The sequence below is a fragment of the Barbus barbus genome (assembly GCF_936440315.1).
Source record: "Barbus barbus genome assembly, chromosome: 25".
Classification (NCBI taxonomy): Eukaryota; Metazoa; Chordata; class Actinopteri; order Cypriniformes; family Cyprinidae; genus Barbus; species Barbus barbus.
The window spans coordinates 8540422-8684600 of NC_136753.1; the positions used below are offsets into that span (position 1 = coordinate 8540422).

General features: G+C 40.6%; 4 protein-coding genes across 16 annotated transcripts in view; 1 reads left to right on the forward strand and 3 right to left on the reverse strand.

Moving 5' to 3' along the window:
• Positions 1–17186: 17186 nt before the first annotated feature.
• Positions 17187–47845, forward strand: tmtops2a (teleost multiple tissue opsin 2a). The gene is made up of 4 exons (XM_079377428.1): positions 17187–18175; positions 34947–35272; positions 36500–36733; positions 45840–47845. The coding sequence occupies exons 1-4, from the start codon at positions 17806–17808 to the stop codon at positions 46023–46025; spliced, it is 1116 nt and encodes a 371-aa protein (XP_079233554.1). The 5' UTR covers positions 17187–17805; the 3' UTR covers positions 46026–47845.
• Positions 36534–68900, reverse strand: LOC306844961 (beta-galactoside alpha-2,6-sialyltransferase 2-like). Of its 3 annotated transcripts, none has more exons than XM_079377426.1 (6): positions 53250–53325; positions 51479–52231; positions 49222–49319; positions 49009–49110; positions 48685–48859; positions 36534–38169 (listed from the first exon to the last, which is right to left on the reverse strand). In XM_079377426.1, exons 2-6 carry the CDS (start codon positions 52206–52208, stop codon positions 37922–37924), a joined length of 1353 nt encoding a protein of 450 aa, XP_079233552.1. In that variant the 5' UTR covers positions 52209–52231; positions 53250–53325; the 3' UTR covers positions 36534–37921. The 3 variants fall into 3 exon arrangements, with proteins under 3 accessions (XP_079233552.1, XP_079233551.1, XP_079233553.1); XM_079377425.1 differs by lacking the exon at positions 53250–53325 and adding an exon at positions 68469–68900 and having other exon boundaries at positions 36738–38169; XM_079377427.1 differs by lacking the exon at positions 53250–53325 and adding an exon at positions 68482–68756 and having other exon boundaries at positions 36738–38169.
• An 11514-nt stretch (positions 68901–80414) lies between these two features.
• Positions 80415–131432, reverse strand: LOC306844819 (leucine-rich repeat flightless-interacting protein 2-like). Of its 7 annotated transcripts, XM_079377207.1 has the most exons (21): positions 130814–131422; positions 116208–116294; positions 110868–110885; positions 110535–110582; positions 110007–110051; positions 108695–108745; positions 107954–108019; positions 103898–103963; positions 102991–103068; positions 102627–102656; positions 102406–102531; positions 102149–102319; positions 94928–95020; positions 94684–94776; positions 94336–94428; positions 94051–94195; positions 90672–90721; positions 90413–90530; positions 90225–90304; positions 89907–90011; positions 80415–82225 (listed from the first exon to the last, which is right to left on the reverse strand). In XM_079377207.1, exons 1-21 carry the CDS (start codon positions 130901–130903, stop codon positions 82115–82117), a joined length of 1764 nt encoding a protein of 587 aa, XP_079233333.1. In that variant the 5' UTR covers positions 130904–131422; the 3' UTR covers positions 80415–82114. The 7 variants fall into 7 exon arrangements, with proteins under 7 accessions (XP_079233333.1, XP_079233334.1, XP_079233335.1 ...); XM_079377208.1 differs by lacking the exon at positions 103898–103963 and having other exon boundaries at positions 130814–131428; XM_079377209.1 differs by lacking the exons at positions 103898–103963; positions 110535–110582.
• Positions 131433–132520: 1088 nt separating this feature from the next.
• Positions 132521–144179, reverse strand: part of LOC306844631 (melanophilin-like) — a 24276-nt gene continuing 12617 nt past the window's right edge. For 2 of the 5 annotated variants that reach the window (XM_079376899.1, XM_079376900.1), the window contains 12 exons: positions 143936–144048; positions 138620–138661; positions 137811–137872; positions 136746–136835; positions 136550–136664; positions 135668–135864; positions 134738–134821; positions 134367–134585; positions 133742–133912; positions 133419–133583; positions 133189–133260; positions 132521–133084 (listed from right to left, as the gene is read on the reverse strand). In XM_079376899.1, coding sequence (XP_079233025.1) covers positions 133031–133084; positions 133189–133260; positions 133419–133583; positions 133742–133912; positions 134367–134585; positions 134738–134821; positions 135668–135864; positions 136550–136664; positions 136746–136835; positions 137811–137872; positions 138620–138661; positions 143936–144048 — 1384 coding nt within the window. In that variant the 3' untranslated portion in view covers positions 132521–133030. The remainder of the gene's footprint in view (positions 133085–133188; positions 133261–133418; positions 133584–133741; positions 133913–134366; positions 134586–134737; positions 134822–135667; positions 135865–136549; positions 136665–136745; positions 136836–137810; positions 137873–138619; positions 138662–143935; positions 144049–144179) is intronic. The other 3 variants (XM_079376901.1, XM_079376902.1, XM_079376903.1) reach the window with 3 other exon arrangements.

Below are 144179 nucleotides of genomic sequence, written 5' to 3' on the forward strand. Positions count from 1 at the left end.
GTTTGTGTAAGATTTCCCACACAATTTGCCAAAGAGTAAGTTAACCTGCCCTGTTGTATTGTATCTTTTATTTATCCTGGTCAGTCTCTGAGATTTCCTTTGAGTGAAAGGAAGTGGACTTACTGGGCACTTACTGACCTTTGGTGACCCAGGAAGAAGTCCTTGGGTAGTAATGGACACAATTGGACAACTCAATGCATCAAGGTTCCATGTGTGTACAGAAAATTATGACAGCCAGGCACATGTTTCAAATTTCGTGGCAGACCTGGCATCATCAATCAATGGATCTAATATTTAAATGTCCATTGTTCCACAACTTAAACTAGTAAACATGATGTGAATATACTGATTTGGTCTTGTTATGTTGTGCTATTGTCAGCAGAAAGAAATTCATAAGAAATTCAAAGAAATGACAGGCCAGAGACCTGCTATGCAGAGGGTCTGGAACTCAGTGGGGTTCTGGGGAGATGTCAGGATAGATCAGCCACTGAGTGCCAGCCAGACTCTAACTGCTCCGCTTACGGTCACATCTAGATGATGTGATGGACAGTCATGCCAGAAAACATCAGTCAAATGATCATACTGCACTAATGATAGTGGTGAATTGATGGGAAAGGTCCCCTGGCCACGAAATCTAAGAATGTGTGAATGACAAGTTTATGAGTAATAAAATGATCTTGTTTGTAATTAGAGACAGAAAGAGAGAGTTTGTGTTTCTGATTATCACACAGTGCTTTGTCTTGATGCAAGATTTGTTCTACCTATTAGAGCCTGACATGGAAAACCAGAACCAGGTCTACATAGAGACAGAAGATACAACTTTACACAACAGACTGGACAGAGCAACACACACCATGAGATGACTGACCATAAACATGGTCATCCAAGCATCATGCCACACAGGGTTTGGAAAAATCAGTTGATCCTGTCCTTTTGGACTGTTTTGCTCACACAAACTCGTCCACAAACAAACATATTTATGTAAGTATTCTCCAAATTCATGCAGAATAATCATAAACGTAAAGTAAAATTATATTTGTTTAATGGTGTATATCACAGTTAGTATTGTCAAATACTATCAAGTGTATACTCTTAAAAATAAAGGTGCTTCACGATGCCATAGAGGAACTTTTTTTTGTCCAAACGGTTCCATAAAGAACCTTTAACATCTGAAAAAACTTTGTTTCACAAAAGGTTCTTTGTGGCGAAAGAAGGTTCTTCAGATTATAGAAAGATAAGAAAGAGATGGGGTTTTTTTAGAACCTTTGACTGAATGGTTCTTTGTGGAACCAAAAATGGTTCTTCTATGACATCACTGTGGAGAACCTTTTAAGCAGCTTTATTTTTAAGAGTGTATTGGCAATTCAAATGCCTTTGTTAAAGGAATAGTTCATCATTTACTCACCTTCATGTCGTTCCAAAGTTTCTTTCTTGTGTTGAACACAAAAGAAGATATTTTGAAGAATTTGAAAGAACCAAACAGTTGTTGGTTCTCATTGACTTCAATCGTAGGGAAAGAAATACTATGGAAGTCAATGGGGCAACCAGCATTCTTCAAAATATCTTCTTTTACAGTATGTTCAACATTAGAAAGAAACTTGTACAGGTTTGGAACAACATGAGGGTGAGTAAATGATGATAACATTTTCATTTAAACTATCCCTTTCAATGGATTTTTGTTTTTCGAAATTGAAGATAAAACAACTAACTAGGCATTCAAAAATATATTTGAATCATTTTGAACTTTCAACAAGCAAACTCTAAATCATTAGTCTAGTGTTTTTGTTTAGCATTAATAATAATAATAATAACAGAACATGGTCGATCTTATAACAACTTTTGATTTAAATAAACTTACAACAATCATCCAATAAACTTTATAATAAATGTCTCATAGCTTTGCTTTTATTTATGAGTATTAACTCCAGATGTCTCTCTGTTTCCGTCATTATTCTCTCCGCTCTTCTGTTTGAATGAGAGATATTTATTTCACATTTAAGATTATTTTACACAATAATTCTCAAGCTAAATGACAACAATTAGGCTTACAGTAAGTGTACCACTTACAGTGCACCTGTGTTGATTAATCATTTATTAGATCTCAGCACACGAAAGTCCTACACAAGAGGACACAGCTACCGTGGCTGGTCATGACACGCACAGACCATCCTCATACCAAATAGCATGAACGCGATTGTCTCAAGAAAAAGAAAAGGGAAAAGAATGATCCTGCAAATTTATATTAATTACTTTTAACATAATCAATCACATAAATTACAACAGTGTATTTGTCATACAACAGAGCTAATGAACCCCCATCCCCCCACACACACAACAAAATCGGGGGGCCTATCACTTTAAAACATTATTTTATTGTGACAAGCTTTCCAGTCAAGCTGCAATTTTGTTAAATTTCTCAAAAAGTGTGAAAATACAATTTAATGGTGTGTATTTAGGATACACTACTGTAAGTGCAAGGTGTGAAGTTAGACATGGCAAGAAGTTGGTTATTGTATTCCATTGCATGTTTCAAAATGTTATTTACACCACTGTCATTAACATAACACAAGACAATTAAATATAATACATGGAATGGCACTGATGGGAATTTTCATTATTTTTGCAAAATAAAAGAAGGGAAAAAAGACAATTATCCTTAAGTATACACAGCATATTCACTGTTGAACCTTGTTAGTGAACAAATTCAATGAAATAATGAGAAAGTGTGTTCTGCAAAAGTTTATTTTCTAAAAGTCCACAGAACCAAAAGTGCCCACAAAAAGCAACACCCTTATATAATTAGAAAAGGCTTTTTGCACACCTCTGGCCTGCAGCACAAGGCGGAATCCTAACAAAGGATCTCAAAATGATGATTGTATGATCCTATCTCTACAGCATATTTTTGTTGTATATTAATTATTAGTAAAATAGTAAGGTAACGTAGTCTCTTGATTACTTTATGGCCAAAACCAATGAAATATTTATGCTGATTCACGCTTGACAATATTTTAATGAGGCTGATATAGTTGAAGGAATTTCATTAAACCCTCATCAGTATTACAACTACAAAATACACCAAACAGTCCTTAAACTGACAAACAACTTACAGTTTTTCTCAATTGCTTTGGCACATTTTTCGAAACAGTCTTAACATTCTCTAAACTGTGAGTGCAAATGTCACAACTGTTTGCAGGAACTTCAAAACTTTATAGCATGTCTGCAAAATGTAGTTACTCACCCAAAACATTTAATTCATGCTTCAAAACCTAGTTATTGTGTCAATAATTTGGCCAAGGCCACCAAAATCTAAAGTATTTTTGTCATTGTGTGAGCCACACTGGTCAAAATGTTTAGTTGTTTTTTCACCACAACAGTCAACCATGAAAATTAAGGGTTTAAACAAAAATCTCATATTTGTTGAGAAAAGTCAATAGTATGTAGAAAAAAAAAAAAAAAAGTCTATGAACATTTGTATTTGTACAGTGTTTATTTTTGTACTTCATGTGTATATACACAATACAAGTGTATTACTGTACATGTAAAGTAACTGACAAGAGTAACAAGATTTCACTTTACATTTCATATTTGTGTATTACCACAAATACACAAAAACAACAAATAACATTCATGGGAAAAAAAAACAAAACAAATTATTCTTGGTGGACATCTTGTCGCTCACGTTGGTCAGGCCAAAGATTTTCATCAACATCACATCTGATGTTTTCCATTGCCACACACCGTGGAAAAAATCTCCTTGAATGCCGCACCCATCCCCTGCAATGGTCAGCTGTGATGTCCTCACATGCAGCATTCATGGCATCCAACAAAGACATCTGATTTTGTGGTCTATGATCATACACTTTCCACCTCCATGCTGAAAAAAACTCTTCTATTGGATTTAGGAATGGAGAGTATGGTGGAAGGAATTCCACTGTTATCCTTTCATGTGCAGCAAACCAGTCCCTAACACTGTTGGTTCGGTGGAAGCTGACATTATCCCAGACAACAACATAATTAGGCAAATGTGGTCTAACTAAACCTTGTTCTGGAATCAGGTCTCTGTAGAGTGCATTTAGGAAGGCCAGGAGAAGTTGGGTATTATAGGGCCCAATGTGTGGGGAAAAGGAGCTATAGAAATAGTTCCCCCAGCTCAGAGCGAGTCAGGCTTCTACAGCCGTTACTTCCTCGTCCCCAAAAAGGATTTACCTTTACAATATTGTTGTTTATACTGTAAAAATACTTTACATACTGTAAAACAAAAAAATACATATTTACCTGTTTTCCCTACGAAAGGTTTGCACAATTGATGACACTGTGGACCTGTTTACATTAGGCTGTACTCTTCGACCAGCCTCTTCCATTGTAAAACCATGATTTATGACATGATCCACAAGTGTGGCTCTGATTTCATCAGAGACTCTGACTCTTCTATTTCCACCTCTTCCTCGATTATTTCTTCCTCTACCACCACCACGTATTCTTACACGCCTTCCAATTGCTCTTCCACGAGCATGATGCTGCAGTTCAGGGTTGTGAACGTCCTCCATTCTCAAAAAATTCTACAGCAGTGATTGTGCTGTGGGCAATCTACATATATATATATATACATATATATATATATATATATATATATATATATATATATACTCCCAAAGTTGATTGGTTAAATGGTTAAATGGTTGATTCATATTAGAGGTAATTTGCAATTAGATTGCGAATGCAATTAGAGGTCATGTGCCAATTTAGCAGACATTACAAACAATGTCAATGTCAGATATATTTTAGAATATACATTCATGTATACTAATTATGATAATTGAATAGATCGTTTTGAATGTGATGGCTTACACAATAAAAAATGTCTGAGAAGTTCTGAAGTGTTTGACAGTGTAAGTGAGAATCGAGTCATCAGTTTTGATCAACAAGCCATATGCAATTATTTGTTGTCCAAACTGCAGACAGTTGTATGTACTCTTTGCACACATGTGCCAAAGCATTTGCAATTTGCTCAAATCAATAAGAAATTCCAATCTGATGTGGAAAAGAAGCGAATTGTTCAGAGATCTGAACTTAATGTTTTGGGAAATAAAAAAATCATTTGAGAACTGAGCCAAAGCAATTGAGAAAAACTGTAATAGGAAACAGACAAATTCTTTTCAAAATCATTTATGCAAAAAAACTGCTTCATTATTTTGTAAGTGACTGGTACTGGTGTCCTCAGCTGTGTTGCCCTAAGGAATTGTGATGGCTAATTAAACACTAACATGATTGATGATTTGTTATCCTTGTCAGAATACTGACAAATGTCTCTAAATACCTCTAACCTGAAGCACACCAAGCGGCCTGTGTTCTCCAAAGTACAGCAAAGGCTTGTCTTGGGATCCTCATAAAGCATGTAAAGCATAACCAACCACATTGTCAGAGTATGATAGAAATGATTGACTTGATTTCCTTTTATAGTGTATCACAAGCAACTCAGAAAAGTATCTCTGAAATTTCAAAACATATGCAACATCAACAAATTAGGATAGCTGTGTGTTTGCTGTCCAGGTGGTTTTAGGTAAGACCACCAGGTGTGACCTAGTTATCCCTTTAGTTATTTTGATAGGACGAAGAACAAGGATCAAAGGAAAACAAATATTTCCTTAAATAACCTCTTGCTGTCACTGCTACATTTGCATCTTCTTTTCTGCCCACTGGCAACTCCCAACATCCTGCCAAGTCTACTCCCTCAGGTCTTTCAAATGTTTTATTTCATGTAGACTCAACCTATAGGTCTAAGCTCTGAGGTCCAATTTCATAGACAGGGTTTAGCCTAAACTAGGATTAGGCCATAGTTCAATTATGTAATTTAAGTCATTTTTATAAACATGCCTTAGAAAAAAGCATTATTGGTGTGCATCTTAAGACAAAACAAAGGCACTGACATGTTTTAAAATCAGTTAGTGCAAGTTTATTTCAGTTGAAACAGCTCAGATTTACATTTTAATCAAGGACTAGGCTTAAGCCTGGTCTGTGAAACCGGGGGTGAATGTATCAAGCATTAAGTTTTGTATTACTATAACTATTTGAGTTATTAAAATAAATCTCTCCAAGTGTCTCCACATCAGCTGAGCAAGCTATAAAAACTTCAGACATGTGATAAGAATTAGATAGGCCTACTATGAAACCGTAATATATATATATATATATATATATATATATATATATACAGTATCTGTCAGATATATGTATGCCTTCAGATCTTTGCACAGACTCTGACATCAGTTTTCAGATATAAATGCATGTGTGTGTGTGTGTGTGTGTGTGTGTGCGTGTGCGTGTGTACATGGTTTTCAATCAGGAGACTTAAACCTGAATACACACTAACTCCCATGGGGAAACAAGCTCATAAATCATACAGAAGGATTTTTGTTTTGTTTTGTTTTTGGAGAATTTAAAAAAAGCAGAAACATTTCTGTGAGGGTAGATTTAGGTGTAGGGTTGGTATGTGCATCAGAAAACAGCATAATGTGTTACAGAGAGGCACACAAATAAAAATCCCAACACACATTACCTGACTGACATATTTTCTTGCCAAATGCAATGTAACATTTAAAGAGACATCAAGTAATTACTCTGATCTTCTATAAAACTGGAAGTTATTTATTTGTTAAGGTTCCTTGACTACCTAAAGCAATAGGGGAAAGCAAAACACTATATTGCTTATATTTGTACAGTTGAAATAGGAGGAGATGATCAGCGGGAAAGGTTTTTTTTGTGTGACTCTGACGTTATGCTAGCTTCAAGGATATCTAAAAATAAACAGTCTGAAAGTATCCTGAGGGCAAATATCTCAGGTGTTTTATGAGGAAAGAAATACTTGGATTTCAGTCTTTGGAACCTTAATTATAAGGAAAAGCAATTCTCTGCTTTCAAGTGATTAAATATATGGGTCATCTGACCATGACATGTAGTTACATCTTATTATGAAATTCACTTAAAATGTAATGTAGTGGTGTCCAGACCTTCTGGTGGAACACTTCTTTACGAAAGCTTTTTCAATATAGTTGGGTCAGCTAGGGTTCATGGACATCTGTGGCTGCCTGTAGACATGATGACTCATTGTGTTTCCTAGTGGTGTGAATGTTTGTTTGTTTACAGGATCGTGTATCTCTCATGGTAAACGGATCCCTCAAAGAGCTTTCGAAATCTTTTGAATCTCCCAAAGAGATTCATTTTAATCAGCCTTGAGCACATGGGTCATAGAGTTTCTGAAGATTTGGATGTAAATCACAGGAACTGTTGTATTCCTCTGCACTTTTGGCAAGGCAGGAGACTTCAGGGATCAGAAGAAAGCCATGATTTAACAAGACGAGTTCAGCTGGCTAATCAAACAACTTTCAAATTACACATGAAATGTAATAACTGTGTACCAACATATTGCTGATCTGCTCAACAGGGATATTCTATGCAAACCAATGATAATTACTTATAATCATGATACAAATAGGTCTTCCATTCATTCAATATAAAAACATAGTCATCTAAAGTAGATGTGCTGAATGTCTGTAATGATGAATAATTTCAAGTCTAATTTTTGTGCAGCTTGATTGTAATACATGTTGCCCCCTTTCAGATAAATGTATTAGGTTACGTTTTAATCAAGGCCTATATCACTTTTAATTCACCAAGAATAAAGGACAATCATAATATTCATTAACAAAAACAACCACAGCAATTTTCTCTATTTTTTCATTTTGCTAAAAGGTTTGCCTTTGCATAAAAAAACAGATCTATTACTGTGCCATCTAATGTGTTGGTCACCCATTAGAAATTGACAATGGAATAATCTCTGTAAAGGAATACATTTGCTACCTCTTCATATTTCAGTTCTCATCGACTTCAACCTAATACTGCTTGAAATAAATGAATATGTCAATACCCGGTTCACTTAAAGAGTCGATACCCCAATATCCTCTCTCGTTTGAGTCATGACATTTTTTGCTACCGGTGTACCTTCAAGACAAACAATATATCTGCCAAGAGACACCCCCTCATACACTTTGGTTAAGCAACAATCTGAGGAAAACGATTTTTGTAAATGGATTCTGTTTCACAGCTTACTATGCTCACTGAGCATTAAAACCTCAACCTTCATTCCTGCTTATAACAACCCTGTTGAAAAAACAAGCATATGCTGGTTAGGAGTATTTTGAAGCATGGCAGCTGGTTTAAGCTGGCCCTTAGTTGGTCATGAGCTGGTTAAGCTGGTTATGAGCTGGTCCTGAGCAGGAGCTGGATGCTTAGGCCAGCACATGACCAGCGTAAACCAGCTCATGACCAGCTAAGGACCAACTAAGGGCCAGCTTAAACCAGCTCAAACCAGCTACCATGCTTGAAAACATACATATGCTGTTTTTTCAACAGGAATGGAATAACTGTACCTACAATTTGATTTAAGAATAAAAACAAAAAGCACATCTATAACACAGCTATTTTACATAATCATGCATGTTTCTTGTTTGGAAATATATTTTTTTATTGTTTTGATATTGTTTATCCCATGGATTAGCTCATAGTCTGCTCTGTGTTTGTGCTCTTTTTTTTCTTTTTCTTTTTAAATATCGTGTTTTAGTGAAGCTTAGGTATTTTGTAATAAGTCAGATAAGAGCCTTTTTGCATTGTAACTTTATATTCCAATTGCAATATTATTAATATTATTGCTGTAATATTATGTATATCATTCATTGTCTCTTATGACTGTGACTTTATTTCTCATAACTGTGACGATATTTCACACCTGTGACTGTGTCTGTCTAAATGTCACAATTGTGACTTTATATCTCACAACTGTTGCTTTATTTCTTACTTTAAAGTCAGAATTACCTTTTTTATTTGGAGGAAACTTTTTAATCCCTTTTATGTTTTATGAACTATTTACTGCAGCATACAAATGTTAACAAGACATAATAATAATTCATTACATTTATATAGCGCTTTTCTTGGTACTCAAAGCGCTTTACATAGTGAGGGGGATCTCCTCAAACACCACCAGATGCACTTATTATCATTATAGTCACAACCAGCTGGCAATAAAAATGTGCTAAAATGAGAGTGAGTTAATTCAGTCTTCAAATAATTAACATAAGGCTGAACTGCTTGAATTTGATGATGTGAGAAGAAATTAGAAGCTCATACATCAAGAAAATCCTCATTAATCTGTCAGTTGATTGACCTGGAGCATATGTATGAAAATTTGTTACCATTTTAAACTATTTTTCCAATTAAATTAAGAGCCCTGTGTCTTACTACAAGATCCTGTCATCAATTTCCCAGCATTTGCTATCAAATCTTGCTAGACTTTTAGATTTGTGACCTTTTGCTCTTTTTTGCATTTCTTTCATATATGTTATGTCACTCACTACGCACACTATGATCATAAGCACTACAGAGAGACTCATAAATGGACCTCTGGATCATCTCAAATGTCAGACTTCTTATAATATGAGATCATTGTCATATTGTTCCAATTTCAGATGCCTGTGAGTTATGTCCTTGAGGAATCTTAAGGGCTTGGTTTCACATGCAGAAACCCTGGTATTTAATGCACAGTATGCATCTGTGAATGTGAAAATTCAGAATCCTAATGTGATAGCTTTTTTATTGTGTTGCAACAATACAATATCTGCGGTTGAGTAAATAATTGAATTAACATCTCTGATACTGAGGGTCCTGTTTTGTATTGAGGCAACCTTGTTGTATTGACACCATGTCGCTCGGCCCTCAGTGTGCTCCGTGTAATACTGTTCTCTGTGGTGATGTAGTTACTGCATATGTATGGCTGATGTCTGGATGTCAGACAGTAGGAAGACACATAACAAGGATAATCAATGCATTATGAATTTATAGGCCTTCAGTAAAACAGTTAAACCTTATGTATGGAATAAATCGCCAGAGCATGACTAAACAGACAGGGTCATAGTGAGCATAAATCCATGTATTAAAGTATTTGGTACGTGGTAAAATGACAGGACAAGGTAACAAAACTTAAGTTGGAATCCATCTTTCCTTGTCTACAGAATATCAAGAGCCTCCAAAGTTGTACAGTTTAAGAAGGAACTTCAATATCTGATTACACAGCCTTTGTGTTTGTAATAACATATATGTAATAGCACATATTGTAATAACATATACGAAACCAGGAGAGAGTTGTGGGATACATTTGCGAACCATACCACCCCAAGTAAGTTCCCTTCCAGGAGCTCAAGCTGCGTCGAAAACGCTAGGGGAACACCACCAGCATGACCGCGCTCTGAATCACATGTGTAATCTGTCCAATGGCTGGGCGAGACGTCATAGGCGGGTGACGTCACCGACCGGGAAACTATAAAAGCATGTGCGGTGGAACCAGCATCAGCTTTTTGTCATTCAGCAACCGCCACTCTGTGTGTGTTTCTGTCATTTCATGTTGTGAGTCTTATTTAGTGTTGTCTCTACACAAAGCACATATAAGCTCCACAATGTCTAAGAGTGCAGATCACATTTCAGGCAGTGTGTTCCCCGTGCAAACGTTACATCATTGCAGGGGATACTCACAGCCTGTGTGTGGTTTGCTTCGGAGCGAGTCACGCAGAGTCGGCTCTCGTGGACGAAACCATTCTCGGCCCGCCTCTTCATCCCCACCTCTGATAACTATGGCAACGTAGCGGGGTTGAACAAGTGCGGTTACAGAGCGATGCCCCGGGTCGAACAGTCGCTCATGAGCTATCTGTCCCCCGGCACGGCGTTGTCTCTGAAGGCTCTGACCCTGCCCACCAAGCCGTTGCGCACAACATCAGCGCTGGTGGGCAAGGGGTATGTGGCTGCAGGTCAGGCTGGTGTGTGTCTGCACACCATTGGCGGTGTTACAGGCGTACTAAGCCGACCTGCTCAAAGAGCTGGATGAGGGAGAGGATCTCAAGCCTGACGATTTCACTGAGATCCACAGAACCACTGATTTATCTCTCCACTCCACCAAGGAGACCGCCCGTGCCATCGGCAGGTCTATGGCAGCACTGGTGGCTGTGGAGAGACATCTCTGGTTGACCCTATCTGATATGAAGGAGAAAGATAGGGTCTTCCTCATGGACGTCCTGCTTGTGCCTTCTGGCCTGTTCGGCAACGCCGTCAATTCCATCGTCGACAGGTACCAGGAGGCACGTAAACAAGCGGCCGCGTTCCAGCGGTTCCTCCCTCACTGACTTCTAGCTCTGGGGGCTGCTCGATGGGAGCAGCCCTCGCCGCATACCAGCTCCTCATATAGAGAGGCACAAAAGCAGAGCATTGCTACTCGCGGCGCCCTGCGGCGGGGCCGAGGTGGCAAACGCTCTGGGTCGAGGGCCTCTAAGACTAAGCTGGATCTACGGACCGTACTTCAGTCTAGGAGGTCCTCGGCCAAGAAGCCCTGACAGGCATGGCCCAGGGCTTACGAGGGCAGACCCCTCTGGGGACGAGAGGGTTACACCGCATTACACGGTGTCCGTCTCTCCTCAGTGCCCTCGGGAGATCAGTCTGCTAACCCTGCCAGAGTTCCAGGGCGCAGCGGTCTCCAGCGAGCGCTTCCCTCAGTTATTTCCGACCCGGAAACGTAGCGGAGCTGAGGAGTTCGCCACCCCTTCAGGGGCCTCTAGAGCAGCTAGTTCAGCCGTTTCCTGCCGGTCCTCTGCTTCAGGGAACCGAGCTAGCAGCTCTGAGTACACCAGAGGCCAGTCTCGAGAGATTTGTTCCCTTAGTAGACTATTGAGCAGCGTGGAAACTACTGCCGAGTGTGTCTCAATGGGTCCTGTGTACTGTAGAAAGAGGCTGCAGAGCCTACTCGGGGCACACCAGTGTAGGAATCACCCCGCCGTCGCCTTTCAACGGGGTGATTCCCACACCGGTGTGCCCCGAGCAGGCTCTGTTTATTGAACAAGAAGTAAACACTCTCTTGAGGAAGGAGGCCATCGAGGTGGTCCCTCCTCACAAAAGGGAGTCCGGGTTCTACAGCCCAGAATTTGTCTTATTTAATTTGTGGTTTTTCAAGATGGCGCCGTTGTGTTTGGCCAGCCGTCTCTCGCTCTCTCTATTTTGGATTTTGCTCAGTATTTTCTGCATTTCTGTGATCGAATCGTGGTCCACAACCTTCGTATACGATCGACAGATAATGCTTGATATTAAGACTTCAGTTACTAACCTCGGCACCGATATAACGAGTGGCTTCCATTCGCATTACTCGTCGTTCCCGATGAATATTCCGGAACACTTACGCCAGCTGCTTACTGCCACTCCTCGCAAGAAACGTCGCAGAAGACGTGGTAAACGTGGAGGCATTGCTGTTCGACTAAAAGCTGGAATGGTTATTTCTACCTGCTGCTCTACACGGATTGCGTGTGATGTACCTCTCCGCTGCCGTTGGATTCGGCCGATCATCCCCAGCTCCCTCGATTCGACTACGTTGTGTCTGCTTCCTCGGTTTCGCCAGGACGGAGTGCACCCTCAGTTTCTGCGTCCGCTTAACAGGGGATCTCAAAAAGAGAACGATCCACCGCCGCTCAGGATGGCATTGCTCAATGTGCGGTCTCTGGTAAATAAGACTTTTATTTTACATGACTTTTTTATTTCACGGAGTCTGGATTTTCTGTTTATGACCGAAACATGGACAAAAGAAGGGGACTTAAGTCCTTTCTCCGAACTTGTTCCTCAAAACTGTTCATTTTTTAACACTTCGCGATCTTCTGGTCGCGGGGGAGGTTTGGCTGTTGTTTTCAAAAAATCCTTCCACGGCCGCATTATTCCTTCTGATGTCTATAACAGTTTTGAGGCTCAATTGTCTCTAATGGACTTGGCAAATCCAGTTCTGTGTGTTGTTATTTACCGACCCCCTCAGTTTAATAATGCTTTTCTGAGTGAGTTTGCTGACTTTTTGGGAAATGTATTAACAATGTATGATAACATTTTACTGCTTGGCGATTTTAATATTCACATTTGCTGTCCCGGTAAACCACTATCTAAGGATTTCTGTAATCTTATGGATTCCTTTAGTTTTACCCAATGGGTGCAAAGTCCCACGCACATCAAAGGTCACATTTTGGACCTGGTATTCTCCCATGGTTTTTCCATTATGGATATGGAGATTGGAGACTCAGGCTTCTCTGATCACAAATCTCTGACTTTCACCACTGCCCTTCCTCGTGGATCTAGTACTTCATCTGCTCCTGCCCGCTGGGTTCGATATTTTTCCCCTACGGCTTCCGAGGATTTTGCTACTGCTTATAAGGCAGTTGAGGATTTGTCAGCCTCAAATTGGTCTGTAGACAATTTTGTCACTAATACTTATTTTAATCTTTTTAATAACACCTGCTTGAATATTGTTAACGATATTGCTCCTCTGAAGATTAAGCGCTCTATCAAAAAATCTGCTCCTTGGTTCAATGACTCTACTCGCTCACTTCGACGAAACTGTAGACGAGCTGAACGCAAATGGCGTAAGGATAGGCTGCAGGTGTCCTTTGACATTCTAAGGGAGTCCTTTTCTATTTTTCAGAAAGCTGTCAAGTCTGCAAAATTCAAATTTCTTTCTGGGATTATTTCTGAAAATCACCATAGACCAAGAGTTTTATTCTCAACTATTGCCGCTGTTTTAAATCCAACTGTTGATGCTTTCCCTGATTTGTCTGATTCCTTATGTGAAAACTTTGCGGCCTTTTTTGTCGAGAAGATAACAAGGTCAAGACCTCAATCTTCAGCGGCTCTTCATATTTCCCATGAAATAACCGGCCGCTCTTCTACTTGGAGCATGTTTAGTTCTATCTCCCTGCAAACCTGTAAAGACATTATAACTCATCTGAAACCTACGTATTGTCCGTATGACAGTATCCCATCTCACTTTTTTAAGCAAATTGTCGATACTATAGGGCCTGATCTCCTGTTTTTTATCAATATGTGTCTGAGCACTGGCACGGTCCCTGATTGCCTAAAACATGCTTCCGTAACTCCTCTTTTGAAGAAACCAAATCTTGATGTGTCTGACTTAGGCAATTTTAGACCAATCTCGAATCTCCCTTTTATCTCAAAAATCTTGGAAAAGGTTGTATTCACTCAACTACACTCTTTTCTGGATTCTAACTCATTATATGATAATTTTCAATCTGGATTTAGAAAACTACACAGTACTGAATCTGCTTTACTGAAAGTTACTAATGACATTATGTTGGCTACAGATAACGGGAGTGCTGTTGCTCTGGTCCTTTTAGATCTCAGCTCAGCATTTGACATGGTTGATCATTCTACTCTCATCTCCCGTCTGGAAAATCTTTTAGGCTTTCAGGGTACCGTTCTGAATTGGATCCGATCTTTTTTAACTAATAGGACGTTCTCTGTTTGTATGGGAAAATACACTTCCTCAATTGCTCATCTTTCTTGTGGTGTCCCGCAGGGATCTATTCTTGCACCAACTTTATTCTCTCTATACTTACTGCCATTGGGTTCCATCTTTTCCAAATATGGAGTTTCATTTCACCTATACGCTGATGATACCCAATTATACATCCCTTTTAAACATAATGATTCAAGGTCCATAGAGGTTTTGCTAGCCTGTTTTCATGAAGTGAGAACTTGGCTTTCACAAAATTTCTTAGACTTAAATGAGAATAAAACCGAGGTTATACTGTTTGGTCCAAGTGATTCCTATGACCTTGGTGATTTAGACCTTGGCTACTTAAACTCTTATGTTACTCCTTGTGCAAAACATCTAGGTGTCTTGTTAGATTCAGGTCTTAAGTTTGACAAACAAATTAATTCTGTGGTTAAATCCTGTTTTTATCATTTAAGACGTCTCGCAAAAGTCAAACCTGTTCTTTCTTTAAAGAACTTTGAAATAGTCATCCATGCTTTCGTCACCTCACGCCTCGATTACTGCAACTCGCTCTATTATGGAGTAAATCAATCATCTATCAGTCGTCTTCAAATGGTACAAAATGCTGCAGCTAGGTTGTTGACTGGCAGTAGAAAATTTGATCATATTTCACCCATTTTAACCTCTTTGCATTGGCTTCCAGTAAAACTGAGAATTGAATTTAAAATTCTTGTTTTTGTTTTTAAATCACTACATGGCTTAGCTCCAACGTATCTGTCTGACATTTTAAAGTATCACAATCCTTCTAGGTCACTCAGATCGGGCAGCCTTGGATTGCTCTCTGTTTGTAGATCTAGGTTGAAACATCGAGGAGATCGAGCATTTGCGACAGTAGGTCCTAAACTCTGGAATAGCCTACCGGCTTCAATCCGAATGGTGCCATCGCTTTCTTTATTTAAGTTAAAACTTAAGACTCATCTTTTTAGTGTGGGTTTTTAATTTATCTTAGTGTCTTTGTTTTGCTATTTGTGAGATTGTAAATTGTACCTTTATTGATGACTATGTTCTGTACAGCACTTTGGTCAACCCTGGGTTGTTTTTAAATGTGCTTTATAAATAAAAAATGAATGAATGAAAATGAATACTTCATAGTTCCAAAGAAGGATGGAGGGTTGCATCCCATTTTAGATCTGCATCAGTTGAACCGCTCAGTCATGCGACTGAAGTTCAAGATGCTTACCATCAAGCAAGTCATGTCTCAGATCAGGTCCGAGGACTGGTTTGTTCATGTGTCCCCACGTGGAACTTGGCTGTGGTGTTAGAAGCTCTCTGTAGGCCTCCATTAGAGCCTATTGAGGAGATCTCCGATCACCTGCTCTCTATTAACACTACCTTCCTTCTGGCGATATCTTCTCTCAAGAGAGTTGGGGATTTACAGGCCATTTCAGTGGCCCCTTCCTATCTCGACTTTGCGTCCGGTCTCGCCAAAGCGTTTCTCTACCCTTGATCGGGGTATGTCCCTAAAGTCCCCTCTTCTACACCACGGCCTGTCGTGCTGCAGGCCTTTAGTCCTCCTCCCTTCAGAGAACCCGACCAGCGGAAGCTTAATTGTATGTGTCCAGTGCGAGCACTGGACGCATACGTCCACAGAGCTGCCCTGTGGAGAAGGAAGGACTAACTGCTGGTGTGCTTCGGTCCTCCTAAGAGGGGTCTGCCTGCCTCCAAACAGACCCTTAGTCGGTGGATCGTGGATGCTATCACTCTCGCTTATGAGTCCTCTGGTCTCCCCTCACCTCTGGGGGTCAAGGCTCACTCCACCCGAAGTATGCCAGCCTCCAAGGCCTTTCTGGCAGGTGTTCCTATGCAGGACATCTGCAACGCTGCGGGATTGTCCACGCCCCTCACCTTCGTAAGATTTTATGGCCTAGACATGCAGGCACTCCAGGCTCTTCCGTTCTCACGCCCTCGTCATGCTCCTGAGGGATACACACAGGGCAGGGACTTGGAAGTCTGGCAGCATGGGCATCTCGTTCCCTTAGCGTTTTCGACGCAGCTCGAGTTCCTGGAGGGAACGTCTCAGGTTACACATGTAACCATGGTTCCCTGAAGGGTACGAGACGCTGCGTCTCGAAGGCAATACTTCCAGCACCCCTGCGGGCAGTTGCTTCATTCCTAGAAGCTGACGTCGGTTCCACCGCACGTGCTTTTATAGCTTCCCGGTCGATGATGATGCATAGATTTAAAAAATGTGCATTGGACACTTGGTGCATTGTACATTGGCCACATCATTTCTATCATATTTGCATTGAAGACTGGGCTATTTGCTTTATCTCAGTAACTGTAAAGTTTAATCAATTGTATGTTTACCTCAAACACCTAGGTCAAAATACTACTACTACTAATAATAATAATAATAATAATAAAAATAATAAATTATCACATGAATAAAATTGTGACAAAAATGATACTACATTTTTTTACGGTAAGTGGTTGCAAACTATTTATTTTAGCTACATTTAAATAAATAAATACAAAAATATATAGTCAACTGAATTTGTTTATTTAAATTTAGCTTGAGTGCAACCACTTATCTTAAAAAAAAAAATTGTACATTCAATGAGTAATTTTTTTTCAGTGTGGCCACCAAGCAAAGCGTTCAATATCATAGTAATATTTTTACCACTGGGTGAAACACGTGAACATAATAAAAACCATACCAACTAGTTGTTGTTATATGAATGCTTATGAGTAAATAGCCCCCATGAATAACATTGCAACGTAACATATTACGCATGATGATCATTTATGGAGTGTTTACGTCACTTAGTATAGTCCTCTCAATGCATGTTCCACACACACGCGCGCGCTCTTCCGCTCTCAAGCGCTTTGAAGAGGCAGCAAACTCGAGATGCGCGAGCCTCGCCGATGAACGCATCAGCAGTAGAAAAAGCTGAGTTTGTCTCAAATAGGATGCCTCTTGGTTACCTTTGCTTTTTATGTGCATATCTCTTATTTACTCAGCGTCATGTCACGATAAGATGAACTTCCTTTATTCGTCTTCTGTCGGTGAGATTTTGACTGTATATAGTATAGCTGCAATGTACAGTTTAACAGTCTGCAAAAGTGTTTCATTTCCATGTTGACTTGCTTTAAATTTAGCATTGACATTACGTTGCGACAGCGGCATCCTCAGAAATTACCAGCAAATGAAGCTTACCAACAGATTTGTTTGTGATGGACAGGGAGGCTTTTTATTTGGGCTGCTGAGCCCTGCAACTTTATTCTCGCGCTCTGAAGACACTTGTGAAGATTTGACCACAACATTAGAAGCATGAAGTGAAACTCCTAACGGAACTTCACGTGAATGGGTCCACGCTCAGGTGTGGGGAAGCTCCGAACGAAATTCGGAGTGTGCAGTAAAAGTAATATCCGTTGAACAGTGTTAAGCGAAGATGTTTTCTGAAGAAGCTAATTTCAGTTACACTTCAAACAGCACGGGTGAAGACTTGCTACCGGCGCTAGATAACAACTGGAGCGACACACCGGCTGAGAAACTGTCACGAACGGGCCATAATGTGGTCGCCGTTATTTTGGGATCTATTCTGGTATTCGGGATCCTGAACAATTTCGTTGTGCTCGTTCTGTTTTGTAAATTCAAGACCCTGCGGACTCCAGTGAACATGCTTCTGCTCAACATCAGTGTGAGTGACATGCTCGTCTGTCTGTTCGGAACCACGCTCAGCTTCGCGGCCAGTATCCGCGGCAGGTGGCTGGTGGGGAAACACGGGTGCATGTGGTACGGCTTCGTCAACTCATGCTTTGGTGAGTAAGAATGCAAGATGTGCGTAGGTATTGGGAATCTATCTGTTTAATGAGCTAAATGTTACAGACAGTAACCTACGCGATCCGCATGATTATGTTTAAATTAAGAATAACTTTTTATAATTAGCTAGCTATCATTATTTTGCTTAGCATTGTGATCACCATTCTCTCACGATTCTGAAAAAAGTTTGTCAGTCAGTGCTCTAGAAAAGCTGCACATAATAAAAATTGATTTGCCTCAGTCTATTTAACATGCAATAAACACAATGCTAAAAGTAAAATAAGTGGAAATGCCATAGGAAAAAATAGATTTAAACTTTCATGATGTGTCAAATTTGTAACACACACACACACACACACAACCAGTCAAAAGTTTTTTAAAGAAGTCTCTTCTGCTCACCAAACCTCAATCTCGATCCAAAGTAAAGCAAAAAATGTTGTTAATATTTGAAAAAAAAAATTACAATTTAAAATAACTTTTCTATTTGAATATATTTTAAAATAATTTATTCATTTGATTTTAAAGATTAATTTTTAGCAGCATTAATCCAGTCACATGACCCTTCAGAAATCATTCTAATATTCAGATTTGCTGCTCAAAAACTATTATTATTATGTTGAAAACAGCCGAGTATATTTTTTGTAGATTACTTTAATGGATAGAAAGTTCAGAAGAACAGCATTTCTGATAAAAAGAAAAGAAATCTTTAAAAAAAAACAATTTTTTAAATCATAAATGCCTCTATCATCATAAATTTTGATCAATTTAAAGCATCCTTGCTATATAAAATTATTGATTTCTCTACCCCCCCCCCCCCCCCCCCCAAAAAAATATGCTGACTCCAAGCTTTTGAATGATATTGTGTATAATGTTAAAAAAAAAGCTTTTTTATTTTAGATAAATGCTGATCGTTGGATCTTTCCATTTAAACAATCCTGAAAAAATGTACTCAACTGTTTTAAATATTGATAATGATAATAATAAAAAATGTTTCTTGAATAGCAATGATTTCAGAAGGATCATTTGACAATGAAAACTGAAGTAATGATGCTAAAAGATTTAGATTTAAACACAGAAATAAATTACCTTTATAATATATTCAAATAGAAATTAGTTATTTTAAATATAAAAAATAATTATATTTCGCAATATTATTGCTTTTGCTGTATTTTGGATCAAATAAATACAGGCTCGGTGAGCAGAAGAGAATTCTTTAAAAAAACATTAAAAATCTTACTGTTCAAAAACTTTTGACTGGTAGTATCACAATCCACTCAGGAGAAGGGAAACGAGGAGGCGAGGAACTTCTTCCAAACTTAAACTTTTATTAAACAAACTCAGGAATCGCTGGAGACATGGAAGAACATGGAATGACGATCAGACACAGAGGCAGGGAAACACAGGGCTAATAAAGGGGAGACTAAACTAGATAATTGACAACACAGGGTTGGGGACTAATAAACTAATGATGACAGGAACAGGAAGAAACTCCAAATATGGTCACGAGAGGAGGGGAAACAAGACACAGAACTGACATTACGCCCCCCTCCGGAAGGCGCGTCCTCGCGCCATACACCATCCAACGGGGAGAGGGGGTGGGTGCTCTGGAGGCCTCCAGGGAACAGGAGGCAGGACTACCGACCTCCAGGGCGGCATCCGTTCCGGAAGCCATTGGGCGTCAGGGGACTCAGGAGGCCATGGCGGATCCGGGAACTCAGGAGGCCATGGTGGAGCAGGGAGCTTGGGAGGCCATGGCGGATCAGGGAGTTTAGACGGCCATGGCGGAGCAGAGAGCTTGGGCAGCCTTGGCGGGTCCGCCTCCGAGACCGCGCCCTGCCTTGGTCTCTGCAGCAGGAGCCCTACTACCCCCCCAAAAAAAAATCCTTGGGGGAAGTAGGGGCTTGATCCGGCTGGCATTTAGGAGGAGACGGAACAATTGGGGGGCGCTCGGGCAGCGTGGACTCGGGCAGTAGACTTGCGTTGGCCGCTGACGGCTGACTTGCGTGGACCGTGAACGGCGGCGGAGTTGACTTCAATTTGGACAGTGGCTCAGGGCTGAAGAAGATGGAGCTGCTTCGGAGGCAGGGGGATTCTTGGGGTTGGGCAGGCGGTAAGAGCCGTTGGAGTGGTATGCGGAGGTTCTCGGCGTGGGATGAGCTGGGGAGATGCGGCTCGTTCCAGCTGGAGCGGGATGACGAGGCTGGGGAATTTCCTCGACTTCAAAGTCGTAACCGTTTAGAAAGAGAACAAGATTGATAAGCTCAATCAGGGGGAAATCACCGATGGGAAGATCGCAGCTTATCGTCTCGTCATCCAACCCCAGCAGGAAACACGCACCCAGAGCGGCGTCGTGCCAGCTCATCCGGTTGGCGATCTCGAGAAACTCCTCCACATATCTCTCCAACCTCAGTCCGCCCTGCCGCAATCCACACAGCACGTCTTCGTCCAGTCTTCTGTCACAATCCACTCAGGAGAAGGGAAACGAGGAGGCGAGGAACTTCTTCCAAACTTAAGCTATTATTAAACAAACTCAGGAGACATGGAAGAACATGGAATGACGATCAGACTGGACACAGAGGCAGGGAAACACAGGGCTTATAAAGGGGAGACTAAACTAGATAATTGACAACACAGGGCTGGGGACTAATAAACTAATGATGACAGGAACAGGAAGAACACCAAATATGGTCACGAGAGGAGGGGTAACAAGACACAGGACTGAGAGGTAGTGTATATATAATAGTTTGAGTGAACTGATTTTTTGTTTATGAACAAACTGGATGAATGACTGATTCAGTGACACATTCATGGTGACAGTCACTTGATGCTACTTTTTGAATCAAGATCACAAACGTATGATATTAGTTTGTTTATTTATTTATTTTTTGAGTGACACAAAATAGACTCAATAGACTCAAAATAGACTCAAATAGCTCAAATAGACTTATGGAATATTATTATTATAATTTTTGCATGAATATGTGCTAAGTACGTAGCCCTTTAAGGGACATTGTGGTGGGAAAAATTCGGAGTGAGTGAAAAAAATTTGGGGTGGGAGGAAAACTTTTGCGTTCCCTCGAGAAACTTTGCTTTCCCTCGCAAAACTTTTGCGTTGTCTCGCAAAGATATTTGCATTCTCTCGCAAAACCAGTTGAGTTCGCACTGTTTACTTTACAGCTTGCAGTGGTTCACAGCTCCGTATGTTCACAATGGAGAGGTTCATAGAGTTTTATTTTGAACTTGGACTCAAGTATAAAGAAATACAGTCGGTTCTTAGTTCAAGGCATGGTTTTGGGACATTCTAAAACGCTTAATGCTTTAAAACAGTGACATTGGAGGACCAAATTCGATAATAATAAAAGGTGATCAAATTATTAGGCTAATATTAATAACTTTATTAATAATATTACTAAGCAGAAGCCCAGAATATGAATGTAACCCCCTGCACGTAAGCTTTTTCTCCCCCAAAAAATGCTTAAGGTAGGCTAATGAATGAAAACAGTGATTTAAAAATACCAAATCCATTGCATTCATATTCTTGGCTATTCTGCTTTATTAATAGTAATATTATTAATAAGGTTATTAAACTTATTAGGATAATATTATTAGTATTTATTATTATCAAATTTGGTCCTCATGTTTTAATAAGCCACATTAAGCGTTTTAGAATGTCCCAGAACCGTGCCTTGGACTAACCTGTATTTCTTTATACTTGAGTACAAGTTCAAAATGAAAACTTTATGAACCGCTCTATTGTGAACATCGGAGTATGAACCTTTCATTAGCCTACCTTAAGCATTTTCTATGGGGAAGAAAAGGCTTAACGTGCAGGGAGTAGCTTTCAAATTCTGCTTTATTAGTAATGTTATTAATAAAGTTATTAATGTTAGCCTAATAATTTTTTATCAGGATTTATTATTATCGAATTTAATGTCTGTTTTGAAACATTAAGCCACATTAGGCGTTTTAGAATGTCCCAAAACCATGCCTTGAACAAAGCACTGACTGTATAACTATTACTTTATTGAGTCCAAGTTCAAAACAAAACTCTATGAACCGCTCCATTGTGAACATACAAGCTGTAACCTCTGCAAGCTTTAAAGTAAACAGGAAGAGTTTGTTCGAACTCAACTGGTTTTGCGAGAGAACGCAAATATCTTTGCGAGAGAATGCAAAAGTTTTGCGAGGGAACGCAAAACATTTGAAAAATATTTTTTCCTCCCACCCCAAATTTTTTCCACTCACCCCGAATTTTTCCCACCACAATGTCCCTTAAAGGGCTCCGTAGCTATGTGCTTTAGAAATGGTCATAAAATATGCATGCCTATAAGCAAGTGGCATGCATTTTATGGTAAAGTGTTACCATAAAATGATTTAACTGAACACATTTACAAATGAGGACATCGTCAAAATAAGGTTTTGTCAGATTTAGCTCACATCTGAGTACAAATTTGGAAAAAATATAGTTATGGTAACTATCTTTCTCCCACACACTTACTGCAGTTTTATATGTAACCACATTGGACTTTGAAAAATTATTTGACGAAATTCACTTTTGAACCACCCTCTCTAAATCATTCTATAATAGCTGAAATGTATTTTAAAGTTTCAGATGGATTAATTTAGCCATTTAAATCATGCTGTAACTAATACATGTTGAATTATCTTCAGGGAGATCATCCCTGGAGTGCAATAAATATTCTATAAAGCATTTACTTGTAAGGTGAAAAATGTCACCAGCACAGTCCCCTGTGAAACACAAGACTGCAGATGGAATTAAATGTGCAGGCAACTTTGTGACATGCGTGTGTGTGTGTGTGTGTGTTGTACCATAACCAGTTATACCACATACCAGTGTCCCCCTTTTTTCTTCCAAGTTGACCGCAAAAAGGTTTTTAAATGCCAAGATGCTGATGCTGTCCATGTCATGCTATTCAGAAGTGTACACAACTTGCATTATTATGCAGTTATCAGATAATAAATTTGCCCCATGTTGCATTTTTAAGGCCTATCCTATGTCATGAAGGTCATGAAAAACAGTATTAGGGATACATTTCTTTATAGAGCAGCAAGGATGACTGGGATATATAGTCAAACTGTGAAAAAAAAGCTTGACTGTTTAATTCTTGCATTGCATCCTCATTAAGAACATTAATTAGAAAATCCAGCAGTTGTCCTACGCTCTTATATTGTGAAAGCATGCTCATTTGTATATGTGTGAGACCAGGTTGGAGAGCTGCATACAGTGTATCCATGTTAATCCCAAATTGAGCTTGTTTCTTGTCTTCACTCAAGCATGTTGGGTCTAAATCCTTATGAGCAGAGTATCCTCTTAAGCGCAGATAAACATGATTAAACAGTTTTGAAGATAAGAACATGCTGTCCTGTTAGAAGAGAGGCCTGAGGAGTGATTTGGGAACATTAGGGAATTGATTGCATAACTCACCTCTTCCCACGTAAAGCCAGGGCTGGGGAACTTCAGATCTGAGGCCAAGAAGAAGCTCAGGATCGGCCCTCGTGACAAAATCACTTTCAGAGAATATGCGAATCCATCTTTTAATTAGAAATTATCAGTAGGATGATTGATGCTGAGAGAATATTTCCTCTTCAGAATTATAATAATGACAATTAAAGTCACTCCTCTTTAATAGATGATATTGCGTATTATCCTGACACCCACCTGGTTTCCATTTCTGATCAATCTCTCCAATTAGTAACTGTAATGTGGCAGAGTATCAATTATGATTTGCAAAACATAGTAATTACTTCATCCTTCTCTCATTAAGAATGAGAAATGTGTCAAACTCTGTCCAGACCACCTTATTTCTCAGCACAGAAGGAAGTTATTTTCTGTGATTCACTCTTTCTGATTCATTACTATTGGTGAATAGCAAAAATAAATGGTAAAACACTATGTTCTACAAACTGTTTATTTTTGATTGTGATAACAAACTAAAATAATATAACAAATATCAATTTGAAACATAACAGACTGTTTTGTACACTTAAAATAACTGGTAGAGTATACGAAATATATAAATCTGTATTTATATATCAAACATTTCTTTGGCAAGGTCCCTGCTGACAGACTAACTAGTGCTGTCAAATGATTAATCGCTATTAATCGCATCCTAAATAAAAGTTTTTGTTTACATAGCCTAATATATGTGTGTGTACTGTGCATGTTTATTACATATATATAAATAGACACAGATAGAAAAATATATGCTTATATATTAAATATATTTATATACAAATTAAATTATATAAATATAAATATATACATGTAAATATTTTCTAAATATATACTAAATGTGTGTGTGTTTATATATACATAATAAATATACACAGCACACACACATATATTATTTAAACAAAAATTCAAAATATATATATATTTTGGATGCGATTAATCGCGATTAATCGTTTGACAGCACTAATAATAACATAACTCAAGCTTTAGCTACTGTATTCTTTAGCTGAAAATGATCTTTAATTCATAAGATATAGTTATTACAGTTTTTTACAATTATGACTTTTTTTTTTAGTACTTCTAACAATTTTCCTAAACTCTTAACGCACCAACACACCTACAACACAAAATTGACAAAACAGTTAATTTCATGCTCAAAATCACACATTGCAAACTAAACTCCAACACTAATTTTCAAAATACAGTAATACACTAACACTAACACAATTGTATAGCCTACACAGACGGATGACGGAAAATTGTTAAAAGTATTGAAAAAATTGTCATAGCGATTGTAAAAAACTGTAAGATACGTAAGATATTAAGTTATGTAAGATATCGATTTAAACTGCAAATGCTTTGTTGCTTCAGTTTAATAAAGCTGATTTATGAAACAACAGGCCATGGAGAACAATACTAAGATACCCAAATATATTTTATTCCATAATTTCTAATGTTCCTCAAAAGACTAATAGCATGCTCACCCTGTAACACAGTTAACTAGTATTGAGTATTGGAGCCTGACAGATCAAATATAAATGCCACTCAATGTTGTGAGATTTATCAGAATGATTTTACATTAACGAATCATTAGAACATACATTTCATGTGCTGCTTTAGTCACATGGGTTGCATTCTGCTTAACAGGGTTCCTATTACTGCTCCCTACACACTTAGCACAGAGGATATATGCAAGAGTTATCTTCACTTGACAGAATTCAGAAACATAGCACAAGAACTCTTTTCAAACAAAACATTTCACATTGTATATACTGTATATATTTAAAGTACGTCTACTATGCACTAATAATTTGTCCATTTGTACACGGTTTGACTTAAGAGTCCACATACTTTTGGGGCCCACTGTAATTGTATATAAAACATCAAGTATATTTATAGAAAATACATACAGCGGTTGGAGAAAATAATATGAACATCCATTATGAGGGGATTTGTGTAGGCTACAGTGAAAAAATAAATAAATAGAAAAATAAATGTTGCGATTTTTAAAATCTTCTCGCTGTCTCTATTCTCTGCGTTAAATGTGTTTAGTACAAGCCATGAGTGAAATGGGTGACTTGTCAGACTTCCAAAAAGGGTAAATCATGCAGAGCCCATTTAGAAAATGGGTGAATGATAGGGACCCTCAAACTCTTAAAGTAGAAGGTCTGTGTTCAGACAACTCAGAACTACTGCTGCAAACTGACCTTGAAGACTACACAAAAACCAACCACAGATAACTTCACAAAGCCAACTTATATGAAACTGCAATTGTTAAAACTTTACTCATAGACAACTATGCTAAAAATGGGGTCATGATCATAAAACCTGGATGGATGGTGCACAAAAATGTACTTTAACCTGGCCAGCTCAATATCTGACTTCAATATTATCAAACCACTATTGTTCTGATGTTTATTCCACTGGAGAAATTCAAAAGTTGTGTGAATCTATTATAAGAAGTTTGAAAATGCTTGTATTAAAGCCAAATGGTGGTAAAACAACTTATGCCTAGGACGTCACCATTTGGATCATGGGTTGTTTCCCAAGTAACATAGTGTACACTGTTTTATGCATACATGCATACTATTTCCTCAATCAGATTATGTGTAAGTATAAACTCGTGAATTACATTTCCATTGGACAAGCCACCTTTGAGAGGTGTGACCTTAGCAGAAGTTACAGGAATAGTGATCCCTCACCCTCAGGCCACCCAAGATGTAGATGAGATTTTTTTTAATTTTTTTATTTTTTATTGGAACATTATTGTAGAAATTAGGCATAACATCACTTGCTCACCACCAATGGATCCATTGCAGTGAATGGGTGCCGTCAGGATGAGAGTTCAAAGAGCTGATAAAAACATCACAATAATCTACAAATAATTCACATGACTCAATCTATCAGTTAACATCTCGTGAAACAAAAAGCTGTATGTTTATATGAAACATATCCATCATTAAGACAGTTTAATTTTAAAACTTTATCTTGAGGCCATCATGCCCCTCAGAATGAACATATGAAAGTTCTTTTGAATTTGGCATATTTGGAATCTCACTTAAGATGTCCAAAAAATCCTTTGTAGACCACTTCTCAGAGCACTATAGAATGCACCCATGATGACCATAAGAGTATAGCTCAGCGAACAGGCAAGTGACCAGTTAATTATGTACACCTCTGAACCTGTGTGTTAATGCCAGTATCTAATCAGCTAACCATATAGCTTCAGCTTAAGGTATTAAAGCATTTTTTTTTTTTTTTGATGGTGAACTACATACTCTTGAGCACTCCTTTTTTAAACCGTCATTCATCCCTTCACAGTTATCATCATGACCTCCACATTCCCCATTCATTATTCCCCATTTCATTCATGCTACGCTACAATGCTTTGTGCCACGGTGAGGCACGAAGCAACATCAGCACGTCACTGAAAATCAAACAGTTGGGGAGCTTTCATGCGCAGAGCTCTGCTGGTGTTTTTGCGTATGAAATAATGTATACTTAATACACATCAAACCTGCAGTTTTCCTTTCTGGATTTTTATAATGTGTTAAATTCACAAAACATTGCAGATTAAATATAAAGGATAGCAGACAATTAAAAAAAAACCTATTTTAACTAATTCTAGTGATTCATATAACTTAAAAGTACAGATTTAGGGAATATATAGTAAATATAAAGGTAACTAAGATTGAGGAACTCAGATCAATACTCATTCTCAAGCTATTGAACAAAAGAATCTCATATTTCAGTAATATAATACTTTGTGAATTTGTTAATCCATGGTACTGACACTTTCCTTGTAGAGGCTGTTAAGGACACAGAAGAGCACCCAAGCAGAACACTATTCAGTGGAGTTGATGAATATAAAAGCATCCAGTTATGATGAAACTGTTTATTAATCACTTAGAGACTCATTCAAATAGCAGTATTTTTGTCCCCTGTGAAGGGAGCAGCCAGTTGTTTGCTACTTAATGAGCTCATCCGTGTCTTCATTATGTAACTTTACAATGGAAATAAAGTCCTCTGTAGTGCAAGCGGCTGAATAAAATTTTATGTTCAGGCACAATGTTATTTTAATTTTTTTTCCCTCTTTGGACTATGATTTGGGACACACTAATTCTAAATTAACATACTTGCATACAGCAGTAAGACATCTAATTGCTGTGAGTGTAAGAAGCATGGGTAATTGCTTACAATAAGTTGTATAAAAAGTTTTCTTTTCTTTTTTTTGGCAGCAACGTAAATCCATTACATTACACATTTTAGGTAATATAATCAGATTACTTTTAGATTACTTTTGACCTAACTCGTTTAGCACATTGATTTAAACAGGATAATCTTGTACCCCAATGATGTTAAAAAAAAAAAAAAAACGTAAAATTAAAATAAATAATTAAAAAATAACAATCAAAATAATTCACTTACTAAAAAAGAAGAAATATTTTATGTTTAGCCTGAATTGATTTTTGTAAATCCATTGGTCAAATGCTGTGTGGCACCTGACTAATGACTGATCTCTATGTGAATGTCCACAAAACTAGACTTTCTGAGTGTGTATAAGCAGTAGACTATTTTAGAAAGGAACATTTAAAAGATAAAAAAGAGGAATTAGTGTCACAACCCCTTGGACTCATGTTTTGTCGTCTGCCTGTGTTCCCTTCTTGTTTGCCCATATTTGGGGTGGGGGGTGGGGGGGTGTTATGAATGATCCTGCTGTCCTCGTCCTCCTGCTGGAGCAGGGAGACCGCTCTCTCGAGGACACTGAGGACTTCGTATTATGCACTACCCGGACAACTTCCTCTGCTTGTTTTATCAAGCTGGACTGAACACCTCCACACGAGCACAGTTGTCCGGGGACGGTCCTCGAGAGAGCCTCGGCGCATTCATCGAGTGGGTGCTGGTGTCCTGCAAATCGAAACTCACTGTGGACATCGCGGATGATGACACCAACCCCACTCTGGACCCAGAGCCCAGTCAACTTCCACCCCACGGCGCGGAGCTGCCAGAGCTCACCGCAGACGGAGAGCCAGAGCCTGCCACGGTCGTTGAGCCATCACCATCAGGAGCGACAAATGGATAAGAAGAACTTTAAGATAAGACGGAGCTTAGTTCTTGTTCCTTGTGAAGGAAATATTATTTACAATTTTATGAACAGGTAGACAGGATAAGCCTTTATTTACTATTAAGTACCTTTTTTAAGGGGACATATTGGTGGTCAGATGAGGTCCTCTGTACAATGTTATACAATCCCACTGATTTTGCAGTGCTTCAACAGCTTCTTAGTTTATAACCCCTACAACTGATATGCAAATGCTGAAGTAGTAGTAGTAGTAGCACAAGTCACAAGTACCAGCGAAATTAGCCATCAACCTGTCCATTTCAGGACAGGAAGACAGGGAATTGAGGAAGAAATACAGCATAACATGATGAAGTTGGGGAGAGAAAAAATAACCCCCAGACTATGCTCCTTTGGGAGTACAGTGTGAGAGCAGGAAAAACACCCCAGCAACAAAAGCACATAATCAATACAGCATAGACACACGACTTGCAACAGGGGAGGTAATCCAGCTCCGGCAAGCAGCCATCCGGTCCTGCAGCCATTCTTGGCGCTGGTCACAGACCCGCTTGTCAGACTGGCGGAACAAAGCAGCGAAGGCGAGGGATCGGGGGTGGGGAGGTGAATGCATATCTGTATATGTTCGTGTGTGTGTGTCTGTATGTAAGAGTTCATGTGGAAGGGGGGAGGAACGCGAGAGCGTCTCACTGCAGAGCTCTTCCCGGGGTTGTTTTTCCAACAGCGGCCTTAGCCGAGGCCAGTGCTGGTCGAGGGGAGCCGAAAGAAGATAAGATTGCGATTGTTTGGTCTTGGGGCGAGTAGCCGCATTCCAATTTCACGGCTACTCTCTTTGTCCATTCTGGTCTCCAAATCCATCAATTTTCCTTTTCAAAGCCGTGAGCTTCTCCGTGATGGTATCCATATTGCGGTTAATGGTCTCAGTCTCAATGCTGACCGCTCTGCCCACTGCTTCAATCATGACGGGCAGCCTTGTGAGGTTTTGGACAACTGTTCCCGTTTCCTGAATTCTTCGATAACCCAGGGCAAAGCCTAATCCAATCAGTAGAAGACCTGTTATCATGCTTCCGAATAGGTAGATATCTTCAATGTCCTCCACGGAAAGAGCCGCCAGACACACGACCCGCCACCTTTCCCATGCGTCCATCGTGTTGCCAGCTGCAAACGTTCCGGCAGGGCAATCAGGTTCCCCCGAACCCAAGCTTCTCATCGAGAAGATGGTGTCAATTGCGTTGAGAGACCAGTTGATCAAATCCATGATTTCCAGTTTGGAGAGCAGTGCAGAGAGAATCTCTCAATTATTAGACAATAGACAAGACGAGACAGCAAAGCAGGCAAGGTAAGGGGAGGAGAGGGAGAAAAAATGCGTCCGCATTCATTGAGAGCCAAAGAGAAGAGCAAGTAGCTGTTCCATGCACACATCAAAGTGCATCTGTTGAACCTGATGCTATTATCCCCTTGTAGTTGGCTTTTTGTATGCTGTATGTAAGTATGTTGAAAATCCCAAAGGGCTAAAGAAAGGCCAATAATGGTAGTGAGAATATAAACATTATCCTTGGTAAAACTGATCGTATTTGAGTAACAAAAAATAGGAAAAACAAACAAAAACAGTACAAACACTGAAGAGCAATGCACAATAGCTGCCATCTGCGGTGCCATCTTAGATCAGACTTGATCTAAGATGGTCAAAAGTGAAACTAAAAATCTAAACTAAAACTCAGTCAAAAGTGTTGATATTTAGTTCAGTAGGAGTAGGACTTTTCACTGTTTGTATCATTCTGCTTTTCAAGGTTTAGATGTTCCACATACAGTAAGTTGTCATTGAATCATTCACTAACCCCTCAAAAAACACTAATTCATTCATGAATTAAAAACAACTTGTGTTGTCTGGAGACACGCAATGGTTGATTCTGCTTTGACGTGGTTTGAAACTATTTATTGACAGAGTAAAAATAGATGCCTTGTTTACTGAACTGTAGTAAAAAGCAATAGTGCACAAAAAATACATAGAAATTCATTACCTGGAATAGTACTTCCCGACAATAAGTATCAAGAATACTGTATTTAAAAGGTACGTTGTAAGTAAATTAACAACGTGTATTACTTTTCCATGTTACCTGCACCAAAATATCCCTATTAATTTTTCAGCAAAATCACAAAATGTGTCATTTGGCAGTCTTTTGACAGATTTTTGGGCTTTTGTGAAAACTACATACCATACTTCTGTGTCTCTGTTCACCCATATTCTCATTGAGCCCAGTGCATTATGAGTGTTCAGGTTTTCTTACCTTTTTCGCCACAGCAAAACTTTTAAAAAATGTTTCTACTGCATAGACAGACAACTTTAAAAGTGTCCCATTGGTTTGCCATAAGTGCTACACCAGAGCCGAGCAGAAGCTGCAGTGTCTGACTCTACTAAACAACACACTCAAGACATGAAAATTACCCTGTAATCCCCTGCTGTGTGTTTCTGCAGTGCAAATATGTTCGGCTCTACGCTTGTGTGCTGTTTCTTGCATACACAGTGACAAATGTGACATCCTAAGATTCCGTCAAAAGACTCAAAGATTAGCAGATTTAGTAACACAGCCCTTCGCATACTTAAAGGATTGGTTCACCCAAAAATTCGGTCATAAATTACTCACCCTCATGTCGTTCCTCTGTTCACCTCTGTTCATCTTCGGAACTTCGGAGCTCTCTGACCCTCCCATAGACAGCGGGGATCCTTAAACGATCAAGGTCCAGAAAGGTAGCAAGGAGATGGTTAAAATAATCCTTGTGACATCAGGGGTTCAACTGTAATTTTACAAAGATACGAGAATATTCTTTGAGCACAAAAGAAAAAAAAAAGACTTTATTCAACAATTCATCTCCTCTGCATCACCCTGATGCCATTTTGGAGAGTCTCCACTGAACGTAAACAACGTGTGCTGTTCTGTGTCAGCTGTGCAACGCGAATACGTTTTCTACGTTGTTTACTTTTTTGCGCAAAAAGTATTCTTGTAGCTTTGGAGAATTATGATTGAACCCCTGATGTCACATGGATTAGTTTACCAATCTCTTTGCTATGTTTCTGGACTTTGATCGTGTAAGGATCCTTTGATCGTGTAAGGTCAGAGAGCTCTCAGATTCCATCAAAAATATCTTAATTTAATTTGTGTTCTGTCGAATGTTCAGCAAGTCATCCCTGGTAAAACTGATCGTATTTGAGTAACAAAAAAATAGGAAAAACAAACAAAAACAGTACAAACACTGAAGAGCAATGCACAATAGCTGCCATCTGCGGTGCCATCTTAGATCAGACTTGATCTAAGATGGTCAAAAGTGAAACTCTCAGATTCCATCAAAAATATCTTAATTTGTGTTCCTAAGATGAATGAAGGTCTTATGGGTTTGGAACGACATGAGGGTGAGTAATTAATGACGGAATTTTCATTAAAAAAAAAAACCCAAAGGAACAGTATGTGCCTTTCATATTTTGGTGAATATCTGTTGAATTAATGTCCATAATGAAATTTCATATCTAAATTTTGGAGACAAATCTGTGATATGAATGAACTTATTTGCATACAGATGTTTGAAATGGATGTTTCATCAGCCAGTCTTAAAATTTCCACATTTGCCCTTTGAACAACATCAGAGAATAAGTCTTGCTTAAAGGCATTTTCATTAATATGTTAAAAAAAAAAAATAAAAAAAAATAAGAGGTTGTGGTAGGTCTCCCACTTCATGCTGTGTTTCTTGAAATAGCTATGTACCTGGGTGTCATTTATCATTTTTGTTTTGAAAATCATAACATTGCTTTGACATTAAGTGCTTCCCTTGGGAACCAATGTGAATAATAAAGCCCATTTTTATTCCCTGTAATTATTCCCTCAAATTGACAATTTATGTTTTTGGCAGGCAATGAATGAATGGAAATAAATTTAGACAGACATTTAAACTAAATCACTTGTATTGCCAGATTGGTGCTGGTTTACTGACATTTATTATCCTTTCAAAGGTCAAGAGTTAATTGATGTGGATTGAGTTTTCACTTTAGGGTCCAGGAATGAATGAACAAACAAACAAACAAATTTCTTGTTCTGTAAAACTTTTAAATCTAGTCTTTTGTTGTATCTTTTTAGGAAGTTTCTCCTCATCACTGTAATTTGCAGGGGATTATTATTATTATTATTTAAATGTTGAATATTTTCTCTAAAACTTAAAAAATTATTTTGGAACAACATTTATTGGGAACACTGAATTAAAATTAATAGCTGACTTTATTTTTTTATAACACAATGAAAAATAAGTGCTAAATAATAATTCCTTTGGTTGAATAACCTCCCATTTAGTGTAGCTGGCATTGTGTATGCAAAATCTGTTGACATCATGTTAAAAATACCAAAGAGCTAAATTACAGTTTTTTTCAATTGCTAACATCCCTTTGTCCAAACTGTAGTCACATTTTCAAAACTCTAAGCACAATTAACACAACATCCGTCTGTTGTGGCCATTCCATTTACACAATTCATGTTGTTTTCACACAATATTCAGTCAATTAACACTTTTTTTCATACAAGCCTACCCCATACCAAAAATCATGGATCTTTCTTATCTTTTTTTTACAAATGCTTAAACACAGCATGACAGAAACGAAGACCTAATGTTCCAAACTTAAATATAGTGTAAAGCCTCTACTTTAAAACAGCTTAAAAGATCTGCTAAGAATTATTTTGATTACTAATAATTGAGAAATAGCTGATTCCAATCTTAATGTATAATTCCAAGTTTTTCCATACATGGCCATGCACAATAAAAAGGCACTCTCTGGATTGCTTTTGTTCAAAACAATACAGAACAACACAGAGAATTATAAAAAGAAAGAAAATGTTTGGAGGAGGGAGAGGAATAGCTGGGACGAGGAAAAGGACTGGTTGGACCAGGGAGAGGAGTAGTTGGGCCAGGACTGTCTGGTTTGGTTCAGCTACCAAATCAAGAGACTACAGCAGACAGTCAGGACTGCTGAGAGGAATGTTTGTGCCCCCCTGCCCAACCTCCAAAATCTTTACATCTCCAGAGTGAGGAAAAGGGCTAAGAAAATCACTTTGGACCCCACACACCCTGCCCACTCTCTCTTTGAACTGTTGTCTTCTGGTCAGCGATACCAACCACCAGAACAGCCAGGCACAAGAACAGTTTCTTAACGCAGGATATATTCAGCCTGAACAATTGTAAAACATTCATAACAATACATTGCCCATCATAAATGACACATTTTTACAGAGAAAACTGAACATTTTCATTTGTGAACTGCACATTTGTAAATAACATATCTGTACATTCATTTAAAGGTGTTTTTTTTTTTATCACTGACAGCAATTTCATTTTTCCAGTAAAGCCTTTACTGCTGCAATTCTGTCACTTTTCTTTTACATTCCATAAAGTACTGATGATCCTTCACTATGCTGTGCACATAGACTTACTATATAAAATGAATCCACTCACACACACAAAAATGAAATTGCTGGCTGAATTATTATTATTATTGTTGTTGTCATTGTTATATTCTTTAATGGATCTCATATTGTATGTTCTATACAGGCCGAACTGAGACATGATAAGTAATGCAGTTTTTGTAATGCCATTAATTGTTAGCATTTTGACAGTCTATGTACTATAATTGACCACATGTTCCTGTTGGATAGAAAACCAGTGCTAATGTTTTGACCGAATGACTCGATTTTGAATTGGGCTTGCTGTGTTTTGATAGAGTTAGTGTATGAAGGAAAAGGTATTCAGCATTTTGAAATGTAGAGTTTGTATTTATTTAACAAAATGTGGCCAGGAAATTAACTATTCGGCTAACTGTGTGATGTAGGTGTGTTGCTGTGTTAAGAGCTTAGAAAAAGTACTTTAAGTATTGGTAAAAGCTTGTTAGCGATTGAAAAAAAACTGCAAGACCAATAGTAACAGTACAAAAGCAAACATTAAAAAAATCAAACATGGTATTATAAATTTTCTCCTGTATTTCTCTGGGCAGTTTTACCCTGGAGTTTATAAACATTGAAGTTACTCATGGAGCTTCAGGAAATCTCCCTGGTTCATTTGCATTTTTTTCTGTTCATTTACATAACACTTGTGACATAATGTTGTTGATTATAAAAGTGACTCTGTAGTTTAACAGCAAGCATAAACATACACTAATTTTTCTTTTCATTTATTTTTTTTTAAACAGGGATTGTATCATTGATCTCTCTGGCAATCCTTTCATATGATCGTTACAGCACTTTAACCGTTTACAACAAGAGGGCCCCAGACTACAGCAAACCCTTGTTGGCTGTCGGGGGCTCCTGGCTCTACTCACTGTTCTGGACAGTTCCCCCCTTGCTGGGCTGGAGTAGCTATGGACTGGAAGGGGCAGGAACCAGCTGTTCGGTTACATGGTCGGCTAACACCCCACAGTCACATTCCTATATCATCTGTCTGTTCATTTTCTGTTTGGGAATCCCCGTGCTGGTCATGGTGTACTGTTACAGCCGGCTCCTCTGTGCTGTCAAACAGGTATATTCAGTCACAACATCTTAATTCACAGTAAATGCTACACTTTAATTATGAGTGTACAATTTCAACACAACAGGGAAAGGAGTTTAGTAAGATTTCACAACTCAAAACCACTGCCTGCATTGCAGTTTCCAATCCTTTCTGGAACTAAACAATGACTCTCTGACTCAAGCTCAAACTAGGTCAATATCTCAGACTCCAGATAAAGTTTAAACCGCCTCAAATGATGTTTAAGCCAGTGATAACTGGAATCTACACTCTCTACTATGCGGAAAAATTAGATAAGTCAGCGCTATTATGCACTTGTTCGAAATAGGTCACAAAAAAGGATGATGTAACCTCATGAAAAATAGCTGAAAATGTACATTGCCCTCCAGAAGTTTGGAAACACCCCTGGCAAAGTGTGGTTTTGGACAATATCAGCATAAATCCTTATCAGTTTTTGGTGCAAATACATTAAAGTAACTTGACATTATCATTGATGACCACCAATAAAACATAATAATGGCAATATATACATGTCAAAGTCAAAGCTGCCCCTTTGCCAGCTGTGATGCCTGGTTACTGGTTTAAACTTGGCCCAGGTTTTTAAAAGATTTTTGGGTCAGCACACCTTAATAGCTTCAACAATTGATTGCCAATTCAAAGTCAATGTTTGAATAAACTGACAGCTGGGATGCTCAGATTATGCAGAGCTGTAATAGCTGCTAATGGTGGATATTTTGATTAATCGAAAATTTTAGTTTTTTTCTATGTATAAACTGTTTATGTAATAAAATATGTTTTCGTAGTTTGTGTTGTCCCTTATCAGTGCAAAATATCACAAACTAAAAAGGATTCATGCCAATATTGTCCAAAACCCCACTTTTCTAGGGCGTTTCCAAACTTTTGGAGGGCAGTGTATATATTCAAATTCTGTTTTTAGATTCTACTACATACATAATACATAATAAAGAAGACACTATATGAAATGTATTAAAAGCTGTGCATTATATTTGGAATGCAGTGTATCTGCTTCACATTCACACATATGCAAATATTTATAAATATCAATAAATTATATTCCTGAACCTGATGAGTCAGTGGTTCCTATAAACCAGATGGTAGCTTCTTTCTATAGTGAATCAGAAATCCTTTCATGAGGGATTTGTGTATAATGAAGACCAGTTCTGAATCATCTGCTGGTGCAAACAAAAAATACAAATTATTGTACGTGTTTTTCCTCAGGTAGGGCGTATCAGGAAGACAGCAGCACGGCGGAGAGAGTACCACATTTTATTTATGGTCATCACTACAGTGGTGTGCTACCTTTTGTGCTGGATGCCTTATGGGGTTGTTGCAATGATGGCCACGTTTGGACGTCCCGGGATCATCACCCCCATAGCGAGCGTGGTGCCGTCCCTCCTTGCCAAAAGCAGCACAGTCATCAACCCTGTGATTTACATCCTTATGAACAAACAGGTTAGACTTTTCAAACTTTTTAATGAGCACTAAATCATGGGATTTGATTTATTATCATATACAGTACACTGAGAAACCATGGGTGCATAAAAGTAAACATTTCTCCCACAAATACATTTGATTTCATTGCCGTGACCCAACACCCAACATGAAACAAATGACCAGCCTATAGAAGGTAGAATGTCAAGTACAAAACAGATTATAAGAAAAGATAAATCATACTAAACATTTAAAATATAAGTTCTTTAAATAATAACAGCAGTTAAGTATTGGTACAGCTTGAGACACCATTTTGTGTCAAAATACAATACAAGTTTCTGAAATACATTTTCTAAATGTTTAGTAAAGCACAAAAAAATATAAAAAGGTTAATAGAAATAAGCCCAAAGGTCAGTGTTAAACTTTTCTAAGTTAGATACTGTCTTCTCTCAGAGGTTTTAAAGGAAATAAATCATTGATAAAACACCTTTAAAAAATTACACTGATCATTTCTCTACAGTTAAAATCTAATGATCTTGGCTCTATGGTATATTAACAGCTTTAAATTGTCAATGAAAACGGCAAAAGATTAATTCAAAATTACCACAACGGCACAGATAGACAGAAAAGAGAAATCTGTAGCTGTACTGTAGCTTATCACATTTAAACATTCTTTTAAGGTAATTATCCTTTTTACATACAAAATGTGAGTAGCTTTAAACGACAGTGATTACAATTTTGGAAATGTAAAACTTGCTATTCAATCCTCTCTTCCAACCTTTTTTTCTGTGTTATACTTAGAACACAAACTAGAATTTGATTCCTCTCAGGAAATAGTGTATCTTTATCCGATGTTTGTTCATTTCAGTAGCTCTTCCAAGTATATCAAGAGTTTACTTTGAAACTCTCCTTTTGTCCAGCATCACATATATTTTGTATGTACAACATATGTAATATCTGAATTTAGGTCATTTTTAAGGTCATTAGGAGATTTCTGACTCTGTTGCAAGTGTTAGCTGTAATGTCTTTCAGCATAAGGACCATCTTAAGATGATCAGACTTTTGAAATGTGGTTAATTACCCTCCTCCTTGTAATGTCTTGTCTCAGTTTGTTACAAGAGCTATGGATAAAACCCCTATTAGATGATAAGAGTCTGTGAAGGGTTCATACAGTCTTGCTGTATGCTACTGTACGTTTGAGTCTGTAAATCACAGCGGGCAGTTGATCTTACTGAATCCTGGCAATGTGACCTTTCCCTTTTTCTTGAGGTCCTCCTCAGAAGCTGTGCTTATTCGCTTGATGAGCAGTTTCTCGTAAAGCAGAGGGTGGTATGCCCCAAATGTGCAGGCCGCGTCGTAATACTTCTCATAGTAATGGCACAGACTACTTTGCCTCATAGAAGGAATGTACTCGTACACGTGGACGTCCTCACAAAGGTTCATCATCATGGCTATACCTGTCAAATACACACACAGATATAGTTGATATATTCATTAATAATGATTGTACTGAGCAGCCCACATGAGACCAGCCTGCATTACAAGTGTTCTGAAGCCAATCGGTGGTCTTGTGTGAGGAACCGATCAAAATCATTATTGAAATATGTATAAAAAAATGTTGTGTCTGCCATAGATTTTATAAGAGGTTATGAAAGAAGTAGCCCAATTTGTAAATTAATAATTCTTTAGAGTTGGTTCTTTTCAGTGAATCCAGTCTGAATGATTGATTCATGAATTCATCAAATGAGAAAACACTTGATTAAAAAAACTTCATTGCCCACAAGAAGCTGCTACCGTCTCTTCAGAAGATTATCAGCGAATAACAACTTACAATTCAGTTTGTTCCTCACATTCCTCACACATTTATTAGACCAGTCAAAAGTTTGGAATAATTATGATATTGGTTTTGAAACAAAAAAGACTTACCAAGCTGTATTTATTTGATCAAAAATGCATTTATAATGTTACAAAATATTTATATTTCAAATAAATGCTGTTCTTTTGAACTTTTCTATTTATCAAAGAAAATGTATCACATTTATTAATATTAAGCAGCAAAAACTATTTTCAAAATTGATAATGAAAAGAACGTCTCGGTTACGTACGTAACCCTCGTTCCCTGATGGAGGGAACGGAGATGTTATGTCGTGACGACATTAGGGGATTTACTTGAGAGCCCCGACTGCCTCTGATAAGAGAAAACGCCAATGAAATTTGGCTAGTGGATTTTGCATACCTGAGCCACTCCCCGTGCATACGGGTATAAAAGGGCGACAGGTGCATCCACTCATCAGGTTTTCCGCTGAGGAGCCGAGAACGTGTCCCTGGCAACCAGCGATGGTTCAAGATTGTGGCATGGGGACATAACGTCTCCGTTCCCTCCATCAGGGAACGAGGGTTACGTACGTAACCGAGACGTTCCCTATCTGTCGGTCACTACGAGTTATGTCGTGACGACATTAGGGGTCTATGGAAAGCGCCACAACCTGAACCCCGTCACGACCTTGTGGCATGCAGATGTTGACAAGCTAGCGCGTGACAGACAAATGCGATGCGAAGGTCGCAACCTTCCCGTCGCCCCAGCGCAAATTCGCTAACCTTGGTGCCCGCAGGGACCACTGAGTACATTGCTGCTGGAGATAGCCAAGCCGCTGTTCCTTTCCCCAGAAATCGGAAGGGATTTCGACCTTCTATGAAAGACTGCTTCAAGTCTTTCCTGTTTGTTGTTACAGCCCGGCAGTAACGACGGGGAAGCGAGCCTTCCGGAGAAGGGCGCTACGGAGGCCACACCCTGCCCGAAGGGAGGTAACGTGTGGAGACACTGGTATGGACTGGCCCAAGCCTGGGGCAGTGCTACATACGCCTGGACCCTGGGGCAGATCCTACCTAGGAGAAGGGAGGAAGGCTGCCAGCAGGGTCTGACAGAGCTCCGTCAAAGGGAAGACACGGGTTTACCGTGAGGGAAACCGTACCGTGGATGAATACACATGTGGGATCACCCGAAGGGAATCAGGCCACACGGGCACCTAGCTGAGTACAGGGGCTGACCGGAGACCCGGGCAAGCTAACACCGGTACTGGGCCTGGCGTCAGACTGCTCCGCCCAGCCTGACTGCCGGGGGTGCTGGAGGAACTCCGCCAGGGTTCGCCGTCCGGGGAACTAACTGGAGGAGAGAATAGGCGCTCGTATCCCCGGGTAAGGGGGAATGGCGCAGCAAGCGTGACACCGGCCAACTCTTCCCGCCACTTACCTGTTACCCAACACACGGGAAGAGACTGGCTCAACGCGGAGACTGTAAAATCTCGCGAAGGTGTTCGGTGTCGCCCAGCCCGCAGCTCTACAGATGTCTGCCAAAGAGGCGCCGTGCGCCAGCGCATAGGAGGAGGCAACACTCCGTGTGGAGTGAGCCCTCACCCCGAGGGGGCACGGCTCGCCTTGGGATTGGTACGTCAAGGCGATGGCATCCACTATCCAGTGGGCCAACCTCTGCTTGGAGACAGCCTTCCCTTTCTGCTGACCTCCGTGGCAGACAAAGAGCTGCTCAGAGCTTCTGAAGCTCCGGGTGCGGTCCACGTATATGCGCAGCGCTCTTACGGGACACAGCAACGCCAAAGCTGGGTCTGCCTCCTCCGAGGGCAGTGCTTGCAGGTTCACCACCTGATCGCGGAAAGGCGTGGTGGGAACCTTAGGCACGTATCCAGGCCGGGGTCTCAGGACAACGTGAGAGTAGGCCGGCCCAAACACAAGGCACTCTTCGCTTACCGAAAATGCTTGAAGGTCCCCGACCCTCTTGATGGAAGTGAGCGCGGTCAGGAGCGCTGTCTTGGCCGACAGGAATTTCAGCTCGACTGAGTCCAGCGGCTCAAAGGGACCCCTCTGAAGTCCAGCCAGGACAATAGAGAGATCCCAGGAGGGCATCAGGGGTGGCCTAGGAGGATTTAACCTTCTGGCACCCCTCAGGAACCTCACGATGAGATCGTGCTTCCCCAGGGACCGGCCGTCTGCATCGTGATGGGCCGCAATAGCAGCCACGTACACTTTCAAGGTGGAGGGCGACAGCCCGCGCTCCAACCTCTCTTGCAGGAAAGAAAGCACCACTCCAATCGTGCATCTTCGGGGGTCCTCCCGCCGAGAAGAACACCAGTCCGCGAACAGACTCCACTTCAGCCTGTGGCAGGCCACTCAAGTCTGTCGCGTCCCATCCAGGAGCCGCACATGGCGGTTCCACAGACCCGGACGCGGGTGCCGTATGGTGCCGAGCCCCTGAGAAAGAAGGTCCTTCCTCAGAGGGATGCGCCAGGGAGGGGCTGTCGCGAGGAGGGTGAGTTCCGGAAATCAGGTCCGGGTGGGCCAATATGGCGCAACCAACAAGACCTGCTCCTCGTCCTCCCTGACCTTGCACAGTGTCTGTGCGATCAGGCTCACTGGGGGAAACGCATACTTGCGCAGAGCCCGAGGCCAGCTGTGTGCCAGTGCGTCCGTGCCGGGGGGGGCCTCGGCCAGGGAGAAATACAGCTGGCAGTGGGAGGACTTGCGGGAAGCAAACAGGTCTACCTGAGCTTCCCCGAATCGACTCCAAATCAGCCGGATCGTCTCGGGATGGAGTCGCCATTCTCCGGGGAAGTGAGCTGTCGTGAGAGCGCGTCGGCTGCACGATTGAACTCCCCCGGAATGTGGACGGCGCGCAGCGATTTGAGCTGTGACTGACTCCAGAGGAGGAGATGGCGGGCGAGCTGTGACATGCGGCGTGATCGTAGACCTCCCTGCCGGTTGATGTACGAAACAGCCGCAGTGTTGTCCGTGCGGACCAACACGTGCTGGCCTAGGAGCAGTGGCCGGAACTGCTTTAAGGCCAGATGCACTGCCAACAGCTCTAGGCAGTTGATGTGCCAAAGCAGTCGAGGCCCCATCCAGAGCCCCGAGGCTGCCTGCCCGTTGCATGTAGCGCCCCAGCCCATGCTGGAGTGACAACAACATGCCGGGACACTTGTCCTAAGGGCACCCCGGCCCGTAGGAAGGCAAGGTCCGACCAGGGGCTGAAAGAGCGGCGACACGATAGCGTGATGGTGACACGACGTGTCCCGCGGCGCCATGCCCATCTCGGGACCCGTGAGTGTAACCAGTGCTGAAGTGGTCTCATATGAAGCAACCCGAGCGGCGTGACTGCGGCTACGGATGCCATATGCCCCAGGAGCTGCTGTTTCAGCGGAACCACTGTCCTGCCTCTGAAGGAACTCAGGCAGTTCAGCACTGATTGGGCATGCTCGTCCGAGAGACGTGCCGTCATACTCACAGAGTCTAACTCCACACCGAGAAAAGAGATTCTCTGCACAGGGGAGAGCTTGCTCTTTTCCCAGTTGACCCGAAGCCCCAACTGGCTGAGGTGCCGGAGCACCAGGTCCCTATGACCACCCAACTGTTCTCGCGATCGGGCCAGGATGAGCCAATCGTCGAGATAGTTGAGGATCCTGACGCCCACTTCCCGTAACGGGGCAAGGGCGCCCTCCGCCACCTTCGTGAAGGCACGGGGAGACAGGGAGAGCCCGAAGGGGAGGACCCTGTACTGCCATGCCCGCCCCTCGAACGCAAACCGTAGGAACGGCCTGTGTCGAGGGCGAATCGAGACATGAAAGTAAGCGTCCTTCAGGTCGATCGCTGCAAACCAATCCACGGAGTGAACTCATCTGCGTCAACGTCTTGAACGGGAGCTTGTGTAGGGCCCGATTCAAGACTCGCAGGTCCAGGATTGGCCGGAGGCCACCGCCTTTCTTGGGCACGATGAAGTAGGGGCTGTAAAACCCCTGCCTCATCTCGGCTGGAGGGACCGGCTCGATTGCACCCTTTGCCAGAAGGACAGCAATCTCCTCGCGCAGGACAGGTGCATCTCGGACTGCCACCGAAGTCTCGAGGATGCCGCTGAACCTGGGCGGCCGCCTGGCGAACTGAATCGCATAGCCGAGTCGAACTGTGTGAATGAGCCAGCGAGACGGGCTGGGTAGCGCAAGCCACGCCCCCAGATACCGTGCAAGCGGCACCAAAGGCCCAATCGACGTGCCCGCAGTGGTGCAGCGAGGGGGAGTAAGGTTGGATGGAACAGAAGGCAGTGCGTTCTGACTCATCCCCACAAAACTCCCTAAGTCCCCGGGGGGACTGGCTAGAGGTGCGCGGGGAGGCATCGCGTCCCCAGACCGCACTCTCTTGGCCACTGGCAATATGGGTCTCGGGTGAGAGTGAGGAGGCATTGCATCGCACACTGTCAGCCCGCAGACCTGGGAACCCGGAGGAAAGGGAAATTGCTCTTTCTTTGACAATGTGGGTACCACTGGCCCTTGAGCCAGTGGCGGAACAGAAAGAAAAGAAAACACAGGATTCTCCACCCGGCCCTCCTCCGGGGGAAGGAGCGACGCTAGCCTCGTCGTCTCCTGGGAAAGAGCAAATTCCTCCATCTCCGGGTTGTGCGCGTCAGGGCCGCTTTGTCGTCTTCCTGGAGGACTTGGCGGCCGGCTGAGGCGCAGGGGGCGCCGCACTCCTGCGAGAGGCTCGACGCACCGGCCTAGGTGACGACTCAGCACGGGGCGGAGCAGCTCTGGAGGATGCAGGAGGGCGCCCACGGCGACCAGCAGACTGGGGCCTGGCCCTTGGGCCAGCGGTGGCAGCTGGAGCATCCCGCCGTTTAGGGAGGATGTGCTGAATTGCCTCCGTCTGCTTTTGTACTGCCGAGAATTGCTGGGCAAAACCCTCGACAGTGTCGCCAAATAGCCCCGTCTGGGAGATGGAGGCGTCGAGAAAGCGTACTTTGTCGACGTCCTTCATCTCGGCCAGATTGAGCCAGAGATGGCGCTCTTGGACCACTAACGTGGACATCGCCTTCCCGAGGGACCGCGCCGTGACTTTCGTCGCCCGGAGAGCGAAGTCAGTCGCCGTGCGCAGCTCCTGCATCAACCCCGGGTCGGGACTACCCTCGTGCATTTGTTTTAGTGCCTTGGCCTGGTGAACTTGCAGGATGGCCATGGCATGCAGGGCAGAGGCGGCCTGGCCCGCAGCGCTGTAGGCCTTGGCGGCGAGTGTGGCCGTCAGCTTACAGGCTTTGGACGGGAGACGCGGACGATTCCTCCAGGTGGCGGCGTTTTGCGGGCACAGGTGCACCGCAACCGCTCTCTCCACCTGGGGAATATCCACGTACCCCCTGGCCGCCCCGCCATCGAGGGTAGTGAGGACGGAGGAGGGAGACGAGCGGCTTCTGGCCGAGAAAGGGGCCGTCCACGACTTCGTCAGCTCCTCATGCACCTCCGGGAAGAAAGGCACCGGGGCAAAGTGCGGCCGCTGGTCGCGTTTTGCGCCGATGAACCAATCATCCAGCCGCGAGGGCTCGGGACTGGGCGGTCTGTTGACCTCCAGCCCGATACTCACGGCTGCCCGGGCAAGCATGGCCGTCAGCTCTGGGTCCGGATCGGCAGTGGCGACAACACCCGAGGGGGGCAGCCCCGCCGATCGTTCATCCTCAGAGGACGAAAGCCCATCCCCCGATGCCGCGATCGACATCTGATCCTCGGGCGGCGCACCGAATGAAATGCTGGCGGCCCCGTGAGGCGAACCAGCGAAATCACTCGGGAACCGGACGGAACAAGCGCTGCGGGAGGAGTAAGAGGTCCGTGGGGTCGTGCCCGGCGGAGAAGCTCTTACTGTCACCCTCAGATCTCCCAGAGCGCCAGCCGGCGGTCCTCTGCTCGAGCCAGAGAGACCGGGACGGGTGGCGGCAGAGGGTGCCAATCCTTTCAGAAAGGAAAGGCGAGAACGCAGCGTTGCCATGTTCATACGCCCACAACAGGCGCATGACTCATCCACAAACGCATCTTCAGCGTGCTGGATGCCCAGACACTGAAGACAACGCTCGTGACCGTCATCCGAGGACAGGAAGCGACCGCAACCAAGAGAACACGGACGGAACGGCATCTTTAAAAAGACGCGAACCGCCCAGTGTTTTAGAAATTTGCTCTTTCAGGTGAAGTGCCCAGGGGAATCGCTGCTGCAGGGACACCGCTGTCTGCACCGTAACGCCACCCAGGAACAAACTTCGAGGCAGACGGCTTTGTGGAGATCTGATCTGTTTTGAAGATTTCTCATCCACTCGGCTCCGAAGCAAAAATCTGATGAGTGGATGCACCTGTCGCCCTTTTATACCCGTATGCACGGGGAGTGGCTCAGGTATGCAAAATCCACTAGCCAAATTTCATTGGCGTTTTCTCTTATCAGAGGCAGTCGGGGCTCTCAAGTAAATCCCCTAATGTCGTCACGACATAACTCGTAGTGACCGACAGATAGGGAACCACTGTTAAAACTAGGGCAACAATGACAACTAATAATAACTGAGCACCAAATCTGTAAATTAGACCAGGGGTTTTCAAACTGTGGGTCGCAGGGTTCCGGCGATCCGGCGTCGAAACAATGGTGGACTGATGACAGCTCACTCAGGGCAGAGCTGTAATAAAACCAAAGACTGACGCCACTGTCAATCAACAATCATGGGAAGGGCCTGTGCAGAACTACGTCATTTTGCCAAGAATCTGAGATCGGCTTGATATGAGAAAGGAGTTTGAATTTATCGAGATTTTTTTTAAAAAGCACTGGGTGGATTTTTATCATTATAGGGTGGTTGTGTACACACACTGCCAAGACACATTTCAGTTCAAACAACTTGTAAAAGTGAATTTTGCAGCCGAAGACCCCTTTAAAAGCCTTTTTGAAAATAAAGATGTGTACGCTTATATTTATTGTGTGTAAAGTGTATAGAAATTGTACTTTTTACTTGATGGTTACACCACAAAATAAAAGTTTTATTATGAATATATTAAACTAGAATGAATATAAAAAGTATATTGGTAAAACATGGTGCATGTGTTTTAAACCAGATTTTTACTATAAAAGTTTCTTACATGTCATTGAGATACTCCGACTTTAATTGGCCATAAAAAAAAAATAATAACTCCAAAAGAATACAAAATACACTGAGGTGCTGCAATTCAAAACAAACTAGGCAATCTTTCACACAAATGTATGAAAATTGAAATAACTCTGCATCTTTTGTGTCTCAGAAAGTATGAGTGCTAATTTATAGTGTTTTGTGCAGTTTTACAGGTGTTTCCTCATCCTGTTTCATTGCAAACACAGCTCTCTAGAGAATGGACAGTCCTCTATGCCTTCAAGAACTACTGTCATCCAGCTCAACCGAAGGGCTTATAGCAACACAGTGGCTGGCAATGCACCTCCATCCATTGGTCTTCAAAACGAGAGCAGCACCCCTGTCTCGAGCTGAACCAGTCCACACAAAATCACACCTTGATAATCCAGCCCCATTCTAAACCTACATACTGTCCCAAATGATCCCAAGACAGAAATCATCTGTGTAGTGTTGTTGAGTGCCTACAAATCAAAAGCTGAAAATCAGAACTGTAGCAAAGTGATCTCTATAGTCGTCTTTGTGATGACAAACTGTTGTCTGACCTAACACATGCCATTTTCAGTAAGTATTTGTATGTGACTTGTCAATATAAATGTTACAAAGAGCAAGAAAATTGCAAACAGCCACTGGTGACTTGTTCAAATGGATGTTTAGATCATGTGCTGGTGAATTACTTCTGAATGTGCTTACCCCCATGTTGTCTGTATGTTCCCAACCCGTTTAAGGTCAGGTCTGAATAAGAGGTTTAATAAATCTATGAATTTAAAAGGAAGCTGGAAAACTAAAATCCCCAACACATGACTGCTTTGAATTCTTTGTCTACCCTGCTCCTAATCTCAGCATTATATGGAGATCAAGCATGGTGACATTTGGATCATTAGTCACATCATTGCTTCAAATGAGTCCAGTGATCTAAGACAGTATTTCCAAACTTGGTCACTAACAATAAAGGAAAAGTTTACCCAAAAATGAAAATTCTGTCAATTTGACCCTCATGTCATTCCAAACTCTTAATAATTTAACTAATTTAAGTGTCCTATTCGGTTTGGGTGAATTCAGTACAATGGCATTATAAGCCAAAAAAAGTGCATGTGGTAAGCAAAAAAACAAAACACTGATCATTTCCAAGTTTTGGTGAAAAACACTTGAGCAACTGTACAGTAAAATCGTGGCAGACATTAATTTCCTGAGCACCATCCAGAATGTCACACTCCCGTCCAGTAGGTGGCGATGTGCTGTCACTGTATTGAATTCACCCAAACAAATATCCATCCAAAAATGGAAATAGCATTTTTATGTTGTGACCTTGGGGCGAAAACTTTAATGAGATTTACTGAACGTGTCATTCTAGCATTTAATGCTGAGGAGAAGTCTCGCATAGAAGTCTTTAGATGGACTGAACTAGGACGATGCATCAATAATACCCCCTTGTGATCTTTCTAAAGCTTTCACTTCACTTTCACTTTTGGAAAAGGAGGTTGCTATGAAGTGACTAAATGGGCCTATAGAGGTTGTCAGAGACATTAAACCTCATCATGCCAAAGACTTAAACTCATCTACTTAAACTCATCTAGCCTGCTTTAACAGCCTCATCATGTTTATAATCACACTCTTGCAAACATCATTTTTTACTACATGAAGACTGAAGGGGTTGTTGGTGGTGATGTTGAAATCAGTCATCCGTGATGTAGCTTGTTTATAGCGCTTGTTGAGCTTATGTTCTGCAATAATCTAAAAGCAAATGGACAGATCCTACTGGGCTTTTGTTGAAGCAACCAAAAAAGAAAATAATGATAAATTAATAAATGTTGTTCCACAAAAATACGTCATCACTGCAGCAGTCTATTGTGACGCACCCCATCTCATTTTGTTATCCAAAGAAGAAAGTAAGTCATGGTTTTGGAACAACATGAGGGTGGAATAAACTATGACAATGTGGTTGAACAATTCCTTTACGTCAAAGCCAGAATGGTGTGTTAAAGGTACACTCCACAATCACTCACTCAAAACAATGAATGACAAAAAAGCTTAACATTTCTACATTGGAGTTTGTTGTAGTAGCAGATATATGTATTGGATATTGGTTTGAGAATCATCAACTTGTATTAACAACTCTGATTCACGCAGAATTTGGGATTATATGTCGTACAAGAAAATAAAAGTCCTCAACCTTTGGTCATTGTCTCTTTTAGATCTTGATTTTTAAGCCAACCCTTCATTCAGTCATTAAAATTCAGCAAGAAACTCACAAGACAAGGGAGACAACGTGAAAGAGTGTGTATGTTTGTGTTTGTATGCAAATGCATTGGCTCTATGCTGCCAAAGGCAGCAAGGTAAATATCCTCTATAAATATTATGAGTTTGCTTTTTCCACATGAAGTGCCTCCCTGATTGACTGATTGAAATAATGCTTTCACGCCCCCCAAAAAAATAAAATTGGTATTACCTAGTAACACATTTCAGCATTTGCACGCACACACACCCCACACATGTTGAGTGTCCATGTTATATGGTGACATTCCATAGGCATAATGGTTTTTATACTGTACAAACTGTATATTCTATTAGGTAAACCTAAACACAAAGTGGAAACTTTGTGCATTTTTAGATTTTCAAAAAAATTATTTCTGTATGATTTGATTTCTGTATGAGCTTCTTTCCAAATTTGGACCAAAAAATGTCCCCACAAGGACAAGGATTTCGGATATTGACATTTTGTCCACACACACACACACACACACACATACACTCTTCAGCCAAAAATGAATTCAAGAGGAACAGTGAATACAAACAGACATGATTATCATTTGTAAGTCAGTCGGTGGAAAAGTAGCCAGAGAAACATTTGATCTTGCTTAAATTAGGGTCGAATATGTGCGTCAGCTGCACAGCATGGCAAATCTCTCAGAAATTGCTGTCACAACATGTGGCACAACAATTTTCCTGAGCGCAAGGATCAAAAAGTGGACAGATTGTGTCTATATGTGCTTGTGTTATTGATGAAGAGACTAACCTATAAATCCTGAGGAAGGAGGGTTGGGTTGAATGTTCTCCTTTGTGTTGCTTTGCACAATATCCCAGAGTTTCCAGATAAATGAAGGATGCAGGATATAAAAGGGCTGCTCAGGGAAATTCTTCCTGTGATTCACGTATGGAGTAAACAGGTCATAATCGGGTTGCTGGTACCACTGTGGGCAAACACAGTGAGAAAACAGGAAAATATTAGGCTGAGCAGACAGGTCTTCGATTAAGACCCCCAACCAAGAAAATTGCACAAGCAAAGTTTAACAGTGCTGAATGGTATGACTCTTCTGACAGATTGTCTATGATGTGTTACCTTATCCAGGTCAATGTTGTAGGGAGCAGGATCCCAGGCTACCAAGGTGATGTTCTTATAGAGCAAACTGCTGTTGAAGTTGTGTTTGGGGTTTGCTAGAATCTGATAAAAGAGAAGAAACATCTCGATTTTGTCCTTGCACACAGGGAGACAGGGAATGAATTCAGAGAGTGAAGGTTTGTGTCTGGGTGCATTAATGCAAATAACTCTAACCTGAGAGTTCATAATTCGAATGGTTGTCTTGCTGCCCACATCCTTTTCATAGCCCTTGGAGGGTGCAGCACTGAAACGCAGCACTGCATCATGGGAATCTAGAATAGCAAAAAAAGCAGTCAATCAAAAGACCAGTCACGGTTTAAAGGGAGAACACATGTTGAACTTTTGTGACAATATGCTTGAATATTCTTTTACATTATCATAGTTAAAATTTGATTATACAGAAGAATATGCTTTTTCAGGTAAAAATGTAAACCATAAAATAATTATAAAATATACAAAATGATCAAATCATTGTTTTGACCAAGAAATATTTTAATAAATGACAGAAATGTATACAAAAAAAACGTCAGTATTTCTACATTACATTTTCACATTCAGGTCAGTGTTACTTGTCTTGATTGTAATTATAGTGAAAGTTCTAGTAATTCTACTAAAGTTCTGAGTGACCATTGTAAAAGTGTATCCTACACCATTTTTTTCAGTGCAGGTGTTAAAACCAACATTAAACAAGGCATTTCTGTCATTAGATATTTTACACAAAACCATAGGTATTCAGTTATTGAAATTTTTACAACTACTACTACTATGATTATTTAAAAAAGAACTTCAATAAATGAATCAGTCTGCAAAAATAGTTATGGCCAAGCTAATATTATAAGATACTGCTCCCTCTAGTGTTGTAAGGCAAATGCTACCATAATAAACTCCTAAAGGACAGGAGGCTAATGTACAGGTGTATTCGATTTTACCTCTGATAAATCCCTAGTAAACTGAGTAATTCCTTATTCATTGACCTGAATAGTCAATTAATTTCTCCATGGTGCGTTATGATGATCTTCTATCAGTCTTTTTACATGCAAATCATTCAATCACCACTAGAAGGCAGCAACAGACGATTCACTAACATCTAGCGACAGTAACCATTTTATCTAGACTCACTTCCCAAACTTTTGCTTCATTTGTTAGCAATAAAAATATGAGTATAATCAAATAAACCTTTCAACTAAGAAATTTAGGAGTTTTGAAGTAATAAATGTACAATACTTTGAGTTCACTACAAAAACTACTGCTGTAAGTGTTAAGACATAAGTTTCAATGTCCAGTTTTCAAAACTTTTCTAATAAAATGTCCTATAAGAACCCCATAAATAAACAAAAACATGCAAAGACCCGGTGTGGCTTCCAGCAGCATTGCTTTCATTCTTTCTGACAACAAAGCAGGGCAATGCTATTCAAGGGCTTATAGAGAACCGGAAGAACTGCTCTAATGCTTATCTGCCATTGGCTGTCAGCTGTGGTATTCATGTATCAATGTCTCTATTCAAAAGCAGGCCAAATCAAGGTCTAATGAGAAAAAAAAAAGAGTGGCAATGAATTGAGTGGAAGAAATGGAATGAGGGAATGAAAGTAAAAGCAAGAGAGTGAGAACGAGACAGCAAACTTCAAAACAAGACAAGAAAGTGCCTGTTTGGAGACTAAAAAGTCTGAGAAAAACACAATTTTACACAAGCAATTTTGTGTAATTGGACGCATTATGCACAATTTTTTTTTACCTAAGATTTTGAATTCAACTTCTAAAAACAAAATAAATATTTTAACTTAAAACAATTTCTATAATAGTTAATAAATAAATTCCATGATTGTAATATCATAGGCAATGAACAATAAAATAAAATAAAAAATGCTGTCTTTATTATGTTAATTATTGCAAAAATCCATCAATGAATCAATGTGGGTCAGGCTGAATGACATGATCCTTCAGAAATCAGTCTAATTTGCTGATTTGGTGCTCAATTATTATCAATTTATGATCAATACTATATATTTTTATCAGTTTAATGCATCCTTGCTAAATAACAGTATTCATTTTTTTTTTTTCTTACTTAACCTAAACTTTTGAATGGTAGTGTCACAGTTTCCACAAACAAATTATACATGAAAAACCTTTGATAACAGTAAGAAATCTTTCTTTAGCACTAAATCAGCATATTAGAATGATTTCTGATGGAACACGTGAGACTGAAGACTGGAGAAATAGCTGCTTAAAAGCTTTGGCATCACAGTAACTAAGTTACATTTTAAAATATATTACAATAGAAAACATTTAGCTTGTATTGTAATAATATTTCACTGTATTACAGTTTTTTTATCAAATAAAAGCAGCCTTGGTGAGCATAAGACGTCTTTAAAAAAAAAAAAATCTTATTCCAAACTTTTGACCACAATATGCATATTATCCCTGTCCAACTCACCAATTTCACGTGCCAGTGATGAGTTCAGTATTGCCCCTGCTGAAGTCACCACAGCACATGTTGTGTACATCTGCTGCAGTTTAGAAGAAGCCAGCGGTTTAAAACCTAGGTGAGCAAAGGGCTGTTCAGAGCCATCCAGTGTCCTGAGTTGGGCTTGCTGTTTCATCTCACACAGCATCTCCTCTCTACTCTTGTTTGCCTTTCGTTGGCCTTTGTAGAGAACATTGTGCTTATTGGAGTGAACATAGCCCCAAAAGGCTCGCTGTAGTCGATGGCTTAGCATTTTGGAGGACACCTGACCCTTCCACAGACCACGAACCACCGACCAGTCACTGGAAAAATCACTGTAGTCGCTTTTAGGAGGCTCCCTCAAGTACTTCCTAGTCCTTGGACGATGCTCGCCAAAATTCCTGAAATAAAACTCTTCTCCAGCACGAGGAGGTTGAAACACTTGCCTGTGCTGCAAATTACCCTTCCTCTCTGCATACAGATACCAGCGGGAATTATGGGACGCCATGATGGCCCGGGAACTATGCTGAACATAGGATGAGTGTTGAGATTCAGAGCTGAACGGGGTAATCCTATGGGGCTGGTGCACCTGGGAGTCAGTGAAGTAGGTAAAGACAACGAGGAAAAACAGCATCCAGAGCAGTAGGACCAGCAGCAGAAGTTTAGCCAACTGCTTCGTGACATGCCGTAAGCCCGGCAATAGAGAGTCCTGGACTCCCATCACCCTGTTCTACAACACTCCCCCTGGAGGGAGACAGAAAAGGGTGAAGCTTAATATGTGCACTGTAAAATTGGCAACCTACCTAGTATAGCAAATGCATATATTTGTTCATTTCATTTTTTACTTTTTATTTTGGAGTAATTTGAATGTTCAGCTCCAGAGATATTTGTGATCAGGTGTCACTACTCTCTGACAGTCACTGCTCTGCTAAAAGAAACAAAAAAAACCCTGCATATGCTGGTTAGGTATGTTTTGAAGCATAGCAGCTGGTTTAAGCTGGTCCTTAGTTGGTCATGAGCTGGTTTAAGCTGGTCATGTGCTGGTCCTAAGCAACTAGGTCATGCTTAGGACCAGCTCATAACCAGCACAGGACCAGCTTAAACCAGCTCAAACCAACTGCCATGCCAGCACATGCTGTTGTTGTTTTTTTCAACAGGTTGTGAAAGCTGTGCCAAAACAAGTTTGAAAAGCCAATCTGACACTAGTATCTCTTGACACACCTGAGTTAAGCAATCAAGAAATGAATAATTTGTATTATTTTTCTGTGTTACTTGCACCAAGATATCCCCGTTTATTTGCCTGCAAAATGCAAAATGATCATCAATTATTATCAATTTATGATCAATACTATAAATTTTTATCAGTTTAATGCATCCTTGCTAAATAGCAGTATTCATTTTTTTTTTCTTACTTAACCTAAACTTTTGAATGGTAGTGTCACAGTTACCACAAACAAATTATACATGAAAAACTGATAACAGTAAGAAATCTTTCTTTAGTACTAAATCAGCATATTAGAATGATTTCTGATGGAACACGTGAGACTGAAGACTGGAGAAATAGCTGCTTAAAAGCTTTGGCATCACAGTAACTAAGTTACATTTTAAAATATATTACAATAGAAAACATTTAGCTTGTATTGTAATAATATTTCACAGTATTACAGTTTTTATCAAATAAAAGCAGCCTTGGTGAGCATAAAAAAAAAATCTTATTCCAAACTTTTGACCACAATATGCATATTATCCCTGTCCAACTCACCAATTTCACATCCCAGTGATGAGTTCAGTCTTGCCCCTGCTGAAGTCACCACAGCACAAAACAGGTTTGAAAAGCCAATCTGACACTAGTATCTCTTGACATACCTGAGTTAAGCAATCAAGAAATGAACCATTTGTATAATTTTTCAGTGTTGCTTGCACCAGGATATCCCCGTTTATTTGCCAGCAAAATGCAAAATGTGAAAACTACAGTCATACTTTAACATTTCTGTATCCCTTCTGTCTGATCAGTGCACTATGGGTGTTGAAGTTTTCCTACCACTTCTCTCTCATTTTTTACCATTTTCCTTTTGCTCTGTTGTCTCTAGTTGTGTTTTTTTTAATTAATCACATTTCTACTGCATAGAGAACCAACCTTTATCAAAACCCGATCTTTCCAGAAGTCAATAATGCCTTTAAGAGATTAATACAGCAAATATTTAATTTTTGTGATCACAAAGATAGAACAGTAGATTGCAGTAGAACAAAATAAAAATGCTTAAAAAAAACTTTTGATAACCGTGTTAAATGATAAATATTTAGTGAGCCTAAGTCAAGTCACCTTTATTTATATAGTGCTTTTAACAATACAGATTGTGTCAAAGCACTTAACAGTATCAAATTGGAGGATAGAGTGTCAGTAATGTATAATAATAAGATTAAACATTCAATTTTCAGTTAAAGGCATTTCATTATTGAATTCAGTGATGTCATTGTCTAGCTCAGTTTAGTTTAAATAGTATCTGTGAAATCAAATTGATGATAATTGCTAGAAATTAAGTGTCCCCAACTGAGCAAGCCGGAGGTGATAGTGGCAAGGAACCAAAACTCCCTCTGAGACAGAATCTAATGTTCTTTCTGTAATTATAATGCAGAAATATACTATTTTGTTCATGTGCATTGGGCTTAGAAGGAACAGTTCCATTGACCCATTTTGTTTCAGATAACTTCATATAAAACAACTATTACTGAATTCATAATGATCAGAACACAACCTTTTAATTTAACTTTAACTAATTATATTTTGTTCCCACAATAAAAACTATGGGCATGCTGATAAAAATAAGTGGGACTAAAAATACTCCCTATAGGCAGTACTATGGAAAGAACCTCAGAGAGAGTGGAGAGAGCATGACAGATCCAGGGATAACAAAAACAGTTAACATCTACATTAAAAACAGATTAAAAGGGACCACAATAAAATTAAAGAAACATCCATATTAAAAGTTTAGACTGACCAATTATGTTTCATTCATTTTGAATTATGAAATAAATTCATCAATGATTCTCATGTATCTACTCATTCTCTTCTCTGACTGTTAACATTCAGTTCAGCAGTTTCATCCTATTTGAACCTTCTGCTTTATTTTGCTTCTTGCTGCTTGATTCTGCTTCAAAGAGACTGTCTCTCCCTGCTGCTTTGTTGCAAATGATGCAGAATCCATTTTAAATAAAGGATCATTGAAATATATATGCATGTATGTATAAGAAGAGTTCAGATGCAAAAGCCTCTAAGTGCCATCTGAAATTTTCATTGAAAGTTTATGTTCAGTTATTTCACTTTAATGGCAAACAAAGGAACCTATGCACTGCCATTAAAGTGAAATTACTGAACCTACACATAGCCTCATAAAAATGCTAATTTTAGAAGAAAATTTCAAACGGCATTAGAGGCTTTTACATCTGAACTCTTCATATATATATACTGTATATATACCCACTTCCTTTTGCTCCTTGTGAGTCTTAATGTCTGCAGATTAAAATCTTGTGGGATTTCATCAAAGTCCAGAGTTGATTGATTTTTTTATCTCTATACTTTACGTGGATTTTCTGTCAAATCACACCCCTTTCATTCTCAGAGAAATCTGCTTCTCACAATGAAGGAATCAATTTGATGCGCTGAAAATTGCTCTTACAGTATGTGGGCAAATTGCTCTTGTTCCCAGTTTATTCAAAGCAGAGTTAAAGAAGAACCCTGCAATCCACAGAGAAGAGAAAACTGGCCATCTTTATAACAGCTTCTTCAGAATACCAGTGTCAATACCTTTTTTTTCAAGAATATTTATGTTCTAAGCTCTTCATCGGTGGATGTTTTTGAGAGCCTAATACTCTATAGAGTGTATAAAAATCAGTTTTTGCTGACCTTGATGCACCAAGATATTTTGCATAAATAACCTGTCCTGTGCTCATCCCAGATATATCATTGAGATAACAAACACAATAGCTCTCATTAATTCACAATAGCATAAATAACAGAGGTCAAATTACAGTCTAGTCAGTGCAGTTGCAATCTCCAGCTTACACATTTATGTACACCGGGGTGCCCGACCCTGTTCCTGGCGATCGACTGTCCTGCAAAGTTTAGCTCAAACTCTAATAAAACACACCTGCCTTTAATTTTCACGCACTCCTGAAGACCTTAATTAGTTGCTTCAGGTGTGTTTGATTAGAGTTGGAGCTAAACTTTGCAGGACAGTCGATCGCCAGGAACAGGGTTGGGCACCCCTGATGTACACATACTGGGTGCATACAGGCGCTGATTCGCAGTAGGAACTGGATGCCTGCAGTTCTGCATCAGTTCTAGTTTTTAATTGCTGCTATTTCTTAGAACTGACTGCCAGAAACTGCTATCTGCTTTCACGCTGCAGGTGACCTGACCATCATTATACACAAAACAACAAACCACAGAGAGGAGTTAAGGATGCCGACAACAATGATAATATTTTGAAGAATGTTATCATTTAATTTAGATTCTCAATTTGGGGAAGGAAAGTTAAATGTAGTTTTCCATAGGAAAAAAATTAAATAAATAAATGAGAGAATATTTTACAAAAATTTCAATGAGTTCTAAAACTTATTTAGCCAGAAATTTCAAAGCGCTTCAAAGCTGAAAAATAAAAATAAAAAACAGGAAAGTTTTAGCTCAACTAGGAAGACTACATTGCATCTCTGAAAGATACCTGATGGTTAAACGTAACGTTTTATTTTCAAATAATTGCACATGTAAAAGAATAGCTCAATCAGGAAAAATAAATAAATAAATTGTCCTTATTTACTCCCTCATGCAGTTCCAAACCTGTAGGAATCTAATGTGGAACACAAATGATGATTCTAAACATCCTGGATGTCAATATTTTCAGAAAATAAACATCAGTGTATCATGAAATATAGCTCTGAAGTGACATGAATAACCTTTATGATACTTCTAGTATCTTGACAAGCTCATTTTTCAAAATGATTACTTTGTCATATTATGATTTCTAAACAGTGGCTTGTACATACACACAAAACCTTTCTAAAAGGTTCAGTAAGACACTGCTCTAATCGGCCAGATCAGAAAGACAAGTTTCATCTAACAGTGTTAAATAAGAAAAAGGCGAAAGGTTACCCATATGCCACGTATACTTGCCTGGGGTAAAAGTTTCTTTTTACTATTGATAGAAGTAATAACAGTGGTTTTAAATTATACAGAGGAAATTTAGGCGTTTACTGATTCTATTATTCTAACTACCATATGCTAGCATATACGTATGTATAGTGTTATCTTTATTGTCACAAAGGTCAGAAATTAACCAGGGCTTGGGACAAAAATACTTTAGATGATGGATTGTCATTATGGTATTGAGGGAAGTTTGGTTAGGTTACAATTATCTGTCAATGAGATACAGTGTATTTAATGCAAGGGGCACTAAGGGGCATTAGTAAAAAAAAGAAAAAAAAAAAGAAATAAGCAGAATACACCAGCACTAACTAACACAATATCACAGCAACTAGTAACTAAGTTATGCTTAAATGAGCATTAAACAAACACAATATCATGGCAATTTGTAACTCATTTTTATGCTTTGGCAAATTCGAGGCTAATTCAGGTTAAATCCTACAGTCTCATTAGTATGTTTTGTTTTATTTTCGTTTTTGTTTTGTACGGACATGCCCTAGTGAAGTTCATGTTGAGGGGTGAGGTTAGGGACAGGTCTTTATGCTTAGTTTCTATTATTATTCCTATAATAATCAAATAATATGAAATCACCACATGGTAAAAATAGATAAAGTGTGTTGTCTTAGGAGATCGGTTTGCACAAAGGACATACTATTTTAGCCTTCAAGTAAAAACAAAATACATGTAAAACAATATCAATAACATTAACAAGAGTGAATACAACTATAAACTGTAATTTACTGTTGTTTTACATAAAACTGCTTTATGTCCTTTTTAAGCTTTAAAGCTTCAGTCCATGTTCATTGTAATTGCACGCAAAATAGCAGCCAGCACGCTTTTCTTCTACACAATAAAGTGATACAGATTTAAAACAACATGAGGGTAAATAAATTATTAATTGTCATTTTTGGATAAGCAATTCTTTTATGGATGTGGGTTGCAGGTTTAGTCCATGGTTCAGCTTCTGAACAAGATATATTAGCTGCACTTGGTAAGGCAACATCCAAGTTTATAATTCTTCTACATTGTTTGAAATTCTAGTTATACAGTTAGCCATGCAGAAAATTAATTCAGTCAAATTTTCTAGCTAGGAGAAAGTGGCAATAAAGTTAAGCTTCCTAGCAGCATGGGTGTGGTTTTTTGCATTTTTAAACCCTATAGAGATGACCTTTGTGCCTCTGAGCAGATATCTGATAACTCATATCATTTATACAAAACATATGTGGTCACATATACTTGTTTCAGCTTTTTTAACAATAAGGAATCAATATGGTTAGGATATAGTTAAATATGCTACAGTATAGGGGAACTTCACAAGACAATGTCTCCATTCATATATATATATATATATATATATATCATCTTCCGCTTAAAATATTCTTCCTTTCATGCAAAGAGCCCTCTCTAATCATAGATTTAGACAGCCAAGAGCATTTGAAAAGCTGCCTACACACACATGCTACAAACAGACACAAACACTTTCATGCTTAGGAAGGCTTAAAGTGTGGGAGTCAGGTGCACAATTCCAGCTTTGCGCTAGCAAAATCCACAAGGAGAAGAGCCAGTGCAATGGCATCACCACAAATATGCAAATTCTTTATTGTTTAATTTCAACTCTTTTGCATCAAGTATACAAATTATTTTAGAAAAAGTGCCCGAGTAGCTACCTGGTGTTGAGTGCCTTGCTCAAGGGCACAAGGTAAAGGAGAATTATTAATCTCATGTACCTCTCCTGTCCACCATGGGATTTAATCTGCAAGCTTTCTGTTTTGAATTCGAGATCCTTAACCATTAGACTACGGTACCGCCATCACAAATTATAGGATATAAATAATTTCACCTGCTCTCTCTTAGTCCTTCATACTTGGCCTGTGCCCAATACCACTGAGAGAAACAAACGCCTACGCCAGCAAAGGCAATCCACTGTGGAGGAGAATTTTAAATCAGCAAAGCTTTTAAACACACTTAAGTAAACCTGCCAAGGGAGAAAAAAAAGAAGAAGAAAAGCTTTTTCAATCCAAACAGAAGGTTTGTGTGTGACAGATCTTTGCCAAAAGAAAAATGAACAAATGGAGGCAGAATAAGGGTAGTATACAGAGAGACAAAACAAGTGCTGTCACATGAGGAATAAATAAAAAGGTAATAAAGAGGTGTAAAAAAAGGGGGAAAAAATGCTGATTAAGATTATTATATTATCATAATGGATGCATGGTCTCAGGAATTGTTCTTCTTTATCCAAATTTTACTTCTTTATTTTTTTGCACCCAGTCTATTGATCCGATGGTCTGTCTAAAACCAGGGTATACTAAACCTATATACGCACTCTTGCAGAGTACAATGTGCCAGCATCTGGCCAGTCATCCTCAACTCTTGTGTGAGATACCAAATGCAGGTTGTACTCAAATCTCTGCTAAAATATAACCTGCATAAGATTCAAACAAAGCAATACATTTCCCAGTTACAATATTTCTTCAGTCTTATTTACAGATAGATGGTTTATTTAATCTATATTAAATCAATATTCACAGATCCACTAGAGTCAGTGTACTTTTCAGCAAACAGATTTGCAGAATGCAATTTTTCCATAAAAAGCAGAGCACAAATAGGATGCAAACATAAGCTGGTTGATTGGCGTCAGTAGGCTAATGGTGGTAGTGTGCTGTCTAGGACAGATGTAGAGACAGATATCCTACTGTATGTATAATAAAACAATCAAAGGCTGCAGACCGCTGAATATGTTCTCTTTGATGTCTAATCCTTTAAATCTACATTTTTGAGAAGTTTGAACTTTTCCTTTGAACATGTTCATGGTGGTACCTATTTTTTATTTTTGTTATTTTCATTCTCAACTGATTTAATAAGGAAGAAAGATATTCAAACAGACTGCAGGTCCTTAACATAACTGAAACGCTACATAAATCGATTACCCAAATATTTATTTACAATGACAGTGTGAAAATAGGCTATATGGAACTCAAATGTTCAAATACACATTCGAAGGAAAACTACTAACTAGTCTCTCATTTAAAAAGCCTATATGACATAGAATCATCTTACAAAGTGCAAATAAATTTCTGAATACAGTATTGTGGCCAGGGGCGTAGATTACGCGGGGGACGCGGGGGACGTGTCCCCCCCACTTTTTATAAAAAGTAAAGTCGTCCCCCGCACTTTTTCATTGGACAGTTGTGTTCTCGACATGTTGAGGTTTTAATGGAGCAATGTATATAAATGCAGAATTTAAAATTCAAAAAGACAAGATAATTTATACATGACGTTTACGTTTCCATGGCAATCAGTCACTCAGTTTGTGACGTCACGACATACCCAGGCTCGCGCCCGCGGTCCCGCGCTGAATCTATCATTCATTAGAGGTCGAGATGAGTTCAAAGCGACAAAAAAGCTGCCTGGACAAACATGCACTTATTTATTTTCAGTGTATTTTTCCGTAACTCTTTTGTAACGTCTTTTATTTTAACACGTATGTATGTTATCAGAACGCTTCAAATAAGAATAAAGATAATGTTGAACTGAGATTTTACAGCGTTTGCAGCATTGTGACACATGATGTCTACAAATCTACATGATGTATTTCAATCAAGTATGCAAGCTCTGACGATCTGATACAGGACCGATCTTAATTTAGGGGTGCTCTGTCATTATTGCACTAATTTGACGTTGTTATGTGTTGTCAAGAATGAACAAGAAACAGTCAGCCTAGGTTTGTTAGCAGAATCAGGACGACACGCAAGAAAACGTCTCGGTTACGTATGTAACCCCGGTTCCCTGAAGGGAACGAGACGCTGCGTCGAAGCGCTAGGGGAACGCCCACAGCGTGACCGCGCTCTGAACCAGAGTGTAACGTGTCCAATGGAAGGGCGAGACGTCATAGGCGGGTGACGTCACTGACCGGAAAGCATATAAGCACGTGCGGTGGAGCCGGCGTTTGCTTCCAGGAATGAAGCAACCGCCCGCAGGGATACAGGAAGTATGGCTTCGAGACGCAGCGTCTCGTTCCCTTCAGGGAACCGGGGTTACATACGTAACCGAGACGTTCCCTTCCAGGAACTCGAGCTGCGTCGAAGCGCTAGGGGAACGAGATGCCCACGCCTCCAGACTTCCAAAATACCTGCCCTGTGTGTATCACTGGGAGCACAGCGAGGGCGAGAAAGAGGAGAGCCGGGAGTGGCCGTAAGATCAAGGTGATAGAACCGAACAAAGGTGAGGGGCGTGGACCAACCCGCAGCATTGCAGATATCCTGCATCGAAACCCCTGCCAGAAAGGCCTTGGAGGCCGCCATACTCCTAGTTGAATGGGCCTTAAGCCCCAGAGGCGAAGGGATGCCTGGAGATTCATAGGCCAAGGAAATAGTATCCACAATCCACCTGCTAAGGGTCTGCTTGGAAGCAGGCAGACCCCGCTTAGGAGGACCGAAGCAAACCAGCAATTGGTCCGTCCTTCTCCACAGGGCAGCTCTGTGGACGTATGCGTCCAGTGCTCGCACTGGACACACACAGTTATGCTTTCGCTGGTCAGGCTCCCGAAAGGGAGGAGGACTGAGGGCCTGCAGCACGACAGGCCGTGGTATAGAAGAGGGGATCTAGGAAATAACCCGCTCGAGGGTACGCTTTGGCCAGACTAGGGGCAAAGACGAGAAAAGAAGGGGCCATGAAGGGCCTACAAATCCCCACTCTCTTAAGAGACCACAGCCAGGTCCCCGTAGGGACACGTCGTACAGGAGGCCTCAGCCTCAGCGCACCGTGGAGGAAACATGTAACCAGGGGGTGTCGACCCACTGTAAGGCCACCGAGAAGGGCGTGGTAGGCCGATAAAGCCGCCACGTAAACCTTCAGGGTGGAGTGAGTTACCCCTGCGGAGAAACGGGCCTGCAGGACCTCCAGCACTGTACCAAACGGGCAGTTAACTGGGTCAAGGTGGCGGTCTCCGCACCAAGAAGTGAAATATTTTCACTTCAGGGCATACAGTTTCCTCGTAGAGGGAGCTCTGGATTGGAAGATGGTCTCAGCAACCTCGGTTGAGAGACAGGAAGCTATGAGCTGCGCCCCCTCAGAGGCCAGAACTTCCACACGTAATGCGCGCGTCGCCTCGGCAACGTGCGCTGCAACAGCGAGCACTCACTCAGAGGGGGAAGAACCGCACACGCGGGCTTCCACGAGCGAGAGCGCTAGATCTGGGGAATGCAGGAGGAGATAGGGCGAACCCGTCTCCAACCTGTTCACCAGATCCCTGTTGCCATCCAGAACTCCCGGGAGCAGAGCGATCGGGGAAAAACCGTACAGACGAAGTCTCGGCCAGGTCTGTACCAAGCGTCCAGTCCAAAGGAGCTGGAGGAACTAGAGGGGCATAGCGCTGACTCTCGAGTCGCACAGCCAAAAACCTCCATATCTGCTTCACCACCTCGGGGTGAAGCATCCATTCCCCGGGCCTCAGCCCCTGCCTCGACAGGATGTCTGCTCCCACATTGAGATACCCAGGGATATCGATGGCTCTGAGCGAGCGAAGTTTGCCCTGGGACCACACAAGGATCTGGTGCGCCAGCTTGTACAAGGGGCGCGAACGCAGACCTCCCTGGTGGTTGATGTAAGAGACCACCGCTGTGCTGTCGGTGCGCACCAACACATGGTGATCTCTTAGGTCCGGGAGAAAGTGCTTGAGTGCACGAAACACGGCCAACATTTCCAAACAATTGATATGCCACGTTAGATGGCGACCACTCCACAGACCGCGGGCAGGGTGGCCACTCATGACCGCTCCCCAACCGGTGAGGGATGCGTCCGTCGCTAGCATTACGCGGCGACAAGAGGCTCCCAGCACCGGGCCCTGAGACAAGAACCAAGCTTGGCTCCACATGTCTAAGGCACGTAGGCATCGCCGCGTGACCTTGATCATGCGAAGCGGGTTTCCCCTCGGGGAGAACCCCTTGGTCTTGAGCCACCACTGTAGGGGTCTCATGTACAGGAGGCCAAAAGTAATCACGTTGGACGCAGCTGCCATGAGCCCCAGCAGTTTCCGGAACTGCATGACAGTGAGTGACTGGCCCTCTTTCACTCTCTTGACTGAGGTGAGGATCGACTCGCTCCGAGCGGGAGACATACGTGCCTGCATCGTGGTCGAATCCCCCACCACGCCTATATAAGTGGTTCTCTATACTGGAGAAATCACACTTTCTTGGCGTTCAGTCTCAACCCCTTCATGTGCGCGAGAACGACATCTCGATGCCGAGTCGCCACCTGCTCTGATCGAGCTAGAATCAACCAATCGTTGATGTAAAAATGCGGGGTACGAGTGCAGGGCCAATGGGAAGAACCCGATATCGGTAAGCTTTGCCCCTAAAAGCAAACCTGAGGGACTTCCCGTGAGAGGGAAGGATGGAGACGTGAAATATGCGTCCTTAGATCCATCATGACAAACCAGTCCTCGGACTTGGTCTGAGACACGACTGATGAGTGTAAGCACCCTGAACTTCAGTCACCTGACTGAGTGGTTCAACTGACGCAGATCTACCATCCTTCCTTGGAACAATGAAGTACCGGCTGTAGAACCCGGACTCTCTTCCGTGAGGAGGGACCACCTCGATGGCCTCCTTCCCCAAGAGAGTGTCTACTTCCTGTTCCATGATCAGAGCCTGCTGGAGGCCCACGTACGTGGGAATCACCCCATTGAAAGGCGGTGGCGGAGCGCCAAACTGAATACAAAAGGCCTTTCTCTACAGTACGCAGGACCCATTGAGATCCATTTGGCAGTAGTTTCCACGCTGCCTAAATGGTCTACTAAGGGAACCAGTCTCTCGAGACTGGCCTCTGATGTACCCAGAGCTGCTGGCACGGTGCCCTGAAGCGGAGGACCGGCAGGAGACAGCCGAACCAGGAGCTCTAGGGACCCCCGCAGGGGTGGCAAGCTTCTCAGCTCCGCTACACTTCGGGGCGGAAGAAACTGAGAACACCGCTCGCTGGAGCCAGCTGCGCCCTGGAACTCTGGCAGGGTTGGCAGACTGTTCTCCCGAGGGCGCTGGGGGAGACGGACACCCGATCTACCCCAGAGGGGTCTGCCCTCGTAAGTCCTGGGCACAGCACCAGGACTGCCTCAGCCTCAGCCTCCTAATGAACGACGGTCCTCAGACCCGCGTCATTCCTAGGAAGACCAAGCTGAAGAACCAGACCCTGCAAGGCAGGACCCAAAGAGACACATCGGCAGTAGTTCCCACGCTGCCCGATGGTCTCCTAAGGGAACCAGTCTCTCGAGACTGGCCTCTGGCGTGCCTAGAGCTGCTGGCTCGGTGCCCTGAAGCGGAGGACCGGCAGGAGACGGCCGAACCAGAAGCTCTAGAGACCCCCGCAGGGGTGGCGAGCTTCTCAGCTCCGCTACACTTCGGGGCGGAAGAAACTGAGAACGTCGCTCGCTGGAGCCAGCTGCGCCCTGGAACTCTGGCAGGGTTGGCAGACTGATCTCCCACGCCCGTAGGCTTCTTGGCCGAGAACCCCCTTAGACTTAACCTGTTAGCCTGCACCAGAGCGACCTCGCACTGAACGCTCTTTGTTTGCATGTGTCATTGTTTTCTAATAGAATAAATGAAACGGGACAAAGTTAATCTTGTCAAACTCTATATCATTCTGAGGGTCTAAGCCTCAAGCATCGACGACAGATCGCTGTTTTTCGATGGAAAGCTTATAAGGAATGAGTGGCACAAATTTGCTACATTTGTGTAAGCAGTACACATCCAAACACGCAGAGTAAAAAAGCCGTACGTACCTTTATCATTGTAATAACGAGCCACAAACGCGTCCACTGCTGAAATCCCAGTTTAGTTAGAGAGGTAAGGGTCCACAGAAAAACATCCCAGCGAGCACTTTTAGTCCAGCGAAACAATAACGTTGTAATAAGGATGAATATTCCTTTGTTTACGTTTCATTTCTTCAGAGAGTTATTGTTCGCGTCCGTTATGGAATAAATTATGCTCAAAAACAGCGTCTTGGTGGTAAAAAAACAAAACGATTTTGTAGAATACGGTCTTACAAACATAATGAGACCGTCTACGGAAAAAAAAGTCTCAGAAAAGCGGAATATAGATTATTTGAATTTGGCGCTCCCTCCTGCCGGCAGTGACGCTTCTGTGACGCACGCTGTCATCTGAGCGGGGCATAACTTAGCGATCTGCTTTATCCATAAAAAACTGTTTTTTTTTTCTTCTACATTTTTTATATGTGTGTGTGTGTATTGTGTGGGGAATGTGGCCGTGTCTGCATGATTATAATCTGTATGGACGCACATCAGCGTGTTTATTAGCGACTCTATGACGGCTATCATTGTGATTCATTGATCAGCTATTATTGATTATATGGCCCATCTGTTTGATTATAATCTGAATGGAAGCACATCAGCGTGTGTTTACTGACTCTATGACCATGTCTGGCAATATCACTTCACGTCTGGCAGTGATATTTATCATTGTAATAACGAATAACGAAGAATACTTCAGTATACATACTATATACAAAGCATTTTTTTCTATTTTTTTTCCTTTTTTATTACTCAAATAATTATTTTTGTATTTTTTAGTGCTCAAATAAATCTGTCTATTATTTTATAATTGAAAAACTATGCAGGAACATGTATAATGACTAAAATAGCTTGTATAATTCTGCAATCCATTTGGTGGTTATTTTTCCTCAAACAGGGGGGTGGGGGGACTATAAATAGTTTCAGAAAAAATATTGCAGGAATCTCATTTTTCATGGTATCTTCTTCAAATTTGAAATATGAACTGATGAGACACATGGCTTTCGATCCATTACTTTTCTGGATTGCTCCAGGACTTATTTCATGTATTTGTATATGAAATAAAAAAACATTCAGTGTGGAAAAATATTTTTCAAGGCACGTCAGTGTCTATAACTTTTTATCTTTTTGAGCATTATCAACTCTGGATGATAGATAGTAAAGCCCAGAGTCTCTTCTTTCCAAAGATACCTAATTTGTTTGTGTAAGCACACTTTGTCACAAACTGTTACCATTTTAATTCAGGTAGGTTATTTTCACCTGCGAGGCCCTAAATGGGGTTGAAGGTTAAAGTGTTAAGAACGGTCCGCAGATCCGGCTTAGCCTTAGAGGTCCCCGACCCAGAGCGTTAGCCGCCACGGCCCCACCTCGGTGGGGTGCGAGTAGCCACGCTCTGTTTTGCACCTCTCTAAAGAGGGGCTGGCACGCGGCGAGGGCTGCTCCCGCCCAGCAGCCCCCTGAGCTAGAGACAAGTGAGGGAGAAACCGCTGAAACGCCGCCGCTTGTCTACGAGCCTCCTGGAACCGGTTGACGACGTAATTGACGGCGTCGCCGAACAGGCCAGAAGGCGCAAGCGGGGCGTCCATGAGGAAAACCCTATCTTCTCCTTCATGTCAGATAGGGTCGACCACAGACAGCGTTTCTAGGGAGCTCAGAGATCAACTTATATTTCAATCAAGTTGAGCCCCAATCCCTCATCCAGCTCTCTAAGCAGGTACGTCAGCTTGGTGCGCCTGCAACACTCTCTTTCTTTCTTTTTTTTTTCGGTGTGCAGACACGCACCAGCCTGGCCTGCAGCCGCGAGCCTTCAGAGACAACGCCACGCAAGTGGACAGATAGCTCGCGAGCGTCTGTTCCACCCGGGGCATCGCTCTGATATGAATGAGAATACGTAACGCACGCGTCGCCTCGGCAACGCGCGCTGCGATCCCCGCACTCACACTCGCCGCCGTGCCTCAGCAGCGGAGGGAATGCGAGATGTACAGCGGAGAGAAACACAATCAGCCCCCTTTCTCCTTTTTTTGAGCTGACTGCGCGCCGTTCTCATTCATAATATGCTTGTGCAAACACTGTTTCATTGACGCGTCCACCTCCTCGGAGGAAGACAGGTCTAGGAGGAAGAAGACACGGGCTCGCCCGTCTTCATTCAAGGCTAGTGAAACTCACTCCTCTCTTTTTCAAAGAGAGCCTTCAGAGAGCAGGCGTAAGAAAAGAAAAAGCTCACAAACGAGCAGTCAGCTCCCTCGAGAGCTGAATCTGCGCGCTCTGCTCTCAAGCAGACCACACACAGACTGCGTGTATCCCAAGCAGTGATATAATGTGTGCAGGGAGGAACACACAGCCCGAATGCGATCTGCTATCGCCCCAGTGCTTGCACATATTGCTGGAGCCTATTCAAGTGATTGTGCAGGACAAACAACACTAAATAAGACTCACAACATGCAAAGACAAACACACAGACAGAGAAGCGGTTGCTGAATGACGAAAAGCAAACGCCGGCTCCACCGCACGTGCTTATATGTGAAATATATGATTTCCGGTCAGTGACGTCACCCGCCTATGACGTCTCGCCCTTCCATTGGACACGTTACACTCTGGTTCAGAGCGCGGTCACGTTGTGGGCGTTCCCCTAGCGCTTCGACGCAGCTCGAGTTCCTGGAAGGGAAACACACTTCACAGGTGAGAAGAACTGATAGTCTTTTAACACCTGGCTGTTTTTACATTGTATAAAATATATTAATACACAATCGTTTGTAGGATTATATATGGACCAATCATAGAAAATAATTAGTCAAATATAGAAAAATAAAAAATAACATTAGTATGATGAACAACTTCTCAGCTATCATTTTTAACTACAGTATGCAATTATTAGCTTGCATATTGGTTGTTTATTAGTACTTAAGCACATATTAATTCTGTATTCTTCATGACCATATTCTGCATCCCATAATCCTACCTAATACCTAAACTTAACAACTACAAACAACTACCTTACAAGCTATTAATAAGCAGTAAATGAAGAGTTTATTGAGGCAAAAGTCATAGTTAATAGTGAATATGTGTTTATCATTATAAAGTGTTAAAAAATAATTTAGGATAAAAATGATTGGTTATTGTCCAGCAGTGTATTTAATTAGTTATGTTCTTCTGTATGTCACTATTCCCTGTATGTACATGTTTCAAACACTACTTTATTTGCTGTAGACAGAGGCAGAAGTGAATTCACAGTTGAGAGTGAATGAGGCAGAAGGTTTCAGTGAGGCTTCAGAGGTAAAGATTATTTACAGCATTGTCTATGATAAGATATTTCTTTTAACATAGACTAATCAGACTAATGTATAATAGAACAGAACAGAATAAAGTAGTATGTGAATATGCAAGTATCCATTACTGTGTGCCATGTACTGTACATACAACACACACAAAATACAATCTGAAATATGTAAACAATAGCACCCTTATAAGGACATCTTTGTAACTTATACTCAAAAAGGTGCACATTAGTACCTTAGAATACCAATATGTACCGTAATGACTTTTGTACCGTTTGACTTATATTTCACTGCTGGTTATACTCTTTATAATGGTGTATGTGACTAATAAAAATCTTGAATCTAATGTACAACTACAAAACTTTTTGGGATAAATAAGGTACAAAGATGTCCTTTTAAGGGTACTGTCCCAGTGACAAGCTGTTGTATTTCTTTCTTTCTTTTTCTTTTTTCTCTCTTTCTTTCCTTCTGTTTTATAATCATATATAATAATATATTCATAAAGCATATTAAGCAAAAAGGTATGATTAAAAATAAAACCTGTCAATTAGACAAGGGTTAACTGAAAAAAAACAGGTATAACACTAGACATTCCGGACCCCCCACTTTTGAAATGGTGGCTACGCCCCTGATTGTGGCATATAAAAAAAAAATCAACAGCTAAAAATCTGTTTACTAGTAGTGTGTACTTACTGCAGCGGTACTTACAGTATGTACTTACTGACAGTTCGAGTCACGCGGCTGTATTCAACCTCCGTTCAGCATGCGCGTGTAACAAAATAAACAGTAATAAGGTCCACGCGTGCACATTCACTACATTAAAACATTAATCCATTGCCGTTTTCTCGCCAGAGGACTGGAACCGATGTTTTTCTCTCTGTCATTACTTTCATCTTTGTCATTTTCGCTATTGCCGACGCAGGTTGTTATTTGTCTCAAGTCACGCTATACTTCAGCTCTCAAAACTCTGGGACGAGATATAATGAGTGCAGGCAGGCAACGAAAGTGAGACGACTAGACAGATTCGCCCGCCCTCAGTGTGTTTTCCCACGATATTTCTTTTTAACAGAATGTAGACTCTCCAGTTCTACAGTGCGCGATGTGTTTCACCGAGGACATGCAGTGTCCGGTGCTCACACTGGTATTGTTCAATGCATTAGGCTAAGCGTGGACGTTCGTTTCTTTATGCATTCAAATCTACTGAGGGAACGACACAGACTTAATATTTAAGAATTAATATATATATTTTTCTTTGCAGTGCACACTGTAAATTGTTTATCATCTAAAAATAATCTAATATAAATTCATGTATTGTTTATAATCTAAAGCGTGTTTCAAGTATGTATATCTATTACATTTTGACCTTGTGGTAATTTTTTTTTTAAGTTGGTCCCTATAATGTACTGAATAGGGTAGAATGGGGGAAAACGCCCCCCTTAAGGATTGTGTAATTTTTTTCTTCAGTGAAACAAAAGTTAAATGTGTTCAGAAAAGTTACCATAGTTTTAGTGACAATGACATAAATTATAAACCGAGTATGAAAAATATCCAGAGTTTTCATATTAAAAACAAAAACTATACTTTCATAGTAAAACGCCCCCCAGTCTGACAAAGCAATTTGCTTTAAACAGTTACTGCAAAATCTGAGTACAGCCAGTTTCATCTTAAAATTAAAAAAAATCAATAATTATGAATTACAAAATTCTAATAATCTATTTGAAATAAAAATTAGCTGATGATAACTGGCTAGCTAACTAGCTACCTGATGCTAACTTGAAGTGATTTTTAAATATAAAGTCCAAGTCCCAAAAGGTCTTTCACTTTCTGACTAAATATTTGATTCAGGAACTGACAGTGTGCTGTGAGAACATGCTGTTACTGTAGTTCTAGACTAAATGTGAATGTGCATTAATTCATCCCACTCGCAAAAAAAAAGTTTTTTGTCAAGAAGTTGTTTTGTGACTCAGATCTCAATTAAATTGAGAATTTATGGGTGGAATTGGAAAAGCCTGTCCACTTATGATGTCCATACAAACTGATTGTGCTTGAACAGTTCTGCAGTGTTTACTTTAGCTGACTACCATATATGGTAACTCGAGTTTGTTGTTGTATTTGTATTTTATTATAACGTCTTTGGACGCGAGCGGTGCGATGCACGCTACAAAAAGAGAAACCCCATAATCACTATCGTCTGGATGCGACGCGACTCCTCGTTATATTTCTAGCATAATCCAAGCTCTTTGCAACAACGGTTGCGTCTGGTGTTACATTAAAAACCCCAGTTCTACTGATTCGTCTGCTTGACTTGATCCATCGCTGAGCACGGCAGCACGTACTTTCAAATGTTGAATATTCATCGTATAGACGTCCTATAGAGGTAAAGGCGACGACTCATTAACAACAAAAAACGTTCGATCGAATGCGACGTTTATCAGATGCTACGATCTTTCACAGACGTCTCCGCGACGTACCTGTGCTATCTGGGATAGGTAGGTGTGTGTGTGTGTGAGAGAGAGAGAGAGAAAGAGAGAGAGAGAGATTGTGGAGGCAAGTCAAGTCAAGTCACCTTTATTTATATGGAGTGTCTATTTACACTAAGTGCAACTAGCCCATCTTGTTGGCAAAGGCTATTTACACTAACTCCGCCCACTAACATGTGATTGGGTTAGTCAACATTAAAAAAAGAAAGTTAGTTCAACATTGGTTTCATTGGCGTAGATGGTAAACTGCATGCTTTTTGACACGATCGACCCAAGTTCGATCCCACCTTTTGCCAAAAATTTTTTCTCCCTTTTCAAATCTCATATCGCACCAGAAAAGCATTTATTTTCAATAAAAATTAAGAAAATAATCAAAAAGTTGAAAATAAAGTATCGGGTAGGGTTAGGGTAGGTGTAGGGAGGGCTTTATTGTTCCAATAAGGTGGCATCCATTTAATAAATTTGAATTAAAATGATAATTTACACTCAGTACGTTATTATTGCATACTGTTTTATAATGTACTACAATACTGAGGTGCAGATTATTGCCACTATTTGCAATAAGTAGTATAAATAGCAGAAAATCTTACTATTTTAACAGTGTAAATAGAATCTATAGCTATTTGCACTTAGTGTAAATAACATATTGTTAAAAAATACTGCTATTTGCACTTAGTGTAAATAGAATCCATCGCTATTTGCACTTAGTGTAAATAGCATCTGTCACTAAAAAAATATGCTATTTGCACTTGGTGTAAATAGCATCTATTGCTATTTGCACTTAGTGTAAATTGAATCCATCGCTATTTGCACTTAGTGCCTTATTTATATAGCGCTTGTAACAATATGGATTGTGTCAAAGCACGCAGCATGTAACATTACATTCCTTGCTCACCGAAGTGAAAAGCTGTATGGATTTAAAACAAATCCATCATTAGCCATTTTAACTTTAAACCATTGCTTCTGGCCAATATATATACATTTTCAGCAAATTTTCATTTTTGGGTTGAACTATTCGTTTAAATTAAGCTACATCATTCTCCACATTTGCAATGGAATTTGATGGTGCATGTTTCAACTGTCTGCAGCAAAGATTCAGAACATTGGTTAAACATCTCATGTTGATGCTGCATGCAAGGGCTGTTAGATTCAGTGATTTACATTCATGTAAATAAGCTTTCAGATTTAATCATGTTTAAACATTCAATTCCTAAAGAAATGTTCTTGTTGGTAGAGGCAATGTAAATGACTGCATCACAGCTATAGAATTTGTAATTAGAGTATTTAAAAATTCAGATAAATAAAATGTAAAAATAGCGTTAAAAATCTAGTCACAAAATGGTTGTTAAATCAGTGAATTTAAAACAGCTCTGCTCCATTTCTGTCATGATTATGTAATGTTTGTGTTTTCTTTAGCTCCTTTTGTTTTTTTCCCTGTTTCTGCAGTTCCTGATATTAGTTTAATTAGTTTAGTGGTTACTGATGGATTGTTTGACTTGGTTCATTGGTTTCTTTGTTGGTAGCGTGTATAGTCCTGTGTTTCAATTGATCTTGGTAAGTTCTTGTTCAACAGATATGTTGGTCATATTGTGTGGGTACTGTAGGTATTCTCTTATGTTATGGTTTTGGTAAATACAAATTGTTAATGCCATTGTTGCCCATTGTATATATATATCCTTAAGCATGATGAAGGGCTTATGAACTTTTACTTCGCAAGATAAATTATTGAATACTGACACACCATTTACATTTAGTCATTTTGCAGACGCTTTTATCCAAAGCGACTTACAATTGGTGAATACACCAAAGAATGTAAAGACTAAGAGAAAGAAAAACAGCAAAAATAACACCCCCACTGTTTAACTGTGAATAGACACTGCCTTTGATAAATACACAGTCATTACTACTACCCTCTGGTGCAGTGGAGTCTGAAAAAATATCAAGAGATCAGATTCTGTTTATTGCATTCTCCATTTTCTTTATACTGTGACTGACGGTTAAGATTGAGTCATTGTTAATACTGTCTGTCACAACATGTATTTCAAATTAAATGAAGCCCAAAGTTTAATCCATCTGTGCATGCTTACCATGCAACAGAAAAATTCTAAATGTAAAAGCAAATCATATAAGATTACACTAAAGAGAGGCACATTTAGTTAGTCAAATTATATTTTCTGTTCCTGTTTTGGTTACCATTAAATGGAGAGAACAATGACAACAATTGACAGAAGAAAAGGCCATACAGTTTTGGAGCAACAAAGCATAAAAATTATAGAATTTTCATTTTGAGGTAAACTATTTCAAAGTCATATTCTACAGTTCCAACACTCACTTCTGCTTATTAAGAAACTAGAAAAGGATGTTTAGGCAGGCAACATTAAGGGAGCTCTGGGGAGAGTGGCACACAGCTGTCCTGTGCAACCATGTACAGCCCATTAACAATGCTCTACCAGAATGTGCTTTCTTTCTGCCTGCTGTCATCCAAATGGGTCAGTACAGCTGGTGCCCACAGTCCCCGTGATGGCTTTGAAGGCTCTGTGCACGGTTGAATTCTCACTGGACCAATTACAGAATCTGGTTGGTCATGTCCACGCCTGGAGCCAACGTGCCGCTTGGTGTATTTTGAGTGTAAGTATTATGCAAATTCTCCTGGAAGTTGAACAGCGCTGTAAAGGAAGAGTGTGTCAGGAACACACCGCCAGTTTTAAAATCAGGCCACAGACAGGCTTTTCCATTGTCTGCTCACAGATTGGCATGAAAGTTTGGATTTGTGAGCAATTTTCCAGTTGAATCTGATGGGGCATGAAGATTCAAGAGAAGCGTGGTTACTTTGAACACATGGGCTTTCGAATTTGAAGAAAGTAACTGGAAGATACATGCATACATCACAGTCATGGCCTATTCTTATTAGACATGCCACCTGTCTATACCTGCTGTAATAGACAATGTACAATAAACACGTAAATATGAAAGCTAAAAAACTAAACTAAAAAAAAACTTCAAAGTATACCTGACACTATAGCACCAATGTTTTATTCCATTTTGTGTATAAAAGCATGGACGCATCTGATGACATTATGAACAAAGCATTACATGAGTTTAAAATAAATATATATGAGAACCAGAAGGGCGTAAGTGACATTTTGGGTGAAATGGATATGGATATATATATATATATATATATATACACACAGTGCTGTAAAAAAGGGTTGGCCCCCATCCTGATTTTTTATTTTTTTGCATGTTTATCACACTTTAATGTTTCAGATCATCAAACTAATTTAAATATTAATCAAAGATAACACAACATGCAGTTTTTAAATGAAGGGTTTTTTTATGAAGGGAAAACAAAATTCAAACCCACATGGCCCTGTGTGAAAAAGTGTTCACAGGAGTGGCCGGCCGACCAAAATTACCCCAAGAACGCAGCGACGACTCATCCAAGAGGTCACAAAAGACCCCACAACAACATCTAAAGAACTGCAGGCCTCACTTGACTCAGTTAAGGTCAGTGTTCATGACTCCACCATAAGAAAGAGACTGGGCAAAAATGGCCTGCATGGCAGAGTTCCAAGACGAAAACTGCTGCGGAGCAAAAACAACAAAAAGGCTTGTCTCAGTTTTGCCAGAAAACATCTTGATGATCCCCAAGACTTTTGGGAAAATACTCTGTGGACTGACGAGACAAATGTTGAACTTTTTGGAAGGTGTGTGTCCCAATACATCTGGCGTAAAAGTACCACAGCATTTCAGAAAAAGAACATCATACCAACAGTAAAATATGGTGGTGGTAGTGTGATGGTCTGGGGCTGTTTTGCTGCTTCAGGACCTGGAAGACTTGCTGTGATAAATGGAACCATGAATTCAGCTGTCTACCAAAAAATCCTGAAGGACAATGTCCGGCCATCTGTTCGTGTCTTCAAGCTGAAGTGAACTTGGGTTCTGCAGCAGGACCATGATCCAAAACACACCAGCAAATCCACCTCTGATTGGCTGAAGAAAAACAAAATGAAGACTTTGGAGTGGCCTAGTCAAAGTCCTGACCTGAATCCTATTGAGATGCTGTGGCATGACCTTAAAAAGGCGGTTCATGCTCGAAAACCCTCCAATGTGGCTGAATTACAACAATTCTGCCAAGATGAGTGGGCCAAAATTCCTCCACAGCAACAGTAACAGAAACAGACTGTAACAGACTCATTGCAAGTTATTACAAACGCTTGATTGCAGTTGTTGCTGCTAAGGGTGGCCCAACCAGTTATTAGGTTTAGGGGGCAAGCACTTTTTCACACAGGGCCATGTGGGTTTGGATTTTGTTTTCACGTCATAAAAAAAACTTCATTCAAAAACAGCATGTTGTATTTACTTGTGTTATCTTTGATTAATATTTAAATTTGTTTGATGATCGGAAACATTAAAGTGTGACAAACATGTAGAGAAAAAAAACAAAAAACAAAAAAAAAAAACAGGAAGGGGGCCAACACTTTTTCACACCACTGTATATGTATATGTATATGTATATGTATATATATATATATATATATATATATATATATATAACGAAAACTCTTGATGTTTATTAATAATTTATTGACTGATTTTTCATCTGAAAACTGGAAAAGAGCACACATAAAAACTATAAATAATGTTTTAAAAAAAAGTCACATTGTGAAATGTAAGGACACAATTGCAAGATAGAACGTAACAATTATGAAGAAAAAATAATAAAGTTACAAAAAACTGAATGTAACTTTAAGAAACAAAAAAGTATATTCAATGAGAAATAAGAACACTTGGTATGTGTCAAAGGAAAACTAAAAGATATGCTGCGACTTAACTGGACAATCTGGTTTAAGAATCTAAAAATACGGTGAGTATCGAATGCAGATATACTTCGGATGAAGAGATGAGTGGATAACTTGACTGACTTGTCTTGACAGGGACTCGTGGATGAAGAGAGGACCACACACCTCACTGTTTGAAGACAGCTTTCTTGACTGGAGAACCAGGAGACGGAGAAACGCAACGCTTGGAGCAGGGGCGTAGCCACCATTTCAAAAGTGGGGGGGACGGAATGTCTAGTGTTATACCTGTTTTTTTTTCAGTTAACCCGTTAAGGTTTTATTTTTAATCATACCTTTTTGCTTAATATGCTTTATGAATATATTATTATATATGATTATAAAACAGAAGGAAAGAAAGAGAGAAAAAAGAAAAAGAAAGAAAGAAATACAACAGCTTGTCACTGGGACAGTACCCTTAAAAGGACATCTTTGTACCTTATTTATCCCAAAAAGTTTTGTAGTTGTACATTAGATTCAAGATTTTTATTAGTCACATACACCATTATAAGGAGTATAACCAGCAGTGAAATATAAGTCAAACGGTACAAAAGTCATTACGGTACATATTGGTATTCTAAGGTACTAATGTGCACCTTTTTGAGTATAAGTTACAAAGATGTCCTTATAAGGGTGCTATTGTTTACATATTTCAGATTGTATTTTGTGTGTGTTGTATGTACAGTACATGGCACACAGTAATGGATACTTGCATATTCACATACTACTTTATTCTGTTCTGTTCTATTATACATTAGTCTGATTAGTCTATGTTAAAAGAAATATCTTATCATAGACAATGCTGTAAATAATCTTTACCTCTGAAGCCTCACTGAAACCTTCTGCCTCATTCACTCTCAACTGTGAATTCACTTATGCCTCTGTCTACAGCAAATAAAGTAGTGTTTGAAACATGTACATACAGGGAATAGTGACATACAGAAGAACATAACTAATTAAATACACTGCTGGACAATAACCAATCATTTTTATCCTAAATTATTTTTTAACACTTTATAATGATAAACACATATTCACTATTAACTATGACTTTTGCCTCAATAAACTCTTCATTTACTGCTTATTAATAGCTTGTAAGGTAGTTGTTTGTAGTTGTTAAGTTTAGGTATTAGGTAGGATTATGGGATGCAGAATATGGTCATGAAGAATACAGAATTAATATGTGCTTAAGTACTAATAAACAACCAATATGCAAGCTAATAATTGCATACTGTAGTTAAAAATGATAGCTTCATCATACTAATGTTATTTTTTATTTTTCTATATTTGACTAATTATTTTCTATGATTGGTCCATATATAATCCTACAAACGATTGTGTATTAATATATTTTATACAATGTAAAAACAGCCAGGTGTTAAAAGACTCTATCAGTTCTTCTCACCTGTGAAGTGTGTTTTTCTTGCGTGTCGTCCTGATTCTGCTAACAAACCTAGGCTGACTGTTTCTTGTTCATTCTTGATAACACATAACAACGTCAAATTAGTGCAATAATGACAGAGCACCCCTAAATTAAGATCGGTCCTGTATCAGATCGTCAGAGCTTGCATACTTGATTGAAATACATCATGTAGATTTGTAGACATCATGTGTCACAATGCTGCAAACGCTGTAAAATCTCAGTTCAACATTATCTTTATTCTTATTTGAAGGGTTCTGATAACATACATACGTGTTAAAATAAAAGACGTTACAAAAGAGTTACGGAAAAATACACTGAAAATAAATAAGTGCATGTTTGTCCAGGCAGCTTTTTTGTCGCTTTGAACTCATCTCGACCTCTAATGAATGATAGATTCAGCGCGGGACCGCGGGCGCGAGCCTGGGTATGTCGTGACGTCACAAACTGAGTGACTGATTGCCATGGAAACGTAAACGTCATGTATAAATTATCTTGTCTTTTTGAATTTTAAATTCTGCATTTATATACATTGCTCCATTAAAACCTCAACATGTCGAGAACACAACTGTCCAATGAAAAAGTGCGGGGGACGACTTTACTTTTTATAAAAAGTGGGGGGGGCACGTCCCCCGCGTAATCTACGCCCCTGGCTTGGAGAGATCACAAGCGGTAAATACGCAGGCAGGTAGGTAGGTAGGTAGGTAAGTAACAGGTAAGCCGCTGCGATAGCATACAGGAGTTCACTTCGTAGAAACGAGACTGGACGTTTGAGTGCAGTGAGGTGTGTGGCTTTATGGTGAGGAGTGGTGAGTTTCAGATTGTGTGCAGGTGTGCTTCATTAGAATTCCGGTGATGTGTTCACTGTGATTGGCTAGTTTGGGAGCCTGGTCGATCTGTGACAAAAATATTCTAATTTGTTGAAAGAAACAAATTAACAAATTACCTCATGCTTCAAATGCTCCACCATCATACCCGTCCCAAAGAAACCCAAAATTACTGGACTTAATGACTACAGACATGTGGCTCTAACGTCTGTGGCCATGAAATCATTTGAAAGACTGGTTTTGGCTTATCTGAAGGACATCACTGAACCCCCTGCAGTTTGCCTACAGAGCAAACAGGTCTGTGGATGATGCAGTCAACATGGGACTGCACTTCATCCTGCAGCATCTGGACAGACCAGGGACTTATGTGAGGATCCTGTTTGTGGACTTCAGCTCCGCTTTTAACACCATTATCACGGACACCCTTCAGAATAAACTGACACAGCTCTCCGTCCACACCTCCGTCTGGATCAACAGCTTCATGACAGACAGACAGCAGCTAGTAAAGCTTGGTAAATTCACATCCAGCACTCGTACCATCAGCACTGGAGCTCCTCAGGGCTGCGTTCTCTCCCCCACTGCTCTTCTCCCTCTACACGAATGACTGCACATCTAAAGACCCCTCTGTCAAGCTCCTGAAGTTTGCAGACGACACCACACGGATCTGCCTCATTCAGGACGGTGACAAGACTGCTTTAAGACAGGAGGTTAAGGAGTTGGCTGTATGGTCTTAAAAACCTGGAGCTGAACACACTCAAAACTGTGGAGATGATCGTGGACTTCAGGAGAAACCTCCCTGCACTCCCCCCACTCACCATCATGAACAGCACTGTAACAACAGTGAAGTCATTCAGATTCTTGGGCACCACCATCTCTCAGGACCTGAAGTGTGACAATCACATTGATTCCATTGTGAAAAAGGCCCAGCAGAGGTTGTAATTCCTTCGCCAGCTGAGGAAGTTCAACCTGCCACAGGACCTGCTGAAACAATTCTACTCTGCCATCATTGAATCCATCCTCTGCACTTCAATAACTGTCTGGTTCAGCTCAGCTACCAAATCTGACCTCAGAAGACTACGGAGGGTAGTCCGGACTGCTGAGCGAATCATTGGTACAACCCTCCCCACTCTCCAAGAACTGTTCTCATCCAGAGTGAGCAAAAGGGCTGGTAAAATCACTCTGGACCCCTCACATCCAGCACACTCACTCTTTGAACTGTTACCGTCTGGTCGACGCTTCAGAGCTCTGAGAACCAGAACGACCAGACACAGAAACAGTTTCTTCCCTCAGGCAATCCATCTCATGAACACTTGACAATAAAACGCGGAACACACAACTCTATTATTTATTCACCACACTCGCTTACTTTTTTATTTATCAAATTTGCACATATCAGACCTGTACACACATAATTGTCTATATTATATATTGTGGTTTTGCTGTTTTGTACATTGCCTATTTGAATATTTGTATTATTCTTTATTATATGTGTCCTGTCATGTTGCTGTCTCTCTGTTGCACTGTGGAGCTTCTGTCACTATAACAAATTCCTCGTATGTGTAAATACTTGGCCAATAAAGCTATTTCTGATTCTGAAAGACTGGCATAAACATAAAGAACTTGTGTTGTGTTAAACATTGATTGTTTAATACTCATGAGTTCTAGTTTAATCTATGACGTCTGTATAGCACACAATAATCACAGTCCCAAAGAGTGTTTTAAGACATGCCAATGTAAATATACTTAACTCTCTGCTTGCAAACATGGGAGAGTTTTTAAACATTGAAATACAATTGTTTCAGTAATGCATATGTTGCTTTGACTGGGACGTGTGTGTGTATTTTTTTTGGCCAACTACGCTATTATACAAGTGTCTTTGACCCCTGGCTGTCCTGACTTCAGCAGCAGCCTGTATCTTTGTGGTTTTGCCTCCCAGATTTTTCCAGCCTATGACTATTGCTTGGCTATAAGGATTAATTGTTTTGATTATTTCAGGTTATTTCTTTCTTTTTTTTTTTTTTTGCTGAGTTTGCTTTTTCTAATGAACCTATACTCTTCACCTGCATTTTGGTTCTCTCTCTGTTACTGATCATCATCCTGTAAAACATCATCCTGCATAGTCCTCCTGTCATAATTATCATGATTGTATGAATGTGTCACTCAACATTCAACAGTACTCATCTGACTTGAATTCCTGTCGTATTCAATTGCTGTTTCTATTAATATATTTTTCAATTATTTCTTTATCAAAGGACAGACCTGCTGTGCAATTTTCTGTCATTTAGAGCTATGCTGCATGACTATGTAGAAGAGAAATAAAATATCCAGGTTCAGCTGTCTGTGTGTGAGGGCCAGCAAATCTAAAAGACTTCCATCTGGGCGTTTTATTTCCTTTTCGTACTTCCTTATCACTCTTTTCCTCTTTTTGTTTTTGCATAGCATCAAATGAACAGATTTATTCAGGATAGCTAATAAATGAAGTATTATATTAGTTTAAGGAAAAATGACACTGAATGTGTATTGGCTATAAATTGCCCAGAGGATGCCAACAATATGCTTCACCCATATTACTGTGAGATTTACAATGCCTTCAACATAGATAATATCACCAGAATGCGGAACTGATTTAGAAGATGAAAATCACTGCTGCCCTCTGCTGTTCAAATTTATGTTATTTAAAGGGTTAGTTCACCCAAAAATGAAAATTCTGTCATTAATTACTCACCCTCACGTCGTTCCAAACCTGTAAGACCTCCGTTCATCTTCGGAACACAAATTATGATATTTTTGATGGAGTCTGAGTCATAGACAGCAAGGGTCCTTGCACGATCAAGGTCCAGAAACGTAGCAAGGAGATCGGTAAAATAATCCATGTGGCATAAGGGGTTCAACCGTAATTTTATGAAGCTAGGTCTTAAGAAGATGAGGTCTTACGGGTTTGGAACGACATGAGGGTGAGTAATTAATAACAGAATTTTCATTTTTGGGCGAACTATCCCTTTAAAATGGAGCATGGTCCATTTTTCAAATCTTGTCTGCTTGCTCCTATATTATTAAAACATTTCAATTATGCAATAAAAAAATGAAGTCAGTGTTATTGCATGAGTTTATTTCTTGCTATGTCATGTCATACAGAAGAGCTGTAATACAGGTAAACAATGTAATTGGTGTGTCTATCTCTGTTATTTCAAAAGTTCAACATATCAGTTCTTTAGAGACAGCATGTTCATGTTCACTGACTGTATAAACAAGGTGGTGCATTGTCTCTAATGGTAGCAGAACCCAGGGGAGAGATACAAGTGAAATTCACAATCAGCAAAAAAAGAATAGTCTTCTTTCCAGAACTGATTACCCAGCAGATACAGTCAATTTACACTTAAAAGCATTATTGCAAAACAATTCCTTTTTTCTTTTTCTCTATCAAAAAAAGCCATGTTCAGTTCAGTTCAACCCCAAATGCATTGAGATTATTGTTACCCTTAAATGGAGTTAAATGGCAGACCATTAGTGAAAGTGCTACAACGACCAGCTTTTAAAAAATAAAGAGCTGCACTCCCATTTATTGTGTTGACTCAGCATGTTTTCAAAAGCAAGACTCAGATTACAGATTGTATCCTAAAAGGCTGGTGACATCTCAAATGTCCATTTAGCCCTCAGATGATATAGCTGCACCATGATCTGAGTTTAAACTGGACATGAAACAATATTGATGATCAGCTGTGCTTACTGTCTAATTCTACTAACCATATTACAATGACCAAGACTTCTGTTTCTTTATACACGGAAAGTAGGTGGTCTTAACCTGCATATTAAACAAAAAAGGTATTTTCATAATTTGGCCCACTGGACATGAGAAAAAAAATATTGAGTGCTTTCATAAAGCAACAAAGAAAACTAAGTGCAGCCACTGAGAACATTTGTAACAGGAATATAATACAAATCCTTCAAAGCCTGGTTTATACCCAAATATACTCCATAAAGTTATAATAACTGTTATTGCATAATTTTTTGTAGTCCTAATCTAGTTCTTCAGGATGTTGAGACTACATTAGCATAAAAATAAAAATGACTAACATTATGAAGTACTAGTCCACATTGTTTAGGAATTGACCAATGAGCAAGCACACAAATTTGGCGTGAAACAAAATGGACATTATAGCAATAAGTTGTTAAGTTGTATAGTTTAAACATCACTCCCCAGATGCACAAAAATTCCAAGAAAACACACAACTGCCTCTGTATGAGAGCATACATTCAATGAGCATACATCTCTGGACTACACAAATTTAGTTACCTAATTTTGCAAAACGATTATGTGTACAGTTTCTGTGTAACAAATTTTGAATACTGATGCAAGGATAAAGTGCATGGTCTGCTAAGATAAGTCAATGTCCCTCACCACTGGATTACTAAACCAACATGCCACCATAAAGGAACATGCTGCCATAGCTGTGCTCAGCCTGTGCTGAGTTGGTCTGTTGACACAGAGATCCTTAACCAGTCAAAAATGTTTTGAGAGCTCATTGAGGGCCTGAATTCTGCTAATCCAAACCAAAGGTCACTTTAATGAGCCTCGGTACGAATTAGTTTTTGATATGTCCTCCGCTTGGAATCCCACTAGCATACAAATGAAGGTTCACCTTCATGCCTGTCAGCCATATTTACTTTTTAACTCTGAATTAGCATGATTATGATTGGGCTAATTTGGTATGATTTTGATAGAAGTTTTAGTGTAATATGGGTGGCAGGTCACTGGTGCCAGTGGGTGATGAGTGGGCACAGGTGGGCATCACTGTTGTGCCAGAAGGGCACTCCGATTGGCCTTCATCTTCTCTAGTCTCTTCGTAAGGTGGCTGTTGCTTGCTTCAAGCTCATTGATACGGTCAAGTGCAGACCTCAGCTAAAGAATAAACACAGCATTGTTTACATCACACTCTAAAAACAAAAATCAGTGACTTTGTAAATTTCATAAAAATAATTACACTACCTTAATAAAAATCTTTGAATATCACTTAAATGTCAGATACTAGTTGAACTGAACTAAGCTGGGCTGCATTTCCCAAAAGCATCTGAAGTTGATCGTAGCTCCATTGGTTTCAACTGAATCAATTATAAATTGACTTTAACTGGAAAATTGTGTATTTTTGTCCTCTTGCATTATCGACACACTATTTTCCTGTTTACTACTGTAAAGCTGTTTTGACAATCTATTGCATAAAACGTTATATAAATAAAGGTGGCTTGACTTGACTTTAAAGTTATTTCATTTAATTATTTAATTTTTTTCCATAAAAAAGAAATTTGTATTTGACAAATTTTATTAGTATTATATCACTTGCTCACCAATGGATCGTTTGTGATGAATGGGTGCCGTTAGAATGAGAGTTCACAGAATAGTTCACCCAAAAATTTAAATGATCCCCTAATTTACTCACCCTCACGCTGTTACAGAAGAAGGACGCGGACAGAGAGATGGATAAATAAACTGGGGTTTATTGTCAAACAGGGGAGCAGCGATGAGTGAAACAGGTAAGTGGTGAACTTGGAGGTCTTCGGTGATCTGTAGAAAGGTTAACTTGACTATCTACTTTTGACAGAACACGGGGAACTGGAGAAGACACACCTCACACGGATGGCAGACTTGGAAGGAACACAGGAGCAGACTGACTGGGGAACGTCGAAGAGCACACTCGGGAGGAAACACTGCAGGTAAGTAGACAAGGAGGTAAGTTGTAGACATAGAGCTGTGATAGCTATAGCAGTCCTCTTCGCGTGAACGAGACCGGACACTGAGTGCTTGGAGGTGTGTGTCTTTATGGTGTGGCTGATGAGTGACAATGATGTGCAGGTGCGTGTGATTAGTATTCAGGTGAGGGAGTGCGTAGTGATTGGCTAGTGACAGAGCCTGGCAGATCTGTGATATTACCCCCCTCTCCACGGCCCGCTCCCGAGGGCCGAGGACCCAGACGTCGTGGTGGTCTACCCCTTCCTCTGGGTGCTGGTCGTTCCGGATGGCTGGCATGGAACTCCTCAAGCAAGGCAGGATCAAGAACATCATCTCGGGGTACCCATGATCTCACTTCTGGGCCGTAGCCCTCCCAGTCTACAAGATACTATAGTTGACCACCACGGCGCCAGGAGTCCAAGATCTCTTTGATTGGTAGATGGCGCCGTCTTACAGGATCAATGGGAGAGGGGGTTCCTCCGTCGGGCCAGGCTCTGTGGGGGGAGAAACAGGAGAGTGGTAAGGTTTTAACAGTGAGATGTGAAATGTGGGGTGAATCCTGTAATGAGGGGGGAGCTGGAGCTGGTAAGTGACGAGGGTTGACTTGTTTGACTATGGTGAAGGGACCAACAAATCTGAGACTCAACTGCTTGCAGGGTAGGCGCATCCGGATGTCTTTGGTTGACAGCCAGACCTTCTGTCCAGGTTGGTACAGGGGAGCTTCAGACCTTTGAAGGTCGGCTGTAATTTTGCGCCTACGCACTGCTCGCTGGAGATGGTGGTGTGCAGCATACCAGACCCTCTCGCTCTCTCGGAACCAGTAATCCACTGATGGTACATCTGCCGGTTCCCCAGACCAGGGGAGCATGGGTGGCTGGTAACCGAGTACGCACTGGAACGGAGTCATACCGGTGGCTGGTTGGGGCAGTGAATTCTGGGCGTACTCGGCCCAGCCAATGAACTGGTTCCAAGAGTCCTGGTGGCCATGGCCGAAGGTTTGAAGGAATCGAGCTACCTCCTGGATCTTCCTATCGGTCTGCCCGTTCGTCTGGGGATGGTATCCGGAAGACAGACTGATGGTCACACCTAGGAGCTTGAAGAAGGCTTTCCATACTCTTGATATGAATTGTGGTCCACGGTCAGAGATAATATCCTCAGGAATCCCAAAGTATCGGAAGACGTGGTTGAACATTAACTCGGCAGTCTCCATAGCTGTGGGCAAACCTTTGAGAGGAAGCAGACAACATGACTTAGAAAATCGATCAACTACCACTAGAATGCATGTGTTACCATCGGAGGGAGGTAGTTCCGTAATAAAGTCATCTCCGGCCATATTGGGCCACCAGAAGCGATCGCTCAGCAGCGGGAGGTTGTTGTTGGCCCCTGGGTGGCTAGTGCCCAGAGAAGAGTGCATGGATTAAATGAGTTGTGTGCGTTGAGCCCTGGGAACATATTGCAAGCCGGGCTGAGCTTGCGTGAGAAGAAGGCACATGGATGGAGTTTAGCTGGTGTCCCCTGCTGTTGGGAGAGTATGGCACCAATTCCTGAGGTGGATGCATCGACCTCCACAATGAATGGTTTCCTGGGGTCTGGGTGAACAAGGACTGGGGCGTGAGTAAACGCTTCCTTAAGCCTTTCAAAAGCTTCGGTGGCTGCCGGGGTCCAGGCGAGGGTTTTGGGTTTGCCGCGGAGCAGGTTGGTCAGTGGGCTAGTGATGGAGCTGTAATCTTGGATGAAGCAGCGGTAAAAGTTAGCAAACCCCAGGAAACGTTGGAGTTCTTTGATGGAGTCAGGAGTGGTCCATTTACATATAGCGTCCACCTTCCCCTCGTCCATCTGGATGCCACCGTTGCTGATGTTATACTCAAGGAACTGCACTGAGGACTGATGGAAAGAGCACTTCTCTGCCTTGAGGAATAGATGGAAGTCTCTCAGGCGTTGCAGGACCTCCGCAATGTGGCGGCGATGTTCGGCCATGCTCTGGGAGTAGATGAGGATGTCATCTATATAGACCAACACAAATTTGTGGAGATACTCCCGGAGCACCTCATGCATGAAGTCTTGAAATACAGAGGGGGCGTTGACAAGACCATAGGGCATAACCAGGTTCTCATAGTGGCCAGTAGGGGTCACAAAGGCTGTTTTCCACTCGTCCCCCTTCACGTATTCTGGGACGAGAGGAAGGGGATAACTGAATTTGACCGTTATCTTGTTAAGGGCTCGATAATCGATACAGGATCGTAATCCTCCATCCTTCTTAGCCACAAAGAAGCTTGATGAAGCAGGGGACGTTGACGGACGGATATATCCTTGTTTGAGGGCCTCCTCAATATACTCCTCCATGGCCTTCTGCTCGGGTATGGAGAGTGGATAGATCTTTCCACGGGGCACTGGCTCACCCGGTAAGAGGTCAATTGCACAGTCCCATGGCCGGTGTGGAGGCAACTGGGAGGCTTTCTGGGGACCGAACACATCACTGAAATGGGAATAACATGTGGGAATATCTATAGATAACTTCTCTGGAGGACTTCAATGTAAGTGGAGTTCAGGGCGATGGAGTCGACTGAAGGAGAGACAGGTTTAAGTGCATTGGGAAAACAATTGGAGAAGCATTGGTTACCCCATTTCAGAACCTCCCCAGTATGCCAGGAAATGTTGGGCTCATGTTGAACGAGCCAGGGTCATCCGAGGATGATATCAGCCGGAGAGCCCTCCAGAACCAGTAAGTGAATGTCTTCCTCGTGCAGCAATTCGATCTTCAGATGCACTGGCACAGCACAGCGATTGACACATCTGATGGAAGTACCAGTTACCGATTGGATTTGGTCATTCTTTTGAGTGGCTGTGGTGGATAGGTTGAGCTGACGACAGAGGCTTCCCGAGATGAAGTTCCCAGCTGACCCGGAATCGAGAAGGGCAAAGACTGGAAGAGAGAATTCGGGAGCAGTAAGCAGAACTTCGATCGCCAGTGGCTTCAGGTAATGTATAACCAGGTGAATAGTACTCACCAAGAGGCGAGGAGGTCTCACAGGGCATGTCGCTCGCAGATGCCCCTTCTCTCCACAATACAAACACAGACCAAGAGAAAATCTTATTTGTCGTTCCTGATTCGACAGACAGTAATTATCAATTTGCATGTGCTCGTTGAATGGTTCTGGAGGGTGCTGGTCGGTTTGGCGGCGGAGGAGTGAATTGCAACCTGAATCTGGAGTAAGTTCGGCAAGACAAGACATCATTTGTGTCGAGCATCTAATGCGGAACTGAAGGGCATAATCATTAATGGACAGAGTATCTTGCCGTAAATTATATAATTGGTCACTTACTGAAGTGTCATGATCAGGTTTACCAAAAACTTCCCGGGAGTGAAGAATGAAGTTTTGTAGGGATTGACTTACGGTACCTTCTTGTGCCCAGATAGTCTCTGCCCATTGTAATGCCTTGCCCTTCAGAAGTGAGATGATAAAGGCGATCGTCGCCCTTTCATTGGGGTACAGTTGAGGTTGCATTTTGAGTGCTGGCGAACATTGCAGTAGGAATCCGTTGCACACCTCCGCCGCGCCAGAGTAGGGCGCTGGCCTGGCCATGGGACTGGAAATCACGGTAGTGGAAGAACTGGTGGAGCTGATGACGTAAGGAATGGATGGTGCAGGTGGTGGAGCAGGTGTGAGAGCTCGTCGGGGTACAGTTGAGGTTGCATTTTGAGTGCTGGCGAACATTGCAGTAGGAATCCGTTGCACACCTCCGCCGCGCCAGAGTAGGGCGCTGGCCTGGCCATGGGACTGGAAATCACAGTAGTGGAAGAACTGGTGGAGCTGATGACGTAAGGAATGGATGGTGCAGGTGGTGGAGCAGGTGTGAGAGCTCGTCGGAGTATATCCACGAGCTCTTGGAAGGGGTCGCGAGTGCTCATGCTGTTGACAGTCGGTATGTTGACACTGGTCTTCTGTTACAGAAGAAGGACGCGGACAGAGAGATGGATAAATAAACTGGGGTTTCTTGTCAAACAGGTGAGCAGCGATGAGTGAAATAGGCAAGTGGTGAACTTGGAGGTCTTCAGTGATCTGTAGAAAGGTTAACTTGACTATCTTCTTTTGAAAGAACGCGGGGAACTGGAGAAGACGCACACCTCACACGGATGGCAGACTTGGAAGGAACACAGGAGCAGACTGACTGGGGAACGTCGAAGAACACACTCAGGAGGAAACACTGCAGGTAAGTAGACAAGGAGGTATGTAGTAGCCATAGAGCTGTGATAGCTATAGCAGTCCTCTTCACGTGAACGAGACCGGACACTGAGTGCTTGGAGGTGTGTGTCTTTATGGTGTGGCTGATGAGTGACATAATGATGTGCAGGTGCGTGTGATCAGTATTCAGGTGAGGGAGTTTGTAGTGATTGGCTAGTGACAGAGCCTGGCAGATCTTTGACACAAGCCATCCTAGGTTTTTTTAATACCTTTCTTCTTTCAGACGAACACAAACAGAGTTACATTAAATATGGATCCGAGCTCTTCCCAGATTTGTAATGTCAGTGAATGGTGCCCAGGTTTTTGAAGCTCCCAAAAAACACATCCATCCATCATAAAAGTAATCCATATGACTCCAGTGGGTTAATGAATGCCTTCTGAAACAAAGCAATGAGTTTTTGTAAGAAAAAATGTCCATCGACTTGATTGATCGACTGAATGAGTGAAGTGACCAGTGTTGGGGGTAACACATTACAAGTAACGCGAGTTACGTAATAATATTACTTTTTTCAAGTAACTAGTAAAGTAACGCATTACTTTTTAATTTACAAGAAAATATCTGAGTTACTTTTTCCCCATTTATTGACTGACAGTGCGCTGTGTGAGCATGCTGTTACTATAGATCTAAATGTGAATGTGCATGAATTCATCCCACTCGCAAAAAACAGATTTAGTATTCATCAAAATGAATTAAAACAGTGAAATGCAAACTCAGAATATGCGCAAACTGCAATAATTAAATATGTTAAACAACACAAATGTATCTAATCCCATTTTATTAACCAATGTCTTTGCTGCTGACCTTTGATGATCCAGTTCAACCATATTAATAAGCAAAAATGACTTTAGATAAACTAACAATTGCTACTTCATTGTTTTTTATTGCTGAAGAGTGTTAAAACTTCTTATCCTGAGTTTTACTTTACAGACGTGAATTTACTTTTCCTTCACAAAATACAGGGCTTTTACATTTTTATTAATGTAATTTCTTGTATTAAAAACAATCAAGCCCTGCTCATATTTAAAAAGTAACACAAAAGTAACGCAAAAGTAATGTAACACATTACTTTCCATAAGTAGCTAAGTAACGTAATTAGTTACTTTTTTAGGGAGTAACGCAATATTGTAATGCATTACTTTTAAAAGTAACTTTCCCCAACACTGGAAGTGACATACTGCCAAGTATGGTGACCCATACTCGGAATTCGTGCTCTGCATTTAACCCATCCAACGTGCACACACACAGCAGTGAACACACACACACCGTGAACACACACCCGGAACAGTGGGCAGTCATTTATGCTGCGGCGCCCGGGAGCAGTGGGGGGTTCGGTGCCTTGCTCAAGGGCACCTCAGTCGTGGTATTGAGGGTGGAGAGAGCGCTGGACATTCACTCCCCCACCTACAATCCCTGCTGGTCCGAGACTCAAACCCGCAACCTTTGGAATACGAGTCCGACTCTCTAACCATTAGGCCACGACTTCCCCTTGAAGTCCTGTGGATTACTTGTGCATTATTGTGATGTTTTCATCAGATGTTTAAACTCGCATTCTGACAGCGTCCATTCACTGCAGAGGATCCACTGGTGAGCAAGTGGTGCTCAATACTCAATTTCTCCTAATCTGTTCCGATGAAGAAAGAAACTCATCTATATCTTGGATGGCCTGGGTAGGGCTGCACGAATACTCGAATGATAGTCATCTTGTCAGTAAAGCCGGTTCTGTGATTAGTAGTAAATCTCCATCACGTGCTTTCAGATGGAGCAGCATTTACTACACAGAGCCTTAGTTCACTGACAAGCTACGCAATATCACAGTCATTATCGCAGACAATTTAATCACGCGATAATGAAATCGAAGATATCCACATTTAACAACATGTTTTTACTCCAAACTCACTTTATAACATCAGTCAAGTGTTTGAAATAAATCCTTCTGTGAGATGATGTGGCTTCTTAATCAGAATAAGGCATGCAACACATTATTTCAAAGTATTCTAAGCAGTGATAAAGGCTATGTTGATTAGCATTGAATTATTATATACTTTGCTATAATGAAAATTTTAGTAATGATTATAATAAGAACTCAGATAAATCATATATTGTTATAGTCGTGTGTTTATTAATCACGTTGAATCAATGAAAGCAGTTAAATCTTTTTTTTATTCAGCTACCACTATAGGGACTTCCTAGATTTCTTCTGCGGGACATATTTGGAGTTTCTGTGCGAGAGCACCCTCTGGCCTTCGGATGGAGATTTACTACTGATCACAGAACCGTGCTTCACTGACAAGATGTGCATGACTGTTGCAGCTTTTGCGATTGTGATTTAATTTCAATTTTTATCGTGCAGACCTACCTGAGGGTGAGTAAATTTTCAGCAAATTTAAATTTTTGTGTGAACTATTCTACTATAACTTGTTGAGTCCACTCAGTTTAATTCATCATGGCACCAAATGTAGTTATTCAGATCTATTTAATTTTTTTACTTAAGGTATATTTAATTGATTACACAGCTATAAAATGTATGTATAAATGTAAATGTAAGAATGTTGCAGTTGCTGCCAAGTTGTTTGGAATATTAGTGTGTTTCTTTTTTAATAATTTAGAGTACCTCTCTCTGCAACTTGCGTTTCTCCACTTTTAGCTCATCTTCCACTTTCTCTGCAGCCTCAGCAGATGTCTTATAGCGGCTCACCTGACCCTCCAGCCGAATGATCTGCCACAATGACAGAGATTACAGGTTATGCATGAAATAATGCCATATCATTTCCTGTGGAACTGTTTGTACCACAATAGGAACAAAATTAACTGTGCATAAAGGAGGATTAAACTTAAAAAGAGAACGTTGTGAACTATTGATGATGAAATTGCATGCAAGATTACACCTTGTGCGTTTGGATAGAAAGTGTTAACTATATCAGTGACTTACGTTTTGTTCAAGTGCTGTGACTTCTTGCTCAGACTTGACCAGCTTGAATTTCATGTCACTGATCTGCCTGTTAGCATCTCCTGTAGAACATAAATGTTTAATTAGATTTGAGAGTTCACATGACAACTACATTACAAACCAGCCTTAATCAAGACTGATGGTGAATGAAATTAAAAGGCGTATCTTACTCTGCAGATCTAAAATATGAGGGTCCAGACCATTCTGTAGGTCATCCTCATCTGTGCTTCCTGTTTCTTCTGTCCCATTCTTTTGTTTCTGTTCTGCAATGGCTTTATACTTCCGCACCTGCACATTCATATTCAGATTAATCATGCAAACAAAGTCCTTATGACAGGCATTACAGGCATTTCAGAAGATGTTCTCCCACAATATTAATCATATGCATAACAATGAATCACTTGAAAAGCATGAAATCACAAAACTCACCTGGTCGAGCAAACTCTCTCTCTCTTCCACCAGCTTCCTCAATCTGATCTCTGAAAGTTGCAAATATAAAAAATGTACATCACATGAGCCTCATACCATTTAAAAAAAAAAATCTGGCAATGTAATATACAACAAGACGATATAGGCACTAATAAAAACAATTTATTTTGCAGCACAAAGTATACAAATTGGAGCAGTCACTTTAATTTATTACAATGAATTTTAAAACATAAATATTAAAAAAACATGCAATTAACATGACTATAAATATCTATCTAATGCATGAATGGATTGCAAAATAGATTGCTGTGAAATGATAAGGAAGTAAACAATGTATTAATTTCTTAGGTTATTTTTATAATGTCTTATTAAAGCTTTATTATTTAATGAATTTAATGATCAGCACATCATGTAATTAATTTATTAAAAATGCCTAAACGTTAACATTATTTTATTTATTATTAATGTCAGTCCTCTGTCGTGTGTTGTGTTTCTGCCTCTTGTGTCCATATTTGGTTTGTTTCCTGTCCTTGTCTGATGTGATTATTAGTTAATTCTTGTCCAGCTGTGTTTGTCTCGTTATCTATGATTATCCTGTGTATTTATAGTCCTGTCTGTTCAGTTTGATTTTGTCTGGTCTACTCGTTACTCCCCGGTCGGTGTTCCTGTCTGTGTCAGCCCTGCCCTGCCTTGCCTTGATGTCGTCATTAAAGACTATATTTTGAGTTACATCCTCGTGTCCTCCTCGTGTGTGCACCGTGACAATTAATATATAATTGTGTATTAATAGAAAATGTGTATATGGGGTTGTTATTATTAATATCATCATTATCACGATTGTTACATTTGTATGTGTGTTTGAACAAAAAATAAAGTTTGGTATTTGCTTTTTATTTGTGGCGATTACATGACAGTTACAGCATTGGTAAACATGAAAAAGTACACATTCTTCCAAAGCACAATGCATTTAATTGTATATGCATTTTCTGCATATAACACTGTATTTATGTCTTTCATGAGAATTTTTAATTTGAGAATATTGAAAGAATTTTGCGTGTCCGAAAAAAGTCTTGATTGGTCTCATTTGCAATGAAGATTTAAAGTACATTTGCAACATTACATCAAAAGATCAAATTATTGAGGAAAAAAATCAAAATAACACTGTCATAAACATCATTGTGTCAAATTATGACACAAAGCAGCTAAAGATCCTCTTCATCTTACGCTTGGTCTTGAAGAACTTCTGTGTTTTGTTTTCTATACTCAGTCTAGTCACAGTGACTATTTCTCTTATCGGTTCACTGCTATGCATATTTACATCATCCAGCACTAAAACATCAGCATCCAATGCAACAGCTTCCTCACAACTCTCGAGAAAGAACGCTGTGCCCTTGTGCTCTACTGGCATGCTATATGTGTCCTCCACAAACTGTAACTCTGGCTCAGCCTCTGTCTCTTGTTGGTTCCTGGATTGTGCATCATTGTCTCCTGTGGTATTAAAAATATCCACTTCATTAGACTCTGTGGGTTCAAACATAGATCTTTAGAGGTTTTAATGCCAGCATTGATTTCTATACAGTTATTTTTCTCTGCTTGACCGGTCTGTGGTTCATATACTGTTCATATACTGTAATTTCAGATATTATCTGATTTTAGGGTTTAAATAATTATAGTGGCACATTAGGTGATGTTTCTGCACTTGAATCAATGTATCTTTCATCCTCTGGTTTTAACAGCAGTTATAGTTTTTTGTGATTTACTGTTTTCTACATAAAAAATGTAAAATCAATAAATAAAATAAAGTTTGAAAGCTAGAAGTTTATTATGTAAAATGCAAAAAAAAAAAAAATAATGAAACTTTATATAAAATACATATTTTCCAAAACATCACAACTGCATGCAAATCATAGCCATAAATCTAAACAAGTTGTGTTCAAAATTCGAGGTTCATACCTTAAAGAAATTAGCTTTCAGTATTTTGTTTTTATTTTTTTATTTTTTTTTTGACAGTACTGTAACTTGGTAAAAAAATGTTTTACCGCAAACAGTACAAGTGTGACTATTTTTTTATGACCATTTAACTTTAGCAAATCATGTCCATAATTTTGTTTTGCTCTGTTCACACAGCAAATGCCAAAACCTTTACCATACCATTACGAAAAAAATACAGTTCTAAAATATATATATATATTTATTTAAAAAAAAATTTTTTGTAAAAAATAAGCGAACAGCACCAGAGGGTTAATAAAGGAAAGGAAAGATTTTCTTCCATCATCTTGAACTGTACAGTCTCACCATAGTTTTGAGTAATCTTTGACTTGAGATGACGTGCATTTATGAAGCTCTGCCTGCAATGTTACTAAGATTGAGATGAAACGCCAGATTGCAAACACCTCTTGATTGGATTCAAAGAGTGAATCACAATTAAAATTCCATTAAAACAGAAAGACACTGAGAATAATTGGATTGATTTTGTTAAGCAAATGGCAGAGTTGATCTTGATTGAATTAAAGGCTGATCAGTGGAGAAAGAATTCCAGCAGAGATACCCTCAGATGTGGAAAAACAAAGATTGATTTTGTTGTTGTTGACAACTAAAAATTTACATTTCTGGATATATTGAGAATGGAGCAAAGCTAGCAACATTTAATTTTTAGCAGCAAATTTTTGCAGCAATTTAATATTTACAAAGGGCACCGGAAAAAAAAATGTTTTCATTTAATGTTAGATCAGTATTACAGTTTTACATTTTTCTTTAGTTTTTAATTTTTATTAATTTCCATTCTATCGTTGTTACTTTTAGGGGGACTTTTCAAGGATTTTGTTTTATTCATTTTATCTTAGTTTAACATTGTTGTGCTGTTAACTGGGTTAATGTTAAGTGGTATAGTTTAAAGATGTTTAATATCTTTTTTTTTTTTCAGCACAGTCTAGTGTTATTGCTATCTAGTGGCATTTTCATATTCAATGCAGCTGGATTCATATTTTATAATGTATCGAAAACTGACTCTAAAATAATTTTTTTTGGACATTTCATTTTACTTAGTTTGGGAAAAAAATGGATTATCATTTAGTTTTATTGTTTTCCAGTTATGTTTTTTATTTAGTTATTTGATCTTTATTTAATTTAACACAAATGTTTTCATTTTCGCTTAGTTTTGTCTCATTTACTTTGTTTTCACAAAACGTTTTCATTTAGTTTTCACTTTTCTAGCAGCATATGTGTAATGGTTTTTATAATGAAATAAAACATTGCAAATGTGCAGCAACAAAATTACCATATAAGCAAAATTACAATTAAAATACAATTAAGTACAAATCAGCTACAATAGCTCATTTGTTTAAAATGCTTAGATTATGAGTTTGAACGTTTGTCTTACCTAACATGCTGTCTCCACTCATAGTGGGCGTGTGAGAGTCTTGTTTCAATCGGGAGGCTGTTTCTGCCTCAGCATGCCCATCAATCGCCCCGTCTGCTAACTCCCCATTGGCCGTCACCTCAGATTCCAGCATAATGCCATGTTTCTGTGAAAGAATACAATCTGGTGTCAATCTCCCATTTATTCCTTTACTTTATTATGGTCCTTCAAAGTCAAAATAATAGTGCTAATATAATGACTGCTATATCTTGGCTGTGACTGCCAGTATTCCTTCTATATCTCTACCTTTAGAGCATCCCTAAGCCGGCAAACCTCGTCCCTGAGTGCCTCCCGTTCATCATGGATAATGTCTGAATATTCCTTCTGCCTCTCTAAGGCCTTAATGCCGCCGTCCACAAAAGTGAACAATCAAGAAAGGGAAGAACAGAGGAGTAAAGGAAACACGTAAGGTTTGGAAAGACTACAAGGGTCATATGACAGTATCAAGCATTCCGTTGTTTAACAAGTTAATAGGTTAATAAGTTAATAAGTATTAAGGGGGAATGAAAAGATTATTAAGTGTTAAAATATAAAAGAAAGAATAGTTTTAATGTGATATGATTAATGGAAAACAGCCATGGAAGGTTATTTTACCCGGATCTTTTTATCTTTCCATTCCAATGTTTCTTGCAGGTCAGCGATCTCTCTAATATAGTCTGTCTGCTTTCCACGAGACTGTTGGGCTTCCTGAGCCCCGGCCATGAGGGCAAGCAGAGGAAAACAGGGATAGGTCAAAGAATATTAAGAGACAAAATGTGAGAGAAGACAACAGAATAACACATAAGGCATCTATGTCGAGAAGACTTTGAATACTCCATCATTTACTGGTGATTCTCACCGTCAGCAACTCTTCACTCTGCTTTAGGGTTTCCTTCATCTCCTCAAACTGGAACTTCAAGACATTGTGGGCATGACGTTCTCGGTCGAAGTCCTAACATACATTAAAATGAAAAAAAAAAAACAGACATAACTGATGAAGTATGCATTAAAATTTTATTTTGAGTTCCTGATTATTAGTAGTCACTATCGCAGTTATTTGAACAGTAGTCGTTCTATGATTTATGATTGTGTGCATTTCAGTTTATTTCTTGTATATTAACAATCTACTTATCATTGTGTGATGCTCACATTACTTCTGTGTGTATATTGATTGTTGATATCTTTGTGTGCCCTTATCTGCTAACCAATTTAGTATTGAAACCACCCTAAGTGTTTATGAAATATTATAGTTTTTCATAATATAACAGAAAGCATTACCACATGGTTTAGTTCCCTATCTGTCGGTCACTACGAGTTATGTCGTGACGACATTAGGGGGGGATTTACTTGGAAGCCCCGACTGCCTCTGATAAGAGAAAACGCCAATGAAATTTGGCTAGTGGATTTTGCATACCTGAGCCACTCCCCGTGCATACGGGTATAAAAGGGCGACAGGTGCATCCACTCATCAGATTTTTGCTTTGGAGCCGAGTGGATGAGAAGTCTTGCGATCTCCACAAAGCCTTCTGCCTCAAAGAAAAAGAGTTTGTTCCTGGGTGGCGTCACGGTGCAGACAGCGGTGTCCCTGCAGCAGCGATTCCCCTGGGCACTTCACCTGAAAGAGCAAATTTCTAAAACACTGGGCGGTTCGCGTCTTTTTAAAGATGCCGTTCCGTCCGTGTTCTCTTGGTTGCGGTCGCTTCCTGTCCTCGGATGACGGTCACGAGCGTTGTCTTCAGTGTCTGGGCATCCAGCACGCTGAAGATGCGTTTGTGGATGAGTCATGCGCCTGTTGTGGGCGTATGAACATGGCAACGCTGCGATCTCGCCTTTCCTTTCTGAAAGGATTGGCACCCTCTGCCGCCACCCGTCCCGGTCTCTCTGGCTCGAGCAGAGGACCGCCGGCTGGCGCTCTGGGAGATCTGAGGGTGACGGTAAGAGCTTCTCCGCCGGGCACGTCCCCGCGGACCTCTTACTCCTCCCGCAGCGCTTGTTCCGTCCGGTTCCCGAGTGATTTCGCTGGTTCGCCTCACGGGGCCGCCAGCATTTCATTCGGTGCGCCGCCCGAGGATCAGATGTCGATAGCGGCATCGGGGGATGGGCTTTCGTCCTCTGAGGATGAACGATCGGCGGGGCTGCCCCCCTCGGGTGTTGTCGCCACTGCCGATCCGGACCCAGAGCTGACGGCCATGCTTGCCCGGGCAGCCGTGAGTATCGGGCTGGAGGTCAACAGACCGCCCAGTCCCGAGCCCTCGCGGCTGGATGATTGGTTCATCGGCACAAAACGCGACCAGCGGCCGCACTTTGCCCCGGTGCCTTTCTTCCCGGAGGTGCATGAGGAGCTGACGAAGTCGTGGACGGCCCCTTTCACGGCCAGAAGCCGCTCGTCTCCCTCCTCCGTCCTCACTACCCTCGATGGCGGGGCGGCCAGGGGGTACGTGGATATTCCCCAGGTGGAGAGAGCGGTTGCGGTGCACCTGTGCCCGCAAAACGCCGCCACCTGGAGGAATCGTCCGCGTCTCCCGTCCAAAGCCTGTAAGCTGACGGCCGCACTCGCCGCCAAGGCCTACAGCGCTGCGGGCCAGGCCGCCTCTGCCCTGCATGCCATGGCCATCCTGCAAGTTCACCAGGCCAAGGCACTAAAACAAATGCACGAGGGTAGTCCCGACCCGGGGTTGATGCAGGAGCTGCGCACGGCGACTGACTTCGCTCTCCGGGCGACGAAAGTCACGGCGCGGTCCCTCGGGAAGGCGATGTCCACGTTAGTGGTCCAAGAGCGCCATCTCTGGCTCAATCTGGCCGAGATGAAGGACGTCGACAAAGTACGCTTTCTTGACGCCTCCATCTCCCAGACGGGGCTATTTGGCGACACTGTCGAGGGTTTTGCCCAGCAATTCTCGGCAGTACAGAAGCAGACGGAGGCAATTCAGCACATCCTCCCTAAACGGCGGGATGCTCCAGCTGCCACCGCTGGCCCAAGGGCCAGGCCCCAGTCTGCTGGTCGCCGTGGGCGCCCTCCTGCGTCCTCCAGAGCTGCTCCGCCCCGTGCTGAGTCGTCACCTAGGCCGGTGCGTCGAGCCTCTCGCAGGAGTGCGGCGCCCCCTGCGCCTCAGCCGGCCGCCAAGTCCTCCAGGAAGACGACAAAGCGGCCCTGACGCGCACAACCCGGAGATGGAGGAATTTGCTCTTTCCCAGGAGACGACGAGGCTAGCGTCGCTCCTTCCCCCGGAGGAGGGCCGGGTGGAGAATCCTGTGTTTTCTTTTCTTTCTGTTCCGCCACTGGCTCAAGGGCCAGTGGTACCCACATTGTCAAAGAAAGAGCAATTTCCCTTTCCTCCGGGTTCCCAGGTCTGCGGGCTGACAGTGTGCGACGCACTGCCTCCTCACTCTCACCCGAGACCCATATTGCCAGTGGCCAAGAGAGTGCGGTCTGGGGACGCGATGCCTCCCCGCGCACCTCTAGCCAGTCCCCCCGGGGACTCAGGGAGTTTTGTGGGGATGAGTCAGAACGCACCGCCTTCTGTTCCATCCAACCTTACTCCCCCTCGCTGCACCACTGCGGGCACGTCGATTGTGCCTTTGGTGCCACTTGCACGGTATCTGGGGGCGTGGCTTGCGCTACCCAGCCCGTCTCGCTGGCTCATTCGCACAGTTCGACTCGGCTATGCGATTCAGTTCGCCAGGCGGCCTCCCAGGTTCAGCGGCATCCTCGAGACTTCGGTGGCAGTCCGAGATGCACCTGTCCTGCGCGAGGAGATTGCTGTCCTTCTGGCAAAGGGTGCAATCGAGCCGGTCCCTCCAGCCGAGATGAGGCAGGGGTTTTACAGCCCCTACTTCATCGTGCCCAAGAAAGGCGGTGGCCTCCGGCCAATCCTGGACCTGCGAGTCTTGAATCGGGCCCAACACAAGCTCCCGTTCAAGATGTTGACACAGAAGCGCATCGTCAAATGCGTGCAGTCCGCGGATTGGTTTGCAGCGATCGACCTGAAGGACGCTTACTTTCATGTCTCGATTCTCCCTCGACACAGGCCGTTCCTACGGTTTGCGTTCGAGGGGCGGGCATGGCAGTACAGGGTCCTCCCCTTCGGGCTCTCCCTGTCTCCCCGTGCCTTCACGAAGGTGGCGGAGGGCGCCCTTGCCCCGTTACGGGAAGTGGGCGTCAGGATCCTCAACTATCTCGACGACTGGCTCATTCTGGCCCGGTCGCGAGAACAGTTGTGTGGTCACAGGGACCTGGTGCTCCGGCACCTCAGCCAGTTGGGGCTTCGGGTCAACTGGGAAAAGAGCAAGCTCTCCCCTGTGCAGAGAATCTCTTTTCTCGGTGTGGAGTTAGACTCCGTGAGTATGACGGCACGTCTCACGGACGAGCGTGCCCAATCAGTGCTGAACTGCCTGAGTTCCTTCAGAGGCAGGACAGTGGTTCCGCTGAAACAGTTTCAGCAGCTCCTGGGGCATATGGCATCCGTAGCCGCAGTCACGCCGCTCGGGTTGCTTCATATGAGACCACTTCAGCACTGGTTACACTCACGGGTCCCGAGATGGGCATGGCGCCGCGGGACACGTCGTGTGACCATCACACAGTCGTGTCGCCGCTCTTTCAGCCCCTGGTCAGACCTTGCTTTCCTACGGGCCGGGGTGCCCTTAGGACAAGTGTCCCAGCATGCTGTTGTCACAACAGATGCCTCCAGCATGGGCTGGGGCGCTACATGCAACGGGCAGGCAGCCTCGGGGCTCTGGACGGGGCCTCGACTGCTTTGGCACATCAACTGCCTAGAGCTGTTGGCAGTGCATCTGGCCTTAAAGCAGTTCCGGTCACTGCTTCTAGGCCAGCACGTGTTGGTCCGCACGGACAACACTGCGGCTGTTTCGTACATCAACCGGCAGGGGGGTCTACGATCACGCCGCATGTCACAGCTCGCCCGCCATCTCCTCCTCTGGAGTCAGTCACAGCTCAAATCGCTGCGCGCCGTCCACATTCCGGGGGAGCTCAATCGTGCAGCCGACGCGCTCTCACGACAGCTCACGTTCCCCGGAGAATGGCGACTCCATCCCGAGACGATCCGGCTGATTTGGAGTCGATTCGGGGAAGCTCAGGTAGACCTGTTTGCTTCCCGCGAGTCCTCCCACTGCCAGCTGTAATTCTCCCTGACCGAGGCCCCCCTCGGCACGGACGCACTGGCACACAGCTGGCCTCGGGCTCTGCGCAAGTATGCGTTTCCCCCAGTGAGCCTGATCGCACAGACGCTGTGCAAGGTCAGGGAGGACGAGGAGCAGGTCTTGTTGGTTGCGCCATATTGGCCCACCCGGACCTGGTTTCCGGAACTCACCCTCCTCGCGACAGCCCCTCCCTGGCGCATCCCTCTGAGGAAGGACCTTCTTTCTCAGGGGCTCGGCACCATATGGCACCCGCGTCCAGATCTGTGGAACCTCCATGTGTGGCTCCTGGATGGGACGCGGCAGACTTGAGTGGCCTGCCACAGGCTGTGGTGGACACCATCACTCAGGCTAGGGCCCCTTCAACTAGGCAAGCCTATGCACTGAAGTGGAGTCTGTTCGCGGACTGGTGTTCTTCTCGTCGGGAGGACCCCCGAAGATGCACGATTGGAGTGGTGCTTTCTTTCCTGCAAGAGAGGTTGGAGCGCAGGCTGTCGCCCTCCACCTTGAAAGTGTACGTGGCTGCTATTGCGGCCCATCACGATGCAGTGGACGGCCGGTCCCTGGGGAAGCACGATCTCATCGTGAGGTTCCTGAGGGGTGCCAGAAGGTTAAATCCTCCTAGGCCACCCCTGATGCCCTCCTGGGATCTCTCTATTGTCCTGGCTGGACTTCAGAGGGGTCCCTTTGAGCCGCTGGACTCAGTCGAGCTGAAATTCCTGTCGGCCAAGACAGCGCTCCTGACCGCGCTCACTTCCATCAAGAGGGTCGGGGACCTCCAAGCATTTTCGGTAAGAGAAGAGTGCCTTGTGTTTGGGCCGGCCTACTCTCACGTTGTCCTGAGACCCCGGCCTGGATACGTGCCTAAGGTTCCCACCACGCCCTTCCGCGATCAGGTGGTGAACCTGCAAGCACTGCCCTCGGAGGAGGCAGACCCAGCCTTGGCGTTGCTGTGTCCCGTAAGAGCGCTGCGCATATACGTGGACCGCACCCGGAGCTTCAGAAGCTCTGAGCAGCTCTTTGTCTGCCACGGAGGTCAGCAGAAAGGGAAGGCTGTCTCCAAGCAGAGGTTGGCCCACTGGATAGTGGATGCCATCGCCTTGACGTACCAATCCCAAGGCGAGCCGTGCCCCCTCGGGGTGAGGGCTCACTCCACACGGAGTGTTGCCTCCTCCTATGCGCTGGCGCACGGTGCCTCTTTGGCAGACATCTGTAGAGCTGCGGGCTGGGCGACACCGAACACCTTCGCGAGATTTTACAGTCTCCGCGTTGAGCCAGTCTCTTCCCGTGTGTTGGGTAACAGGTAAGTGGCGGGAAGAGTTGGCCGGTGTCACGCTTGCTGCGCCATTCCCCCTTACCCGGGGATACGAGCGCCTATTCTCTCCTCCAGTTAGTTCCCCGAACGGCGAACCCTGGCGGAGTTCCTCCAGCACCCCCGGCAGTCAGGCTGGGCGGAGCAGTCTGACGCCAGGCCCAGTACCGGTGTTAGCTTGCCCGGGTCTCCGGTCAGCCCCTGTACTCGGCTAGGTGCCCGTGCGGCCTGATTCCCTTCGGGTGATCCCACACGTGTATTCATCCACGGTACGGTTTCCCTCATGGTAAACCCGTGTCTTCCCTTTGACAGAGCTCTGTCAGGCCCTGCTGGCAGCCTTCCTCCCTTCTCCTAGGTAGGATCTGCCCCAGGGTCCAGGCATATGTAGCACTGCCCCAGGCTTGGGCCAGTCCATATCAGTGTCTCCACACGTTACCTCCCTTCGGGCAGGGTGTGGCCTCCGTAGCGCCCTTCTCCGGAAGGCTCGCTTCCCCGTCGTTACTGCCGGGCTGTAACAACAAACAGGAAAGACTTGAAGCAATCTTTCATAGAAGGTCGAAATCCCTTCCGATTTCTGGGGAAAGGAACAGCGGCTTGGCTATCTCCAGCAGCAATGTACTCAGTGGTCCCTGCGGGCACCAAGGTTAGCGAATTTGCGCTGGGGCGACGGGAAGGTTGCGACCTTCGCATCGCATTTGTCTGTCACGCGCTAGCTTGTCGACATCTGCATGCCACAAGTTCGTGACGGGGTTCAGGTTGTGGCGCTTTCCATAGACCCCTAATGTCGTCACGACATAACTCGTAGTGACCGACAGATAGGGAACGTCTCGGTTACGTACGTAACCCTCATTCCCTGATGGAGGGAACGGAGACGTTATGTCCCCATGCCACAATCTCGAACCATCGCTGGTTGCCAGGGACACGTTCTCGGCTCCTCAGCGGAAAACCTGATGAGTGGATGCACCTGTCGCCCTTTTATACCCGTATGCACGGGGAGTGGCTCAGGTATGCAAAATCCACTAGCCAAATTTCATTGGCGTTTTCTCTTATCAGAGGCAGTCGGGGCTTCCAAGTAAATCCCCCCCTAATGTCGTCACGACATAACGTCTCCGTTCCCTCCATCAGGGAACGAGGGTTACGTACGTAACCGAGACGTTATGATTAGACTTAACACTTGATTGCACACAGGGGGTCAAACTGACCCGATGAGAGTGTGAATTTTGGGATCTTTTATCTATTTATTATTCTTGTATGTCAAAACTTTTATGTGAGTCTCTGCAGCGATAATAATACATTTCCAGGTCATAGGTTCTAAAAAAGATAACAACATAATTTTTGTTTCACTATTCTAATTCTTTGTGAAAGGGGTCAAAATTATCCCTGTTCACTTTCACATGGAATTTTGACTCATCATTCTTGTGAAACATTTTGATTTAATTTTTTTTAATAATTAATAAAAAACATATATTTAAATATGCTTGATATATACTGGGTTACATGAATATATCAGTTTCATATTTTGTATTGAACAAAAATAAAACAATTATGCATTTGTAAAAGGATCCATTATTCTATAGGATAAAAAAGGTGATTTCATCATTTGACAGCCCTTACTCTGGTTTTCTCCTCACACTCTCTGCGTTTCTCACACAGAAATTCCTCCAGCTCCATCAGAGTGTCTCTCAGTGTGTCCACCTGATACATCAGGTTTGTCTTCTCATTGTCCAGCTGAGCATTGGATACCATTGCCTTACGGTATTTCTCCTCCACCTCCACCAGGGAGTCCTGAGAGCAGACGAACAAAAATGAGGAAATTACATACAAACTGTGGTCATTATAATACAGTATTATGAATACACCTTCAAAATTACCTTCATTTCCCGTATGGAGGCCTCAGTGTCTGCTGAAATTGAGGTATCACAGCTTCCTCTCCGTGATAAACCTCCACCCAGGGATGCAAGAGTTGCAGCAGAAAGGGTGGATGCTGTCCTGGACCCCTGAGGATGAGGATACTTAGTCTGTTGCATCACTTTGTTGTGGTATTATATACTGTGATGTTTGTGAATCTATTCAACATCCTGATCCTACTCACCTTTTCCAGGAAATCTGACCTTTCCTCCACCTGTGTGAAAAAATGTAATGTGTTCAGTAGATGCTACATTTAATAAACATCCAGATTTCTTATATGTCTAAATTAAATGAGAAATGCCCAGGATTCTAAAACAATACTGGGCCATATATAGATATCTTCCATGCTTTATCCACTAGAGGGAGCATGGCACAAACAAGATTTGTGCTAATTCCTCATGATACTGAAGATCTTAGTGAGAGGAACAGGATATGCAGAGGAGCAAGAGAGCAGGTCAGTTTTTGCAATGGATCTCTATGTGTTACAAAGATGGCAGACGTGACCTTGAAACTGCAGAACTAAAGCTTGATCAGTGATAGAAGCTCACCACTGGACTGGCACGGGCTGAACTTGCCCTAGAGGAGGCCCTGGAACTGGAGCCCAGAAAGCCATTGTAGTCTGAAGGCTGACCAGAATGCAGGTATAGAGAAAAATGGGATGGGGAGTAGATGTTAGCGGGAAGAGAGCATAAGGGAAAATATATAGGCATTGACAAGTATAACAAAGTTTCAGAAATGACGCAGTCTCATATACACTACTATTCAAAAGTTTGGGGTTAGTAAGATTTTTAATGATTTGGAATAAAGTTTCTTATGCTCACCAAGCCTTGATCAAAAAATACAGTACAAACAGAAATATTGTAAAATTACAATTTATTATACTGAAAAATGTGATTTATTGCTGTGATGGCCCAGTTGAAATTTCGGGAAAATGATCCTTCAGAAATTGTTGTAACATGCTGATTTGTTTTTTATTTTTTGTTTTTTTAACAATAAATGTCTTTACTGTCACTTTTGATCAATTTAATCAATCCTTGCTGAAAACAGCATTAGTTTCTTTCAAAAAACTTTTGAACAGTAGTGTAAAACCAAGCCCATTCTGTAGGTCAAAACACACATTGACATACAGTGTTAGTGGGTTTCTGTGCGAAGGAGAGTCAGTCTGTCTGACTAGTAAACGACCATACTTTGACCACACAAAAGACAGAAAGAAATTCAATCCGAGATGATTAACCATGCTTTACATACACCACCAATCCCACTCTCATTACTAGGGGAAAAACAGCTACCAAACTTTCCTCAGAGAGACTTCAAGACATAAACAAAGACACAAACAACACCTAGTCAAGCCTGTGGTCTGAAAACAGAACCATGCAAGACACTCAACAAGCCCAGAGTAGCATTGGGTATCAGGTCATGCCGCGGTCAGAGGGATAGGTAAAGATCAGGCCTTACGCCTCTAGCGCTGGAGCCACTGAAACGCCTAGTGGCAGAGTATGAACTCTCTTCATGCAGTGACCCCTGCAGACAGAACAGAACACCTCACCATACTACATTCACCTCACACACTCGATATCTCTCAGACATAACCATGAAAAACACAACAAACACTTTAAAAAGACGACCCTTAAATGACCGCTTTATGTATCCAAAATGGTTCACCACTATGAAGTGAGATCTAACAGGGCTGCTAAAAATCAGGGGAGATAAACACATCAAGGACAGGAAATGCTCATTACATACAGAGGAGCGCAAAGAAAGCTTGTTCGCGTGTTTACAGAACGTTAACACATTAGCCATCAACCTTAATGCACTCTGATGTACTCTGAGCACTTATGGAATGACTAAATAAAGAATTGATTGCTGCGTTAGATGTCTGAGTAAGAGGCTTTGGAAGCCTGTTGAGACTTGTCAACATATGTGTAACCAAAGAAGTTGTGTGTATCAGATTACTAAACTGCATGCAGGTCGCATGAGGGATTGAACACAGACAACACATGTCCCTAAATAAGAGAGTTTAACCAAAAATTTAAATTCTGTTAGCATTTTGCTCTAAAGGTTTCCCAAACATAACGCAAAGAGATATCTAGAAGAATGTCCAAGCAGCTCTTTTCTAGAATGGAAGTCATTGTGAAAATGTTTTTTAACATTTAAATGTAACATTGAATATCATACTACAGTTAAAATTATAATCAGGCACTTCACACGTCCTTTAATATGTTAGTAAACACATCAAGTGTATTTTAAAGCATGAAAAAAGATTATTAAAGCAAGATGTAAAATAAAGCAATGTCAATTTTCATGTTACAGAGTGCATGTTTTAAAAGTGTACTCAAGTGTGAAACAGTCATGAAAGTAATCTGAAATTATTTTTTATATACTATTAATATTTGAAGTACACTACAAGAACACATTCAATATAGTGAATCACACTTATTTTTCAAAAGGGAAAGAATGGGGAAAGGGACTGTGTTGTTCATTCACTTTCATTGTGTGGAAAAGAAAAGCTTGAACATTCTACTAGATCTCTCCTTTTGTGTTCCACAAAAAAAAGAAGGTCATATGGGTTTCAATGACAACTGAATTTCCATTTTTGGATGAACTACATCTTTATGTTTGTTCATATACACTCACCTAAAGGATTATTAGGAACACCTGTTCAATTTCTCATTAATGCAATTATCTAATCAACCAATCACATGGCAGTTGCTTCAATGCATTTAGGGGTGTGGTCCTGGTCAAGACAATCTCCTGAACTCCAAACTGAATGTCAGAATGGGAAAGAAAGGTGATTTAAGCAATTTTGAGCGTGGCATGGTTGTTGGTGCCAGACGGGCCGGTCTGAGTATTTCACAATCTGCTTAGTTACTGGGATTTTCACGCACAACCATTTCTAGGGTTTACAAAGAATGGTGTGAAAAGGGAAAAACATCCAGTATGCGGCAGTCCTGTGGGCGAAAATGCCTTGTTGATGCTAGAGGTCAGAGGAGAATGGGCCGACTGATTCAAGCTAATAGAAGAGCAACTTTGACTGAAATAACCACTCGTTACAACCGAGGTATGCAGCAAAGCATTTGTGAAGCCACAACACGCACAACCTTGAGGCGGATGGGCTACAACAGCAGAAGACCCCACCGGGTACCACTCATCTCCACTACAAATAGGAAAAAGAGGCTACAATTTGCACGAGCTCACCAAAATTGGACGGTTGAAGACTGGAAAAATGTTGCCTGGTCTGATGAGTCTCGATTTCTGTTGAGACATTCGGATGGTAGAGTCAGAATTTGGCGTAAACAGAATGAGAACATGGATCCATCATGCCTTGTTACCACTGTGCAGGCTGGTGGTGGTGGTGTAATGGTGTGGGGGATGTTTTCTTGGCACACTTTAGGCCCCTTAGTGCCAATTGGGCATCGTTTAAATGCCACGGCCTACCTGAGCATTGTTTCTGACCATGTCCATCCCTTTATGACCACCATGTACCCATCCTCTGATGGCTACTTCCAGCAGGATAATGCACCATGTCACAAAGCTCGAATCATTTCAAATTGGTTTCTTGAACATGACAATGAGTTCACTGTACTAAAATGGCCCCCACAGTCACCAGATCTCAACCCAATAGAGCATCTTTGGGATGTGGTGGAACGGGAGCTTCGTGCCCTGGATGTGCATCCCACAAATCTCCATCAACTGCAAGATGCTATCCTATCAATATGGGCCAACATTTCTAAAGAATGCTTTCAGCACCTTGTTGAATCAATGCCACGTAGAATTAAGGCAGTTCTGAAGGCGAAAGGGGGTCAAACACAGTGGTGTTCCTAATAATCCTTTAGGTGAGTGTATGTGCCATGTATTCACCAAAATGAAACAGAATGAACAAATGATCTGCATGTAAAGTTGCATGCAGATGACAGCTGGAAACAAACCCTGTGACTTCTTGAACGGGGGGTTTCACTAAAAAGCGCAGAGGGCTAAAAACAAACAGAGAGAGGAGGAAGATATGCTCATAACATTGCATTTCAATACTACACGTTCTTCAAGTAAACTAAATCATCTTTCTCCTAAATAAATATCAGATTTTCATTTATATTACAACATTGAATCCCAGATAAAGCACAACATTTTAAAACAAGCTTGTAGAGAACACAATAACGACAGCACACTTTGGCAGCTGTATTTTCTGTTCATTCTATTTCCATTTTCAACAGTCATTAAAAAAATACAGAAATGTAACCCTTAAACGAAATAAATCAGCTCCCAGATTAATCATAGCAGTATAATATTTGATTGAAATTTTTCAAACTGTATACTGATAACTCTTCATAGCACCCCATAAAACACTAGAATGTTGTAATCAAATTAGTCTGCATTTTAAAATATTTACTGTAATATTTGCATTTACATGTCAGTATTGGCATTTAGCTACATTCATTTAAAAAATACAATTAAAACATTCACCAAAAATAGAATATTCAGTATTTCAATCTGACAGTTTTTAACATGCTATGATTTGAGATTCACTCATTCTAATTGTGAATTCTACTTATTTAAGGCCACATTTACCACTGTTTCATGATTTTTTACAGCTAAAACAGAGAATTTATGCTTTTTTGCTATAAATGTTGCTAATTTGGCTGTTAAGATGAAGTACTGGTTTCAGTTACAGCGATTTCTCTGATTAGTGGATTTCACAGTGCTATGTTGGTAATGTAGTACTTAAGAATTTAAAACAAGTACATTTTATTTTACTATACTTTACTTTACTCTACTTTCAGATGCTTATACCTATGGAAGCCCGTTTCTGCCACTGAATAAAAAAAAATAAAAAAAAAATATTATTGCGACTTTTTATCTCACAATTCTGACTTTTTTTCACAGAACAACTGTGAGTTATAAAGTCAGAATTGTGGGATATAAACTCACAATTCAGATTTTTTTTTTCAGAATTGCATGATATAAACTCACAATTGCAAGTTATAAAGTCAGAATTACGATTTATAAAGTCACAATTGTGAGATACAAACTTGCAAAAAACACTTTCTTGCAATTGTGAGTTTATATCTCGCAATTCTGACTTTTTTTCTTAGAATTGCAAGTTCATATCTCACAATTATGACTTTTTAGCTCGCAATTGCGAGTTTAGCCTATATCACGCAATTATGAGAAAAAAAAGTCAGAATTGCGAGTTTGTTTCATGCAATTATGAGAAAAAAAGTCAGAATTACCTTTTTATTTTTTATTCAGTGGCGGAAACGGGCTTCCATTTATACCTTCACTTGAATAGATTTTTTTCATCACAAAAACATGTATTTGGCTATGGATTATTTGAACAGGATTTTTACATCCAGAACCCTACTGTTGTGTTTTACTGACATTTGTTTGAAAGTAAACGCTCCTGTGGAATGACCGGGGAAGGAGGAGCAGGCAAAATCAAGAAAGGGTTATAAGATAAAACAATGAAGAAGAGAACTAATTCTAAAGAAAGGAATAAAGATGGATTGTTGGACAGACCCGTCCATTTTGTAGTCTGGCTGAAGGCAGACTGCTGGTGCTGCTGCAGAGATCTGTGTGGTTGCCCTATGGTAAGCAGAGGAGGACAAAAGGACAATGTGAGAATGAGAAATGAAGAAAAAAAACATGAAAGTAACTGAGGTGACAGACTGTCGCACAAGTGTGATTTAGCAAGTCTGAATGAATGAAAGAGGACAGTGCTCTTTGTGCAAAATGCAGTTGCACAGAATATTGATTCATTTATTAGAAATCAATTCCATCATTAATACTTATTGATTTATTACATTTTGTTTCAAATAAACAAATTGGAATTTTAAGTATTCATAACTTCAGTGTTTTGAGCAAAGACACTTTGATCACACTTGAGAAGTTACAAACGTAAAAATAAATAAATGAAAAATTCAAGAAAAAAAGCAAGCCCACTCTTTTACTACATAACCACCATCATTTTCTGTGCAGGGTTGATGCCAGAAACATTAGTCATTTAAGTATTTTTATTTAATTGTTAGAAGATTAAAACAAAGTGAAAACTGCTCTTATACTGAGACTAATTTATTAAATTATAGATAATTACAACAAACGCAGGAATGTTCCTTTCCATTATTTGAACCTGGAACCTTCAAATTAATAACCACTTAACTACCACCCTTTATGTTGAACAATAGAAACTGGCATAAATTATACCATGTATTTTTTATTGTTTTTACTTTATCATCCAAATGATATCACAAATATACTAACCCTCAAACTGCCCCGACTGCCAACAGACATCCGCTCCTCATCATCTGATATCTGACAGGAAGACAAAGAAAACAGGGAGCTGAGTTTGTGCTTCGAGTAAAAATGCTTTTCAGTATGTCTAAGTAAAGTTACCGCTATAGTAAATATGTAACTTGTACCCCCTAGAAATAAGATATAATTAAATAAATACTTTACAACAATGCTTGTTTTATCAGTTAAAAAAAGAAATGTAAGTATATTTTACATTTTGTTTGTTTGTTTGTGTGTGTGTGTGTGTGTGTGTGTGTGTGCGCAAGTATGTGTTTGCACCTACCACATTTTGTGGACAAATTTGTGAACAAATTTATTTACACAAATCTGACAAAATCTCCTTTTAGTGATGTTCTTATTTGTAAAAAAAAAAAAAAAAACCTTAGTTTAGCTCAAATAAGCTTGTTCTGTTGTAAACAATTGAAAGTTTTGAGTACTGCTCTAGACTACATTAAGAGATGTTGATAATCAATTAATATTAGGGATGTTTGAAAAGTAGGTAAGCCTTCGTATCATCTAGTTACATCAAGATTAGTAGAACATGTTCCTCCAATCATTCAAAATTGAAAAAATTCTGAATCAAACAGCCCTGATTCCTTGTAACCATATGGGATTTAGTTTTCAAAATTTCTCCTCTTTAGTGAGTCTTTTTCAACCTGATCTCATGATAAAAACGTACCTATGGGAACGTTTTAGCAACACACAAAATACGTACTGCCATGTATGTTTTGAGACATATTCAAAATATTTGAAATGTCCCCTGTGTGGCACTAAAAAACTGTTAGTTTTTTTTCTCCAGAACAGATGAGCGTATGTTTTATGTGACATTGGTTTTGTTCGCATCCCCACAGTTCTGACTTGAAATGTCCATTAAGTGGTGCTATACACTCTAAAAAAATGGTGCTATATAGCACTAAAAGTGGTTCTTGGCTCATTATCATAGGGGAACCACTTTTGATGCTATATAGCACCATATCTTTAAAGGTGCTATACAGCACCTTTGTCAAATGGTGCTATGGAGAACAATAAGAGGTGCTATACTGCATTGTATTTCTTCAACAAAAATGGTGCTAAGCAGCACCAACAGTGGTTCTTTGGCTCGTAAAGAACCTTTAAAGGGGCTGAAGAGAAGAAGAGAAAAAATGGAGGAAAGGGACTGAAGAAAGAATAATGACTGGGGACAAATTTAATTTTAGAGCACACAGGAGAGTAGAAAGCAAGAGCGTAGTATTAAATAAAAAGTGAATAAAACAGAAGGATGAAAAGCAGGAGAGATACAGACCGAGGTATGTCTCCGAGAGTGGCGGGAATACCGCTCACTGTCCTCCTGAAAAGCAGAGCAGGAAAAGAGGACAGAAAGCAGGAAGTTTTAGGTCAAAGGTCACATGATTATCAAACACTGCAAAAACTGAACAAAGCATGCACTGAGAGATTACGCTGTCTGTCATATCACGGTTTATTACAGGGCTCAGACAGGGTGTCTGGAGGGGTGGGAGGGGAGGGTTGAGTACTTTAAGATGTGGGTCACGCGACCGCCCTATAATCCGGCTGTATGTTATGACCACCTCTGCTAAGCCCTAACATATCACATGGGCCTCCTGCCCCCCACTGCTCCAGTAAAGCCTGTGAAATGAGGATCAGACACAGACTGCCTAAGAGACATGCAACATCAACCAATCACATTTCATTCTCTGAAGGACAATACGATAGTTAGCTGCATTCGGGACCTGTGCTGAGTGAATTTTCTAATGCGAATTCTATCTTTGGTGGTCTACTGCATGCAGCAGTGTGGTATAATGACAGGTCATACCATCCACTGTTCAATATGGCCCCATTTGCTGTCCAGCCCATAGTATTTCTGGTGCAGAGAGGAGGAGAGCAAGACGATCAAATGAGGAAGGGTTATGAAAGTATAATGAAGGAATATGAGGATATTAAAAACAGGTGTGAAAGAAAACATGGTTTGAATGTGGGTCTGCTCCTGTTTTTTGTTCTTCAAGCTTTGGTTATGGTTTTGTTAACTGATCATAAAATTCAAGTTGCAGAGATGTAAGATAATGCAAAATACTACAGCTTATATTTCTAATGAGCAAATTTGATTAATGTTAGAAAGAAATGAAGAGTATGGAGGGACAGATCTTACCTTGTGCGCTTGATATATCTAAATAAACAGCGGGGAGACCAGGATGAAGAGAAAGAAAGAAAGTAAGACAGGAAGAGAAAGATATAAAGAGCTTGAAGAAGAGTAGAAAGTTCATTTGTAAATAAATCTGAATAGGCATAAAGAATATAAATCTTACAGATAAAAAGATTTTTATAATCTGTACAGAACCAAAAACATTCTCAAAAGTCTTTTAGAACATGACGCCGATTCAAAATGACAAAAAATTAACCCTTAATGGTCTCAGTATTTGGGGGATGTATTTTACATGCTATTTTCATGGAAGATATAAACTACATTTGAAAACAAGAGCAATTTTTTTGAAGAAAGAGGTGATTATTGCAATCAGAGTCCTAAAATGTAACAGCATAAAATGAATTTTCTTTTTATATTTTTTTGTTAAAATTAGGTTAAAAGAGTTAAAAAATGTTGTCTTTGAATAATCTTTTATTAGACACATATACCACTGAAAAGTTGGGAGTCAGTAAGATTTTTTTTTACTTTTATTATTATTTAATAAAAAAATGACAGTAAAGCTTTAAAAAAAAAAAAAACTAAAAACTGCTCTGTTAAACTTTCTATTCATCAAAGAATCAAGTATCAGTTTCCACAAAAAAAAAAAAAATTAAGGAGGACAACTGTTTTCTTTCAAGAAGAAATGTTTCTTCCACACCAAATCAGCATATTAAAATGATTTCTGATGTGTCATGTGACACTGAAGACTGGAGTAATGGCTGCTTCGCCACTGCAGGAATAAATTACATTTGAAAATGTATTAAAATAGAAAGCAGTTAGTTGCAAAAATATATTGCAATTATTGCATAATTACTAAATAATAAATATACCTCCAATTAGGGGTGTTCGTTACGATGATTTTTGATCGTAGACGACAAAAATGTCTCCACGATCAGCTTTTGAAGAAATATCGCAGTATCGTGCTACAGCACACATTCCGTCAGTTCAGTTCTGGCGCCGCCGTCTCTAGTATAGCCTACTGTACAGCGCCACATACATCCAGTACTAAACATGCAGCCGACTGTCATTAAAGGGATAGTTCACCCAAAATTTTTATTTCTGTCATTATTTACTCACTCACGTTGGCCCAAACCTGTATTAATGTCTTTCTAGTGCTGAACACAAAAGAAGATATTTTGAAGAACGTGGATATCGCCCACCCCTACCTCCAATGTAAGTGAAAAGTGGTACAATTCACTGACATAAGCCATACTTGGCTCATAAACATATATGATACATATATGATATGTACGATACTGTCACGAATCTGGTCCATGCTCTTCCGGACAATCACCACCAGATGTCACTCACTCACCACATTGACTCTCACACCACACTTCTCTGGACTGCAATACCCACAATCCATTGCACTGACGACACGCAGCTGATTACACTGATCACACAGCTGAATTCACTGATCACCCCATCACACACACTATTTAACCTGGGACTTGCTCTTGCTCTGGGCCGAGTATTGTTAGCGTATATCCCTCGCATAGCGATAGCAACTCTACAGAGCCATTATCCTAGTCCTAGTCTTGCCTTGTTTTCCTGCCGTGTCTGACCCTGCCCGTGTTTCCTGGATTAACCCTTCGCCTTGCCGTTTGGACTCTGTTTGCTCCCCGTTTGGATTATTGCTCTCGTCTCTGGATTATCTCTCTGCCTTGCCCCTTTGGATATTGTTCGCTGATCGTTGACCCACGCTTGCTCCACGGATTGCTCTGTCTTGCCTCCACCATACCTGTTTGCCGATGTCTGACCCTGCCTGTTTCTGACCATGTTTTATAATAAAGCCTTGCATATGGATCCGCACGTCTCACGTCTCGTCAGCCCCGTAACAGAATACTCGGCCAAAAGAGGATCCAGCGGCTTTTCTAATAGACATTGGCCAGGTATGGACACTGCACTACTGTTGTTAACCCTCGAGCAGGGTTCGAGACCGCTCGAGGAGTATATACAAGAGTATTTAGACCTCGCCCATGTTTCTGATCTGCCGGACTATGCACTTATAGATTTTTTTTGTGAGGGCATTAATCAGCCGCTCAAGTCTCAGTTAATCCGCGAGGGTCCCCGTTCATCTCTCAGTAAATTTATGGACTATGCTTTGCTGTGTGTGGGCTCTCCGTTCACTGTGGGTGTCGCGGAGGAACGCGGCACCGCACTCACTCACAAAATGGCGGCAGCAACAGCACCCCTTCACGTCGTCGCTGTCAAGCCAGAGTCTGCTCACGTCGTCGCTGTCAAGCCAGAGTCTGCTCACGTCGTCGCTGTCAAGCCAGAGTCTGCTCACGTCGTCGCTGTCAAGCCAGAGTCTGCTCACGTCGTCGCTGTCAAGCCAGAGTCTGCTCACGTCGTCGCTGTCAAGCCAGAGTCTGCTCACGTCGTCGCTGTCAAGCCAGAGTCTGCTCACGTCGTCGCTGTCAAGCCAGAGTCTGCTCACGTCGTCGCTGTCAAGCCAGAGTCTGCTCACGTCGTCGCTATCAAGCCAGAGTCTGCTCACGTCTCCGCTGTCAAGCCAGAGTCACACCACGTCTCCGCTGTCAAGCCAAAGTCACACCACGTCACAGTGCTCCAGCCAGAGTCTGTCACACCCAAGGATTTAAGGTCAGTCCTTCAAGTTCCCTGTCTGATATCCAGTGTGATGGACCCACCACTGATGTCAGTGCGAGTAGCTGGCATTCCCAGGGCCTCAACCCTGTCTGTTACAGAGACTGTTCCCCTGACCTCAGTACTTCCCGTTATGGCGGTTGCCATTTTGAGTGTGTGGGCTGCACACTGTGCTCCTGGGGCCTCTCCTGTCCACGAGTCTGCTCCTGGGGCCTCTTCAGTCCACGAGTCTACCCCTAGTTTCTCAAACCTGCCACTGATTGCGGCCAAGGCAAGCCCACCTGAGCTCCCGCTGGTCCCGTCCAGCCCACCTGAGCTCCCGCTGGTCCCGTCCAGCACACCTGAGCTCCCGCTGGTCCCGTCCAGCACACCTGAGCTCCCGCTGGTCTCGCCCAGCTCTCCTTCGTCTCCGCTGGGTCCGTCCAGCTCCGCGCTACAAGAGCGCCCCTCTGAATCCGCGCTTTCAGAGCGCCCCCTAGAATCTAGTTCTCAATTCACGGCCAGGAGTGCCGATCCCAAATCCCGAGAATCCAGTTCTCAGGTCACGGCCATGGAGGCCGTTCCTGAGCTCACGGTCTGCCTTGTCACGGCCACGGAGGCCGTTCCTGAACTCACGGTCTGCCCCGTCACGGCCACGGAGGCCGTTCCTGAACTCACAGTCTGCCCCGTCACGGCCACGGAGGCCGTTCCTGAACTCACTGTCTGCCCCGTCACGGTCACGGAGGCCGTCCCTGAATTCACTGTCTGTCCTGTCACGGCCAAAGAGGCCGTCTGTGAGCTCACGCCCTGTCCTGTCACGGCTAAGGAGGCCGTCTGCGAGCTCACGCCCTGTCCTGTCACGGCTAAAGCGGCCGTCTGTGAGCTCTCACCCTGTCCTGTCACGGCTAAAAACGCCGTCTATGAATCCTCGTCCTGCCCTGCCGCGCCCCCTGAGATCATGAATGCTCTCCCTGTATTGTCTGTCTCTGCTCTCCCTGTGTTGTCTGTCTCTGTTTCCCCCAGATCTCAGACTCTGCCATGGTTTCCTGCCCAGTCTGCTTCCTGGCGAGGGTCTTCTGCTCAGGTCTGGTGGTCCTCTGCCCCGCCATGGTGGTCTTCTGCTCGGGTCTGGTGGTCGTCTGCTCCGCCGTGGTGGTCTTCTACTCCGGTCTGGTGGGCTCCTGGTCCGTCTACTCCGCCCTGGTGGGCTCTTGCTCGGGTCTGGTGGTCGTCTGCCCCGCCATGGTGGTCTTCTGCTCGGGTCTGGTGGTCGTCTGCTCCGCCGTGGGGGTCTTCTGCTCGGGTCTGGTGGTCGTCTGCTCCACCGTGGTGGTCTTCTACTCCGGTCTGGTGGTCATCTACTCCGCCCTGGTGGGCTCCTGGTCCGTCTGCTCCGCCCTGGTGGGTTCTTGCTCTGTCCTGGTCTCCGGTTCCGCCGGGGTGTCCTGCTCTGCCGGTTCTGCCTCAGTCCCCGGTCTTCCCACTTCCTCACGGACCTGGTCCTCCGTCCCTCCCCCTGCTCCGCCACCGCCCTCCTGGATTGTTTAGGAGCGTCTGGAAGCCGCTCCTTGGGGGGGGGGGGCTATGTCACGAATCTGGTCCATGCTCTTCCGGACAATCACCACCAGATGTCACTCACTCACCACATTGACTCTCACACCACACTTCTCTGGACTGCAATACCCACAATCCATTGCACTGACGACACGCAGCTGATTACACTGATCACACAGCTGAATTCACTGATCACCCCATCACACACACTATTTAACCTGGGACTTGCTCTTGCTCTGGGCCGAGTATTGTTAGCGTATATCCCTCGCATAGCGATAGCAACTCTACAGAGCCATTATCCTAGTCCTAGTCTTGCCTTGTTTTCCTGCCGTGTCTGACCCTGCCCGTGTTTCCTGGATTAACCCTTCGCCTTGCCGTTTGGACTCTGTTTGCTCCCCGTTTGGATTATTGCTCTCGTCTCTGGATTATCTCTCTGCCTTGCCCCTTTGGATATTGTTCGCTGATCGTTGACCCACGCTTGCTCCACGGATTGCTCTGTCTTGCCTCCACCATACCTGTTTGCCGATGTCTGACCCTGCCTGTTTCTGACCATGTTTTATAATAAAGCCTTGCATATGGATCCGCACGTCTCACGTCTCGTCAGCCCCGTAACAGATACATTCATATCACATTTTCAGACTGGTTTAGAAGGTTTAAAGTTTAAATTATGAATAACTGTTAGTGGTGCTGTACTTTAATCCTGAAATGATTTATGAGAAATAAAGAGACCTTCACATATCTTTCAAGGTCAGTGGTTCTCATTTCTGGTCATGGTGTAAACCTGATCTTTTTTCATGTCACCTTTTGTGTATTATGAGTAAGTGATTGAATAATTCACTAAGCTGACTTGTTCAAAAACACTTATCCAGAAAATAAGCACAACTATTTGTTGGACAAGACATGCAATGCTTCATTCTCTTTGGCTTCATTTGGTAGGTTTTTCAATGACAGAGCAAAAACAGACAAAACTGGCTATATTGTTTTTAAAATATAAATTCTTGGTAATTGCACTCTTGCTTGTATGATATTGCTTAAATAAAGAGTGAACTGCATGTTGTGCCAGTGTGAAATAATTATCATCTTATGTAGAACCTTACGAGCTATTTTGTAGATCCTAAGAATAAACAGTAGAACTGTGACAGTCTACCAAACAGATTATCTCCTGACCTCTTTCTGTTGCCTTTCCAATTCCTTCATGCGGATTTCTCGAGCTTCTGCCCGGGCTGCCCGTTTAGCTGCCAGTCTTGCCTCTGCCTGGTAGAAAGATATAGAGAAAGAGAGGGATTCAGAGTCACAACTGTCAAAAAAGGGGAAAAAATGCACTTGCATTTACATTTTTCTATTCAATACATATGAAAGTCAGGACTATTTACTGTACCAGTGTGAGAAAGGCTACAGAGTATGACAAAGAGAAACCTTTTCTGCTTGAGCTCTATGCAAAGTAAAAGCTGAAGTTGAGGAGGGTTCTTGGAGTGTAATCAAATTAAGTTATTCACAGACTTCCACTGATTAATCCATTATACTGTAGTTTTAATTTAATCATTGACTGCAGATGAATGCCATGGAAATGAGCACTGATCAGCAGCAACATTAGAAGATTAAAAACCATTAGAAATGATTGTTCTGTCTGTCAAGAAAATTGTTTAACTATGGAAAAAGCAAACAAAAAAACATGACGGTCCAGAGAAAGTATAATAAGTATAATTATATAACCATAAAAGGGGTCATTAATAGATTGTAATATCGTAAGCTGTAAACACAAACAAAGATAGTGAATTAAAATCACTTAAGCACGTACACACACAAGCAATGCCAGGAAGGAATAGCTCACTCACTGCCTCCAAGCTGCCATTTCCGGACAACATGTGAAACCCAAAGGATAACAGAAAAAAGGCTGCTCAGCAACACAACTGACGTAAAGCATTGTAACGGCTTACTATCTATCATCATAAAAATAAATTTTTTTAAGAGGTCCTTAAACTTACTATGCATTTTCTACAGCTGCGGGGGGGGAGGGGTTCTATTTTTTTGTCCAAAAACAAAAAATGTCCTTAAAAATCAAACATTGCAATTTTTCTAATATTACCATGAGATGTAAACATAACATAGGCTTGTCTTCATAGCTTCTGTGATGTTTGGGTTATAAATGTCTCTTGAATTTCAATGGCAACAAGCTCTTGGTAGCCAATAATTTTCTGTAGAAAACACAAACTATATTTATCACTCTTGCAAGTGAACCCATATTTAATGTGTACTTGTATTATATTTTCTTTTAATATTAGTCTTTGTTCTTTGTCTGAAATATCTACTTAAAATAGGTCCTTGTTTAAAAGATACATTACTACACTTTTTTTCTTGCATAAATTAAATACTAACTTTATTAAATAATATTTTTAAAATGTTGTACAAGCCTGAATGAATATTGTTATTATGCATAAGTCAGTGTTGTTCAGTGCTATATTTACGTCAAACAAACTCTCATCAAAAACAGACTAAATGTCATTTTTCATAACAATGAGCAGAAAACAGAATATAACATTTATAACATAAATGTTATATTTGACTGCACTACAAGTGTTCACTACAAGTCCTTAGGTTTACACAGTTAAAAGTCTCATTTTCCATTTCTAAAGAAAAGCAACTTAACAGACATTGCATTCAAAGTCTTCAATCTGCACAAAAAAAAAAAAAAAAAAAAAAGAATTATGGTAACACATTATTTTAAGGTGTCCATAATACAGAGTAATTACTAGTTAAGTACTTAGTAGCCATTGTATTTATATGAAAGTTGGCGTCTGGCTCATTGCCAGCAAATTATTCAGCACAAGCAGCAGAGCTTATGGCATTAACAGAAGCATGTAAACTTATGGCAGGCAAATGCGTCACAATTTACAATTTACAAGTTACTCATTCGGTGTTACGCATGATTTTGGAGCACTGTGGAAACAGAAAATTTTTAAAGGCAGATGGGCGCCGATATTGAATGCTCCTCTGGTGCCAGCTTTGCTAGAGGCCATTTAGCTGCCAGACAAAATAGCTATCTGTAAATGTGTCGCATATACCCATAACAAAGTTTTCATATCCACAGGAAACGCCAGAGCAGACTCAGCAGCGAAGGGCGCAGCGGCTGAGCAGACAAAAGAGTGGGTTTGTCTCTTACATGGTGAGAGTGATTTTAATTTTGCCAGGACAATTTGTGTAAAATGTGTCAAATGTACTCACCATGTAACTAAGTAACTAAGTACCATGTAACTAAGTTATGGAACAGCCTGTACTTACAGTTTGTAATTATGTAGATGTAATTAGCAGCTACTTTTACACGTAACAGAACGTATCTGTTACACAGCTACTTATGTAACCAAAAGATTGCTACTTATGTGTTGCAGACTTTATACAATGCAATTACAAATGTAAGTACACAGGCGTAAGCTACTTAAAATAAAGTGTATCAAGATTTACTTAAGTGAACTTCATCTATACTGTACACCTTATCCAGCTGCACCTTAGTTTGATTTAACCCACCAGTACACAGCTTAAATACATGTAATGCCTTTCTAGTTACATTAAAATTACAGAATATTACACAGGCATAAGATACTTAAAATAAAGTGTATCAAGATTGTACTTAAGTGTACAAGTAGCTGTGTAACAGACTTGTCCTGCCTATTACATCTTCATAGTTACAAACTGTAATCACAGGCTGTTCCATAACTTAGTTACACGGTAAGTACATTTTATTTCATGTAAGTACAACGGCTACTACTAAGTACTTAAGGTAATTACTCTGTATTATGACACCTTAAAATAAAGTGTTACCAAAATGATTAACATTATAAAATCATTTGGAATTCCAATTTTGAGCACAATATTTTAGTAGGTTTGTGGTGTAAAGCACATTTACATTTATGCATTTAGAAGACGCTTTTATCCAAAGCGACTTACATTGCATTCAAGTTACGGTTTTTACATTTTTATCAGCTCTTGCTTTCCCTGGGAATCGGACCCATGACCTTGGAGTTGCTAGCGCCATGCTCTACTATTTGAGCTACAGAAAAGTATTTCTCTGCAAGTCACTTAAACAGTTGTTACCTTTGTTTTTGCTATGGAAACTATGTGATAATTTATGACTCACTAGGGGGCAGTGTTTTCAATGTATTGCTCATTACAAAATAGTGAACAAATTACCCAAGCATTTCCTTCAAAAACGAGAGAGAGGGAGGGAGGGAGGGAGAGAGAGAGAGGGTATTTTATAAAGTAGTACCCTATATAGTTGTTGTCATTACTTAATGATTGTTTGAGAGCCTAATCAAAAAGCTTGCAACTGGTCCAGAACAGGGGTGTTTAAGATACGGCCAGTGTGGTTATTTGAGGGGGAAAATGTCCATTTATTATGTTGCATTTTGTACTCTAACCTAAAATGAGTTTGACCTTTGTTGTCTGCAGTTTCTCTGCACATCCATATAGACAGCATGTATAATGCACTGTATGAAGTCTGGCTAAATCTCTGACACATTTGTCAGAATAACAAGCTTGCCAAGCGACACAAACAGACTGATAGAAAGCTGCTCTAGTTCTTTTGTCTGAACAAGTCACAACTCATTGAATAAGGGGCTTCAGACAAGCCTCTGCCCTAGATCCGGCCAACCACGTCCACTGGCCTGTCAACAGCGTGCAGAGAACTTGAGTTCACACTGATCAGCAGAGCAACTCCCACAAGCTACTGACTACCACAGACTATCAGGACAATGGAAAATGGAAATTACAGAAAAGCATAGTTAAAATATAAATTGGATAATTTTACTAGTAAATGATCTTCCGCCGAGAATAGTTCATTACGATGTTTAAAATAGTCTGCCTAGCAACAAAGCAAACACTGCAACAATATTACAGTATTATTAATACTGAAGTCCTCTGAGGTTGCATTGTTTTCAATTAAGGTCTGTTCAATCCATAAGTGTGTGCTACTGTGCAATAAACATTTAAATTTAAAATGTGTGTGTGTATGGCTGCCCCGGTAAAAAAAATTAAAATACTAAAATGCATTTGAAATACATTTATTTCATGTGAAGTATACTACATTTACATATTTATGTAGCCTACTTAAGAAAAATACCCTGCAATTGTGCTTTTACTACACTAAACTGGTATAGGCTACTTAAAATCCGCTAAATTGAAACAATTAACTTTGTACTTAATGCACTTTAACTGTGTGAAAGTAGTGCTGAACTCCAACTAAGGATATACTGAAGTGTATTACATTGTGCTAAAGTGGAACTATTGCAAGTTTACTTCAGGAACACTTTAAGTATCTTGCATGTAAAGACCAATATTATTCAAAGATCATACAATCCTCATCAATGGTTAAAACATTAAAATACATTTTAGGCTTAATATTAAAACATATGCATGGTGCACAAGTAGTAGCCTACTCCAAAAAATATATATATAATCTTTATATCAGTAGGCTAAATCTCGAGCGATATGTCAGTAAATATGTTAATAGATTTGAACTAGCTACTTAGTATGAAATAAATGCATTTTAAATATCACTTTTTTTTACTAGGGTGGTAAGTAAGCTAAAAATGAGCCAATAGTGATTTTATTGCAAAGGTGTGAGGGCTCCAGTATGCAGCGCTAATTTTTTATTATTATTATTATTATTTTAGTTAGTAGCTACACAGTGAATGTGACATGAATACAACAAAGGCGGCAATATACCGCAACATAGTTTAAAATCTCGTTTGACGATTGTGCATGTATTATGTATTTGATAACCCAATTCACACAAAACGACCATTTCACACATGTTTATGCAGTCTACAAATGAGACAGTAAAATAATGAAGAGAAATAAATAATGAGCTAAAACATTCAAGCGCTAATGTTCTCAGTACTGTCAAAATAAAAGTCCGATACATTGCGCAAACAGAAAAAAAAAAGATATTGGCTGCTGACAATAATTAAAAATGCCAAATAGCTGATGATATATCAGCCATATTTTTTTCTTTTGGGTTTAATGTGGTATAGGCTAATCATGTTAATAATCCATGTGGACTATGGTCATCATCAATATTAACGGAATTAACAGAAAATGACTACTCAGCTAGTCCATAGGTGTGTGTTAAAGTAATAGTTCACCCAAAAAAATGAAAATGTGGTCATCATTTACTCACCCTCAAGTTTCTTTGTTATGTAGAACACAAAAGAAGATATTTTAAGAACCAAACATTTGTTGGTCCCCATTGACTTCCATAGTAGGGAAAGAAATACTATGGAAGTCAATGGCTACCATTAACTGCTTGATTACCAGCATCCTTAAAAATATTTTATTTTCTGTTCAACCTAAGAAAGAAACTCATACAGCTTTGAAACGAACAGAGGGTAAATGATGACAAAATTTTCATTTTTGGGTGAACTATCCCTTTAAACAACAGGCTGAAGAAGCTAATAGCCATCCGATATTAAAGAAGAAACAAATCCCAACCATAGCCTGAGCAATGTAATTCCAAAAGTTTCCATACCAGAATGTCTGCTGAAATACCGCACCAATAAAGAATAGTTATACAGTCTAAATGCATCCACATGCCAGTGTACTCCACAGGTCAAAACCCTTTGATCAGTGACTCAGCATGAGACATGTGTATGCGATAAACTGGTGCCTTATCAGTCATCCTAGACTTGTGTACATTCTCCACTTCAGACCAGTGCTTTTTGTTGGTTTTGTGTGTTAGTGCAGAGCTAAATTGTAGAGAAATAACATTATTGCTGCTAATGTAATATTCAGCTTCTTTAATTCTGAAAAGCTCCAGCTTCACTGACTGTCACAGCTGTCATACGTGAATGATTTCTTATGCACTAAATCTCTCAGATATACTCAACTGAAAAGAAGAATGAAAGCAGTCAGTGCAATCTGCATTTTCTTCTCTGGCCGGATTCCCTCACTGGGGAAGCTATATTTTGAACTTTAATGTTTAGTTTCTGGTTTTGTGAAACACCGCACTGTAAAAACAGGCTACAAGTCACTGCTATTAGAGGGATTTGAGGTTCTATGAGGAGAAGACAGAGTGCCTGTCCTAGATCAAGCAAGAGTGTGGCAGAATCTGACAGCTGTTCCTTTCCTCCTCAGCTGTGTCAGGACCCCACAGCCACAGGCCTCCCTATGGAACCATAAGGAACTAGATTCTTTCTGCGCCAGGAAAGAGATCAACTCTGCGAACTCAAAGAAGAGCAAAGGGACAATTCAGTGCTACAGTACCATTCAATAGTTTGGGTTTTTGAAGAAATAAACGATTTTAGAAGGCATTATTCACGTTAATCAAAAGTGGCAGTAAAGACAGAAAAAATATTTTAAATAAATGCTGCTCGTCTTAACTTTCTATTCTTTAATGAATGCTGAAAAAAAAAATTATAAAGGTTTCCACAAAAATCAACATTGATAATAAAATGAAATATTTAATATCAGCAAACTGGATAATGTGACAGTGAAGACTGGAGTAATGCCTGCTGAAAATTCAGCTTTGCCATCCATCACAGGAATAAATAATAAATAACTAAAACTTTAAAATATATTATAATAGAAAACGTCTCGGTTACGTATGTAACCCTCATTCCCTGAAGGAGGGAACGGAGACGTCACGTGCCTGACCTCCTCTGTGTAGAGCCTGGTCCTATCATCTGCCTTATAGGAAGGATCAGGAGGCCTACACAGGGCACTGGAAGGGGCAGCTCCTGTGGTGCTTTGGTAGGGATCCCAATTTCGTCGGTCATCCGACGTGACTCGGAGTGACCGACTGAATGGGAACGTCTCGGTTACGTATGTAACCCTCGTTCCCTGAAGGAGGGAACGGAGACATCACGTCCCGTCGCCACAGTTGCTGTACCACCGCTGAGCTGCCGGGTCACTGGCTCGGCTCCTCAGCGAAAGGATGAATTAATGCGGTGCACCTGCTGCCTCTTATGCGCACGCTGTGATCAGCGGCAGCTGGATGCAATGATCGCATGCCAATGTCCATTGGCTCGTTTAGTTACACTCGAAGTGGATTGGTCTCTCTGGCGAGATCCCAATTTCGTCGGTCATCCGACGTGACTCGGATTGACCGACTGAATGGGAACAGTTATTATACCGGTATTTTACAAAATAATTTTTAATCCAATAAATTCAGCCATGGTAAGCATAAGATAATTCTCTTAAAATATCAATAAAACTAACAATTGACAAAAAAATAATAATCTGAAAAAGATAAATGTTGTATTCCAGAACAAAAAAAAAAAAAGTTAAGATATGTGACTTAAAAAAAAAAAAAGCTACATATTTACAATTTCGCTCAGGAAAATTTGTGCATTTTCATTTGTGTTCAACAAAAAAGTCCTTTAATTAGACAAATCCAGAAGAAAAGACAAGTAAACTAACTAAACATAGATGGAGAACAGACAAAGGCTAAGGGAGAACTGAACGTTTAAGTAGGGGAGCAAACAAAGGAACTGACGAGTAAATTAATAATACACAGGTGAACAGAATGACAATCAGGAAACTAAAGAAAACTAGGTCACAACGGAGAGAACAGAAAACAAGGCATACATGCAACATGCGGTTTAAGTAAATAATATTTAATTAAATTTATATATTTATTTATATTATAATATTTTAGTTTTTTTTATATATTAGTTTAATACAACGTTTCAAGTGAACAAACACAGGGCGCTGTGATATCAAGGTCAATTTATTCTTGAGAACTGATTCTTTTTTTAATGAAAGGAAAGGAAAGGGAAGTGGTGTGTGGCCAAGTATGGGGACCCATACTTGGAATTTGTGCTCTGCATTTAACCCATCCAAGTGTACAGACAGTAGTGACCATACACCCGGAGCAAGTGGACAGCCATTGCTGCGGCGCCCAGGGAGCAGTTGGGGGTTCGGTACCTTGCTCAAGGGTCTCACCTCAGTCGTGGTGTTGAGGGTGGAGAGAGTGTTGGTTATTCACTCCCCCACCTACAATCCCTGAAACTCTCATTAGTAAATGGTTTAATTTAAACACATTACAACTGACTCCCTCACTAAACCATGAGTCATTGTACAGTTACTGTATATCCGATTCGAAATTAAGATTGTAAGACACTTTTTCCCCAAATATACAGAGATATTCTTATAAAACAGCAATATTTATATGACACAAAAATAATCAAGATAATCAAATATATCAAACAATTAACTAAAATGTATTTAAATTTTTAAATGATTTGTGTAGTCTGGAGCCCTGATTCTACCACTGACGCATTGCTGCTTATCATAATATCTCTCATAATCCAACATAGCACATAAGTAGTATTAGGAAGAGCTTAATCTTCATAGATTAAGCACTTCTTGCACTTACAAGACAAGCCTGTACTTGGCATAAACTGTAAGATGTGCTTTTGGGACTGTTGGTGTGTATATTTGCATGTGGAAATCTCTTCCAGTCATTCACAGAGCTCAAAGAAGGGAGAGAGGTATAATTGATTCAAATTGCCACAGTGGAACTCATGAATATCTGAGATCAAACTCATGCTTTGGCAACCCCATGTGAATTAACTTTACCTCACAATCCGCTCCCAGGCAGAGCAGCTCAGAATAGAATTAGGCAATCCAATAACAAAATCGCATAGCCTTGATAAAGTCTTGATCTATTTCTAGAGAACTCCTAGCATGGCAACATTGAGTCAGCTTGATATGCAGTCCACATGGCAGAAATGAAGTAAGCAGTTGTGGTTCAGGCCCAGCACATTTTTACTTATACTCTGGGTGTCTTTGGAGACCATGAGCACACATAGGATTAGGCTCCAAAGCAAACAAGCCTGCACCTCACAGCCATATTTAACATATGTGGCTTGGAGCAAGACTGCACAATGAACTTTGCATAGGGACTGATGGAGCAAACAACAAGAGCGTTCCTCCACCTCCACAGTCTTGCAGAGGGGTTAATTTGAATATCAAGTATGCTGAGTCACACTTCACCCAGATCACAAATGTGTGTGTGTGTGTGTGTGTGTGTGTGTGTGTGTGTGTGTGTGTTTGTGTGTGTTTGCATTTGCGTGGACTGGAAACGGATTCAGCAATACAGATTATAATACTATATTTTGTTAGGAAAATGCAAGCAAATAAATAAAAAAATAAAACACTGGGGAAATTAATAAAAAAGTTTTGTGTGTTATTTCAGAGAAAAATAAAACCTTTTCAATTTAATGAAACATTTTAATTTAATGACTAAAATACAATGTCATGTGGTCTAACCATCATTATTTTTTTTATCATATACCTTTACACAATGAATATGTAGCCTACACATTTAAAAAAAAAAAAAATCTCTTGAAAACAAATCAAATGCTTTTGTAAAAAAGATTTTTTAATATCAAATTTAATATCAAAAGTTACACCATGTTACATTTTACGACATAACCTTGCCATGTCATGGAAAGTTTAAGATATCAACTACTACTCTCTATAATATAATTCACATATCGATTTACTTTTTACATATACTTCTGCATTGTGGTTGTATCACATTACAACACATGACTTTGACTAAGCTTAATTAGCAGACAAAAGTTTTTTTAATATTAATAAGTAAACTAATTTTGTTAAAATAGTTAACAATAATAATAATGATAATAATAAAATATTAATGTAGCGAGCTTCCTAATAAGCTTTTCTTTTTAAGCAATTTAATCTTTCTATCCAGATTTTTTTTTCTTCAATGCAATGGAGATTTTTTTTAGAAGAACTGAATTCAAGTCACTGTTTCAATGAATTGTCTTTTTAAAATATTTATGAATAATTAATTATTAAATCAACTATTAATGCTTGTGGAAAGCAGCCAGTAAATCTTTTCGATTTTATATAATACATTTTTGTTTACATTTTCTACTGATCAGTTTTCCCATCAAATATTAGAGATGAGTACATATACTAGAAAAACATTAATTGAGCACACTTTAAGTATTTTAATGAGCCTACTAATATGACTGGATCGCAGTAGTCAAAGTCCTCTGCAACTAAGCACACAGAACTGGCTTGCAAGATGGGAAATTGCACTGAGCAATTTGCGTTCAGCTCTGAAATTGTCATCTTATTTGTGGCAGTACCTGATTTGCATAATTCTGTCGGTAAATGAGGTACTAAGACAACACAGTTAGTAAAGTAACAATCCTTAAACAATGGTCACATAAAGTGGTTTGACTGATTCTGAGTAAATATAATACACATTTATAGGGAATGAGTTGTTTTTGTTTTCTAGGTGACAGTGCAGGAGATTAGACGGTCATGGAGAGTAGCTCCAGACTAATCTGCTCTTAGAGCGCAATGCAGCCCCATAACGCATTACTTCCTGTCTGCTTCTCAACTCAGTCTACCCAGCAACTTAATCTTAGGCTTGCTGCAACCCCCCTTCACAAGCACGCACGCTCTCGCAATGGCCTACAACATCAGCTTTACCTCCCACTGCACCACAGAGAGCAGAATAGGCTGATATATGACCCTGCATGACTAACAGAAAAACTGCCTCTGCATTCCTGGCACTTCACACTGGAGGTCTTTCTCTGTTAAACTGTCATCAGTAGCCCTGAAAGGGAATACATTTCAGATGACTGTGGATGGTTTTAATGAAAGCGGCCAAAATGTTGCACAGTAGTGAGACTCCTAGAGGGGCGATTAACACAGGATGTTGTGGAGAGGCTTAAAGGATGCAGGTCAGTGGGTGGTGGCTGGTCAATCTGTTGCTGCAGTGGGGCAGGGGCTAAATACTCTTCTGCTACTAGGTCAGCTAAATTCCCTCCCCTGACGAGCCGAAAACTGCACCTTTTCCTCCACAAACCCTATACCCTTCTGCAATAACAACTGTCAAAACCTTCACAAAGTTCTAAATGCATTCTGAAACCTTTATGGTCTACCTCCAAATCCATACTTTGCTGACGTAATGCCACATTAACTGTCCAGTGAAGGTTCGCTGGAGCCTGCATCAGTGCTTCTGCAAAGTGGGTATTCGTGAGATCCCTACAATATCCAATTGGACGTTCCGCGGTCTCACAGGCACACGAGCCATGGCAGGTCTGCAAGACCATAAGTACATATCAAGAGCGCCACTTGGAAAAAAGCCTAAGACGAACAGCCTTAAAGGCTTTCTGCTTCCTGTCTCAGGAGTTGGAAAATACAAGGGCAGTAAGTGGAAAAAGAGACGAATGTGAATGGAGTCCAAAGTTCCAATGGACTCCACATGCTGTGACTGACCTCTACCTAGATGTTAAATTTGGATCAAGAGATGTAATTTCTGCTTCTGTCCAACTAAGACATGGTAAAGACATTCCACTTGGAAAGAGGTTGGTCATTGAGTTCAAATAACATCCACTTGATTATCAGCAATCAGCATGCATTTTGCTCCATTCTTCTGTAACTATGAGTATTGTAGGACATGGTACACAGCCACCTTGGACAAAAATAGACCGTTGGTGTAAGATGGACCCCCAGAATTGATAAAGAAGGTCCCAAGTGGCATGTGTTACTATTTTTTAACACTTATTGTAATTTATGAGGTTATCATTTAATAATCCCATTAATTTGTTTCCGTAACTTCTTAACCATTCATTTAAAGTTAAGGTTAATTGAATGAAATCATTCAGTTATGTTACAATTTAAAAGTACATGCACATTGTTCTTAAAGGGATAGTTCACCCAAAAATGAAAATTACCCCATGATTTACTCATTCTCAAGCTATCCTATGTGTATATTATGACTTTCTTCTTTCAGACAAATACAATCAGAGTTATATTTTAAAAAATGTCCTGGCTCTTCCAAGCTTTATAATGCCGGTGAATAATGGTTAATAAAGGGGGGTTAATAAAGGCCTTCTGAAGGGAATCGATGCATTTGTGTAAGAATAAAATCCATATATATATATATATTTTTGTTTTTATGAAAACTTTCGCTAACTTTTGCAGGCGCGTTCATGAGAGAGTGGCTTTCCAGCAGATGACGCAGGATATAGGCATTAATATTTCACAAATACCTCAAAAGATATTTGAGAAATGTCAATAAAATATTCCATTGACATGCAGCAATTGTACAGCAATTTTCTAGAAGAAAAAATATTTTTTTTTATTTCTGTACTGGCTTATTTGTTGAATTAGGCATTAGCTATAGCTACAGTTGTTTCTACAAGTCACAGAGCCCATTTTTTATTGGTGGGCCCCTCTCCCCAGGGCCCAATAAAGGACCTTTGAGCCAAATGTCCTCTCCATGCTAGTTTGTACTATTTTACAGACTGTAATGTGTTGAACAGACCAAACATCACTGTACATTTAAACAGAGAGTGAGCAGCTGAGACACATGCTGCAAGGAAGGCAAAACGTCTATTAACATATTATAACAATGCTTAAGCTAAATAAAAACATTGAATTAACTATAAAATGTGTGGGAAAGACTATGGAAAGACTTTCACATGATTGCCATGGTAAAGCTCCATTATGATCATATTAAAATAAAGTCTACACCCCAACCCCACTGCTGCTGCAAACAAACAGAGGAAAGAAAGGTGGTCAAGTTTCTACAGAGATTGGCTGTTCTGTAATGCATTTCCTTGGCATGACTGTTCCCTGCGTGGTGTAAAAAAACAGCTCAGCTGGCAGAGATGTTGATTATACTCATTACAGATGAACCTTGTAAGTGCTACATAGCTGTCTGACTGGCCCAGCATCTTAATGACCCCATATCACACTGCACACCTACTTCATGCCTTAACAGAGCAGTCTAATAAGCTGCTTTGTGACTGTGCCTCTCCTGTCAAATACAAAGTTTAGGTATATGTTTAAAAGATTAGTTCACCCAAACATTATTTCTAAACCTGTAGAATTTTATTTTCTCTACTTTTTTCATCAATTATAATGGCTATGGACAAGTAGCTTCAAATGCAGATCACTGATAGTCTCAAGTGTGCTGTTGCAATGTCTGCATGTTCCAAAATCATTGTAAGTCTAAGCAGATTGTAGAAACCATTGTACACCAGTGATTTCTATGATCTTCTTAGGCTTACAATTTTGGGGGCAAATGGAGCACATCAGTCTAGTGAACAAATTGTTCAGGTTTTGTGAAATGAGGTTGGATGAAGTGAATCACTGAAAAGATCAGACTTAAGTGCATTATTAAATCAGTTTACAGCCAGAAAGCAGCTTGAACTAAAGTGCTTAATCGATTGAGTTGTTTGTGAATTGAACAAGCAGGGTGGATGTGATGGTTTTCAGCAAATGAAAACTAATTTCTGCCTGTAATTAGAAAATAGTGCACAAATCAACATGGACAACATTAATATTACTTGTATTGTATGGAGTTTTTCATTATAATGAAAATAGTTTCCGGTACGTATACTTAAAAAAACTCACTTCTGGTGTTAAGCATAAGAATAAAATTTGTATGAGTTTGGAATGGCACGATTTAAAATAATTTAATAAACAAAGTTAAAGTCTTAATTTTTGGTTGAACTATTCCTTTAACTTTGACTAATTTCTCCCTTTGGCATTATGGCTGATTGTGCAGTTTCCGTGAGAAAGCAGAACAAAAAGAAAGGAAAAACATTTGAGGATGTAGAGTTTATTCTACTCTTTAGGGACTGATTCATCCTGTAAGAGGGGTGGTGAGTTTAACAGTGGGTGGGTACAGAGTTTTACAAGAACACAAGGACCAGAGGGCAAATGATGCAAAGCATCATTACTTTTTCCATCCCTTTGCTGGAGCTGGAGACTAAATGCCCATGATGCATTTCCATACCACACCCAGAGAGTTTGCCTATTAAGGGCACCAGCTAAGCATCAAGATAATGTCAAGGTCAAATTAAAGAAAGACACGTGTTAGTAAAAATTGTGGATTCTTCAGTGAGGAAATGCTTTCCAGATGTGGCCAGTTGATCCAAAAGGTCACAGAGGTATTTAAGTGACCCAAAGAACCTGACTAGTGGCACTAAACACAAACCTTTTGAAACATAAAGAATAAGATGACTTCAATTAACAATAAAACAATAGATGAGTACAAATAAACCCACTGCACCATTTATCTTCTGCATTTATGATACGCACTCTCCAAGCCTTCGGTGTCTGCTTTTCATTAAGAACTGAAAACCGAACGATTTCAGGACGATGCTGGATCGCATATGGCAGAGTATTTAAGCGATCAGCACAAATTGAGCTCTGTGTGTTTTAAAATACATCCTTGAGGCTATTCGGGCCATTTACTGGGCGTGATGTGCTGCATCAGAGCAGCTTCTGACGTCAGCAGTCTGGGACCTTCTCTCGGCTTTTTCGTTTGATCTTTGCTTCGTGACGTCACGCCGCTGCGCAGGTATCCAGACGCGAAGATGCTGTCGCTCAGCTGCATTAACGCTCGACGCGATTGTTTACCACTATAATTAACCTAGAACTGAAGTCTTTCAATCATGTAGGTCAAACTAACAACAAAGCCCTGATTCAGACTGAGATGAATAATGTGTGTTTGTCATTCACAAGCGCTTTATAACTGGGAGGGGAAGGGGCACAATGTTTCCCATTCAAATTAATAAAGGACACGTGCGTCATCATATCCGTGTTCATTTTTCTGCATGCGGGAAACGGGAGGACAGCATTATTCATTATTCAGCGAGATCATTGGGGATTCCCACAATGACTTACATTTTAAGAACTCCAGTAAGTTAGTTGGAGTAAAAAATACGACATTTTTGCGCAGCATGATAGAGCTGCGTCTAAAGGAGCACGTGAAATCTTACCTCGCGAGCTATTTGACTGAGAGCATCATCCTCCGCCGATAGTTTCTCCCGGTTGGGAATTCTTTTCCTCCCCGTTACTTGCGTTGCCATTTTAAATTCCCTTATACTCTGACACAAACCTCTACAAAAAATGACTTCGCCAAACTGAAGTGCTGTCCAGTTGTGTATATGTCAAAGAGCACCATTCAAAGTGGCATGGTCGTAAGTGAACAACATTAATAAATGGTTATATGGTAACCACAAGCAAAAATATGTAGCGCACTAGGACACATCCTCCCTTTGATGCCCCATCGTCTCCATAAACCGCATGAATATAAGGCGGGAGCCTGTTGCACATTCAAACGACACATCGATATGTCAAAACAACAAGGATAGGATGGAAGATGCCAGTTTGCTGATTCGCCATGAACACGATAGACCGTAGGTGCTCCTGAGAATATAACCGGTCATCCCTTAATATTCCTTCCTATGTTAGTTAGGTACGTCAAAGCAAACGAATGAAGAATAAAGTCATCGGTCCAGAGCTGTATTTGTTTCTAGGGCAAATCGAACCCGGATGATGAGCTGCCCTATGATGAGAACATACAGCAGCCCAAAGCCACACGGTCTGATTTCAGTCTGAGCTGGACGCTGCGCGAAAAGTGGGCGGGACATGTGGGCGGGACCTGACCTTTGCATTTTAATTATTTCCGTCTTGTTTCATTTTAGGGCAAGTTCGCAATTTTTTTTTCTCTATCTATCTATCTATCTATCTATCTATCTATCTATCTATCTATCTATCTATCTATCTATCTATCTATCTATCTATCTATCTATCTATCTATCTATCTATCTATCTATCTATCTATCTATCTATCTGCACCTTATTCCTATTAGATTAGATGGATCGAGGTACCACACTGTTGTCTGACTCTGGGCTGATGCATTAGCTCCATCAAGAGGCTTTATTAGACAACTACAATTTAGGTTGCTACTGGTGCATCGTTTCATGCCACAATTTTCATGGTCGTTGTAAAAAGAGCCCCCTATGGTGGTAAACGTTGTATACCGTTGTGATATATTTGTGAACCTCACAAATATAAATTTTATTGTCATTTGCAGTGTTTTAAAAACGGTATTCAGTCTAATACTGTAATCTCATAATTCTAGCTATAATATAATCATTTTAATTCTGGTCTATTTAATTACAGCAAGAATAGAATATTCCCAACTACAAGGTTCATTCTGTGTAGGATTAAACGCGTTAGTCTTCTTTATATATCCTCTAGAGGGCAGCACACTCCTAGATAATCGACCCCAAGGGGAAAGTGAATGCAGCAAGTATTTTTGGCTCGTTAGCGTCCAACAATTATCTCCTTCTTGTAATGGTGTCTGAAATGAAGTTTTCCTTGTCTGCTGCCTTTCATTGCATCACTTGACCGCTTTGAATGAGAGCGTCTGTGAGAATGCTAATGGATCGCTTTCTTCACGCATAATAGACGTCCTTGGGTTGCATTAGCTATAATAAAGCCTCTGCTAATGTTCGCTAGAAGACTAAAACCCTGCTGAAAAAAAAGATGGTCTCCCAGCCTCACCAAGTTGTTGTTTACAACTAGCCAACAGACTGGGTGACCAGCAAACCAGTTTGGAGTAGTTTACAGTAATATCGTCTTTTTCTTTTCTGTTTTCTTCCTTCAAGCAGGAAAAGCATCACAAACAAGTTGTTTTACAATGCAATTTCTAAAGGTACAATTGGGTGTTAGATGTTTAATAATTTAACATTTATAGCTTGATAAAATGACATCTTTAGTGTACCTCCAAAAAAATATCAATGCACTAAAGAAAAAAAATATTGGACATACAAACTGTATTATTAAAATCTTTGGACAAGCAATTTGAAGAACAAAACAGGCAAGGAAATGTAAGACATTAACAGAAATTAATCTTTTTTAAGCATGAATACTTGTTCGACACCTGTTTTCTGTAAACGGTTTCATTATTTTGACTAATGTTGATTTTAGCTAGATTGGGATTTGATTAAGTTGCCTAATACAATTTACACAAGACAAAGGGCTTACTAGTATTAAGTCAAGATCAGTGTCAAAAATCTTGAACATATGATGAAGTATTATAGTAATATAGGCAAAAATATCAAGTGTCAAGTAATATAGGCACAGATATCATGACATAGGGAATATGTAAAATGTTAAAGAAATTAACATGATGTCCTGTTTACACTTAAAAGTGTACTCTGTCTTGGGAAAACTTCCTTTTTTGTTGTATACTCAGTGCCTGAAAGAATATATTAACAAAAAACATACAATTAGTTCAAATCTGCAAGAAACCTAGGAAAATAAATTCAATTTTACTAAGATTATTTGTTCAGATCAGATCACCTTTTTCTTGGCTTTATCAAATGATAATCCTTTAGCACTTAGAGCAGCTATCTTGCTCTCAATGTCTGAGACCTGATAAGATAAATAAATATAAACAGACAGACAGACAGACAGATAGATAGATAGATAGATAGATAGATAGATAGATAGATAGATAGATAGATAGATAGATAGATAGATAGATAGATAGATAGATAGATAGATAGATAGATAGATAGATAGTAGCTCACCTCACTTTCTGTGCTCTGAACTTTGGCAGCTGCCAAAGCAACCTGGTCCTCCAGTTCAGAGAGCTCTGAATCAGTTAATGGGCCGTCGTAATGATTCTTGGTATTCTGCTCAATCATTTGCAACTTTTTCGCCATATCGAAGGACTTCCCTGCAGTCATGTACACCTGCAGTGAAAAGAAAAAAAAAAGAAAATAGAGTTCTGAACAAATATCTTGTACACTTAAGTAATATAAAAGCACTTGTTTATACCATTGATATTCCAAGTGTCTAATCTCTCCCCTCCACACAGACATAACAATATCTATTAGAGGAACAAGCTTACATTTTCCTCAAGTTCCCTGTATGCATCATCAGCCTGCTTAAGATCTGTGACCGCTAAATGAAGTCTGTCATTAGGATTTGAGGGGGCCAACTCGTTCATAGCACTTTCTGTAGCATTAATTGTTCTTAGAATCTCAGTTGTGATGTCGCATAGGGCCGCTGCGGTGGATCTCTGAAAGCAATTAACCGAGAGAAGCCTAATCAGCATTAAAACCCTAAAAAATGACTGTAGTCAGGTATTAACATGGCTAAGGTTATAGCTAAATGAGGCGTAAGTGTTGCTAATGCTTCATGGTCTTTAGATAAGACAGAGATTAGTTATGAAAATAACCGTGTTTCTTTGGTTATGCTAATACAGATGGTAGTGATAAAACTCTGCTTTTTAAGATTATTAATAAAGTATTTGTGCTCTGGCATTATATCAAATATTTTACGGGAAGCTTGTGGTAAGTTGCATGACTTTTAAAACCCACTTGTGTTCCACGTCTCTGATGATGAGATACTTGAATCTGCATTAATTGTTCTACTGACAAAACATTAATATACATTTAATCAGGAAAACCTCACCTTGCACAAAGACTGCATTTTTTGGCCTTTATGGATGCGTGTGCTGTCTGAGTCCTCACCTTTTGTGCTTCAGTGGGCATCTCATCACTGGACGAGCTCAGGGGTTCTTGGGATGCAGGGGCCACTGGTGCCTGGTCCCCCCTCACAGTGGACCCTTTGGACTGAGGAGGCCTCTTCGGCTCGTCCTCGTCAGAGGAAAGTGCCTTGTCACTCATCAGCTCATCTAGTTTTCTCCTTAGCTTCTCCTCCTCCATCTGCCCTGCTGTGGGCTGGACAGGCTACAGACATACAACACAAGCACTTAATATTAAGATCAGAGAATGACCTACATGAAACCTTTAGCCCAAACTTTTTAATACAAAGGGCAGCTCTACTAATAAGACGTTCTGGAATAAATAAAAGTGTTTCTGTTTTGAGACTTTAATCATACCTGATCAGAAGGCAAAGTAATTTTCTCTTCCAATCGATTTAAGAGACTCTCAATGGCAGACATTCTCTTGTTCAGTTCATTGATCTAACTCACAGCAACAGGTAAAAGAAAAAGAAAAGGGGGGGGGGAAACAAAGTTGCCGATTGATGAAATGATGAAATGAACAAAAAGCAGTCAGACTTTTGTCTAAGTCAACTTAGAAAGAAGCCATCTGAATGTAAATCATTCATCGTAATCATACTACAATAACAGACAAAACTTAAGGTAACTCAAACTAATCTAACCTATAATCATTTATTACAAGGTGCAATAAAAAACAGTGCTTTTAAAAGATACATTACTGTTTAAATATCGAGATATATATTTTTTCTGTAAATATCTGTAAGATTGTTTTTATGATTTTGAAACAATATTCTCATACTCATTCTTATACGCCACATTTAGTTGATCAAAAAATAGCAAAATAGTAATATTATGAATATTACAATTTAAAATAATGTTTTTTCTCTCTCTCTTTTAATATATTATAAAAAAACATTTGTGTTGGTAAAGCAGTCTTCAGTCTCACACGATCCTCCAGAAATCATTGTAATATGCTGATGTGGTGCACAAGTACATTTCTTCTTATTATCTCAACAGGTTAAAAACAGTTGCACGGCTTGTCATATTATCAAATCAGTGATGCATTGTTTATTTCAGGATTTTTCAATGAATAGAAAGTTCAAACAAAACAAAAATGTGTCCTTACTGAATAAAAATATTATTTAAAAAAAAATAAAAACTGACCCCCAAACTTTTCATCAGCAGTGTTTAAATATTTAAAATCATTTACACCCACATGAGGTCATGAAATATTATCACTTTGCCTCACTGAGATGTATAATTATATTATAAATGCAAAGAAAGACCCATAAGAGTCTCTGATCATACTGGTGGTGCACTCTGATGAATGTTTTCCTGAGATGATGCTCGACTGCGGCGGCGTGGGGGCAGCTGATAGACGGGGTAACGGAACATATCCTCCTCCTCTGAAGTATCCAGGTAGATCTGGCGTGGAGCCACAGAGGAGTTGATTTTAGAGAGAGAGCGAGCACGTACCATTCTGTGTTCAGAGTGTGTGCCATCATCTAAAATGAAAATAAAAGAGACAAATTGGTTAATCTGTTTATTGCTGTTTAAAACAAAAATACATCAGCGGTCCCCTGATGAATATCAAGAATACTGCATCTATACTATACAACAAACATTCTAACTGAACAGGCAATAAAATACAATATTAAGACTATAAGATTTGTCATAGTTTACATCTTAACCTTGACTCCAATCACCCGCATTATAAACCTGCATTATGAATATTTTTGAAAGTAATTTTCAAAATGTTATGTCATCACAAATTGGTTTCTCATTCAGTATGTTGTACAATAAAAACATCTATCAAAATTACATAAATGATCATTTATGTTTATATTAAAACAATTAAAAAGAATGTATGTTGGGGTAAGAATAATATTCATATATTTTTTTTATGAATAAAAAAATATATGGTTTGTTTGTTTGTTTTTAAAAACACACTCTAAAACTAAAACAACTCATTAATTTAGCGGTGTGATATTGTATAGGCACAGGCAACATAGTCTTTTTGTGTAATCTAAACATTTATGTGCATTCGCAAATCCTTTTAGACTGAAATCTAAAATCCCATATTTTTTTAACACTATTCAGCAGACAATTATATAAAAGTGTGCATTTGTGAAAGGAGGAGAAAGAGAAACAAAGAAAGAAATGAAAACCAACAGGATGTGTTTGCTTGACCTGGGCGTGAGAACCTGTCGAGACTTTTCCTGCGATTCATGCGATGATTATGGTGATGGTACATGTCAGAGTTGTTTTCTACATCATTCCGCTGACCTCTGTCTTCATGGATGTACTGGAGAAGAGAGAAAAGTGTCTATAATGCCTGAGTGCCCATAAGAGTAGATGTTTATAACAATACGAGTCCTCTCAATACCTGGACAGACTGTCTGCGAGAGTGAGTGCTATAGTCATCCATGTCAAGATCCATGGGGTGGACAGAGAGAAGACGCTTGGTCTTTCGCATCTGAGAAGTCAGGATGATTTTAGACTTTCAAAGTACTGGTTTAAGAGAGCTTTGTTATCGTAATTGTACACTTTAAAATATTCCCACTCTGCTTCTAGACAGGGGTTTATGATATAATGTATGGCATTCAACAGCTACACATTTAACTGCTTTAAATGACAAATTTTTGGAGAAGAAAAAACTATATGTTAAGTCAATATAGTATGGAAGCCCATTTCTGCCACATAAGAAAAAAATTCATGCTTTGGTAAATTGTAATTTCAATTGAAGTCATAATTATGGCTTCATCTCACAATTTCATTTTTTTTTTGTCATAGTTATAACTATCTCATAATTTCAATTTTTATTTTGACCTTTTGTCTCATAATGCCCCTGGTTTCACAGACAAGGCTTAAGCCTAGTCCTAGACTAAAATGTAAATCTGAGCTGTTTCAACTGAAAGAAACTTGCACTGACTGATCTTTAAACATGTCAGTGCCTTTTTTTTGTCTTAAGATGCACACCAGTAATGTTTTTTTCTGAGGCAAGTTTATAAAAATTACTTAAATGTCCTAATTGAACTATGGCCTAATCCTGGTTTAGGCTAAACCCTGTCTATGAAACTGGGCCAATAATAACTTAGCATCATAGCATTATAATTAATTTATATATATATATATATATATATATATATATATTATATATATAAAATACTTATGTCATCATTTTGGATTTTTATCTTATAATTATGACTTAATGTCTCGTAGTTTTATCTCATAATTATGATTTACCAATTATATTTTTCCTTACTTTTTTTCCTTTTTTTCCCGGCTTTTATAGGGTACTGGTCCCCTTACACACTACACAAAAAGTGTACCACTAATACTGCTCTAAAATAATGAGCCACTAAGTTAATTTGCAAAAGGGAAAGTCTTAAACAAAGCCCCTGAAATGCATATTAAAACAAAATCAAATGCATGACAAAATTTCGTCTACCTGCTTATAACGTTGACCTTCAGATGCATCCAAATGTTCATCTTCATGACCATTATATACATCTAAGAATAAAACATAATACATATTACTGTCATGAAACAGGTCCATGGACTTTCATTAGCTCGCCACCAGAGGTCACTCTTCCATCACATTGTCTCTCACACCACACATTACCCTGGACTGCATTTCCCATCATCCATTGCACTGAGGACACACACACAACTGATTCCACTAATCACATTCACACCTGAGAATTATCACACACCCTACTTAAACCATGGACTTCCTCTTCCTCTCTGCCAAGTATTGTCCTGCGTGTAACACTCTCCTAGTGTTAACTGGCTTACCGAGCCAATCTGTGTTCTCTAAATTTAGTTTATTTTGTTTATAATCTCGTTTCCTGTTTCCTGCCCTTGTATTGTGGATTAACCCTTGTCTCACCTTTTTGGACTCTTTGTATACCTCGTTTGGATTTTTGCTCAGGTTATCGGACTACCCCTCTTCTCAAACCCTCTGGATATCGTTTGCCGATCTAAGACCCACGCTTGCCCTAAGGATTACTCTGTGTCTTGCCCCTGCCATACCTGTTTGCCGTTGTTTGACCCTGCCTGTTTATTGACTATGTTTATAAATAAAAGCTTGCACTTGGAACCTCACGTCTCGTCCGTGCCGTTACAATTACAGTGGTACAGTGGTATGAAAAGAGATAGCTTCAGTACTGATAAATGTTAACAGTTTTGCTCTGTGACAGCATAAGCTGGTTTCCTGTAGTTTTCTTCATAACATCATGAATGTATTTGTGTACTCACTGCGCACATCAGGCATGCTCTGTGTGTCCTCATCACGGTGCCCTAAAGAAACAAAGGACAATAACGTGAGTGCTGGTCTCGTGCAAATGAGAATACAAGGGGGAAATAGACATTCCTGAGTATTTAACTGATTTATCAGGCATTCTTAACAAATTCAGTATTTGAGTAATTACTTCTGATAGAAGCTGTTGTAATACCACTATAAAATATACTGAACCTATATAGCGGTAAACATAGAACATTAGCAGTTGTACAGCTTTAAACCAAATACAGTTGTCGCTTCAGTCAGCTTTAACCTTGGGCTAAACCTCCATTTGTGCATTCAGCCAAGGTTTCTAATTTTTCTGTTTAACATGTCCAGTCGTGCAAGTCCATAAACAACATCAGCAAGTTCTGCAGTGCCCCAGACACAGCATGTGACTCAGTTATGGCCTCAGCACTTGGGACACAGCCTCTAGACAGAGTTATTTGAATTCAACTGACTGATAAACAAATCCTCTTGGTAACTAAATACACACAGACATCTAATGATAACACATGGGTCTAGCCATTGCTGTCTCTTGCTGTTCTTCATCTGAAAGGCAATATAAACAGGCCTTACTATGTTGAACTGATCATTGATGATCATTCTTGTTAAGATGGTGAGAGCAATATTTTTAGAAATGTGTTGCAATTGTTGATAGTGAAATTATGGTCAAATTAAAATACAGTGGGGAAAAAAATTATTTGATCCCCTGCTGATTTTGTATGTTTGCCCACTGACAAAGAAATTATCAGTCTATAATTTTAATGGTAGGTTTATTTGAACAGAGAGACAGAACACAACAACAACAAAAAATCCAGAAAAACTTATTTCAAAAAAGTTATAAATTGATTTGTATTTTAATGAGTCAAATAAATATTTGAGCCCCTATCAATCAGCAAGATTCCTGGCTCCCACGTGTTTTTTCTACAGGTAAGGAGCTGAGATTAGGAGCACTCTCTTAAAGGGAGTGCTCCTAATCTCAGTTTGTTACCTGTAGAAAATACACCTGTCCACAGAAGCAATCAATCAATCAGATTCCAAACTACCATGGCCAAGACCAAAGAGCTGTCCAAGGATTTCATGGACAAGATTGTAGACCTACAGAAGGCTGGAATGGGCTACAAGACCATCGCCAAGCAGCTTGGTGAGAAGATGACAACAGTTGGTGCGATTATTCGCAAATGGAAGAAACACAAAATAACTGTCAATCTCCCTCGGTCTGGGGCTCCATGCAAGATCTCACCTCGTGGAGGTTCAATGATCATGAGAACGGTGAGGAATCAGCCCAGAACTACACGAGAGAATCTTGTCAATGATCTCAAGGCAGCTGGGACCATAGTCACCAAGAAAACAATTGGGAACACACTACGCCGTGAACAACTGAAATCCTGCAGCACCCGCAAGGACCTCCTGCTCAAGAAAGCACATGTACAGGTCCGTCTGAAGTTTGCCAATGATTCTGAGGAGAACTGGGTGAAAGTGTTGTGGTCAGATGAGACCAAAATCGAGCTCTTTGGCATCAACTCAACTCGCTGTATGACCCCAAGCAGGGCCGGTTCAAGACATTAGGAGGCCCTATAGGCAAAAATCATGTTGGAGGCCCCCCCGCCCCCAATAAAAAGCACTTGAAACAAATATGATTCCTAACCTTTTTGATTATTTAACTTTAAATGTTGTGTACTTATACAGTACAAACATTTGGAAAATTACTATTTTAAATGTTTTTAAAAGAAGTCTCTTATGCTCATCAAGCCTGTATTTAGCCTGTTTGATCAAAAATAAGATTGTGAAATATTATTACAATTTAAAATAATGATTTTCTAATTTAATATACTTTAAAATACATTTATGTGATGCAAAACTGATTTTTCATCAGCCATTACTCCAGTCTTCAGTGTCACATGAACCTACATAAATCATTCTAATATGCTGATTTATTGTCAATGTTAGAAACAGTGCTTCATGTTTATTATATAACCTATGATACTTTTTTCAGGATTGTTTGATTATTAAAAGATGTTAAAAATAAAAGTATAAATATTTTATAACAATATAAGTCTTTACTATCACTTTTTATCTATTTAACACATCCTTGCTGAATATTAGTGGGGTTTTTTTTTTTTCTGTAGCCTATTTTTGATCAAATAAATGCAGGCTTGATGAGCATAAGAAATTTCTTTCAAAAACATTAAAAATAGTAACGGTCCAAACTTTTGACCAGTACTGTATGTACATATTCGTCAAACTTTTTCTAAGGTAATCTCTTTTTTGTTTGATGAAGATGTTATTGTTGTTATTATTATTTTGCTGTTTTATTTTATTTAATCACAGTTCCAGAATTCCACTTGAGTAAGTGCTTTTATCTTTTCTTTTCTTTTCTTTTCTTTTCTTTTTTCCTAGCTGGATATGGGCAGGATTTCCCCCTCCCATTTGACTACAGATATTGTCATATTATTATTAATATCAATAATATGATATTATGTATTGTATTGTTACCCTAAATATGACATATATATATATATATATATATATATATATATATAGGGGAGAGTGGGGTATGTTGTCACACTTTTCACACTGTCTAACATTTACTGAGCACCATACATCACAATGGTATAAATGTCCTACCAAACGAAAGAAGGAAGTCTTGGGCACATATGTTGTATTCATTACATTTTCATATCTTATCTCATTACGGAGTTGTAGACTGTTGAATAGAGAATGTGCACTTTTGACAATTTGCCCCATCGGCGGGTAAGTTGTCACACTAGATTATCTAAAAATAAGAACACAACTACTTAATTGTGAATATAGATTTTATATATAGATTGAATATAGATTGAAACCAGAACTGGAAATATAAACAATCATGTCTAGAGAATTTGGAAAAACAATTATTTCAATCCAAACAATACACATTTCAGTAAAAACACATTAAGCAAGACCACTTTACTTTGAACTTTAAACTCAAATGTTCTTTGGCTTGCACATAGATCCATAATAACTGAATGGAATGCTGTAGATAACTCGCTTAACTTAACATGTTTAACTCTGAACAAAGCAGATGCCCTGTATCTGACTAATGAGACTTATCTTCAGAGTCACAATTCTGGCACACATAAATTGCCTGGCCTGAGGTGCAAGCATCATGGGCCCATTTGTTGCATTTTACACATTTTACCCAGGTCTCTTTTGGACAACTGTTTGAAAATGGCTCCACACAGAGTGTTCCCCCCCTCGCTTCCCTTTCTTTTGAAACAGCTTTTTGCTAGATTCAGCCTTATTCTTTTCTATTTCTAGTTGCTGCTTCACTGGCGTGTCAGTAAGAATTGCTGATTTGCGTCGTTTTCTTCCTTTGCTAGCTGGTTTTCGGGGGCCAGCTTTTGGATATGGCCGGATGTCCTCTGGAGTTGGTAGCCCGCTGTCAGCAATAGCATTGCTGGGTAAGGGTGAGCTGGTCATAGCAGAAGCATAACTAGGCAGAGCAGAGTTGGTGCTGGGATCTGGCAGGGCAGGGTTCTGAATGGGGCGATCTGTGACGTAAGATGGTGCAAACTTGGTTTCCAGAAATACATATCTGTTGTAAGGTTGAACCCCAGCCACCCTAAAGCCAGCTTGAATGTTCAAGGGGGTTGCATGTGTTTATTTGTACTGGGGCAAGTTGTCACATGTGAAAGTCATCGAGACAACTTGCCCCAAACTGACATGTGTGCTAATGTTGGCTAAATCTCAAGGTTAGCTCAACATAGCACGTCAGCTAAAGTATCAAAATACACGTTATTGTCTCCTCTATTTTGTGCAAAATAATAATTTTTAACATACCTAACAAAGTTGTATTGCATCAAATTTAAAGTGCAATTGTTTTACTTTTTAAGCCGAAAAATAAGAAAATTGTGCTAACCTCAGATTAGAGTGCTCTTGACCACATGTGAACAGGAAGTTGACTATAGAAGAAGTCAAACAAAGTGGATTTGATTTTTGAGATAGAGCCTCTAGTATTGGAGTTATGAACAGTGTGACAACTTACCCATGTGACAACTTACCCCGCTCTCCCCTATATATATATACACACAAATACACAGAAAAAAAGTTTAGTTAGTTGAAACTGAAAAGTGTTATGTAAGAGCAGTAATCCTAATCATCAGCCGAATTTAGAGGATACACCTGAGATCCTTTATTTGAACCATTAAAAAAATGTTCTAGTGTTTTTGCTTTGAATACAAACTTATCTGCTTTTACTTTTGCAGCAATTTTGCTAGTCAGCTCCCGGCGCGATGTCATTCACTGTATGCGTAAATTCAAAGGGTCGCGTCTATGCGCGTCAACGCGCGCTCATTTAAACTCGTAATAAAGCAGTCAGTGATCGATTCCAGAAATTACGCTGATCGACAGAACAAGTTTATATTTAAAAAATGTTGAAATCACTCCAAAATAGATGACAACAACTCACACACTTGCGTTAATTTCTTTGAGTGCCTATTCAGCCTTTTGCATCGCATATAGCCTAGTTCGCAGCACTTGAAAGATGTGTTCGTTACGCAAACATTCAGAAGGCGGGACCCGCTTTGAAACTGCGACATTAATTGGTTTAATTGCAGATGAGTGACAATTCAGCATCCAATGAACAATGAGGCTTGAATTTGCTGCCCGTTTTGACTGATGTATAGGTTACGGTTATGGGGGCCCTTCCTCAAAGGCCAAAGCCCTAGGCAATCGCCTGCTCTGCCTATAGCTACCCTGACCCCAAGAACACCATCCCCACCGTCAAACATGGTGGTGGAAACATAATGCTTTGGGGTTGTTTTTCTGCTATGGGAAACAAGCTTTGGGGTTGCCCCCCCCCCCCTGTATATTTTAAGTATTATGCTGAAATTACTGCCTTAGTTTTTTTTTTTAATACATAGCAGAATTTGCAGATAATAAATATTTGCATTCATTCATTTAGTAGCCGCTTGTCCAAAGCAAAGCAACTATAAAGGTGAAATAATAAAATAAGTTCAGTTGAAATTAATATTTCATGGTGAGTAGCTATCTAATAAGTGGAATAATGTATAGTTAGTAGGTCATTATCGCACAATAAACTCCTTCAGGGTGATATAAGACCCTTCTATTCCAAGGCCTAATCATCATGACAAGGTTTATTTTACGTTAATGACTGTACATTATCTCTTCTTAACACTCACTTGCTTGCATAACCACTTAAAATGACCTCTGATTCTGAAACAGGATGATGATGTGAGAGCTTATATGGACACAATAAAGGTTATCAGGAGGCTTTTAATAGCACTCACCCTCTTCATTTAATCTCTTGTACAGGGACTTCATCACTTTTGCACTGCCAAAACGCTTGAAGCGAGTGCGTACATTGTCATGGTACCACCCCAAGGTTCCAACTTTCAGGACCCTGCAAAAACAAACAGGTGTTATGTAAAGATTTCATATTAGTGATTCATTATACACCTAACTTTATAGTTTATTTAAGTGTATAAGCTGTACATTTTTACTTTTTTTTTTGTTATTATTATTAGATGTTGG

Coding starts and splice junctions, on each gene's coding strand:
- LOC306844819 (XM_079377207.1), bottom strand. CDS start 130,903: ATGGCAACGCAAGTAACGGGGAGGAAAAGAATTCCCAACCGGGAGAAA. Junction 103,964..107,953: donor CCAGACTACAAAATGGACGG/GTCTGTCCAACA, acceptor TTCTGTCTGCAG/GGGTCACTGCATGAAGAGAG. Junction 90,305..90,412: donor TCATATTTTAGATCTGCAGA/GTAAGATACGCC, acceptor TATGTTCTACAG/GAGATGCTAACAGGCAGATC.
- LOC306844961 (XM_079377426.1), bottom strand. CDS start 52,208: ATGGGAGTCCAGGACTCTCTATTGCCGGGCTTACGGCATGTCACGAAG. Junction 49,320..51,478: donor ATCACTGGCACGTGAAATTG/GTGAGTTGGACA, acceptor TTGCTATTCTAG/ATTCCCATGATGCAGTGCTG. Junction 38,170..48,684: donor TCCTTCCTCAGGATTTATAG/GTTAGTCTCTTC, acceptor TGTATTTGACAG/GTATAGCCATGATGATGAAC.
- tmtops2a (XM_079377428.1), top strand. CDS start 17,806: ATGTTTTCTGAAGAAGCTAATTTCAGTTACACTTCAAACAGCACGGGT. Junction 18,176..34,946: donor CTTCGTCAACTCATGCTTTG/GTGAGTAAGAAT, acceptor TTTTTTAAACAG/GGATTGTATCATTGATCTCT. Junction 35,273..36,499: donor TCCTCTGTGCTGTCAAACAG/GTATATTCAGTC, acceptor GTTTTTCCTCAG/GTAGGGCGTATCAGGAAGAC.